General features: G+C 44.0%; 6 protein-coding genes and 1 non-coding gene across 12 annotated transcripts in view; 4 read left to right on the top strand and 3 right to left on the bottom strand.

Annotated features, from left to right (window-relative positions):
- Nucleotides 1-517, top strand: part of LOC138799578 (oocyte zinc finger protein XlCOF6-like) — an 8,742-nt gene extending 8,225 nt beyond the window's left edge. Inside the window, exon 5 of one of the 2 annotated variants that reach the window (XM_069980964.1) lies at nt 1-517. This exon is cut by the window's left edge and continues 2,331 nt beyond it. The gene's annotated coding sequence lies outside the window, so the exon portion shown is untranslated. The other variant, XM_069980963.1, reaches the window with a different exon arrangement.
- Nucleotides 518-7,417: 6,900 nt separating this feature from the next.
- LOC138800067 (zinc finger protein 585A-like) lies at nt 7,418-29,504 on the top strand. The gene is made up of 13 exons (XM_069981874.1): nt 7,418-7,563; nt 7,686-7,841; nt 9,887-10,010; nt 10,129-10,223; nt 10,776-10,875; nt 12,629-13,963; nt 20,336-20,436; nt 20,607-20,762; nt 25,836-25,959; nt 26,579-26,730; nt 26,860-27,051; nt 27,126-27,237; nt 28,513-29,504. Exons 1-13 carry the CDS (start codon nt 7,486-7,488, stop codon nt 29,352-29,354), a joined length of 3,567 nt encoding a protein of 1,188 aa, XP_069837975.1. The 5' UTR covers nt 7,418-7,485; the 3' UTR covers nt 29,355-29,504.
- A 5,938-nt stretch (nt 29,505-35,442) lies between these two features.
- On the top strand, nt 35,443-46,570 carry LOC138799600 (oocyte zinc finger protein XlCOF7.1-like). Its single transcript, XM_069981028.1, has 7 exons — nt 35,443-35,518; nt 39,337-39,474; nt 39,584-39,769; nt 40,534-40,654; nt 40,765-40,844; nt 40,957-41,065; nt 44,618-46,570. Exons 2-7 carry the CDS (start codon nt 39,373-39,375, stop codon nt 45,331-45,333), a joined length of 1,314 nt encoding a protein of 437 aa, XP_069837129.1. The 5' UTR covers nt 35,443-35,518; nt 39,337-39,372; the 3' UTR covers nt 45,334-46,570.
- An 8,286-nt stretch (nt 46,571-54,856) lies between these two features.
- LOC138800066 (membrane-spanning 4-domains subfamily A member 8-like) lies at nt 54,857-80,137 on the bottom strand. The gene is made up of 8 exons (XM_069981873.1): nt 80,092-80,137; nt 78,420-78,524; nt 74,505-74,821; nt 73,617-73,727; nt 70,643-70,699; nt 67,451-67,594; nt 62,111-62,233; nt 54,857-55,344 (listed from the first exon to the last, which is right to left on the bottom strand). Exons 1-8 carry the CDS (start codon nt 80,135-80,137, stop codon nt 55,207-55,209), a joined length of 1,041 nt encoding a protein of 346 aa, XP_069837974.1. The 3' UTR covers nt 54,857-55,206.
- Nucleotides 80,138-92,316: 12,179 nt separating this feature from the next.
- On the bottom strand, nt 92,317-124,490 carry LOC138799609 (membrane-spanning 4-domains subfamily A member 4A-like). Its single transcript, XM_069981052.1, has 7 exons — nt 124,398-124,490; nt 120,071-120,495; nt 118,340-118,450; nt 113,925-113,981; nt 108,120-108,263; nt 106,571-106,693; nt 92,317-92,795 (listed from the first exon to the last, which is right to left on the bottom strand). The coding sequence occupies exons 2-7, from the start codon at nt 120,479-120,481 to the stop codon at nt 92,652-92,654; spliced, it is 990 nt and encodes a 329-aa protein (XP_069837153.1). The 5' UTR covers nt 120,482-120,495; nt 124,398-124,490; the 3' UTR covers nt 92,317-92,651.
- LOC138800146 (U2 spliceosomal RNA) lies at nt 111,121-111,312 on the top strand. The gene has a single exon (XR_011364351.1). It is a non-coding gene; the product is annotated as a U2 spliceosomal RNA (small nuclear RNA).
- A 5,474-nt stretch (nt 124,491-129,964) lies between the features above and the next one.
- On the bottom strand, nt 129,965-143,370 carry LOC138799563 (oocyte zinc finger protein XlCOF6-like). 5 transcript variants are annotated; one of them, XM_069980921.1, is made up of 10 exons: nt 143,301-143,370; nt 139,454-139,588; nt 138,351-138,512; nt 137,178-137,301; nt 136,976-137,073; nt 136,383-136,494; nt 135,680-135,831; nt 135,399-135,581; nt 135,202-135,325; nt 129,965-134,211 (listed from the first exon to the last, which is right to left on the bottom strand). In XM_069980921.1, the coding sequence occupies exons 2-10, from the start codon at nt 139,532-139,534 to the stop codon at nt 132,716-132,718; spliced, it is 2,532 nt and encodes an 843-aa protein (XP_069837022.1). In that variant the 5' UTR covers nt 139,535-139,588; nt 143,301-143,370; the 3' UTR covers nt 129,965-132,715. The 5 variants fall into 5 exon arrangements, with proteins under 5 accessions (XP_069837022.1, XP_069837020.1, XP_069837024.1 ...); XM_069980919.1 differs by having other exon boundaries at nt 143,258-143,330; XM_069980923.1 differs by having other exon boundaries at nt 129,965-134,208; nt 143,258-143,330.
- Between the last annotated feature and the right edge of the window lie 809 nt (nt 143,371-144,179).

Below are 144,179 nucleotides of genomic sequence, written 5' to 3'. Positions count from 1 at the left end.
TCAAGCTAGTTTGCATTCAATTTTGGAGGGCAGGACCAAAACTGGGCACTGTATACATACAGTACAAAGAGCAGAAGAGACAGCTGCTAAGAACTTTATGGGTGGTGAGAGATAAAAGGGAAGCCTTGATTTACCTGTTATTCACAGCAAGAATCATCTGAAGGGAGAACACAGGCTCTCTCTCCTGCACATAGCACAAGCTCAGCCTCCCACCACTTCCTGTGTTCTGTATCGGTGTCTCTGTTACTAGAGATGAATTGATCCTCACAACAGGTAATGCACAGCAAATTGCAGGGATGTAAGGGCCCTAGTAACCAAGACTTAAGAGCTTTTTTTTTTCTAGGGTAAGGAGTCCTTTTTTCTGTTTTCCATCATGACCCTAGTCACCAAAAATTCAGTGAAAGTTTAATATTTAAAGGGATGAGAAGCTGAAATGTAGTGTAGTCAATGTTTAGTTTTGCATTGTTCAATCTGGTATTATAATAATTTCTCTGCATGTTATTTGTTGTATCTTCTTTTCTTGTATAATGTATACTCTATTTGAGCTTCTAAAGTATTAATAAAATATTTGGAAAAGAAAGATAGCCTGTAAGGTTGTTACATTTTCCGAGTCATTCTTAGTAAATATAAAGGGGTATACCGGAAAAATTATAGTTGTTTTTTGTTTTTTTTACCTTTCTTTCAAGCTTTATCACTTTAATAGAGAAAATGTAATTTTTTTATGTTTTCGTTTACTGGCAGCAGTAAGGGGCGATCCACTGCTGCAACCAGTGGCTGTGTCGGGAACTGCAGGGCTATCCCTGCCACAGTCAGATAACACTTCTGCATGCAGATACTGAGCCTTCTTTTATGTCTATCCTAGTTTATATTAGCATTAGAATAGACATTGCTCTTGGGGAAACTGTGTGAAGAGTGCTGCATCCGTGGTACAGTGAAGCAGAGTAAGCGGGCTTTACTGGGCCAAGACTGCAGCTCTCCTGACACAGACAGCTTCCACAAATTTAATTCCAGACAAGTCCACACTAATACTGTGTAAAGTAGTAAAATATCTCAGTCGATTATATATCTTTTAATACATTGTAGTATCCTACTAGCCTTAGGAGTAACGTTACTCCCCATAAGACATTTGCTGCCTCCTTTTCTTTGATATAAACCAGGTTATAGGTTCCATAAAGATCCAGTTTGGGGAAGATGGTTTGTACTTGTACCCAAAAATGGTAGTGGTAACTGGTTTGGGGTTTTCTGGGTTCAAAAAGTTGAGAACCACTGGTCCTGTGTACAGTTTGGGCATCAGTGTTTAAAATAAACATACACTCATTGACAGAAAGAAACGTAATGCACCCAGATAGGAATGTAGGATTGCTGTAAAACGCGAAATGTAGTTATGTCTCAGCAGATCTGCAGCAGATTTTATGCTGTGTTCAGAGATCAAATCTGCTGCGGATCCACACCATCAAATTTGCTGCGATCCGGTACATGTACCTACTGCGGTACAGAATACCCTAATAGTGTTTTTTTTTTTCAGGCTAAAGAGTTTCCTCCTATACTCACAAAGCTGTTTTCCAGCCTCCCCCATCACTTCTTACCTGTTGCAGAGAAGCAAAATGAAGACTGTTTTGCTGTGCCCTCTATAACCTATGGAGAAGGGAGGGGGATGAGTGTGCAGGTAGAGGAGAGAACCAACCCCCTGCTGTTTGCTGTATAGGAGCCAGCTCAGCACAACATCCTGTAGTCTAACCTTACTATGTACCCAAACCAACACGGAGCAGTCTACCAACTGCAAGGCCTTTGGCCCATTCCCCTTCCATAGGTTATAATGGACACAGTAAACCCGTCTTTACTTTGCTTCTCTGTAATCTGAATTTGTTTTGATAATGAACATAACGTGCAGAGAAAAAAAGGAAAATAAATGACATTTTTCCATTATCCCTCAGGCAGTCTGCTCACCTCTAGTCGCAACCACCACGGCTCTGGAAACTGGGAGAAGTTTCCAGAGCCATTGAACATTGAAGCAGCCCTGTACACATTAAAACCCCATCACAGAAGGGGCATCAGCAGTAGGAACATGTATATACATATAGCTGATGTGAAGGGATTAAAGGGAACCTGTCAGTCGGGATGGAGCAGTCATTTTCTATGGACGTCTGACTCATCTCTCCTGCTTTGCATAAGGCGCGCGCTCCGCTTCGGGACGTGATTTCTCCGCCCGGGGAACGGATCCAGCAGCGAGACTCCGAGGGATGGTTACCTATGCCGGGCTCCGCCACGGCATCCTGACTGACAGGTTCCCTTTAATAAGGTGTGTGTGTGTACATGGTACAGGGTAGTGTATGATTTTAGTGTATTGTTTGTTTATACACAGAGTATTCAGAGTAGCATATGAATGTGTATTATATACAGCGTACAGTATATTTAGAAAGCGCGCCTGTGTACATAGTACAGGGTTGTAGATATTGTGAAAATGAAATAATGTACACAGAAATTTCTGTCATATAATATATATATAATGATGTTATAGTAATTACACACTAGGGAAGCACGATGCACCGAAATATGGATACTACTTCCGATACTCAGTGCTGAAAATTGATACGATACCAGGATTCCCTGGTTTTCAATACTGTATATTAAGCTGTGCAATAGCGCTGCTTAACCAATTCAGGACGTCCCTTTGTGTGGTGCATTCCTACTCATGGACGTACAGTTGTGTCCGTGGATGAAACACACAGAAGCTGCACTCGGATCCCAACAGTTAACCTTATAGAAGCTGTGGTTAGTGCAATCGTGGCATCTATAGAGAGAACAGAGGAAGAATTCTCCCTCTGTTCACCATCATGGCTCTGTGAAGCAATCGTAGAGTCCTGATGGTAGCTATTGCCCCAGATAGTTACAGCAGGAGATCATACTGACAGCTGATCCCCCGTGATACTGGAGTGCAGCATAGTCTTATTCCGATCAGAATAAGGCCCATTAGTGACCACTGTAAAAAGGTGTGAACTGTTAAAAACTAACCAAAAAGTTCAAGGTGAAAGGGGAACTCCGGATAAGAAAAACTTGTTTTCTATTAAAAGTTATATAGATGTGTCTATACAATGTATTACTGTATCTGTATGGCTCTGCCACACTGGTAGCTGATAGAAATCCAGGAAGTGAAAAAATTGGCCTCTGTGCCAATTCACATTGTCTCCTGCTCCCACTGCTCTCCCCCCTTAGGAGACAAATATTCCATGCCTCTGTCTCACATTGTGTGTGTTTACTGAGGACAGGCTGATGATGCAGACAGGGGGCAGGGCGTGATGTTACAGGAGGCTTGGCTGGATCCCCCAATCACCTGAGTGATTCACCATTTCTGACCAGCCAGAAGCAGGTGCAGCACTAATTTTACTGATTGTGTGGGTGGGGGACTGTGATGATGACATCAGGGAAAGCATTGCATTCTGGAAAATGCTAAACCAGGAAGGACAGAAACACAATACAGAGCAAACCCCCCCCCCCACCCCCCCTCCCCCCCAAACAAATGGATTTTTGGTAGTTTCAAAACTGGGATAGATAGATAGGTAAGTAATGCTGCATGCTTCTGCAGAAGTTTAATTTTTTAACCTCTACCTGGAGTTTCCCTTTAACTTCACACATACCAAGTCTGCAGCGGATTTCACGCTGCAAGTTCTGATACTCAACACTGTTGTGGTCTATGGCTCTGAATTCTCGCAAGAGATTTTTATTCCGCTGCAAGTCATCAGGTCATTGCCTATTTGGCTAATTAGCTGCCGGGCCTCAGACAGAGCATTCTTACCTGCCTGTGCTCCCACCTGCTTCTCTGGCTCCTGGGTCAGTAGCTGGATCGGGACAACGCACTGATTGGCTGAGCGGGCTATCAGTGAGCCCTAAGAGTACGGAGTATCGCAGCAGTTTTCACTGCAAAACTCGCAGCGTGGAATCCGCTGCAAACTTGGTATGTGTGAATTTTCCCTAATTCTGGAATAAAGACAAACAAAAAACACCACATTTTTTACTGTTGCGGCTCACAAACCCCTAAGTGATTGCCCCTCTTGCGGCTTTCCAGCTGTTGCAAAACTACAATTCCCAGCATGCCTTGACAGCAGGTGTGTCACGGAATAGGACAAACTGACCCCCCACCCCCAATACTCCTGAATAGTCTGTCACAATATATCGTGAGATATATGGTGAAAAGCCTCCTCCTGATTTTTGTCCTCCCCCCATCCCGCAAAATGTCCTGCCGCCAACAACAATATCCCCTGCTGGCAGCTCATCCTCCCATGTACAACAACAGTCATATCCTGCACCTCCTGCACAGCCCGCACTGAGGACAACCTGACCTCCCCCCTCACTACGTGACCGGTCCCTCACCAGCACAGCTCCCGTGTAGGGCGGCACATCCCTGCAGAGAAGTTAGTAGTCAGGGTGAGTGTCACTTCATTGTCATGCTGTGTAACAATACATAGAGTCTATAGAGTGCATTATGTATAGAATACTATCTATTTGTACATGTGATACTGGTGTGTATTACAGGCAGTGTTTATCCAGTGTGTGTGTGTGTGTGTGAAATATAGCAGGTGTGTTTGTAAAGTTAGGATATTAGGTAATTGTAATGTGTATAGATATCATTTAGAGGTGTGTATCTTTAGCACATATTTTTGATATATTTTTGTATTTTTATAGCTACGTAATATAAATGTGTATTGTATACAGTGTATATAATGTTAGTTATTGGTATGTTTCATAAACAATGTATAAATAAAGAGCCTCATCCCCATCTACAACAAAAGACTTCAAGCTGCCATTGATATTACAGGGGGCAATACATGGTATTAAGAACTGGGGTATGTAAACTTATGATCAGGGTCATTTGGATGGTTTTGGTTGTCATTATGATTTAAAAAGAAAAAAAACAAAACAGTAGTTTCACAATAAATGGCTTCACCCAACCACTAACCAAGAGTGGGAAAAAAAAAGTTTTTTTTTTTTGTTATCATTCATATTCTCTGAAAAAGAGGACAAGAAAGCAAAAATTCTGCTGGTGTATGTAAACTTTTGAGCACAAGTGTATGTGATATTGGTGTATGTATTATATCCCAATTGTATGTGTGTAGTGTTAGTATTTTATACATATGTGAGCGCTGTAGGCACTATACAATCTGTTGGCACTATACAAGTAAATTTTTACCTTAAGTTATGTCATATAGTTTATATACAATGGGTTTGTATACAACACTAGTATATTGTATGTCTGTGTACTTGTAGATACATTAAACGGTTGTGTGTATTATATAGTGTATACCTGTATCATGTATCTATAGCATTGTATGTTAGGTTAGTATATCACATATCTGGGAAACTATATACAGTGGTACCTTGGTTTAAGAGTAACTTGGTTTAAGAGCATTTTGGTTTAAGAGCTCACAGTTTTTCAAAATTATGACTTGGTTTAAGAGCATTGCTTTGGTTTAAGAGCTCCCTGTACTGGGTGGTAGCGCGAGTGGAGGAGGGACATGGTCTACATAACTGGGTCTACAGCACTGTACTCTGACCCAGAAAGACTCCCTCACCTTCCAAATCATAGCAGATACACTTCAGGCTGGGGCTTACATCAGGGGATAGGACTGTGGGGGGTAATCTCACCATAGCTGTAACCCCTCTCTCCCTGGACAGAGAGTGCTGCATGTATGTGCCCACATCTGCCCTGCTCATTCCTTCATGCTCCCTGCAGTCTCTGTCCGCCCTTGTGTTTCTCATCCTCTCCATTACTGTACAGTAACTTATAATATCACAGATTCTGATGTTTCTGAATGTTTGTTTCATCTATTTTACATGTTATTCAGAATAATAAATCATTATTTTTGGGGTGTGCAACCAATTGTTTGAATATCAATGATTTCTTATGGGAAAATTTGCTTTGGTTTAAGAGTGGATTTGGATTACAAGCACCATCCCGGAACGAATTATGCTCGTAATCCAAGGCACCACTGTATATGTAGTGCAGCTGAGTATGTATGGTCTATTATAAAGAATATACAGTGGTACCTTGGTTTAAGAGTAACTTGGTTTAAGAGTGTTTCTGTTTAAGAGCTCACAATTGTGACTTGGTTTAAGAGCATTGTTTTGGTTTAAGAGCTCCCTGTACTGGGTGGGAGCGCGAGTGGAGGAGGGGCATGGTCTGTATAGCGGGGTCTACAGCACTGTACTCTGACCCAGGAAGTCTTCCTCACCTTCCAAATCATAGCAGATCCACTTCAGGCTGGGGCTTGCATCAGAGGACAGGACTGTTGAGGTAATCTCTTCATAGCTGTAAACCCTCTCTCCCTGGACAGAGAGTGCTGCATGTATGTACCCACATCTGTCCTGCTCATTCCTTCATGCTCCCTGCAGTCTCTGTCCGCCCTTGTGTTTCCCATCCTCTCCATTACTGTAAGTAACTTATAATATCACATATTCTGCTGTTTCTGAATGTTTGTTTCATTTGTTTTACATGTTATTCAGAATAATAAATCATTATTTTGGGTTTGGAACTAATTGTCTGCATTTCTATGATTTCTTATTGGAAAATTTGCTTTGGTTTAAGAGTGGATTCGGATTACAAGCACGGTCCCGGAACGAATTATGCTCGTAATCCAAGGCACCACTGTATATATGTACAGTATGTGTGTGTGTTTAGTAGACACATGTTAGTGTGTATGAGGTAATGTTCACACCATGCATCCTGGTAAATTCTTTTTTATGTCTAAATGCCATTTAAAACAGGATGCATCAGGGAGAGACATGGCTGTTTTTTCCTGTTGGAGAACAAGATCCAGACTGATCCTATTTTCCTAACAATAGCAGTAAGTGATGGCAGGACGGTCTTCCTGATCGCATCCTGTCTGAAAAGTAGCTATAAAACCAACTACACTTTTCAACAGGATACTTCAAAGCATGGTGTGAAATTATCTCTAGTGTGCATATATCTGTATAGTGTATGTGTATATCTATCTCCTCTCCCCAAAATGTACTTTATTACATGCACATTCTACTCCCTGTGTAAGCAGCAGTGCTTGCTGATGTTGCGGTAAAGCAGGTAATGGTAGTTGTTTATGGAGCTGGAGGTCATGTAAAGGTGGAGCGCCTAGTCAAGTTTATCTGGAATAGATGGCTTTGAAGGGTTTTCGGATTACCAAAAAAAAAATTGACAAGGGATACTCACCCATATTATTGCTGCTGATTCCACACTGTTGCTGCGGCCAGTCACTGGCCTTTGTGGTGCACTTCTTCCCAGATGTGATCGCTGATGCCAGTGATTGGCCACAGCAGTGCTATGCAGAGTGTACAGGACGACATTATATTATAAACGTCACATGTGCTTTGTACTGTTTCTCATTTATACTGTTTATTCATATACTTTTACATATCTTTTTTTCCACCCAGGTCCCTGAAGTAGAGAGTCTTCTAAGTCCATGTCTTTTCCACAATAACCTGACCGACCCACCAGAGATGGACAAGGACAAAAAACACGTTACTGAGGGGATATTACACGCCACCCTAGAGATCATCCATCTGCTGACTGGAGAGGTGAGGGATACGGGGAATTATGTGATACTGCTGACCTTCATCTTCATTCATATAATATGGAGTAGACCAAGTGAAGTGTTGGGAAGGTAGAAAGTAAGATTAGTGTCCCCTTCCTTGCCTAGGAGTACACCATAGTGAAGAAGATATCTGATGAGGAAGGACGGAGAAGAGCCCAGTTTCCGGTCATAGTGTTTCCACTGCACTCAATAAATGATAGAAGTAATGGACAGAAGATCCTGGAAATCACCAACAAAATCATTGAGCTGCTGACTGCGGAGGTGAGGGCTGCCGGGAATGCTGGGATACTTTTTTTTTTTTTTTTTTTATTATTATTATTATTATTTATACAGTAGAGAATCACACAGTTTCCTCATAGACAGGTATTTAAAGGAAAGCTGACAGCACATAGATGCATATACATGTACTGACAGTTGCCAGTTACTCCTAAGGGCTATGTTCATACATAGTAAGAGACCGGTTGTTCCATGACCCGGCCGGGTCACGGAACGGCCACTCTCTGAAAAGATCATCTCGGCCGGTACTGCAGTAACAGAACGATTGTTGTTAGTTATGATCGTTGCTACGATCGTTTACTCCATCTAATCCCAGCAAAAGAATGGACGATGTGGAATTATACTAAACGATTAACAATGATTTTAGGATCAGATCTAAATGAATGATCAATGACACACAAATGATTTTTTCATTGTTGTCTACAGTTACACAGAATGATTGATTATCTTTTAAATTCGAACGATATAATGATTTTCCGCACGGTAATCGTCCTGTGTAATAGGGCCCTAAGGCGCTAGACGAGCAAAATGTATCCTCTTTAGGACCAGGCCAATTGCAACACCAATTGTACTCTGTAATGACAGACTTAAATTTTCCATAAAATATGCTGCGAAACCGGGGAAAAAATTATTTGCACTGTGAAATTGGTAAATGTCTTTAAAAGTGCTCTATTCTGATCCTTATAATGCTTTGAGACTATTTGGGACTATTTGATGTGGTATTTTTTCGTGCTATGATCTGTACTTTCAATCGGTAGCTTGCTTATTGCGTAAATGCAATTTTTTGGTAATATTTTTTAATTCATTTTTTTCCAGATAAGATGTGACCAAAAATCAGCAATTTTACACTTTGCCATTTTTTTTTTTTGCACATGTGCAATTTACTGTAAGAGATCAGCAATAATTTATTAGTTCGGTCTGCACGCAGTGATTAATTCTGCACACAGTGATAGCAAATATGTTTATTTTTTTATTTATAAAATGGGACAAGGGGGGTGATTAAAACTTTTAATATGGGAAAGGATTTTCTTTATAGTTGAAAAATCTTTTTTTTTTTCTCGACATTAATTTCTGGAGGCCTCATATGAGCAATGCACTGATTGCTCATAGGGAGCAATGCAGTACATATGTACTACATTGATCTATGTAATCGATGCTCATTGTTATGTCGCTGAGGCCCAGCCCGATAAGTATAACAGATTGGCTTCTAATGATTGTATCGTGAGAAGCCAGTCTGCCTCCATGGATCCCTTTTTAATTAAATGATTAATTAGCTAATAGCCATGGTGCCCAGCTGCTGATAGAATGGTACAGATAGGGCTAATGTTGTGCCCTTAGGGAAACGTACATCATGGGTCCTTAAAGTGTACCTAGTAAGAAAATACTAAATATAACCTTTTTATCCTTAGTATGACTAGCTTATGATAACATTGTTATGGGTAGTAAAGCCAGTTGGTGAGATGTTTGCTGCCTGGTGTCAAAAAAAGTCTACACTTAAAGGAAAAGTCCTTTTTTTCCCCCTTCAAAAAAAACTGGGAACCAGACAGGTGGACAACGGACCCCAGCGGCTCTTTTGGAGAAAAAAAAAAAAAAAAAAAGTCCGACCCCAGACCTCGCCTTTAAATATCATAACAATGTGACAAAAATATAGGACTATATAGAAAAAGTGCATTAGTTCATGATTGCTGTATTCTTAAATAGCAAGTCTAAAATTGTCAGGTCCAAAACTTGAAATATGAGTATATAATAGATTGTTATATTTAATAGGAACTTGTTAAAGTTCTCCAGTATATTAGGAGAACGGCTGTACAAAATGATGGAAGTTATACAACAATGTGTTCAGCATTTCTATCACTAGTTTATGCTGCCCTCATTTAAGGTAAACGCTTCCCTATATTAAAAACACACAATAAAAAAAAAATCAATCAGAAAGAAAGGAGTTCATAGTAATACAATAGGAAACAAAGCATAAGATAAAAATGTTGCGGTTGTTTTCTTACACCAAATCTATATATTTGTTTGTGCCTCAGGTTCCTTTAAGGTGTCAGGATTTCACCGTTCATTTCTCTATGGAGGAGTGGGAGTATATAGAAGGACACAAAGATCAGTATGAGGACATTATAATGGAAAATCTCCCGCCTGTCACATTAGCAGGTAAGGGTAATATCTGGTTGGTTTAGGGGAAAGGTGCGGGTATGAAAGTCACAGATAAATCCAATCACCTGATATATACGTGAATATTCTATCTAGTGACTGTGTGTGTCTCCAATAGATGAATCCAGTAAGAGGAATCCAGGGCAATGTTCCAGTTCTCCGTATTTACACCATTATCCAGAAAGAAATAACAAAGTCCTACAAGACAGTCAGGTAGATGAAGCTAAACTCTCATAAATGTGGGATATAATCTTGTTTTGTTATCCTTCATCATCATCATCATCATCATTATCATTATTAAAGCGAATGTACCATCAGGTACATTCGCTTTAACATGACCCACTGATCGGCGGTGGCACAGAGAAGCCGGTGCCGCGGTCCATTTTTTTGAACTGCGGCCCGGTTCCCGTGTACGGCGCCGTTTTATTCATGGGTACCGGGCCGGGGCTGAAGCACTGGAGGCAGGCCGTGCCCCTCTATGACGCGGCTCTGTTAGAAGCAATGGTGCCAGGTCCCTCACAGCCTCCCTGCATGGTGATTGGATTAAAAAAAGTGGCAAGTGCGATGGGAGGGCTTTCGAATGTTTGCCGCGTATTTGACACACTACTCGATTGTATTTGAATCTTTCGAATACTGCAATTTTCGATCGAATACCTACTCGATCCAATCGTATTCGCTCATCTCTAAAGAAGATATAAAAAAATATCTGTTTCCTGTTTCCATGCTGCATAATTGTTCATTATTTTTCCATATTTGGTGACTTAGGTTAAAGATCGGACTACTATTAGACAGGACACTATAGCACGAAAGAAAAATACATATGAGATTGTCAGCCCTGAGATTTCTCCTGCAGATATCAGTACAGGTAGGTGCCATCTGCTATAAACAGGACAGGCAACAAGGCCATTTCAGACCCTCTTCTTCCTTCACTGTCTTCACCTTCTTGTGACATTGCTGACATGTATACACCCCCACCACCACTACCACCACCCCACAGTCTGGTGGACCAGTGCTTACTTGTTGTACCTGCCCTCATCCAAGACAAAAACCTGGATCCTTGAGGGGCCCTGGCAATTACCCAGTTTGCCCCTTTAGGGCCTTATTACACAGAGCGATAGACGGCCGAATCAGGCTGATTATCGCTCCGTGCAATAGAGACAACAATCAGCCGATGACGGTGATCATCAGCTGATCGTGTCTTTTGGCCCTGACCTAAAATCATCGGCTGCCGATCAACGTATACACTGTATACATACCTGTCCACGCTCCCAGTGTTATCTCAGCTAATCACTGGATGGGACCGTCGCGGTCAGTGATTGGCCGAGTGGCCTGTCGGTTCAGAGACCCATTCTGAAGCTACAGCAACGGCTCCGGGAAGGGAGCAGAGGGCAGAAGAACACTGGGACCGTGGATAGGTATGTATACAGTTTAAAGAGGACCTGTCAACACCCCCCCCCCCCCCCCCGACGACTGGAGCCGTCATTCTCTATGAGCGTCGGACTGATCTCTGATGCGTGCGCGCCGGGCTTCCCACGGTGATATCTCGCAACGGGAGCAGCTCCAGGATCGGGACTTCGTGAACGGGGTAAGTATAAGGGTCTCTAGCGGGGGGTAGGCCGGGCTCTGCCCCGGGACGGGGGTGACAGGTACCCTTCAAGGGCAAAACGATTATCAAGCCATGTAATAGGCTCAGTGACTGAGCGCCGAACTAGTAGACTGTCGCTTACTTACAGGACGCATCGAGCTGTCTAATACGACCCTTATGGCAGCCCTGTTGTTGAAGACTAAAATGGGAGGTTCAGATAATGGGAGTCCTTGGTTTTAGATAATTTGATGAGCACAGAGCCAAGGCAGGATACTCTACAGAAATGAAGGAGGATATATAGGGTGGTGTACAACACTCTGGACAGCTTTGTTTCTGAAAGTGGCGAATTTACCTTGTAGTCTTAATCCCTTCATGACCCACAACGTAACTGTGCGTCCTGGGTCAGATGGGGGGGGGGGGTCAGAGAGTGGTTGCGTAGTGACCCCGCTGTGATCCACTGCAATCCCGGTTGATATTAGTAGCTGGAGACCGCGGCAGTTAGCTATTAGCTATTAATTAGCTATTTTGATGCAGCTGTCAAAGCCTACAGCTGCATTTACATAGCTATTTTCCCCCCATCGATGGTGGTCTAGTGGGCGGATTGCCCCACTGTGATGCGATCGTGGAGGAACAGTCCATTCAACTTACCCAGCCGGGCCTCAGCATTGGAATGACGCTGATCCCAGCTCGGTAATTAACAGATCTGGTCTGCAGCAGACCAGAGTAATAAAGCACTGATCTAATGGATCAGTGCTGTTTTATGTATACTACACTGATCTATATGATAGTCCTACATCAAATATAGACTGGTGTAAACTGCCCACAGCAACCAATCACAGCTCAGTTTTCATTTTACCAGAGCTGAAAGCTGAGCTGTAATTGGTTCCTGGGGAAAGATTACACTAGTGTATATTTTACACTCTTTGATAAATCTTTCCCTATATGTGTATATGGTCTTCTGTTTGGAAGCTTCACCTTAGAATATTGTCAATTTAATTCAAGAAAGAAAATAATATTTTTTTTCTGTTTTCAGCGGTTGACTGCACCAAAAACATTGGGGGAGGTCTCTTTTTATCTCCACATCATGAAGTACAGTATAATAATATCACCAATGAATCTGGCTGTCATTCCATTACCCCAGATATACCTTCAGCCCTTTTCAGAGATTTATCTACTGGTCCCACTAATCACAAGAAACCATCATCTGCTCAGTCACAGATTGTTATACAAGACAGTGGTCAAAAATTACATAAAATACTTCCATGTATTAAATGTAGTAAACAATTTAAGAAGAAATTACATTTTTCTACGCACAAGAGAGTTCACAGAAATGAGAAGCAGTTTTCATGTTCAGAATGTGGTAAATGGTTCATCAGAAAATCAATTCTTGATAAACATCAGATACATCACACAACGGAGAAGCAATTTTCATGTTCAGAATGTGGAAAGTGCTTTTCTAACAAATCAAATCTTGCTGACCACCAAAGAATTCACACAAGAGAGAAGTCGTTTGCTTGTACAGAATGTGAAAAGTTTTTTTCTAACAAATCGCATCTAGTTGACCATCATAAAATTCACACAGGAAAGAAGCCATTTTTATGTTTGGAATGTGGAGAATGTTTTACCCACAGGTCAGATTTTCTTAAACATCTATCTTGTCATACAGAGGAAAAAACATTTTCATGTACGGTATGTGGGAAATGTTTTTGCCTAAAATTGGCTCTTTTTGAGCACCAGAAAACTCACACGGGAGAGAATGCAGCTTCATGTTCAGAATGTGAGAAATGTTTCACCAGGAAATCAAATCTTTATAACTATCAGATTAATCAAACAAGAGAACAACTACTGTCATGTGCAGAATGTGAAAAATTGCATCTTGCTAAACATCATAAAACTCACACAGGAGAAAAACCATTTTCATGCCAAGAATGTGGAAAATGTTTTACCCAGAAATCAAACCTCTATAGACATAAAAGAAATCACAAAGGAGTAAAACCATTTTCCTGTTCAGAATGTGGAAAATGTTTTACCCAGAAGTCAAACCTTGTTGACCATCAAAGGACTCATACAGGAGAGAAACCATTTTCCTGCTCAGAATGTGGAAAATGTTTTACTCAGAAATCTAATCTTGTTCAGCATCAAAGCCGCCACAGTGGAGAGAGGCCCTTTTCATGTACAGAATGTGGAAAATGTTTTTCCCAAAAATCTAATCTTGCCTACCATCAAAGAACTCACACTGGGGAGAAGCCATTTTCATGTTCAGAATGTGGAATATGTTTTTCACAGAAATCAAAACTTGTTAATCATCAGAAACAACACACAGGGGAGATGCCTTTTTCATGTTTAGATGTGTGGAATATATCCAGAGATTGAATCTTGTTGACAATCAAAGAACAAAAAAAGGGTTAAAGCCAAATTTATGTTTAATGTGTTAATAAAGCCTTGACAAAAAATTCTAAAAATGATGGCTTCTTTTTTTAAGAAAAAAAAAAAATCTGATAATTCATACAATGTAGATTACATTTGTGGAATATAAGATTTTTGGGTTGTTTGGAATAAAGGCTTTAAATACAGATCACATATTTAAAGCATACCTGTCATTTCAATATTCAAATTTGGCAGTTCAAAATTGTGGGCCCCCCATGAATAGCCCACCCCGTAGCATTCCCAATGAATAGCCTCCCTGTAGCATTCCCCATGAATAGCCCACCCCTGTAGCATCCCCCATAAACCCCCGTAGCATCCCCTATGAATAGCTCCCCCACTGTAGTATCCCTCATGAATAGCCCACCCCGTAGCATTCCCAATGAATAGTCTCCCTGTAGCATTCCCCATGAATAGCCCACCCCTGTAGCATCCCCCATAAACCCCCGTAGCATCCCCCATGAATAGCTCCCCCACTGTAGTATCCCTCATGAATAGCCCACCCCGTAGCATTCCCAATGAATAGTCTCCCTGTAGCATTCCCCATGAATAGCCCACCCCTGTAGCATCCCCCATAAACCCCTGTAGCATCCCCCATGAATAGCTCCCGCACTGTAGTATCCCTCATTAATAGCCCACCCTTGTAGAATCCCAATGAATAGCGCCCTCTGTGTAGAGTCCCCCATATATACCCCACCAGTAGCATTACCCATGAATAGCAACTGAACCCTCCCTTCCCCCCCCCCCAAGAAAATCCCCCAGGAATAGCCCCATGTGAAAAACAAATAAAAGTATACTCACCTGGCACATCTCTCTCCTCCTGGAGCTCCCAGCAGCTGTTAAGAGAGCTTCCTGCTGCGATGTCGGGCTTTCCTCTTCTCCTGGTCGCCACTGCTCCTCACTCCTCCATGTCCAGGAAGTGACATCACTGGATGCAGACGTGCCTATGCGCGGCACGCCCGCTCCTAATGGTGGGGATTTTAAAGCCTTGGGCCCCGGGCAGTTGCCCATATTGCCCTCAATATAATCCGCCTATGGTTACATATACCTTAACTTTGACAGTTTCATTCAATTCCTACAACTCTTTTTTTTGGTGCATTATTATTTCTGTGAATGAGCATATATAAACTGGGCGACCGTTTCGCGTATCAACGCATCTTCCGGCTTACCACCCCGAAGATGTGTTGATACGCGAAACAGATGTCAATTGCTATTTGTTATGCGGTTTTTTACTTTGCCGTTGGCCTTAATAAAGCATCAACCTAAGGACTTTTTGGTGAGTGCAGCCCTCTTTTTCACTCATATTCCATATTAATGAGTTCATAAACTTATGAAATTCTTGTTACAATGTGTATACTTGTCCATATACTTGTATGCACACTTGTTCATATAGGGGGAGATTTATCAAAGGGTGTAAAATTTAGACTGGTGCAAATTGGCAGCCAATCACAGCTCAGCTTCCAGCTCTGGTGAAAGGAAAGAGTGTCTGTGATTGGTTGCTGTGGCCAGTTTGCACCAGTCTAAAATTTACACCCTTTGATAAATATCCCCCATAGTGTATACATACACCCTGTATGAGACAAAAATATATGCAGGAAACTCACCATTACAGGGTCTATGCAGGAAACTCACCATTACAGGGTCTATGCAGGAAATTCACCATTACAGGGTCTATGCAGGAAATTCACCATTACAGGGTCTATGCAGGAAATTCACCATTACAGGGTCTATGCAGGAAATTCACCATTACTGGGTCTATGCAAGAAAAAGGTCACAAATGCAGTGAAGAAGCATTCTCTCCACTACACTCTCGCAAGGGTCCAACTATAGTACTTGTATATCTGTATAGCACTTTTTTAGAGTTTTATTCTACATACATGCACAAGGTATATATTTGTGCCTCGGGAAAACACCTATGTCATATACACTCTTCCAAGGGTCCAACTATAGTACTTGTATATCTGTATAGCACCTTTTTTTAGAGTTTTATTCTACACACATGCACAAGGTATATATTTGTGCCTCAGGAAAACACCTATGTTATATACACAAGGGTGCCAGTATAGTACTTGTATATCTGTATAGCACATTTTTGTTCTGTGTACCCTTTGCTCTTCTATGCCTAATCTATCTACCTATCTATCTTTCGCCCTCTCTATTTTTCTCTCTCAATCACTATATGTTTCTCCTCTCCGCTTTCCTAAAAATCTTTTTGTCTTTGCTTTTGTACAATATCTTCTCAGTGCAGCAGCAGCAGCAGCAGCGTTTTGTCACTGAGGAGCTCTGTGCACTGCTAACAGTCTCCTTCCTCTCTCTCTGCAGACTGCGTCGTGCGGTCATGTGACCGCTCCTCTTAAAGCAATACCAACATCACACAGGGGGTGGGCTAGTGCAACATCTCTGCTGATTGGATGTGTTTCGGGCATCATAGGAAAGCGCTTTTCCCGCCCAGAACACTTCCTGCTTTCTAAAATGGCGCTGCCATTTTAGAAAGCAAGGAAAAAAAAAATTCGGAGCGGACTTCCAAAAATCTGAATCCGACCGGACTCAGACTTTTGGAAAAATCCGAACTGGATCCCATACCGGCCGAAACGGTTCGCTCATCTCTACTCAGGGTATTGCAGGAGCGGGCCATGGGGCCTCCTGATGCGGCGGGCCCCAAAGCAGCTGCTATGGCTGCTACAATGGTAGTTACGCCCCTGCCTTCTAGTACTTATCAGCTGCTGTATGTTCTGCAGGATATGTTATCTTCTCATGAAAGTCCCCTTGGGTAACTAAAAGGTGTTTCAGAGATTGATTCCGGGGGTCCTGAATTCCATTCCATAGCACATCATCCATGTACTGTAATTGCAGAAAACATTGTGTAAAAAGCCTCAAATAATGTTTATTATTATTATCAATAGACGACCGTCATTTCACGCTAAGATCCTGTAGCAGGAATATAGCCATAAGATAGCATGTCAGTTTTACAGCACAGCTGTAAGCAGGGGCGTAGCGAGGATTCACAGGGCCCCACAGCAAAAAACTGTAAGGGCCCCCCCTCCCCTACGCACAACACAAAGGACTGCATATATATATATATATATATATATATATATATATATATATATATATATATATATATATATATACTCCTGTGGCCAGAGGCAGAATCCAGCCTACAGCCACAAAATTGACAGGCAGAGCAGGGAGCCAATGGCTGCTTGCTCTGTCAGTCCCCTGTCACTTACCGCGGTGACTGCGGGGTTCCTGATCGTTTTAACAGACCAACGGAGGTCTCTCATCTTCCTCCGTGCGGTCAGATCGGCGCTCTGATGATTAAGTCTGCCACAGGCAGGCTTAATCAGCAGAGCGCCTATCACACTGATCAATGCTATGCCTATGGCATAGTAATGATCAGCGTGCATAATGTCCCCCAAGGGGGTTAAAATGTGTAAAAGAAAAAAGAAAAAGAGAATCTGTGTAAACCTGCATATGGTTGTGTTCGGGCTGACCTATAGAATAATGGTATCATGTCGTTGTTACCATATAGTGTATTACGTAGACACAGGAACCCCCCAAACGTTACCATATTGCATTCTTTTTTATGATTTCACCAATTTATACTTCATAAATAATAATTTTGGGTTTCCATCATACATGTTATGGTAGAATGAAAGACGCCATTACACAGTACAACTATTCCTGTAACAAATAAGCCCTCACATGGCTTGTAGATAGAAAACTGAAAGTGCTAGAGCTCTTAGAAGGGGAGGAGGGAAAAACGAAAACACAAAAGCGATCCACTGGGTCATTTTGGCCTTGGTCCTCAAAGGGTTAATACTTTTTTTTTTTTTTTCTGTACATTTTATGGTTAAAAAAGGGTGCAAAATTAAGCCATTATATGACTCTATATGTGGGAATATAATACGGCTATTATAGATGAGGAGTTACAAACATGCCAGAGATCACTGACGGGGGAAGGGGTTAAAGTGCACACAAAGCTCGTACAGCGTGATAACCCTATTACTGACTCCACCCATAACCAGTCACATGACTGTGACATCATGGAAGGTCCTATAGCTGCTAGGATCTATCTGGTTAGCTGTCCGGTATACCTTTAACTGGTATTTGTTGTTATAACATGCTGGGATCATAGAGTACAGTAATACATGTGTATACAGCATATGCGTGTTATATACACCGTATGGCCTCATTCACACAGCTGTGCTTAGATCAGTATTTCGTATTGGTATTTGTAAGCCAAAACCATTAGCTTAGGAGTTTTGGCATAGAAATATTGATTTATGATACTGAGCCCAAGTGGATTATATCTATACTATTTATAATAATACAGGGTTTATATGATGTTAAAGTTTATATATCAGTATATATCTATTTTTGTGTACAAGTGTGTATTATATACAGTGTATCTATAGAGCTGTATATACACAGTATCTATAGCATGTGAATGTGTATTGTATACAGTGCACTGTATATAAATAATGTGTGTGCATAGTACAGGGTAGTGAATGATTTTATTGTATTATTTATTTTACACATAGTGTATTCATAGTATCTATACAGCTGTATCTATAGATCTATCTATAGATATTGTGAGAATGAGATAATATACACAGAAATATCATATAATTTATGATGTTGCGGAATCTGTTGGCGCTATACAAATAAATATTATTATTATTTATAATGATGTTATATTACACACTAAGGATGCACGATTCACCGAAATATCGATACTACTATATGTTCCACTAACATCATATATATACCAACAGTGAATATATTGCACGGATATATTCTTTTTATGGCGTTCACCATGCAGGAAAAGTAGTGTCGTTTTTTTTTTTTAGTTCAGATATTTCTATAGTTATATATAGTTTCTATAGCCTCAGAGTATGTTCACACTATGGAATACGCTCAAAAATTTCAAGGGGAGGCCGTGAGGCGGACTCTGCTTTAAGTTCCGTCTGTCCCAATGATATTCTCAAGCTCAATCTGCCGTCCGCTCAAAGAATTGAGCTTGAGAATATGGGACAGGTGGAACTAATGTGAACATACACTCATAGATTTTTTTAGATTTTTTTTTATTTAAAAAAAAAACAGGGAAAAGTAGTGATTTTTATTTTTTACACAGTGGATTTATTTATTTATTTACATCTTTTTACAGTACACTGCACTAATGTAAGTAGTGTACACTAATTCTTATGGTATTTGGCATCCAGGGATTTTCTATTACTTCCCCAGCAAGGTGAATATGTGTACAGGTGTGCTGTGGGGGCGCTAATAACACAACAGAATGCCAGTCACTGATGGCAGATAGCAGCGGGCAACCCTGGGCATAGACTCGGCTCAGCTACTAACATCCCTCCATACTTATACAGGGCACATGTGCTGTACATACAGGGCAGATTCAATACGCAAACACATATATACACATACGCATATACACACACACACACACACACTAACTTCCTGTGTCTGTCTCCTCTCTAGTACTGTAGATGTCACATTCCAGGCCAGCAGTAAAGGGGTCAGGAGATCAGGCTGTATGGGAGGGGACAGGGCACACACAGCTTCCAGTCATACCTGCTGTGTTGCTGGGCCTCCCTCCCCCTCCTCTCTGCTCCGACACTGACAGACAGCAGCTAGAAGACATCTTGCCACTTGCAGACCCCGGGTCAGTCAGCTACAGAGACACAGTGACTGATTGTCCCTCACTGTTTCTCTATCAGAACTTTATGGGGAGAGTTTGAGTGTGAGGGAGTTGTTGTGCCCTGGGCTCCTGGTACATACAGGTCACTACCCTTCCTGGAGCTGTAAGTCAGCCTTAGCTAAAATGAAAGTAAGGGATGTGCTGCCCCCTAGTGGAGCAGAAAATCTACCGCCTGAGGCAGAAAGTCCATTCTACCTCATGGCAGAAGCGGCCATGGTCGGAGGTCTATACTTACTATCTGTTGGTGCCAGTGTCTATCTGCTAATAGAGTGTTGCTCAGACAGACTCTACTAGAGCATCTCACAGATCTATGCAATACTATAGCATTAAATAAATCAGAATACGCAGTCTGTCAGTTGATTTTAAGTCCCCTCTAGGAATAAAAATAAAAAAATAAAAAAAAGGTAAAAAAATAATAAACATCAAAACCCCCCATAGTAGAAGTTCTAATAATCCCCCCTTTTCCCATGTAAAAAAATAAACATATTTGGTATGGCCGCATGTGTAATTGCCTGAACGATGTCACTTTCCGATCCCTCCAACACTTAGTATTCTTTATCTTGCAGGTTCCATAAGTGAAAGACTCTTTCCCTAGATCATGAGTCCTGTCTGACCCACTAAAGATGGACAAGGCGAGAAAATCCATGACTGAGAGGATATTAAATGTCACATTAGAGATAATCTACCTGCTGACCGGAGAGGTGAGGTCATATCCTATATTTATGTCACTAAGAAAGGAAGGAATTCTGGGAACCACATGACATGACATCATATCCAGGGAATTGTTCACACGGTGTCATATTTTTAAAGGGATGTTACTAGAGTGTTGATGGCAATATATTAAAGTGAAACCGTTTCTCTCCAAGCACAGGATTACATAGTAGTGAATAAAGTATCTGAGGAAGAATGGGTCAGGACTCAGATCCCTAACATGGAGCCTCCATCGTATTCACTGATGATTGAGAGAAGCAAGAAGCAGAAAGTTCTAGAAATCACCAACATGATCAGTCATCTGCTGACAGGAGAGGTGAGCGCTGCTGGAACATAACAGAGTAACATCAAGTTTAGTAATAATTCCTGTCCTGGTAGTAAATGAAGGGTTGTCTGTGATTATACATATAGCATTTTCCATATGTGTTCTTCATTGATTTTCCACCATCAGTCTCTGTGTGAAACTGTAGCTACTGGATGTAGATTGTGTTACCATTAGAGATGAGCGAACCTCGAGCATATCCATGTTTTCCAGACAACCTTAGAGCTTTATCCCAGTTTAGCAGCCCCTGCTAATCAAATGCCGATCTTTTCGGGTTCGGATCAACCCGAACCCGGTTCGCTCATCTCTAGTTACCATATAAGTTTCCCGCAAGGATACTCAGCCGCTGAAGCTCCTGAGGAATTCCTAAAAGCTGGAGCGGAGAAGTGGGCCATGTGGTAAGAGGCAGCACTGCGTGAGTCCAGGTACTGACAGAGTCTCTAACAGGGCCGCCTCAGTGCTGAAACATGCCTCGTGACACATGGCTCTGGTCCAGCCGTCAGGAACCCCACAGGGGCTGAACATGGATATTTAACACTGTTTAGGAACAATTAAAGGTCCCCATACACGATATACTAAAGATTTAGCTGTTCCGAGCGTTCATATGTGTCGGGAGAATGGAACAGATAACTGTCGGTCAAACTGTAGGTGTCTCTAGTGCCAAACAACGCCGCCAAGTTTAAACACTTTACAAAGTATTTTCTTGGTTCAATAAAGTATAGGTGCCCATACATCTTGGGCATAAAGTTGCCCAAACCTACTGCCGCTGGAGCAAACCTTAGACATCCAGACTTTCCACAGACAGATGATATTAGTGGAAAGAAAGGTTACGCTTTTTGGGTTTTCACCTCATGACCCTTTTGTTCTTGGATAGATATGCTGGTGCAAGAGCAGTCCCCATAGAGAATACATGTATACAGTTTGGTGTAATCTTAATGTTACTCTCAGCTGAAGTAGACACAGTGATCTGCACCACTCTCACAGAGGACTCAGGTATGCATAGGCAGGGCCGCCATCAGGAATTTCGGGGCCCCATACAACCAAAGTGTCTGGGCCCCCCACATTAATAAAAAAAAAAAAAATTGTGTGTTTGACCCACGCCTTGCTGGGAGGTATAATTTGGTTCAGATCAATTCTAGAGAACTGGCTCATATACCCCATTTTCCCCAGTGGCTTAAAATGTAACCTCTGTTATACAGTTATAAAATTGTAGAAACTAAATGTGAACAAGGTGCAATTCAAATAGACACTTACTTGTATAGCTGTCTCTTGTGATCTGTATGCAGTGCATTATATTCACCCTTGCAACGTACAATTTATAGCGTGTCTACAAGCCCAGCGGGGCTCATTATGATGGAGACTAAAACTTATACAAGAGTGGGGTAGGGGTTCCCCTGTATTCAGAATGCTGTTGAGTACTAGGCAATGCCCCGTTTGGGGTTATTGAATTTCGAGGGTCTGGGGGGGCTGTTTGATTTGTATATGTTCACCAATATCCCCCCCCCCCCGGGTATGCTCACTAACATAGAATATGTTGATAAGGCTAATATAATGAGGCTGTTCCATGTTAGTGAGCATATACAAATCACCCCCCCCCCCAGGCAGACTAGTTTAGCTCACCCAAGCCAGTGATAGCGAATACATGGCGGTGAGAACGCTTTCTAGGAGATCCTGTTTGTGCAGCAGAGGTGTCTTTATCCTGCTCTGCATAGACCCTCGAAATTCAATAATCCCAGACGGGGCATTGCCTAGCACTCAACAGCATTCTGAATACAGGGGAACCCCTACCCCACTCTTGTATAAGTTTTAGTCTCCATCATAATGAGCCCCGCTGGGCTTGTAGACACGCTATAAATTGTACGTTGCAAGGGTGAATATAATGCACTGCATACAGAGCACAAGAGACAGCTATACAAGTGAGTATCTATTTGAATTGCACCTTGTTCACCTTTAGGTTCTACAATTTTATAACTGTATAACAGAGGTTACATTTTAAGCCACTGGGGAAAATGAGATATATGAGCCAGTTCTCTAGAATTGATCTCACACACAGACACCAGCACACATACATACAGACACCAGCACACATGTATACACACATACAGACACCAGCACACCAGGGCACGATGAAGTTTGAACTTCTGCAACCTGGAGAAATCACCTGATATCACCTGCAGTCCTATGTAACACCACATAACACAGTGGTATCTCTGAGTACAGATAATGTAGTAGATGTCACCTGCAGTCCTATGTAACAGCACAGATAACACAGTGATATCCCTCTGAGTACAGATAATGTAGATGTCACCTGCAGTCCTATGTAACACCACAGATAACACAGTGATATCTCTGAGTACAGATAATGTAGTAGTCACCTGCAGTCCTATGTAACACCACAGATAACACAGTGATATCTCTGAGTACAGATAATGTAGTAGCTGTCACCTGCAGTCCTATGTAACACCACAGATAACACAGTGATATCTCTGAGTACAGATAATGTAGTAGCTGTCACCTGCAGTCTTATGTAACACAACAGATAACACAGTGATATCTCTGAGTACAGATAATGTAGTAGCTGTCACCTCGGGGCGCCCCTACTAAATGATGTTCTACAAAATAAGAAAAGTGTCATACAGTGACTCACCGGTGATGTCTTCTTTGATCTGAGGCGTCACTTTCCCTTTTCCTCTCCATCCGGCCCAGACCTCCATGATGAGTCCTTCCAGATACGTTTCATCCCCTTAGAACCTGCGAGACAAACAATTTAGGCTCCGCACATTTCTAGCAACTTCCTTTCCTTTCTCCCCCCTGTAGACTCCCATAGTAACTGCGCTGTGTGGGATGCCCCCTGTATGTAGGATCCCCTGCTGTGCCCCCTGTATGTAGGATTTCCAGCTGTGCCCCCATGAGCTAATAATGCCCCAAGAGGTGGCCCCCATGAACTAATAATGCCCCCAGAGGTACCCCCATGCACTAATAATGCCCCCAGAGATGCCCCCATGAGTTAATAATGCCCCCAGAGGTGCCCCCATATACTAATAATGCCCCTAGAAGTGCCCCCATATACTAATAATGCCCCCAGAGGTGCCCCCATATACTAATAATGCCCCCAGAGGTGCCCCCATACACTAATAATGCCCCCAGAGGTGCCCCCATGAACTAATAATGCCCCCAGAGGTGCCCCCATATACTAATAATGCCCCCAGAGGTGCCCCCATGAACTAATAATGCCCCCAGAGGTGCCCCCCATATACTAATAATGCCCCCAGAGGTGCGCCCATACACTAATAATGCCCCCAGAGGTGCCCCCATACACTAAAAATGCCCCCAGAGGTGCCCCCATATACTAATAATGCCCCCAGAGGTGCGCCCATACACTAATAATGCCCCCAGAGGTGCCCCCATATACTAATAATGCCCCCAGAGGTGCCCCCATGAGATAATAATGCCCCCAGAGGTGCCCCCATGAGCTAATAATGCCCCCAGAGGTGCCCCCATACACTAATAATGCCCCCAGAGGTGCCCCCATACACTAATAATGCCCCCAGAGGTGCCCCCATACACTAATAATGCCCCCAGAGGTGCCCCCCATATACTAATAATGCCCCCAGAGGTGCCCCCATATACTAATAATGCCCCCAGAGGTGCCCCCATACACTAATAACGCCCCCAGAGGTGCCCCTAAAAAAAACAAACATCCTACTCACCTAATCCGCGCTGTGCAGGCAGCAGCTCTTCCTCCTCCTCTTCGGGCTCCATCTTGCGAGCCGCAGGGACGGGACTTCCGGCAGACGTGATGACGTCACATCATCACGCCTGCCAGAGGGGCACATGATCACGGCCCGGCCTCCCATAGGCTGCTGGTATGAAGTGCCGGCAGCCTATGGGAGAGAATACAGGAGGAGGACGCTGACAGGTCCTTCTCCTGTATTCTGATCGCAGCGGGCGGAACATTAAAGCGATCAGTGCATCCCGAGAAGCTGCGTGGCCGCAGCTTCTCGGGATGCTCAAAAACAGGTGGCAAGGGGGGCCGTGCGGACCCCCCTAGCGTAGCGGTCGGGGGGCGGCGGCCGGCGGGCCCGCCGGGCCCCCCCCCCCCCCCGAGTCTCTTAGGGTCCGGGCCCCATACGGCAGTACCAGTTGTACTGCCCTATCGGCGGCCCTGTGCATAGGTATCCCCTATGGAATAATTCACATTGACAAACTGTAGGTGCCTCCTGCTGTTCAGCCAAAGGTTCTGTATAGTCCACAATATGAAAGAAATCAAGCAGGGCACTCACCATATAGTGTGTCAAACGGTGCACATAAGGAACGCGGCCAGGAATGCCGGGCACAACACTTGGAGAGACAGCTGCTTAATGTTACTTTATAATAAGGTATTAACTAGATGAATAGTACAACAACTACCCATCTTGCTTTTGCATCGTGCCCTTTCCTTGCAGGTTGTAAACTTGGAATCAGGGCCCCATCTTCTTTATATTATATTATAGTATTGTACTTAACAACTTAGTGACCATTCACATTCTAGGAGCTAGAACTTCATTTTTTTTCAATGACATATCATATGAATGTTTGTTTTAGAATGTTTGTTTTATTTATTTTTTTGGGAGGAGGGATATAGTTTTATAGCTCTATAACTATAGTGCAGTTTATTATACTTGCCAGAATTTTGCTGACAGACAGTGTACGCAATCACGTCTCCACCCTGGCACTTGTCAGTGATGGGTGTCAGTCAAGAGTGTGTGGTGGGAGTAGAGCACTGGCATCATGTTGCTGGGATTCGACTGCTATGCCTACTTGCAGGCGATGTGATAATAATTAGTATAAGAAAAAAGTTGAAAATGCAGCTTTGCAGAAATGTTACAGACACCGCATCAGATCGCTGTGTGCCTCCACCATCAGGTATAAGGGTAGCTTATAGGGCTTCTGGGAGCTCACAGGTCCTTGGAAACGTGTAACATGTAACTTATTGTACAGTAGTTACCGTATATATAGTTTTATTATTGTAGTTATTGCTATGTGAGGTGCTTTTGCTTTAGTAATCTGTATGTTTGTGTTCATCAGATACCTATAAGATGTCAAGATGCTGCTATTCACTTCTCCTTGGAAGAGTGGGAGTATTTAGTAGGACACAAGGACCTATATGAGGATATCATGATGAACAACTACCAGCCAGTTATTTATCCAAGTAAGTAGATCCTTTTCTTGACTGTAAAGGACAGTTTCACCTAAGAAATACTCAAAACTGAGCAGAGAGACATGAAAACCCCTAAGGGCCCGTTTACACTGAGCAAAGTGGCGAAATTTCAAGTGTAGTCTGCGCATCGGATGCCACTTGAAATTCTGCCTGTCACATTGTTTTGATGACATTTTCCATGCGTCTCCACTTTCCGCCCAAAGAATTGACATGTAGATTTATGGGCAGAGGGTGGAAGCGTGCGAGAAATCCCATTGAATAAATGGGACAGGCGGAATCTTAAGCGGCATCCGCGGCGCAGGCTCCACTTGAGATTTTGTCACTTTGTTTTGATGACATTTTCCATGCGTTTCCACTTTCCGCCCAAAGAATTGACATGTAGATTCTTTGGGCAGAGGGCGGAAGCGTGCGAGAAATCCCATTGAATAAATGGGACAGGCTCCACTTGAGATTTTGCCACTTTGTTCAGTCGTTTGTTCAGTTTGCTGTCAGTGTAAAGATCACATATATCCTATATTTACTACATGCTTCTAACATGCTGCTTACATTACTACCATGAACTACAATAACAGAGATCCATTCGCCTGACCTGATGGTTTGTGTTTTGCAGTACAGGATCCTCAAGCCTTGATGTCTCATCATAGTCTCCTTTACAAGACTATAGCGACCCCTGTGGTCAACTTACAAAATATCAGCAAAAGCGAGGTGACTGACAGTATACTAAAGCTGTTCATGGAGATTATCTTTCTGTTTATTGGAGAGGTAAGGGACTCTGGAAATCATGTAGCATTGCAACAACATTCCCATTTTAATAGGATGGAGACGTGACTGGGAAAGGGAGGGAAATAGAAATACCATATTTTCACTCTCTCTCCATATATACACACACAGGATCATACAGTCGTTCAGCGGACATCTGGTGAGTGTTTGAGTTCCATCAATCAACCCCATTTGTCTTTTGGAGCAAGTAAATCCCAGAATATCACCACAGAGCCTCTAACCCATTTACTGATACCTGAGAGAATCCATAAGCAGAAGATCCTGGACCTCACCAACAAGATCACTGAGCTGCTGACTGGGGAGGTGAGGACCGCTGGCAATGCTCCGCCATACATAATACAGTAACCAGATGCTGATTCCATTATTGTGTGTATTAGGTTCCTATAAGGTATCAGGATATCACTGTCTATTTCTCCATGGAGGAGTGGGAGTATATAGAAGAACACAAGGATCAGTACAAAGATGGACATCAACTCTTCACATCATTGGGTAAGAGGAGAATTCTTGTAAAGAAGCAAGCAGCCTTGAGGGGTTAGGGCAGATATTCAGTCACTTGTTTGTATGTCCTAAAGTTCAAGGAAAAAACTTCAGAGAAATGTTCCAGTCTTCTTTAGCCCTTGAACAAAGGGACGTAACACCTGCAATAGTAGTCACTGAGCTGGCGCAGATAATATTGCTGTAATCTCACAGCCTTAACAGTCCTAATAATTACCAATTATATCGCAAATGTTGTATACCGCTGCCCAGTGCCCATATTACTAGAAACAGCTCCAACCAAATACCACCAGTTAGTACATCTTCTAATGGCAACTTTGACCCCCTAAGCACCTCTACTAATAGCAGCACTGACCCTCTTAGTATATTTTCTAATGGTAGCTTTGACTCTCTCAGCACCTCTTCCAATAGCATCACTGACCCCCCTCAGCACCTCTTCCAATAGCATCACTGACCCCCTTGGCACCTCTTCCAATAGCATCACTGACCCCCCTCAGCACCTCTTCCAATAGCATCACTGACCCCCTTGTTACCTCTTCCAATAGCATCACTGACCCCCTTGGCACCTCTTCCAATAGCATCACTGACCCTCTCAGCACCTCTTCCAATAGCATCACTGACCCCCTTGGCACCTCTTCCAATAGCATCACTGACCCCCTTGGCACCTCTTCCAATAGCATCACTGACCCCCTTGTTACCTCTTCCAATAGCATCACTGACCCCCCTCAGCACCTCTTCCAATAGCATCACTGACCCCCTTGTTACCTCTTCCAATAGCATCACTGAGCACCTCTTCCAATAGCATCACTGACCCCCTTGTTACCTCTTCCAATAGCATCACTGACCCCCCTCAGCACCTCTTCCAATAGCATCACTGACCCCCTTGTTACCTCTTCCAATAGCATCACTGACCCCCTTGGCACCTCTTCCAATAGCATCACTGCCCCACCTCAGCACTTCTTCCAATAGCATCACTGACCCCCTTGTTACCTCTTCCAATAGCATCACTGACCCCCTTGTTACCTCTCCCAATAGCATCACTGACCCCCTTGTTTCCTCTCCCAATAGCATCACTGACCCCCTTGTTACCTCTCCCAATAGCATCACTGACCTCTTTGTTTGCTTTTACAGAAATGTGGAAAACTGAATATCTCCTATATTTATAAGACCTTGTTTTTATATGTCTCATATGGGAAGCATTGCTGCTTAGGCTGTTCTATAATATATTATAATACTAAATAATACTTACACACATGATTGTGTTTCCAGCAGATGACTGCACCGAATTCTCAATGGGACATACCTTATATCCAGAGTGTGAAACAGAACTTGAGCATATCTCTGAACTTGCTTCTGGGGAACACTCAGTTACTCCAAATATACCTTTATTGCTTCCAACTAGAGATCTGCCATCTGATTCTAATAACCAAAAGGAAACCCTATCTGATAAATCGCTGGCTATTAAACAAACCAAAGGTTGCGGAAGAGATAAAATATTTCCATGTACTGAATGTGGAAAACATTATAAAAATATATTTAATCTTTCAATGCACATGAGAATGCACAGAAATGAAAGACCGTTTTCCTGTACAGAATGTGGGAAATGTTTTACCAAGAAATCAATTTTTGTTGAACATCAAAGAGTTCACACAGGGGAGAAGCCATTTGCATGTACAGAATGCGGAAAATGTTTTACAAAGAAGTCAGCTGTTGTTGAACATCAATTAACTCATAATGGAGATAAACCTTTTTTATGCTTTGAATGTGGAAGAAGCTTCTATAAAAAATCACATCTCGAGCGTCATCAGAGAACTCACACAGGAGAGAGGCCATACGCATGTTCAGAATGTGGAAAGAGCTTTACTAAGAAATCGATTCTTGTTGAACATCAGAGAATCCACACAGGAGAGAAACCTTTTTCATGTTCAGAATGTGGGAAATGTTTTGTAGTCAAACGTCATTGTGAAAGACATCAAATAACTCACACAGGAAATAAGCCTTTTTTATGTTCAGAATGTGGAAGAAGCTTTGCCAGAAAATCACATCTCAAGAGACACCTGACAACTCACACAGGGGAAAACCATTTTCATGTGCAGAGTGTTGTTTTATAGTAAAATATTTCAAAGATGGCAAAGAAATCACTTTTTAATGTTTGTTTTATGTTCAAGCAACTCAGAGGGTAGAAACCATTATGATCATCATAATGTTAGAAATGTTTTGTTTACAAATGGAAGGACAAAAAATACAGGCAGGCTGGTGGGGACAGGAAAATAATAAAGAACTGAACTCTCCTGCCACTGCGCCTCCCGGGTGCCGTTCACATTAGCCGGCCCCTTGCAGCTCTGCTCGCTGCAACATTACGACCCCGGGTAAGTGATTGCCCACTCAGACAAGCCGTGACGGGACAGAACACCGCCCCAGTCCCTGACTGGCTGAGCGGGCGATTGCCCAGCTGGGCCGTGACTTTTCAGCTGGTAAAGCCGGGTGCGTGACGTGCCCAGTTTCCAGCCGAAGCTAACAGCCAGCTGCTGCAAATAGAGGACCTGGGAGCGGCGCACTAATGGCACGAGGACGGTTGAGTTTAGATCTTTACTATTTTCCTGCCCCCACCAGCCTGCCTGCAGTTTTTGTCCTTCCATGGGACTTCTTCTTTAAATTCTTACTACAGTGTCTTCTTGTGGGTGTACGAACTGAGAACACCCTCTAATTGATAACTGATGGTATCATGGTGTAAGTGTAATATTTCCTCCATTAAAGCGGTTATCTGGTTAGGTATGATTTATGTTGAGTCATCCCCTCTTTTGGAGGCTAACAATTTGTTCCATACTTTCAATTTGTTCCATTATATTTTCAGTCTCCTTCCCTCAGTTCTGTGCTGGCTGCCTTTTGCTAAAGACACAGAAAACTGTTTGTGAGCTGTTCACTCACTCTCCCTTACGAGACGGCTTGTATAAACGGTCACCCTGGCCAGTTGTCTCTACATTCTGTAATGCTGTGAGGGTTAATCTGAGGTCAAGTTGCTGGTGACCTCACTGTGATTAACCCTCCCAAATGACAGTGCAGAGAACAGAGTTAAAGGGGTAGTGCGGTGTAAAACATTTTTTCACTAAATAACACACATTACAAAGTTATACAACAGTGTAATGTGTTATTTAAGTGAATGGCCCCCTTCCCTATGTCACACCCTCCCCCCCCCCCCCTCCTCTGACTGTAAACCCGGAAGTGTGATACAGAATACTCACGGAATCACTGTCGATTGTCATCTTCAGGAGGCCGGCCTGGCTGCCCTCCCTCATGCCGGCCCCCCTCATGCCGGCCCCCCTCATCAGCTGCTTAGCCGCCATTGGCTTAGCATAACAGAAGACATCTGAGGCTGTTATGCTCAGCCAATCGGGGGACATGGGGGAAAGGGGTCATTCACTTAAATAACACACATTGAAATGTTGTATAACTTTGTAATGTGTGTTATTTAGTGAAAAATATTTTACACCAGACTACCCCTTTAATTGAATCGTTCAGCCACTATTGATGTCTATGAGATGCTTTCTATAGGGAAAATACAGATCCATGGTTTTATAATTTGCCAGTATTACAGGGGTTTTCCAGGAGTTTTTTAATGAATGAATCTAGGTGATAAAAAATAAAAAAAATATACCATACTTACCTGCCGATATCCCCAGCTGGTGCTGTATACATTACTTGGTCCCTCATGATCTCCAATTTTTCCTGTTCCCTATGGTGTCCCATTTGTGTAGAAACTACCTGCTTCAGCCAGTGCTTCTTTGACTGCAAAGTTCTTGCATGAACGTCATAGGCAACAGGATGAGGAAACCACAAGAGCTGTCGGAAGGGCAGCGGTGGGAGATCAGGACAGGTGAGTAAGGTTTTTTTTTGCAGCACCCAAACCCATGTTTAAAAAAAAAAAAAATTGTATTCTATAATAGACTCTAAGCAGCATTTACAACTGTTACTGTGGTGATGCCGCTATTGTAATTGTATGAGTTTCCAACAGAAGAAGGAAAAGAATTCTGTCTACCTAAGGGGTTTGGTTTCTCCTTGAGAAGCGCATCACTGTTGTAATGTCCAATACTAATATACTTCACTATATACCAATCCCAATATACTTCACTAACTAGGCCTCAGGCATTTAGGCTACAAACCCACTTGGCGGGTCTGCAGCGAGTCCCCTTGCTGCGTATTTGCAGCGAGACTCGCTGCAGATCCCGGCCCTATACTTTTAATGGCAGACAAACACGCAGCAGGGATACTTCACCTGATCCGGCGGTTCCCGATGTCTTCAGCAAGCCGGAGCGGGGACCAGGTGAAGTATATGCTCCAGCCAGCCGCCCGCAGCCCCTTTAACACCTCCCGCAGCCCCAGCCGCCCGATCGCCCCCCGCAGCACCGATCGCTTGCGCGCCCCCCCCCCCAATCGCCCCCCCCCCCCTGCAGCCCCGGACGCTCGATCGCCCCCCCCCGGCAGCACCGATCGCCCCCCTGCAGCCCCCTGCAGGGGGCGATCGGGCGGCCGGGGCTGCAGGGGAGGCGATTGGGGGGGGGAGTGCGATCGGTGCTGCGGGGGGGCAATTGGGGGGGGGGCGTGCGATCGCTGCTGCGGGGGGGGGGGGGGGCGATCGGGCGGCCGGGGCTGCGGGAGGTGTTAAAGGGGCTGCGGGCGGCTGGCTGGAGCATATACTTCACCTGGTCCCCGCTCCGGCTTGCTGAAGACATCGGGAACCGCCGGAGCCGGGATCAGGTGAAGTATCAGCTCCGGTGGCCGGGGGGTTAATGGGGTGGGCTGCAGACAAACACGCAGCAGGGATGTACATCCCTGCTGCGTGTTTGTCTGCCATTAAAAGTATAGGGCCGGGATCTGCAGCGAGTCTCGCTGCAAATACGCAGCGAGGGGACTCGCTGCAGACCCGCCAAGTGGGTTTGTAGCCTTAATGTGTTTATTTCACTTTATTTTGTGTGTGTGTATTTTCTCTACTTTTACACTTTATTTTACTCTCCCACCTTGCCCCTATGGTAAATGGACAGAGAATTCTCCCTATAGATGCTGTGGTCGCACTACATCCAACTTTTTCAGTCACCAGTAATCAAATGCAGAGCGTTTAGGTTCAGACAAACCCAAGCGTGCTGGAGGTTCGCTTATCTCTTCTGAGGACAAGAGTGTTGCTGTTTCTAGTAGAAAACAGCCATGTTTTCAAATCCTGGATAACCCCTTTAAGTACATGGCCATCTTCCCTTTCAATGACAACTATCTGTATATAAGCTACTTTGTTTTGTTAAGAGAAGCATAGCCTGGCGCTTCATATATATATATATATATATATATATATATATATATATATATATATATATATATATATATATATACTCACCGGCCACTTTATTAGGTACACCTGTCCAACTGCACGTTACCACTTAATTTCTAATCAGCCAATCACATGGCGGCAACTCAGTGCATTTAGGCATGTAGACATGGTCAAGACAATCTTCTGCAGTTCAAACCGAGCATCAGTATGGGGAAGAAAGGTGATTTGAGTGCCTTTGAACGTGGCATGGTTGTTGGTGCCAGAAGGGCTGGTCTGAGTATTTCAGAAACTGCTGATCTACTGGGATTTTCACGCACAACCATCTCTAGGGTTTACAGAGAACGGTCCGAAAAAGAAAAAACATCCAGTGAGCGGCAGTTCTGTGGGCGGAAATGCCTTGTTGATGCCAGAGGTCAGAGGAGAATGGGCAGACTGGTTCGAGCTGATAGAAAGGCAACAGTGACTCAAATAGCCAACCGTTACAACAAGGTAGGCAGAAGAGTATCTCTGAACGCACAGTACGTCCAACTTTGAGGCAGATGGGCTACAGCAGCAGAAGACCACACCGGGGGCCACTCCTTTCAGCTAAGAACAGGAAACTGAGGCTACAATTTGCACAAGCTCATCGAAATTGGACAGTAGAAGATTGGAAAAACGTTGCCTGGTCTGATGAGTCTCGATTTCTGCTGCGACATTCGGATGGTAGGGTCAGAATTTGGCGTCAACAAGATGAAAGCATGGATCCATCCTGCCTTGTATCAACGGTTCAGGCTGGTGGTGGTGGTGTCATGGTGTGGGGAATATTTTCTTGGCACTCTTTGGGCCCCTTGGTACCAATTGAGCATTGTTGCAACGCCACAGCCTACCTGAGTATTGTTGCTGACCATGTCCATCCCTTTATGACCACAATGTACCCAACATCTGATGGCCACTTTCAGCAGGATAATGCGCCATGTCATAAAGCTAGAATCATCTCAGACTGGTTTCTTGAACATGACAATGAGTTCACTGTACTCAAATGGCCTCCACAGTCACCAGATCTCAATCCAATAGAGCATCTTTGGGATGTGGTGGAACGGGAGATTCGCATCATGGATGTGCAGCCGACAAATCTGCGGCAACTGTGTGATGCCATCATGTCAATATGGACCAAAATCTCTGAGGAAGCTTCCAGCACCTTGTTGTATCTATGCCACCAAGAATTGAGGCAGTTCTGAAGGCAAAAGGGGTCCAACCCGTTACTAGCATGGTGTACCTAATAAAGTGGCCGGTGAGTGTATGTATATATATATATATATATATATATATATATATATATATAATGTTCTTCACAGTAATGAGCAGTAGTGAATGCTGCCACTTAGGCTACTAGCTGTTGCTGGGTGACTAGGTGCTTCCAATCCTTAGGGAATATAAATTAGATACAATCCCCTGTATGTAAAGGTAAATGTTATGACAGAAAACATGACATGTGAGTTGTAGCTGCAGGACCTGCAATGATCATGTGATCAGTCACATGAGGGGGCGTGACAGTGCTTTGTGTATAGAGGGGCTAGAGCAGTGGCTGCAGGACCTGTGGTGATGTCATGGTCATGTGATCACATTTGGGCAGAGTCTTGGAGCCACATGATCAGGTAGTGTTCAGACTGTGATGTGTGTAACGTTACCTGTGTTATGTCCTGTGTGCTGCACTGCTTTGTGTGCGCGATTTATTCCAGGAATGATATATAGAGTGTAGAGGGGGGTACAGGAGTAATGGGCATCACCGGACACACACAGCTCTGCTACGCAGTGTGTGCAATAGGAGCAGCTGCAGCACAGTCGTGCCAACCGGGGCTGCTATAACCACTGCAGCACAGCCGTGCCAACCGGGGCTGCTATAACCACTGCAGCACAGCCGTGACAACCGAGACTGCTATAACCACTGCAGCACAGCCGTGCCAACCCGGGCTGCTATAACCACTGCAGCACAGCCGTGCCAACCCGGGCTGCTATAACCACTGCAGCACAGCCGTGCCAACCGGGGCTGCTATAACCACTGCAGCACAGCCGTGACAACCGAGACTGCTATAACCACTGCAGCACAGCCGTGCCAACCCGGGCTGCTATAACCACTGCAGCACAGCCGTGCCAACCGAGGCTGCTATAACCACTGCAAAAGCTGCAGCACAGCCGTGACAACCGAGGCTGCTATAACCACTGCAGCACAGCCGTGACAACCGAGACTGCTATAACCACTGCAAAAGCTGCAGCACAGCCGTGACAACCGAGGCTGCTATAACCACTGCAGCACAGCCGTGACAACCGAGGCTGCTATAACCACTGCAAAAGCTGCAGCACAGCCGTGACAACCGAGGCTGCTATTTCCTCTGCAGCAGCTGCGGCACAGCCGTGACAACCGAGGCTGCTATAACCACTGCAGCACAGCCGTGACAACCGAGACTGCTATAACCACTGCAAAAGCTGCAGCACAGCCGTGACAACCGAGGCTGCTATAACCACTGCAGCACAGCCGTGACAACCGAGGCTGCTATAACCACTGCAAAAGCTGCAGCACAGCCGTGACAACCGAGGCTGCTATTTCCTCTGCAGCAGCTGCGGCACAGCCGTGACAACCGAGACTGCTATAACCACTGCAGCACAGCCGTGACAACCGAGACTGCTATAACCACTGCAGCACAGCCGTGACAACCGAGGCTGCTATTACCTCTGCAGCAGCTGCGGCACAGCTGTGACAACCGAGGCTGGTATAACCACTGCAAAAGCTGCAGCACAGCTGTGACAACCGAGGCTGGTATAACCACTGCAGCAACTGCAGCACAGCTGTGACAACCGAGGCTGGTATAACCACTGCAGCAACTGCAGCACAGCTGTGACAACCGAGGCTGGTATAACCACTGCAGCAACTGCAGCACAGCTGTGACAACCGAGGCTGCTATAACCGCTGCTGTTAAAGGGGTACTCCAGGCAAAATGTATTTTTAAATATATTATTAAATAAAGAAAGTTATACAAATCTCTAATATACACTAATTATGGGAAATGCACATATAGTGCTATTTCCCTCAATCAGGCAGGCTTACTTCCTCAAAAAAAATGTGACGTCCCCCCTCTCTCTGTCCGGTCCTATTACAGCTGCTGCAGTGGGGTGAGGGCTCCTTATCTGACGCTCACCCCAACTAGCCGCCCGTCTCTCCCCTGCCCAGTCTCATGCAGGAGCGCTCACCCTGCCTGGTCTCATGCAGGAGCGCTCACCCTCCTCCTGTCCCGGTGGTGTGAGCGCCCCTGCGCCACCCCCCAACTTGATTCCCCTGACCTGAGGCCGCCGCCCGGTTCTGTGCACGAGCGCTCATCCGCCGCCCGGTCCCAGTGGGGTGAGCGCTCATTTATCTTCTAACATGCTGCCCCTGATGTAAGCCAGCCGCCCCGTCCCATGCACGAGCGCTCACCCGCCGTCCGGTCCCGGCAGGGTGAGCGCTTATGCATCTTCTAAGCAGCTACACCTTCTGCCAAGCAGGCAGACCTGGCCGTCCCTAGTGTGACAATCTCTCCTCTGTGATTTGGCTCTGTTGATTCTAATGGGCAGTAGGTGTCTTCTCAATTGTCAAAATTCCTTATAGGAACAAACAGGTTGCATTTGATTGGTAGTTGGGGAGAGATGTGCGCTGTCACACACTTCCCCTACCTGTATCTCAGGATCACAGTGGGTCGCAGGAGAGAGATCAGTAATATTTGAAGTTACTTCAAATGACAGTGATGCTCTTTTTTTTTTTTTTTTTTTTTTTTTTTTTTTTTTATAAAACACTTCCATACCTCACCACGTCCCTCTATCCCTCTTTGCCCCTTACATGTCCTTCTTTTTGACCTAGGAATTAGATCTGCATCAACAAACTGGTTTCTTACTGCATAATAAACCCAAACTTGCACATTATTCTATTATGTGGTGCACAATAGATCCTAAGGCTGCATTCATACGTTACGTAAAATATCTGTGGTTGTGGGTTCGCAACCGCGGACAATTTTAGGGACCATTGAAGTGAATGCAGCCATTCACGTGATCCGTACGGTGAATAAATAGGACAGTGCAGATCGCCACCTCCCCCCCAGCTGCAGAGATGACAGGAGAGCGGGGGGGGGGGGGGGGGGGAATCCGTGGTGGGTAGTCTCCGACTAAGGGATCCGTACCGCGATTCTCTTCTGGATCACGGCAGGGATCGTGTGAATCAGCCCTTAAAATTGTTATATTCAGACGATCATGTGACATTATGGCACATCATTTCACACATGCAGTTCATATGGTTCCATACACACATCTATAGCAGGGCTCCAGATGGCGACCAAAATGGTCGCCAATGCGACTGATATTTTGCAAATGGCGCCCAGATTTATTAATCTGGGCGCCATTTGCGACTGGCCCCGGCGGCGGCGCGCTGTCTCTTTAAGATGCGCGGCTGCCGGGGGTGTCCCGTCCTATCCCCGGCAGCGCGGCGCATCAGTGAGCTGCCTGGGGCCCTGACTTCCGGCACAGGAAGCGCACGTCAGAGACGCTTCCTGTATCAGAAGTCACAGCCCCGGCGTACAGGGAGCTCACTGACGCGCCGCGCTGCCGGGGATAGGACGGGACACCCCCGGCAGCCGCGCATCAGCCGGGGACAGCGCCTGAAGAAGAAGAGGATCGCCGGGGGAGCGGGTTGTCAGGTGAGTTTGTGTGTTTGTTTGTTTTTTAAATACTGCTTAGCATAGAGGAGGAAGGGGGGGGGCATCTATAATGGGGGGAAGAGAAGGGGGGGCATATATAATGGGGGGAGAGGGGGGGCCATCTTCAAGGGGGGGAGAGGGGGCTAGCTATAAGGGGAGGGGGTATCTATAAGGGGGGGAGAAGAGGGGGCATCTATAATGGGGGGGAGAAGAGGGGGCATCTATAATGGGGGGGAGGAGGGGGCATCTATAATGGGGGGGAGGAGGGGGCATCTATAATGGGGGGAGGAGGGGGTCATCTATAAGGGGAGGGGGTATCTATAAGGGGGGGAGAAGAGGGGGCATCTATAATGGGGGGGAGAGGGGGCATCTATAATGGGGGGGGGAGGAGGGGGCATCTATAATGGGGGGGGAGGAGGGGGTATCTATAAGGGGGGGAGAAGAGGGCATCTATAATGGGGGGGAGGAGGGGGCATCTATAATGGGGGGAGGAGGGGGCATCTATAATGGGGGGAGGAGGGGGTCATCTATAAGGGGAGGGGGTATCTATAAGGGGGGGAGAAGAGGGGGTATCTATAAGGGGGGGAGAAGAGGGGGCATCTATAATGGGGGGGAGAGGGGGCATCTATAATGGGGGGGAGGAGGGGGCATCTATAATGGGGGTAGAGGGGGTCATCTATAATGGGGGGGAGGAGGGGGCATCTATAATGGGGGGAGGGGGCCATCTATAAGTGTAGGGCAAACTGGCTGCAGACACTGGGAGATAGATATATGCACAATTATTATTATCAGGGCCCCTCAGGTGTCTGTATTGTAGGGGGTCACTTGCATTAGTCACTAGGTGAGAGATATATCTATCTATATACACCTTGTGGGGGGTCACTATGGCTGCAGTCATAAGTCTAGCTCAGTATGTATAGACTGTTGCAAGCTTTTAAAGGGAACCTGTCACCCCCGGTGACGGGGTGACAGGCTCCCAACCCCCCGTTAGAACCCCCTATACTCGCCTCATCGCACCGGGTCCCACTTCTGGAGGTGGTCAGGTCACGGAGATCTCAGCCGCTGCAGCCCGGCGCGCAAACGAGAGATGAGTCCAACACTCATAGAGAATGAAGGAGCGCTGGACTCTCCCGTCATTCTCTATGAGCGTTGGACTCATCTCTCAGCGCACGCCGGGCTGCAGCGGCTGAGATCTCCGTGAGCCGACCATCTTCAGAAGCGGGACCCGGCGCGATGAGGTGAGTATAGGGGGGTTGGGAGCCTGTCACGCCGTCACCGGGGGTGACAGGTTCCCTTTAAGTTCAAGTTCAGAAGAGTAAGCCTCATTAAAAGGCTAGCCAAGTGAGGCTGAAGTACTGAGTCAGACTGTATATGGTTGTCAGACTGTATATGGTTGTCAAGTTGCAAGTTTCCATGTTGAACATTTTCAAACTAAGAAAAGAAAGGATCTAAAGGAGGAGGAGGCTGCCGTGGCCTCTGCACACAGTAAGTCCCATGTAACATAACATTAATTTTACATGGTTTAAAATGTTGGCGACCAAATATTCTATTTGGCGCCTAAATTTTTCAGGTTAGGAGCCAATGGCTCCTAGGTAAATTTTTTAGTCTGGAGCCCTGTATAGGTGTCACAGATCTGTTTTGCGGCCACAATCTGTGCAAACAATTAAGCCATTGCTCGGTCCGTGTCACCTATTTGAATCATTGGGTCCATACAAATGCAAGTTGTGGGTTATGGGTCCGTAATTACAGATGTGAATGGGAGCTACGAATACATTCACGCAAACAGCAAACAGGATCTGCTGCAAATTTGCAGATAATAATGTAACTAAATGCATCAATCTGCAGCAGATCCTGTATGTGTGAAAAAGTATAGAAATGTCTAAAATTTTCCCACAGCCAACCACGTGTCCCTCTTTGGCCGTTCAAAAAGTTGGTAGGTATGCTGTTCAGTTATCTAAAGGCTTGGTGACAGGACTGTAATGTGTGGGGCGGCATTTTTAGCTGTGTATATTCAGAAAATAAACTGGTGTGATTTATATGATTTCTAATTTTCTCCCCATACATGTTCTTGCTGCACAGGACCATCTTCAAAGAGGACTCCCGGTTTACAAGACAATGGTCCTTTCCTTGACCAGTCGGCTGGATAACATAAGGAACACAATGACTGAGAACATATTAAATCTCACTCTGGAGATTATCAGTTTGCTGACTGGTGAGGTAAGAGAATTAGGTAACATCATATATGTATTGATAAATGGAGTGGTGAATGATTCTGGGACTGTATATATTGTCATTATACTATATATGTGTTTGTCTCCATACACAGGATTATGTAGTAGTGAAGAAGACATCTGGCGACTGTGTGACTTCTACAAGTCATCCCTATGTGTCAGAAGGATGGGAACAGAGCCTCTTTATGCAGTCACCATGTCACTTAGTGATCAATGAGAAGAACAATCACCAGAACATCCTAGACCTTACTAACAAGATTATCCAGCTGCTGACTGGAGAGGTGAGCGCTACTGGGACATTGTGAAGGGAGCTATCTAAAGACATAGGTGCCAACAATACTGTATTTGCTGAGATTGTCTCTGTTTTTAAAGTTAATCCTGGTAGAAATCTGTCCTATAAAGAGATTTGTGGGGAGGGCATTGCTTTTAGTGGTGGAGCCCCCTGACTCAAAGAGGAACCGCCAGAGAGAGAAGTAAATTACTAAAGTGGTCTGATCTGGGGTCTACATTTTGGAGTCTTATCAGGAGTCTATATATTAAAGCAAAAGTACCATCAGGTACATCATATTAAGTTTTTTTTCACATGAGTAGACCGGGCTGCCACGGGAATGCCGGCGCCGCGCTCCTTTTTTTGAACCGCGCCCCGGTTCCCATGCATGCTGCTGGTCTTTTACTGGCCAGAAAAAGATCAGCGCCATGAACGGGAACCGGGCCACGGTTCAAAAAAGGACAGCGGCAACGGCATCCCGGCGTCAGTCGATTCATGTAAAAAACGTCAAACAATGCACCTGATGGTACATTCGCTGTAAGGTCTGAAATACTCCTGGAGTCTGTTCTGGCTTAAAAGGGTTATGTAGACTTTGTATATGGTAACTAAATGCTATTGGTGTTTGACATCACTAGTATGAGCAATGAGTATGATATTCTGAAATAATTTGTGTGTTTAACAAACCCATCCCACGGCAAGTATCACCCTGACAAAAAGCTTCTTAGAAAAAAAAATAGTGTCTGTACGGAATGATGACTGTATCATTGTGTATATCAGGTTCCTGTAAGGTGTCAGGACGTCACTGTACATTTCTCCATGGAGGAGTGGGAGTATTTAGAAGGACATAAATATCTGTACAAGGACATCATGATGGAAAGTCAACCCTTCACATCACTGGGTAAGATGGGACTTTCTTTGGCTGTAAAGGGAGAGGTCAGTTTAAAAAGCTGTATAAGTTCAGCCATCTCACATGATGATTTCAGGACCTGTGTGTATCTCCTCATATAGATGATTCCAGTAAGAACAATTTCTCAGCTCATCATTCATCGGATTTTCCAGAAGAGAACTATTCCCGACTAAATCAGCAGGTAGATGAAAGTTAATGTCAGTACAATATACTGATGTAATGTCCAATATGGGTGTGAGACCTCTCCAGCGGTCTTCTCATTTGTTTCTAATTTGTTAAACATATTTATTCAGCATGAAGATCTCATTGATATTAAAGTTGAAGTTATAAAAGAAGATGACATGTATATAAATGGAAACCAACAGTGTAAGGATGAAGAAACCCACATAGGTACCAATTTTGGTGAGTAGTCATCCGTCAAGGTCACTAAACCCACTGTAGCACCTGCTATGCCGCATCCCACAGGAGTAGGTGCACTGCATTCATCCTGTGCCAGGGGTTGGACATGCAGCATCCTGCTGATCTACTATTTGCCAATGCCACAGAATTGCCATTACATTTTAAGAGGAACCGAGCCACTGTGACTCAGCATGTCCATTATAATAATAATAATAAATGCCGTCTTCTTGCTCTGTTCACTATGTTTTGTAGGTGCTGAAGCTCAGGTAAATAGCAGATTGTTGGGGTGCTGGGTGTCAACTGCTCAGATGCTGATAGCTTATACTGTGGGTCAGACCATGGGTGTAACGCAATTTGCTATATAAAGTATCCCCTAAGATATTCCTTTATAGTATCGCACGCCAGCTGAGGAATACCAGGACTGTTATTAAAGTGTCACTGTCGTTTAATTTTTAAAATTTTTTTGACTTCTGACCTCTGAATACCGGCTTTAACACAGGTCCGCTGTGTAATCCTTTAGTCGGCAGGAGAGAGCAGAGAACAATCTTCCTCCTCCCCCCCTTCCCTCCCCATAGAACAGACAGGGGCACGTCTGATGTAAACAAGACGCCATTTCCTGATCATGAGCAGTGGATAAGACAGAGGAGGGAGAGGGGGGGACCTGGGAAAGTCTTTTTGAATGCAGATAATGGCATATTTGCCTAATAAACCCAATTACAAAGTTTCTTAAAATCACCTGGACTATTGATTTCTGCAAAAAAAATAAAAAAACAACACGACAGTGACCCTGAAATTCCACAGTTGCCTGCATCCCTGAGACATCTAATACATTTAACCAGTGAGGGTTAGGGTGGCAGAAGTGCTGGCTATGGAGCCATACCCTGGGGTGGCATTGATGCAGCCATAGGCAGGACTGAGTGGAGAGAATGCAGAGTAGTAAGTTTGTCTCACTGAACATGGGGTGTAAGTGCAGAGTATGAGCCAGAGGGCATCAGAAACAGTTTGTCAACTACGTCATCTATGACAGAGTCTCCTAGAAAGAGCAGTGGAGCATCCGAGTGTGCGGAACCGAACTCCAACACAGCATTAAAAACACAACTTTTGAAGGACAGTGGGATGTATAGTATCCTCAATGCATGTTTTACTGTATATACAGTACAGTATGAGCAAACATTATGGGGTGTCAAGCTTAAAGGAGAAGTCCGGCCAAAATTAATTTTTGATATGTTGTTACTTATGAAAAGTTATACAAATTTCTAATGTACATTAATTATGGGAAATGCACATATAGAGCTATTTCCCTTAATTTAGTAGATCAGGAAGTGTTAGAAATATCTCTGAAGAAGTGACGTCACGACCCAGGGTGTAATTCCTATGGAGTGTCCAGCAGGGGGCGCTCTCTATATAGAAGTCTATGGGACTTTATTGTTTCTATGGGTTTCTATGTAATGTAATGTAGTGTACAGTGCTTTATTGAATGAATACATCTATGGAATACTTTGGGGAGCAAGTGTCCTTGCTCCCCAAAGTATTGCATAAATGTATTCATTCAATACATTCAATACACAGTAAGCCCGCCGATCCGCCGCATTCCCGCCGATCCGCCACACGCTGATCCGCCGCATTCCCGCCGATCCGGACCATATACATTGAACTACAGCTCCCATCATCTGCTTCTAGTATGAACAGGTGATGGGAGCTGTAGTTGGGTAATGGATATGACATGCCGCCGGGCGCAGGGGGGAGCCGCTCAGTACACAGGAGCGCTCCCCCCTCCTCCTCCTTCCGTGATAACTTCCGCCTATACCAATGCTGACTCCCTGCCTGGCCGCCGCTCTCCGCTCTCCCCCCCATACATACCGGCTCCCGATGCATCCTGGTGTCCGCGCTGATGCCGGGAGCCGGTATATGTGAGCGGAGAGCGGCGGCCAGGCAGGGAGTCAGCATTGGTATAGGCGGAAGTTATCACGGAAGGAGGAGGAGGAGGAGGGGGGAGAGCTGCTGTGTACTGAGCGGCTCCCCCTGCGCCCGGCGGCATGTGATATCCCTTACCCAACTACAGCTCCCATCACCTGTTCATACTAGAAGCAGATGATGGGAGCTGTAGTTCAATGTATATGGTCCGGATCGGCGGGAATGCGGCGGATCAGCGTGTGGCGGATCGGCGGAAATTCGGCGGAAATGCGGCGGATCGGCGGGCTTACTGTGTATTGAATGAATACATTTATGCAATACTTTGGGGAGCAAGGACACTTGCTCCCCAAAGTATTCCATAGATGTATTCATTCAATAAAGCACTGTACACTACATTACATTACATTACATTACATAGAAACCCATAGAAACAATAAAGTCCCATAGACTTCTATATAGAGAGCGCCCCCTGCTGGACACTCCATAGGAATTACACCCTGGGTCGTGACGTCACTTCTTCAGAGATATTTCTAACACTTCCTGATCTACTAAATTAAGGGAAATAGCAGTATATGTGCATTTCCCATAATTAATGTACATTAGAAATTTGTATAACTTTTCATAAGTAACAACATATCAAAAATTAATTTTGGCCGGACTTCTCCTTTAATGTCTACACATTTTAATAGTATAGCCTTATGAACAGGTACAATACGGGTCCTATTACACAAAACAATTACCAGCCTTTCCAGGAGACCACTGCTATCTCCTATTGGCCACCTGGACAATCTATAGAATGTCCGCGCCCAGCCCCCCCTATCCGCGGCTCGATGTCTGTGCGTGTAATAGCACAGACAGCCAACGAGAAGCAAGCAAGCGCTGACATGACAGGTCGGCGCTCACTTGCTCCTTAATATCAGCCAGTCTAATGGGACCCTAACACCCCTAAAATTTTGTGTATAGACTGAATGGTAGCTCCATCCCACCCACAACCTCTGCAACAAGTGAGCCGTGTCTTTAGTGAGGGGCGTCTCCAGTAGACACAGGATTGTAGGCTGATAGGGTAGTTAAATATCACTTTTTTGACAACATGTACAGCAAAATAGAAAAAAAATGTAGACTTGTTGTCGACCTCTGAACTTGCTCTAAGTCCAGCACATCTTTCTGATGATACAACAATGCCCAAAACAGTACACAATGGGGGAGATTTATCAAACATGGTGTAAAGTGAAACTGGCTAAGTTGCCCCTAGCAACCAATCAGATTCCACTTTTCATTCCTCACTGACGCTTTGGAAAATGAAAGGTGGAATCTGATTGGTTGCTAGGGGCAACTGAGCCAGTTTCACTTTACACCATGTTTGATAAATCTTCCCCAATGTTCCTTATGTAGTGTCCCTAGTGATTTATAGGAGTGGAAAAAACTCTGACTAGTCCTGTACAGTGGACTTGCATCCGATGATTTTATGTTACTTGGCTGCTGCTGCCTGCCACGAACCGCTTGACTGCAAAAATTCTAAGACTTTCCTATAATTTTTTTTCCGTATTCATTTTGCTTTGTTGTCATATAATTTCTGTGAGGCAAAAAATAAAATGTATCCTCTAATCCTAACATGTATTTAGAGTCTGATTCTTCTTTCAGCAGATGACTGTGCTAAACTCTCAGAAGAACATCATGGGTTTCTCTATTATGAAGCAGAACCTAATGATATTCCTCACCATACTTCTGAAAGCTCCATTACCCCACACTTATCTCCAGCCCTTCACAGCAGAGATCCGCCATCTTACACATATAACCACAGGAAATCTTATCCATCGCAAACTGTAAAGCAAGCTTCAAATTGCAGAGAGGGTAAAGTATTTACATGCTCTGAATGCGGGAGACATTATAAAACAATCTCCAACCTTTCCATGCACATGAGAATGCACACAAATGAGAGGCCATTTGCCTGTCTGGAATGTGGAAAATGTTTTACCAAGAAATCAATTCTTGTCGATCATCACAAAGTTCACACAGGAGAAAAGCCATTTTCATGTTCAGATTGTGGAAAATGCTTTACCAAGAAATCGGCTGTTGTCGAACACCAGAGAAGTCACACAGGAGAGAGACCCTTTTCGTGTTTGGAGTGTGGAAAATGTTTCTCCAGGAAATCGGTTCTTGTTGAACATCAGAGAATTCACTCAGGGAAGAAACCATTTTCATGTTCAGAATGTAAAAAAAGTTTTACGGCTAAACATCATCTTGAGAGACATCAGATAACCCACACGGGAGAAAAGCCTTTTTCGTGTTCAGAATGCGGGAGATGTTTTACCAGAAAATGGCTCCTTGAGAGACATCTAAGAACTCATATGGAGTAGAGACAATTTTCACATTCAAAATGGGCAAATGTTTTTTTTATTTAAAAATAAGATCATGTACAAACTTTAAAAACTATTTTACACACTAGGCTCTCTGGTGTTTCAGATGGTTATCCATGGTAGTAAATTTTAACTAATTTATTTGGGCATTTTGTGCAATACTAGTAATGATTTAGACTATTTCACCAAAATCAAGTTTCGCTAATTATCTGGAATTATCCATCATCTGTAGACCACTTAGTTGAAGGCAACTGTACACAAGGGGTGCGTCATCATGCAACGTTTCAGGGGGGGCCTCCCCCTTTGTCAAGGATGATGTTATAAGTATGAGTCCTCTGGAATGCAGTACTGTTTTGCAATGAATCATTGATGATTATATTCAGTAGAAGGAGGTTGTTGGTGATGACAGGTCCCCTTTAAAGATTCACTTGACATTAAAATGGGCACTTAGTATGGAAGAGTCAAACAGCATCCAGTATTCAGTCAGTTTCTTAAAGCTGTATTGCATGTCAGAATACATAACAGCAACGTTTAACCCGTTGGCCTTTATCAAGCATGCTTATTGGGTCGAAACGTCGCTGTTACGTAATCTGATATGCAATATGGCTTGAAAAATCTGGACTCTTCCATACTTTACGTACTACTGGTCAGTTTTTGGACCTTCTCTGCTCTCTGGAGCGCCACTTTTTCCCTCTGCCTGTGTGTGCCAATAACTTTAGCAGACGAGAGGTGGATGGCAGCATGTTGCGGGCAATGACCGATAGCTGCCTGATGTTCCGATGGGCAGCTATTGTACATTGTGTGCTGGTTTGGTTTTACCTGCACGTAATGCCCACAGTGCCTGCAACATGCTCCTGCCACCCTCTTGTCTGTGGAAGTTATGGGCACAGACGGACAGAGGGGGAATGTGGAGCGCCGGAGAGCAGAAAATGTAGGACCGTTTCTAATCTCCGGATTACCTCTTTGGCCCCCTCACATATTGGGTAATTGGATAATTTCTTAAAGATCAAAGTTACTTTATATTGTTCCATACTATGGCCATACTATGCTTATTTTCAGCACCAATACTAGGAGTCTAGTTCTTTTCTAATATGTATTTGTACGGCTACGTCTTGTGGTCAGAAATTATATGGTTTATTTAAATATATTAATAAAATAATAATACCCATGTCAATAAAATATATAATTTGTTTTACATATAGACAATCTAGATTTTGTGAAAAGGTCCGGTGTCTTTGGTCTGGTAATAAAATATACAATGTTAGTGGTGTTTTATTTTCCTTGTCAAGCGGTTTTGGGGGGGGGGGGGGCGCAGATTGTGGGTACAGAGTAGCTTTAAATAGATCAGGAATGGGCATCTGGAAATAGATATTGGCAAATGTGCTAAAGCAATGCTTTGGTCTCCATTTGCCTTTACAGAAACTTACTGGATTTTTACAGTCTGTATTGGCTAAATGGTTCAAGATTGTAAAGTTGCTTTTCTATGAGCTACAGACAACCTCTCTGTCATTATATTCATTTTGATGCGTCCTAGTCATTATACAGAACTTTTTACATGTTGTAAAAGTTTTGATCAGTTGAGGTCCAAGTGTTTAGACCCCAAGGATCTGTATATACATCTGGGGGAAGCACAGCAGCATTCGTCACACCTTGGCTGGTCCTGATATCTACCCAGTTGTATGGGGAAGCTCTGTTATAAGGCTGTCACCTGCAACTGGATGGAGATTGTGGCTAGCCTGAGAGTGAATTGAGCTACTGTGTGCTTTTTCCAGCTGTATCTGCAGATCAGACCCTGACAAAAGATTTCCACCTGCCCCTGTGATAAGTACTCTGCTGGGGTTAAAACGTTGCTCACGTGCGTATGTTTCACTGAATAGACTTCACAAGGATTTACAATTAAAGGAGAAGTCTTGCGAAAATTTTTATACAAATCACCAATATACAATTAGTACGGGAAATGCTTATAAAGTGCTTTTTTTCCCTGCACTTACTACTGCATCAAGGCTTCACTTCCTGGATAAAAATGGTGATGTCACTTCCTGGATAAAATGGTGATGTCACGATCCGACTCCCAGAGCTGTGCGGGCTGTGGCTGCTGGAGAGGATGATGGCAGGGGGACACGGAGGGACACTGAGCATCCCTCTGCCATAATCCTCTCTAGCAGCCACAGCCCGCACAGCTCTGGGAGTCGGGTCGTGACATCACCATTTTATCTAGGAAGTGACATCACCATTTTATCCAGGAAGTGAAGCCTTGATGCAATAGTAAGTAGGGATGAGCGAACCATCTGAGGTTCGGGTTTGTGTGAACCTGAACTCTCAGCTTCTGATTCCCGCTGTCTGCCCGCTCTGTGGAGAGGGTGGATACAGCCTGAGGAACGCCTAGAAAACTGGTATACAGCCTATGGCTATGGCTGTATCCCAGTTTTCCAGGCAGTCTTCAAGGTTGTATCGACCCTCCCCACGGAGCCGGCAGGCAGTGGGAATCAGAAGCCCGATAGTTCAGGTTCACACGAACCCGAACCTCAGGCGGTTTGCTCATCCCTAGTAGTAAGTGCAAGGAAAAAAGCACTTTATAAGCATTTCCCTTAAAGGGAACCTGTCACCCCCCGTGCCGGGGTGACAGGCTCCCGACCCCCGTTAGAGCCCCCTATACTTACCTAATCCTGCCGGGTCCCGCTTCTGGATCCGGTCGGGTGATGAAGATCTCAGCCGCTGCAGCCCAGCGCGCGCGCTGAGAGATGAGTCCAACACCCATAGAGAATGACAGGAGAGTCCAGCGCTCCGTCATTCTCTATGAGCGTTGGACTCATCTCTCAGCGCGCGCGCCGGGCTGCAGCGGCTGAGATCTCAGTCACCCGACCGGATCCAGAAGCGGGACCCGGCAGGATTAGGTGAGTATAGGGGGCTCTAACGGGGGGTCGGGAGCCTGTCACCCCGGCACGGGGGGTGACAGGTTCCCTTTAATAAGTGTATATTGGTCATTTGTATAACTTCTGGGGGGCAATACAATACTTTAATTAAAATTACCGCCAGACTTCTCCTTTAAGGATGCTGTTTGAATTCTCTTATGCTACACTATGTCCCTGTGACATGACAAATATTTCATGTAATAGACGTATGTACATTTGTGAATCAACCCCACTAGGTGTCACCATAACACTGTGGGTAAAATAGCTGACCTGATACTGTGGGGAAAATAAGTATTTCATATACTGCTGATTTTGAGTTTTCCCACCTACAAAGAATGGAAAGGTCAGTAATTTTTAATTTTCAGTTTTAAATTATAAGTACACTGTGGGGACATTTATTAAGTCCGGCGTTTTTTACGCCGGACTTAAAAATGTCCCCGCATCTCCAGCGCTACAGGGATTTATGTAGAGGCGGATTGCCTCTACATAAATACTGTGCGCTCGGCCAAAAACCTACGCCAGCTGAAGACTGGAGTAGGTTTTCGGCGTATCTTTTGGCGGAATCGATGGATGGTGAATCGCGCGGACTCTGAGTCCGCGCCCTCCGTTCCGCCCCCCGGCGTACTCGGCGGAAAGTGCCGATTTGCGAATATTTTATTCGCAAATCGGCCATTTGCGAATAAAATAATACGCAAATCGCCACTTTCCGCCGAAAATCATCCGTACGCCGGATGATACATGTTCCCCTTTGACTGTGAGAGACAGAATCTGGAAAAAAAAAATCCAGAAAATCACAGTTTGATTATTATATAAATAATTATTTTATTGCATGAAGTATTTGGTACAACAGAAAAACAAAACGAGAGGTTGTCCACCCAAAACTAACTTGTCCCCTATCCACAGGACAGGTAAGAGCTTGCAGCTCTTTCAATGAATAGAGCTGCGGGTTTGTTCCCTGTCCTGTGGAAAGCAGACAAATTAGTTTTGGGTGATCAGGGTCCTTAACCCTTTGTCTCTGCAGCCTGTTTTGGCCTTAATGCCCGGGGCCTTTTTTTCAAATCTGACCTGTCTCTCTTTATGTAGTGATAACTCTGCGATGCTTTTAACTATTACAGTTATTCTGACAGGACTTTGTTAAGAGGGCTTTGAAATTTTGCAGCGATCTTTCAAATCTTTTCAAATTCTGATTTTATAAGGGACCAGTTCAGTTCTGAAGTGGATTTGTGGGGTCTTTATGTTAGTTACCCCATAAATCTCTCCACTGTAAAAACTGCACCCCTCAAAGTATTCAAAGTAACATTTCATAAGTTTATTAACCCTTTAGGTGTTTCATACAAATTTAAGCAAGTTGGAGGAGAAATTAAAATTTTATTATTTTTTTTTAGGCAGATTTTCCACTATAGTCAATTTTTTTTCCTCTAACACAGCAAATACTAACTGAGTAATGGAACTCAATATTTATCCCCTTAGTCCAGTGTTTCTAGAGATCCCCCATATGTGGCCACAGTGCGTCACCTGACTCAACCACAGGGACTCAGACATGACAGAGACCTGATGAATTTTGGCGCCTTTTTTTATTTCAGTTTTTCTTAAGCCATTATAGCATTTCACAGAGGCCTTGCGGTGCCAAAATATTTGTGTAAGACAAGTTGACGTTTCCATCGGTACCATTCTGGGGGACATGTGACACCCTAAACATTATTTATAAATTTTTTTTATGAGGTGGTACGATGAAAAAAACACACAATTTAGCAGGTGTTTTTCATCTTTTTTTTTTTTTTACGCCGTTCCCTATACGCTACATATGACATGTTATCGTTATTCATCAGGCCGGTACGATTACAGTGATATCCATTTTATATAGCTTTTGTTATTGTTTATGGCAAGTTTGTGTCTTGCATATTGTAAGAGCAGAAGTATTTTTTATTTTTTCGCCAATGGAGTTATGTAAGGGATTTTTTTTTTTTTTGCGGCATAAGCTAATGCTTTTAGCGGTACACCTTTTGGGTACATGTGCCGTTTTGATAGCTTTTTTGTCTATATTTTTGAAGGGGCAGGATTAACAAACAAATGTCATTTTGGTTAGTTTTTTATTTTTTTTTTACAACGTTAATTGGGCGGGATAATGAATGTAACGCGTTAATAGAAGGGGTCATTACGGACCCGGCGATACTAAATATGTGTACCTTATTTATAGGGGATCATTTGTAAAGAAGGGATGTGGAATGTGTATATTTATTTTATTTATTTATATATTTATTTAACCCCTTAACGGCATTGGGCGTAAATGTACGCCCCCGCAGGGTGGGCTTTAAGGCAAATGGATGCACGTTTACGCCCCAAGGTTTCCCTGATCACCGTGATGGGCCGGCGATCAAACTGTAAAAAAAGAATGTCCCCGGGTTCTGCACCCCTCAGCTAGGTAGCTTAGGGGTGCAGAACAGGTGTGTGTAGTGAAGGCGCAATCACCTGATTACGGCGTCCGGAACGAAGATCGGCGGTCCGCGGTGTCCTCTTCTCTGCGTCGAGTCACTTCCGGGTTCCGTCGGGTCTGCATCGTCTAACTTCGGAAATCTTCAGCTCTTCTGGCTTTGGCGGGCTCCGCCAATCTTCAGCAGCTTCACTCTACTGCCCCCTAGCTGCTGATCAGTGTATATTATTCACTGATCAGTTGCTTTGGGTTAAAAAGATTTTTTTTTCAAATTTCTTTTTTTCTTTTTATGCGCCCTAACGCTGCTGAGTGCTGATCAGCATCGCACGCAAGTGCGCCGCTGATCAGCACCTTCTCCTTTTAGGCGTAGGGGCGTTTTTACCCCCTATATCCTACCGCCACTGTCTGCTAATAAGTGCCGCACATAAATGCGGCATTTATCAACATCTCCTTTCTTGGTGTAGGTATATTTTTTCTTACTGTAAAAAAAGAAAACGTAAAAAACACAACATTACACTACACTACATAAAATAAAGTTTTACACTACACTACATTACATATTTACATACCCCATATACTAATCCCCGTATAAAAATGGCCCCCAGGGTGTTTTCGGCATCGGACGCATACGCTATTATTGCCTCCGACACCGAAACAGCCAGAGAGGATGAATGGGGGGGATCCTTTTTTCCTCCATTCATCCTCATCCTCATCATCCAGTGATGTGTCTGGATGTAGCGTAGCATACGCTGCCCCCCAGACACGTCTTTTCCGCCAGTACCGTCCCAATAAGAGATGACGGTATGGCGTGAAATTCTAGAAACTCTGTGAAAGTACCTGAGAGTACACTTACAGATTTAGGGTACATGCACACTGCGGAATGGCGAAGGATAACTCTTCGTGCATTCCGCAGCTGGCACCCGCCGGCGGACTGATGCAGGTGCGCGTCTCCGCCCATGTCATAGACTCCATTCTATGCACGGGCGGATTCTGTCGTCCGTCCAAAGAATGAACACGTTCATTCTTTTAACAGAGGGCGGAATCCACCTATGCATAGAATGGTGTCTGACTCAAGCGGAGACGCGCACCTGCATCCGCCTGCCGGCGGGTGCCAGCTGCGGAATGCACAAAGGGTTATCCTTTGCCATTCCGCAGTGTGCACGTACCCTTAGAGTGTATGAAGGAAGGGACACCCGAATCCAGCCCCCAGATGCCCCCCCTTCCATCCTCGGAGTTAGTGGGAAGATCGTTTGGGAACTGATCTTCCCACTGCTGGAAGCAGCCATGGAGCGGACCCAGTGCTTCTGGATATGAAGGACCCCGTAACACACCAGGGCAACATTTTCCAGGTGACGTCCCGCACACTGGAAAACAGGAGACCCCAGAAGAAGTGCAGAATGTGGCGTAACAGGGGGATCAGGAAGGACACCATTTTCCAGTGTGACACCTGTCCTGATCACCCCGGCCTCTGCATACAGGATCGCTTCAAGGCTTACAACACGTCATTGGAGTTCTACATTTTCTAATTTCCTTCCCTTATTCCTATTTCAGGGGTCACGTTGATCCGGGGATTATTTTGATGGCCATTATGGTCGGGAAGGAATTTTTTCCCTGTGATGAGGCTACTGTCGTCTGCCTCACAAGGGTTTTATGCCTTCCTCTGGATCAACACAGGTTGAATTTGATGGAAACCTGTCATTTTCAACCTTATAAACTAATAATTGGCCTAATACCCCCAAATAAAGCCTCTGTACTGCCAGGACAGTAGAAACCCCCCACAAGTGACCCTATTCTGGAAACTACACCCCATAAGGAATCTAACAAGGGGTGCAGCGGGGATATGGCCCCCTGGTGACAGGCACATGTTCCACTTATTTGCCCGTCACCAGTGGGGTCCATATGCTCACTGCACCCCTTGTTAGATTCCTTATGGGGTGCAGTGCACTTGTGGGGGGTTTCTTTTGTCCTGGCAGCACAGGAGCTTTGTAATTGCGACATGACCTCCATCCTCTCTGTCCTTAAGGGGTTAACTTATTTATTTATGTATGTAAATGCATTATCTAGGGAATGAGCTTTCAGCAATACAGCTGACAGCTCATTCAAACGATCGGGTCCCTGCCTCAGTGCACTGCGACAGGCCCGGTGAATTAGGGATAAGTCAACCCTTTTTTTCCCTGGGCCTGGCACAGTGCATTCAGTACAGTGAGAGGGAGACAGTTGCAATCTATACATATTGATGCTCACTCTCTGTCACCCAAGGGTATCATCACTTAGCCCTCGGGGACAGACAGTAAGCAGTAATTTATATAGATTGTTGCTTACTTTAGAGCAGCAGAACACCTGTCAAAATGAGACCGGTTGGGACTCAGCACTAACCCTTACACGCACCTGGCTATGTCTTCAGCTGCACTGCAGCCTCAAGTGATGGCCACATGATCACCCGAGACTGCAGTGCAGAGGAAGAGGACATACAGTCAGGGCAGGGGAGGAGCTGTGTTACAAATGTGTTAAAAATGCAATGTTGGATCAAAGCCTTTCAGTACATTGTAGGAACCCTTCCCTGCTGTGACAGCCATGGTGGCTAGCATATACACTTGCATACTGCAGACAGGACCTGGACTTGCAAATCCAGTTCCCACCTGCAGTACACAACTACATGCAGCACCCACAGCAGGGAAGAGCGTGCTCCATTCACTAAGATTCTTTCTCTATTTTTCCTTATTAGATACTATTATCCTGAGGACTATGTAGGAATTATTGACTATGTAAAGGACTGTTTTTTTTTTGTTTTGTTTTTTAATAAAATGGTCAACGAGGGGTATGGGGGTGTTCTTATTTCAATAAATAAAATTTCTTTAAAAAAATAAATTACTTATTTTACAAGCTCAGGGTATGTGCACACTACAGAATGTTGGCGGATAACCTGCCGCAGATTCCACCGCTCGCATCTCTGCCCGTGCCATAGACTCCATTCTATGCACAGGCGGATTCTACCGTCTGACTGAAGAAGGAAGTAGGCTGAAAATGTGGCGTGGATTCCGGCACTCCAATGTGGCAATTAAAACATAACTTTTAATACAATAGATTAAAATATGGTACGCACAAGACGACCAACGCGTTTTACGCGATTGCGCTTAATCATGGTCTGAAGAATGAACCTGTGGCGGAATCCGCAGCGGGTTATCCGCCTAGATTCCGTAGTGTGCACATACGATCCATTAGTAAGCTTGACTGAGCATGAGTGACCCAAGAAAGTGAATGCCTGACGGGACATTACCAAGGGCAACAGGTTGTGAAACTATATTATATTATATTAGTCTATATCTCTCAAATGATACATTAATTGTACAGATGATTGCAAATTTGAAATATGTTTCATTTAAAATAATGCATCACTATAGACCTATTTTTCTTTGTGACACCACCCCTTTAATGTTAGCCTGTAAATTGGTCAGCCCCACATTATTACCCCAGTACCCACCACTACAGGGGTATCGGGAAGAGCTGGGGTACCATCGGTCCAGAGCATCAAATAATGGTACTCCTAGTCTGGAGTTATGCAGGCTAGTATTATTAGATTGGGAAGAGCCCACCCTGATACTACTAGGCTGCTGCTGTCTTTTTTTTTACCTGGCTGAACAGTTCTTTTAGATTTCTATGGAATACAATCTCTATGGAACCACTTTTCTATTCTGTCTCTTTCATTTTTTTTTGTTTTGCCTTGGTGGACACCTCCCGCAATCAGGTTGAACGTCTAGATCAGGTCTGTACTTAGATCTCTTCAATCTTTTGGCGGCGTGCAGAGATATTTAATCCGCTTCTGTTTGGTGTGGTGGCCATTGTTGCTGCAGTATGGTGTCTGTGGGGTGGGGTGGCCCAGATCTAGCAGCAGTGGGGCTACTTGACCACTGGGTTGCTCCCTCCCCAGGTGTTGTTGTCATAGCGATGGTGGTCATTGCCCGGTGCCAAACCATTAAGCTTTGGGAGCCACATGAATCCGTAACCGTGATATGTGGGCTTAAGCAGTTTGATCAAATTGTAACTAACTCATGCTGTTAGGATTAATAGTGCTGATTGCAGTGTATGACTCCTGTCAGCCATTTTGGATGTGCTGTTGTGTTTTTTTTTTTCTCTTTATGGAATCACAATAGCCATAAATGCACTCAATTCTGCCGGTGAATAGAATAATTGTGAGACTTTATCAGAGAATGATAAATAATTTAGAACAGACATATATATATAATAAGTAGAACATAAACAGAAGTAACAATGTAGCACATGGAGCAAATAATTATAGCGATTCTCTACTCCTTTCCTCTTCTTCGATTTCCTCTCCCTGTAGAACAACCCAAAACCATGGTGGAATATTCTATCACTTATCTAACATAAAGAAATTCAATTTAAATTCAGCTCAATCTATCCATATTATTAAATGCCAGTTGTAAGTTTACAGAAAGATGGTTTTAATTTTTAGAAATTTGAGATGATCTGCCTTCATTTAGGGAACACTCTATGTAATATATACTGTAATTATGGTCCTGGTGCAGCTTTGACTTGAACCACATATGGAGCATTTGCTGTTGGAAATGGTTGGCCATATCCTGAAACTGTGTTTGGGGCTGTAGCCGGATTCATGGAAACCACATAGTCATTTTGGAGCACCAACACCTAAAATAAGAGAAAACAGTAAGTACAGTCAAGCACGTAAAGTGCAAAAACAAACAAGGAATAGTCTGGTGTGGGTGTTGCATTCATGTTGGGGTGTAAAATTTGTTTTAATTTTAAATAGGGTGTCATTTATTGCACTGCCAGTGTGATGTATGTGGGTGTATGCACACTGTATATATATATATAAAATCAAACATTTTGCACATGGTTATCCTTTTTATTAACCAGTTTTTATTAACACAGGGTGATCATGCTCATCCTGGTGTCTCCAACAGTGTATAGAGCGTGCTCAGGACTCGCCTCCTCGCCTCATACATGGCACCTTCCTGCTGCAGTCAGCAGCTGGGGGCCGCTGCTAATAGCTGCTTCCCTATCGTCCCATTGGCATCACAACAGAATGGGGTATATTCGCCCCTGCGAGCCCCTGGGACGAAGGAATCTTTTTAATGAAACAATCAATCAATCAATCATTTTTAATCCCCTCCCACGGAAGTATAAGTGGCCCCCCCCCCTCACCTCGTCAGTCTTTTTTTGCTTCGCCTGTATAGCCCCAGGGGACCTTGCCCCTCCTACCTAACTATGTTTCTCTTTCAGGTACTTGTACACAGTTTGTACCTGTGTCTGGCGGCACCATGTCTTGCCCGCCGCTCGTGGACGCGGGGCTTAGGCCGTGCGTTCCAGGTAGTTCCTCCCTCCGGAGGCTGGCGGCGTCATGACGTCCGACGCCGGCGTCGCTCAGTCATGACGCCGGCGCCGCTCGTGACGTCACCGGCGGCCGCGGCGCTTCAAAAGACCGGCGGTAAGCCAGACAAGCCGGATCTACAGCGTTCTCCTGGTGAGTTTACCTTGCTGGGATCTTTGCTGAGTCTCCTAACCTGCGGTGAATCCTCTGCTGTGCATCGCATCATCCTGTGTGCTGATTCTACTCTTCCAGCAAAGTAAGTGGAGACAGTCTCCTAATACTAGGCTGCCATCTAGTGGATAAATGAGAGTATTACAAGCTAGGCTTGTATTATGACCTCTACTGATATATGGGAATATGCATATTTATTTTCAGATGTCAGCCATGGAAACCAGTCCCGCGGGGAAAAGAGTTTCTAAACGTAAACATTTTTTCTGTGCTGACTGTGAGACACCATTGCCAGATGGATATGAATACCGTACGGAGACTTTCTTCTATCAACTTTCAGGTTCCTTATGTGTATATTACGTATTAGTTACGTGGTTATATGTATTTTCAGTCCGTTGTGCTTCCTGTCGGCCTAAGCCTAGTGATGAACCCGATGTACAAGATGTGGTTGTATGGGTAAAGGATTACGTTGAAAAAACACTGAGTAACAAGGAATGTCACCATTCTCGCCAGAAAAAGAGATCAAAGCGTAGCATATCTCCTTCTGTTTCCCAGCCTGTAAGTACGGTCTTTTTTGCCTGGAGTTCCTTTTCTCCTCCTCCGGTTGAGTTTGTGAATTATTTTTTTCCTAGGGGTCTATTGTAAAGGTGATTAATGAAGATAGATCATCGTCATCGTCAGAATCTTCTTCTTCCTCTGAGGATGACAATGAGACCTTCAAGGGATACTTTCCTATGGACAGTATATACAAATTACGTAGGGCTGTCCAGGAGGAGATTCATCCAGAGGAGCGAGAGGACGGGGGTTCTCACGCCAAAAAGCCTAGGGCTTTTTCGGTTGGAGAAACATCTTTGTCCATGATGCAGAATGAGTGGAAGAAGCCGGAAAAAGCTCCGGTTTTAAGTAAAAAATTTAAGACCTTATATGTCCTCAAGGAGGAACAGTGTAAGGATTGGAATGAGCCTCCTAAAGTGGATACAGCTATTGCTAAATTATCCAAAAATACTGTCCTACCAGCTGAGGATGGCTCTAACCTAAAAGATCCCATGGACAGAAGAGTAGAGGTGGCATTTAAAAGAGCATATAATGCTGCTACAGCTCAAGGAGCTGTGTCTATCTCTTCCTTTGAGGTCTCTAGGAGCCTCAGAAGGTGGTTGGCTAAAGTCCAGGAGGATCTGGAAGGTGGGGTGAACAGGGACAAGGTCCTTCGTTCATTCAAGAAGGTTAACATGGCTATAGATTTTCTATGCGATGCCGCCTCGCAAGGAACTAGATTAGCTGCAAAATCTATGGCCCTGTCTACAGCAGGACGCAGAGCCCTTTGGTTAAAACCATGGGCTGGGGATTCCAATTCTAAGTTCCAGCTTTGTAATCTAGAATACCAACCCGGCAGATTGTTTGGCCCTGAATTGGATAAGATCATGGAGGAAATGTCCGATAAAAAGGGTAAGTCCCTTCCTCTAACCTCCTCGAGCGGATCATTTAAAAGTCGTAGTTCCTTTCGTAGGAACAGGTCCCCTCAGAGAGGAAAAAGTCGCTACCAATCCAGAGGGAAGGGTAGATATTATAATAAAAGAGGTGGAGGTAACCAGCAGAAGAGGGAGTCCACAAAGAAACCGGACTTCTGACGCCAGAAGCATACCTGTGGGGGGACGTCTGGTTCATTTTCTTCATGCTTGGGAAGCATTAATAAAGGATCCGTGGATCGTAAGCATTATCAGACAGGGTTATGTGCTTCCTTTATCAACTCCTCCCCCCCCCCAAGGTTTCTTACCTCCCGTTATCTAGGTCCAATAAAGCATCCGGTGCTGGAAGAAGAAGTTCTCCACCTCCTAGCGGTCAATGCCCTAGAGGACGTCCCTCAGGCGGACTTCGGTCTAGGGGTTTATTCTCCAGTGTTTCTCGTGCCGAAGCCATCCGGAAAGTGGAGGCTTATTATAGATCTAAGGTATCTAAATCGGTTCATGGAAAAGAAAAAATTCCGCATGGAGAATATAAGGTCCGTAAAAACCCTCCTCCAGGAGGGGGATTTTATGGTGACAATAGATCTCCAGGATGCCTACCTCCACATACCTATCTTGCCTGCCCACAGAAAATTTCTACGAATAGCGATTCAACTCCAGGGGAGAATAAGACATCTGCAATTCAGGGTACTTCCATTTGGAATAACCTCAGCTCCCTTCATTTTTACAAAGGTGGTAGCGTCGATCATGGTCAACTTCAGGTTACAAGGGATAAAGATTATACCTTACCTCGACGACTGGTTGATTATGGCTCAGACTCGGACTCTTCTGAGTACTCAACTGGAATATGTCATGGACATTTTGCTCCAGTTGGGATGGCTAATCAACCAGGAAAAGTCAGACCTGATCCCGTCCACAACGAAGCTGTTTCTAGGATTCATCATAGATTCCAGACAGATGAAGTTATTTCTTTCTCCTCCCAGAGTGATTCGGATCCAGAGAGGCGCACAATTTCTCATTCCTCCTCGACAGGTCTCACTCCGGACCCTAATGAGATTCCTGGGACTGCCTTCCTCTGCAGCGGAGGCAGTTCCATGGGCGCTCTGGCACATGAGGTATCTCCAGAAAGAAGTCCTGTCTACATGGAATCGGAGACTAGAAGATCTGGACGCCCTGCATGTCCTGTCAACAGAGACACGACAGTCGCTAACTTGGTGGAGACAGGTAACACATGGAGTTTCGATAGCCGAACCACAGTGGATCACGATAACGACGGACGCCTCAGGCTCAGGTTGGGGTACACATCTGGAAGAGAGGTTGATTTCGGGAGTATGGAGCAGACAGGAATCCTCCCTTCCATCCAACGTTCGAGAGCTCAGAGCAATCTACCTGGCTCTGTCACACTTCTCTCCAATACTAACACAGAAGGCTGTCCGGATCAGAACAGACAACATAGCGTGTGTGGCGTATATCAACAAGCAAGGAGGTACCAGATCATCTCTACTTCTCAGAGAAGTAGAGTGTATCTTCAGATGGGCAGAGCCCAGGATAGCCAGGCTATCTGCTCTACACATCAGAGGCATCCACAAAACCTTAGCGGATCGATTGAGTCGAGGGTTAACGGTTCCGGGAGAATGGTCTCTTTCCAGGAAAGTGTTCATTCTGTTAACCCGCAGATGGGGTCTTCCGGAAATAGACCTCATGGCATCAGCAGAGAATGCCAAACTGAAGAATTTTTGTTCCCTCTACTCAGTAGACAATCCAGCGATAGTAGACGCCATGTCCATTCAATGGACCTTCCAGCTGGCATACATATTTCCCCCAATCTCTATGATACCGAGGGTTCTCATAAAGATCAGGAGGGATCAGACGTCAGTGATCATAATCACTCCCTTTTGGCCCAAGAGGTCATGGTTCACCCTCCTCATGAATATGAGCAGGGGGGAGTTTTAGAAACTCCCCTTGGTACCGGACCTAATATCGCAGAGACATCATCTATGCCAGGACCTTCACAGCCTCAGTCTCACGGCGTGGAGACTGAGGGGGCCATATTAAATTCCAGAGGGTTGTCTGAGAGAGTACTATCTACCTTATCTCATGCTCGTAGTGCAGCTACGAACAAGTCTTATTCCCGTATATGGAAGATTTTTCAGGCCTGGTGCCTTTCAAAACAGATCAACCCTTCCAAACCTGACACTCCTCAGTTGCTAGAATTCTTTCAGGAGGGGTTTGATAAGGGGTTGACGCCAGGCTCAATTAAGGTTCAGATAGCGGCAATTTCGGCCCATCTGAACTATAAATTGTTCCAGATTTTGGATATAAAAATTTTTGTTAAGGGCATAACAAGATTGAGACCCAGGATCACCAGACATGTGGACTCCTGGGATTTGTCTTTTGTCCTTAGAAGCCTTTGCAGTCCTCCTTTTGAACCTCTGGATGAGGTTGACTTGAAGTTTCTTACCTTTAAGTGTACCTTACTTTTGGCAGTAACTTCTGCTAAACGGGTAGGAGAGCTTCAAGCCCTAGGATCTACGCCTCCATACGTTATCTTCGCTGAAGATAAAGTAACACTGAGATTTTTACCAGGGTTTCTACCGAAAGTTCCATCATTTGCCAATATTAATGAACCTGTCATTCTTCCAGTTTTTTCTCCCAATACCCAACCTCAGAGCCAAGTTGATCTCTCCTTGTTGGACGTGTCTAGAGCTCTAAGAATTTACTTATCCAGAGTGGATTCTTTTAGAAGGGAAGAAAACTTACTAATCCTGTTTTCGGGAAGAAATAAGGGAAGAAAAGCATCCAAACCCTCCATCTCCCGGTGGATTTGTGATGCTATTGGGTTATGTTATTCTTCTGCAGGAAGACTTCCACCGGAGTTTACAAGAGCCCATTCCACTAGATCAGTGGCTTCGTCTTGGGCAGAAAGAGCAGCAGTACCATTACAGGACATCTGTCAGGCTGCCTCATGGTCATCATTGTCTACCTTTGTCAGGCACTACAGGATTGAGGAAAATCTTTCTTCAAGAACTGCCTTTGCCAGGGCTGTTCTTAACGCTGCCTCTACAGATGACCCACCCTAGGGGAATTTACTTGCTAGTTCCCCATTCTGTTGTGATGCCAATGGGACGATAGGGAAGCAAAAATTATTATGTTAATTTGTTTTCCCTGAGACCCATTGGCATCACAGGACTCCCTCCCTGTTATGTTTCGTGCTATGAGACTGACGAGGTGAGGGGGGGGGGCCCACTTATACTTCCGTGGGAGGGGATTAAAAATGATTGATTGATTGTTTCATTAAAAAGATTCCTTCGTCCCAGGGGCTCGCAGGGGCGAATATACCCCATTCTGTTGTGATGCCAATGGGTCTCAGGGAAAACAAATTAACATAATAATTTTTGCTACGAAGTGATCGTCCGTGCCAGTTATTTAACTATTCAGATTCAACTGTCAAAACTGACAGCAGCATTTAAATGACCCAGGCCTCCCAGGCTGCCTGACATCTGCAATTGTTTCAGCCTGTCTCCAGCAGGCTTTAGCAATAGAGCACTGATCTAATAGAACACTGCAGTACATATGTACTGCATTGATCCATATGAGCAATCATGGTATTGCTCATAAAAGTCCCCTAGGAGAACTACAAAAGTATATACTTTTTTACTTACATGTATGTCTAATAGTAAATGTTGTCCAAGGAAAAATAAAAGTTATATAAATTTTGGTATCGTACTGGCTTGAGGAATATAAATAACATGTCAGTCTTACCACATGGCAAGTGGTATAAAGATGAAAACCGCTGGAAATTGGAAAAAGCATTCTTCAGCGCGTACAGAGCAGGAGCGCTTGCCTCCCATAGACTCCCATTATGAGCGGGAGGCTAACGGCATTCCGCGGCGCACAATTCCGTTGCGGAATTCCGCTACCTTTGCTCAGTGGGAACGGGGCCTAAGGTCTTATTTACATGTTCTGTGTTTCACGGACAAAATGGATGTAGAAAGCCTGTAGTAGAATCCTAATGCCTCCCCCCCCTCGCACGCATATTCATAATTTCCCCACTCCCTACATCATAATGGAGATGCTGCCGTGTGTGTGTAGGGGATCCACTACAGGCCTTCCACGTCCGCGTAACCAATGGATAAGTCCTAAGCTAGGAATGCATCCCTATCTTACTGTCACTGTCTTTTTTCAATGGTGCCACCTTTCTGTGTTATTCTGCTCCTATTATGAAGCAAGAAAAAGAAAAAACACTACTGATGAGAGCTAAAGTAATTTTTTTTGTTGGACAGAGATGGTGTCCTCTGTCTGTGACATGTATATACCATAAAGAGGTTAAGAACCCATCTAATAAAATCGAATATACATTTCTTCATTAAGGCCCGGCTATTAGTACAATATGTGTATTGTTTTTTTATATGTATTGAATGCAGTTTATTAATTGCGCCCTGTATACTCTTACCTGAGGACTATCTGAGGATACCGTTGATAAAGAGCGACACCCAAAAATGGAGAGGGAAAGGGACACACAGAATAGCAACAGGTTTAGAACAATAAGAGCAGATCCTAATCCATATACATTGTCCTGTAAACACAAAACCAAAAGGAGTCAGTATCCAAAAAGAGCTTCAAGAAAATACATCATATATCAGTCATGGTGCCTCTAGTATGTCAGAATTCAACCCCCCAATAAAAATACAACTCTTGTAACAATATACAATTACATTATAATGGCAAGCAAATGTGAGTAAGGCCTTGTTCACACGTTCCAGAAATGTGTCCATAATTGTGGATCCAAATTGCGAAACTGATTTCTAAATCTTAAATAAGGATTGCGGATACACTAATTACAATTTTTTACCGAAGTGTGAGTGTAGAAACAATATATACAGTCTTGAAAATGACTGAACGCGTGAATGAGGCCTAAAGCTGTATCTGCCATGAGGGGAGATGAGTATCTTACCTCAGGTGGTATATTACAAGGACTCTGGTGTAACAGTGGCAACTCCACCTACTGGTGGGGGGGACACAATTCTATTCCTACTTGGGTTTGCTTTCTAGTTAAAAAAGTGAGAATGGTATTGCTAAAGTGTGGAGCCTAAGATGTTTAACAGATTCTGCAGAGACGAATGATGGCTGGAAGAAATCTTTCTGATGGTCTTGGCCAAATGGAGCAGAAAAGGATAGAGAACAATTTCAACCAGATTAGATGTCACCTGTGAATCCCTAGATGTATCTGCATAGTAATCACCCCCCTACTGTGGTAACTGTGTATGGATAATGTTGGTCTGTGTATAGTGTAGGGTACAGTATGTTGTAGCCATTAGGCAGCGGTAATATATAATCAGGATGTAAAAGCAATAGCTACATAAACAACAGAAGCTACCTATTCAGCTCTGGGTAACTTACTGGCCAAGAGATGGCCAGCAGATCAGACAGTGATCATCTGTCTATGACCAGATTGGCATTACATCTACCATCATACATTTTTCCAGCACAGAGATGATCTTCAGAAATTATTTTTATCTTGAAATACAGCTGGTAGGGTGTAGCCCAGAGGGGACTTATTATTTCTACAGGATTTTGTGTGTTAATGAAGGATCCAGCACTTTTTCTGTTAAAGAAACGTCACTATCGTGGTTTTGTTTAAAAGACAAAAAAACGTTGGTCGCGCTCCTCCTTAACTTAACTGGGGGGCCAGCTCACTCCTGCCACCTTGGACATCTTTAAGGCAAACTTTCCGCCCATGCTGAAGATTATTGAGGCTGACTTGCTTAGATGGCACAAGGGCACCTTCACTGCTGTTCTATTTTTAAAATGAATATCCTTGCCAGGCTATTATACCTTCTCCAACTTTCCTTGCTCCCCACTAAATTTATATGGGCCCATAAACAGCCTTGTTTGGCGAAATGGTTTATATATAGCCCCAAGTCACTCAGGGGTCTAGGCCTTCCCAATCTCTACAATTACTATATCTCTACTCATCATTTTTGGGGTGCTGGATTGGCATTGACATGCTTCTACAAAGCTATGGGTTGGTCTTGAGATGGCACTGTCTCCACTTTCTTTACTCGCAACTCAGTGGATACCAGCCTCGGCCCATTTTGCCGGTCCTCACCCTTCTATAGTTCCGACCTTGAAGGTTTGCCAGGTTTTTGCCCCCCATCCCTCTCCTCTATTCCCTGTGCTTGGCAACCCGTTCTTCTCTGCTGGAATGGAAGACCCGGTTTCTAACCGGTAGCTTTCAGCTTTTGGGTGACGACCTTTCTCAGAGCTTTATCGTGGTTATCCCTCTCTGACCTCAAGGCTCTTTCTGACCCCTCTCCTCTTGAGTTTTGCAGAGCCTTAGCCATTCGGACGATTTTCGCTCCGTGGAATAGAGAAAACGATCGCTAAGCCAATCACTGGCCGGAACCGCCGCGGCCAGTGATTGGCTTAGTGGTCTGTCAGTTCAGACAGCCCCGCTCCAAAGCAGATGCTGCCGCGCGGGACCGGGAGAAGAAGACCTGCAGCCCGGACAGGTAATGTTAACCCTTAGGCGACCCTGGACGTAGCCTTATGTCCAGGGCCGCCTCCCCGCGTTCAGAGCGGGGCCGCACAGCGGCCGCGCTCTGAACCGCCTCGATCCCGGGTGCCTCATGTAGCCAGGGATCGCGGCTGTTAGCGGGCACGGTCCGATCGCCGTGCCCACTAATCAGGTAATCGGAGGCAGCTGTCAAAGATGACAGCTGCCTCCGATTACCGGCTGCATATGATCGGTGGTGGTATAGTGGGGAGATCGCTCCTCCGGGACGTTGTCCCGGAGGAGCGATCTCCGATACTGATGCCGGCCGGGGACCGCTCCAAGATGGCGCCGTCCCCGGCTCGGCACTCGTTTGTTTCCGGCTGCAGCAGCCGAAAGCAAATGAGTGCCGATCTCATGGATCTCTGCAGCATATCTATGCTGCAGAGATCTCAATGAGAGATCACAGTGTATATACTAGAAGTCCCCCAGGGGGGCTTCTAGTATATGTGTAAAAAAAAAAAAAGTGTTGTTAATAGTAAAAAGCCCCCTCCCCTAATAAAAGTCTGAATCACCCCCCTTTTCCCAGGTTTTAAATAAAAGTAAACAAATAAATAAATAAACAAACATGTTTGCTATCGCCGCGTGCGTAATCGCCCGAACTATTAATTAATCACATTCCCGATCTCGCACGGTAAACGGCGTCAGCGCAAAAAAATCCCAAAGTGCAAAATTGCGCATTTTTGGTCGCATCAAATCCAGAAAAATTGTAATAAAAAGAGATCAAAAAGTCGTATATGCGCAATCAAGGTACCGATAGAAAGAACACATCATGGCGCAAAAAATGACACCTGACACAGCCCCATAGACCAAAGTATAAAAGCGTTATAAGCCTGGGAATGGAGCGATTTTAAGTGACGTATATTTGTTAACAATGGTTTGAATTTTTTACAGGCCATCCGATACAATATAAGTTATACATGTTATATATCGTTTTAATCGTAACAACTTGAGGAACATATATAACAAATAAAAGAAATGCGTTTTTTAATTTCTATTTCACCACACCTTGAATTTTTTTCTGGTTTTGCAGTGTACTTTATGCAAAAATTCAGCCTGTCATTGCAAAGTACAATTAGTGACGGAAAAAATAAGGGCTCATGTGGGTTTCTAGGTGGAAAAATGCAAGTGCTATGGCCTTTTAAACACAAGGAGGAAAAAACGAAAATGCAAAAATTGAAATTGGCCGGGTCCTCTAAGGGTTAAAACAAGGGCTGCAAGGACATTGGTAACGATATCCCTGCAGCCCTTGTTTCACGATCATCTGGGCCGTGGAATAGGCCCAGTAAGCAAGCGCCAATCTAGCAGATCGGCGCTCGTTTACGTCGTTGATCGGGTCCTGCTCCTCCGGTGGAATAGGACCCTTACAGCTCCATCACTTTCTCCTTTTTCTTCATACTCGCTCTTTCTTCTTCCTAACGCTTACTCAGTTTGAAACTTTATCTCGGTTCTGGCCCTCTCAGTCATTCTCTTTCTTTACTTTATGCCATGTTGGGCTCTCCACCAAAGCCACCACCCCCTCCTTTCCTTGCGGCTTAGGAAGAGGATCTTGACATCACTTTCTCTGCAGCACAGGTAGAGATGGTGTATTCCTGCACGCATTCTACCTTGATCTCCTTGTCTATAGGAAGTGGGGTACAAAGTCCTCTCCCGATGGTATCATGTTCCTACCCAACTCCATCAGATTTTTCCAGAAGTTTCACCACCATGCTGGAGGAGCTGTGGTGGAGAAGGTTCTCTCTGGCATACGTTTTGGAGCTGCCCTTGTAAGAAATGGACCTTATAAATTAAATATGTTATAGTAGGTCATACTACAGATGTAGCCTGTACATGTTAACATTATCCCTGACACAACAATTGTATCAGAGAGCTATGTTAAGTCAATAGTTGAGTTAAATGCGTCAAGTTGACACAGGTTACATCTGTATATATGTATGTGTATTGTTACATATCTGGAGTCCATGTAGGCTAAATACCTATTGTATGCCCAGATTCTCGTATCAAATTGTCACCTGGTGTCACAGGTAAAGGGTTTACAGATGCAAGATAACACTGCGATACCAACTGGCAAGTTGTCTCAAAGAACAAAGGGTTCTGGGACAACAAGGTAGAGACAGGACTCTGCGAGAATAGGGGGAAACATTGGAATATGATGATATAAAAACTGATGCCAGGACAGCAAGGGGGGGCAAAGAAGGAAAGGAGTGACCAGACCTGAAGGGGCTGCTACTGTAATGGAGACCTGGGTGTAAGAGATGTGGTAACTATGGTTGTATTTCATATTGTTGGAAATGTAATATGTTCGTTTTGTCTAGTGTCATGGTTATTGTTGATTTTTTGTTGTGTTTTTGAAATTATTATCTCTTTCTGCTCTTTTAAATGTTTAAATAACTCTTATAACAAATATAAAGGCAAAATTCCACTCAGACAATATGTGATTACTTTACACTCGCTCTTGCATTTCATTTACTGGGCCAGCCTCAAATCTAGACCCAGTAAGAGGGTGGTGTGTGAATATATATGTAATATATATATATATATATATATATATATATATATATATATACATAATAATTCTTACACCCTACACTGATATCCTTCTAGAAGGAGGTGTGGCGTATTGCCTCGTCCTTCATAGATTGTCACTTTCCCTTTTCACCAGCGCTCTTCCTCTTTCACGTATTGGACATTCCTCTCATAAGTTACCGTCACTTTGTTCTCAGACATCTGATCAATGCCGCCTGAGCCTGTATCCCTGCTCTCTGGCGACAAACTGAACCCCCCGACTATCTCCATGTGGATTCGGAAAGTCGAGGACATTAAACATATGAAGGACCTTACGGCACAACTGCACGACTGTTTCTTTCGGACCTGGTTTTATTGGGACCAGTTTGCCGACACGGAGCTCAGTGAGGAGTTACTTCCCTCCCCCCTTCTCTCTTCTGTTCTCCCTTTCCCTGCTTCCCCCTTTTTTCTTCCCTTTAGTTGTGTGTCTGAGCGTTAGCTCACTCCCTACTTTTATTGGCGTCCTACTTCCAGGTTCAGGGGAGCCATGGAATGTGTCTATGCTGTTATTTTACAGATTTATACTGAGCTTGTATGTAATGAGCTTGTATACTGAGCTTGTTGTAATGTCCGTTTATATTTTGAAAAATAAAAAAAAATTAAAATGAAAAATAAAATAAAAAAGTTTGGTTATACTAAATGGTTTAGTCAGTGTAAGAGATGATTAAAACTTACGAGCGCTTGCCTGCACTTGTCGTAATTATGATAGCCACCCGGATAGTAATAACAATAAACTGTTGCAACATCTATGATAGTCAGGATTACAGCAATAGTACTGACTATGGAACTGAGGATGTTTAAGGACAGGGATCCTCTGATCTGTGGAAAAAAAGTCCAAAGCAAATTAAAATATATAACATAAAATACCTCTTATGGATAAAAAACATATCTAAGGATCAGACATCCGCCTGCTTGAAGAGGGTGGACCGTGTAAGTGGGTACACACCATACTGCAACTTTCTCATGTGGGTGAAACCATGTAGCCTAAGCCTATGTTCACACTACGTAAAAGTACGGCCGTTGTTGCCATCGGCAACAACAGCCGTACTTTATGTGCCTGTGAGCATAGCCTATTCAGCTATGGGATCCCGGCCGGAGTGTATATACACATCTTATACGCTCTGGCCGGGATCCTGCACGGGGCCGCAAATAACTGACATGTCAGTTTTCTGCGGCCGCAATTCAGTGAATTGCGGCCGTAGGAAACCCTGTCAGTTCACACAATGAAGCAAGCGGCTTCCGGACGCTTGCTTCATTGTGCGCAGGGGGAAGCTCTGATGCGGGCGCGCGCTGATGCGCCCACATCAGAGCTCTGCGGCCGGAAAGATCATCCGGCCGGTACTTAAGTACTGGCCGGGATGATCCGGGCAGAGACCGGCCGTTCTGTGACCCGGCCGGGTCACGGAATGGTCGGTCTCTATACGTTGTGTGCACATAGCCTATGGCAGTATTTGTGTTTTCTAGGCAGTCATCAGGCTTCATCCACCTTCTCCAGGCACAGTATGCAAATAGCGATCGTTTGGGTTTGTGCAAACCTGCAGTTTCTGAAGTTCGCTCATCTCTAATTACGACCATATTTTCCTTTTATTTTACTGTGCAATCCCAAACTTTCGCTAGCTCACTCATCTCTAGCCGTAATAAATAAAACAATGTGTGAACAAGTTAAGAAACAATGGCCGTTTTTTTGCAAACGCAGGTCATAAATATAATGTTGCATGTTCATTATTGTGACAGTCATACTCATTTATAGCTCTTATTTTATACGGTGTGTGCACTGCCATTTCCCATTGACTTCAATGGAGGATGTTATTACATTGATCATACGGTTGCATTTTTACCTCTGAATTACGGTTGTATTTTTATTATAATAATACACTTCATTGAAGTCAATGGGAAATTGCCAGACAGTGCACACACAGTATAGAATAACGTCCCTAATTGTTTATCACTAATAAGAATAAAAGTCTAAATAATAAACATGCTCTTTATATACCATCTGCTTTTGCAAAATATGGCCAATTTTTTTCATCTGTCCACATTGCTCTATTTTCACTCCAAATTTGGGCTGTAATTTGGTATTATTTTACTGTGTTTAAACCTAGCTATAGGCATATCAAGGAAGACTTAGGGCCCTATTCCACCGGACGATTATCGTTTGCACAATCGTTAACGAGTAACAATCTCAAACGACCGCTATTGCGAAAGACCTGAAAACGTTCACGCATTTCCATGGAACGATAATAGCTACTTATGATCGTAATTGCGATCGTTTTTTCTTTGCTATTTCTTTGCTATTGCGTTCGTATCTATTGCAAACGACCGAACGATGTCTTATTCAATGCGAACGTTTTGCGATCGAGCAACGATAAAAATCGGTCCAGGTCTTATAAAGCGATCAACGATTTCTCGTACGGTCGTTAATCGTTAATTGCATTTCAACCGAACGATAATCGTTTAGATTCGAACGTTTTAACGATAATCTGAACGATAATCGTCTGGTGGAATAGGGCCCTAAAGGATCTAAATCTGTATAGTCTGCAGGAAAGAAAGGAAAAGGTGTGGGGGGGGGGAGGTGTTACAAAACCTTTAAATATGTTAAAGAGCTAAATAAAGTTCGGGAGTGAAGTGTTTTTAGTAAGAAAGTGAACACAAGGGGCCAGGTCCCATACAGGCAGCGTGTATGGGACCCATTCAGCTTCGCTCTACAGGATCTGCAGCGGATTTGCTGCAAACTCGCAACGTGAAATCCGCTGCGGATCCGGTACATGTCAAGCAACCCATAATCAGTTTTTTTTATAATGTTGTAAATGAGATGGCCCACTAAAGCGCCCATTTTTGCCGTCCGCTAATATATATTTCTACATATGTTCTATACTCTGAGGCTCCTGGCCAGTCACTGGCAGCTGCTTCAGCACCTTGGAGTGAGCCTCGCTACTGGCAGAGTCTCATATCACAGAGGCTGCAGGGTGCTGTGCTGCTGGAGCCACCTTAACAGCCATTCTACCCAACACCCCCATCCCCCCTTTCCTCCAGCTACTCTTCCTGCCCGGCCTGACCTCCATCCTCCTGTGTCTGGAGCTGGGACATAGAGAATGGTAGGAAATGCCTGCAGGCAGTGTGAGGAACACAGTCTGCTCCTGCCATGACTATCCATGGTGAATAGAGATGTGTCACAGCCTCAGAGTTATGCCGGGCTAGAGTAAAAGGACCTTGTTCGGCGCTGAACGGTACTTTAGTTCAAACAGGTATATTGAAGAGATGATTTATTGTCTCAGAAACAACGCGTTTCGAGGTGTAATACCTCTTTATCAAGTTAAAAGAGACATCTCTTTTAACTTGATAAAGAGGTATTACACCTCGAAACGCGTTGTTTCTGAGACAATAAATCATCTCTTCAATATACCTGTTTGAACTAAAGTACCGTTCAGCGCCGAACAAGGTCCTTTTACTGTAGCCCGGCATAACTCTGAGGCTGTGACACATCTCTATTCTCCGGCATCGGGATCTCGTGGCTCAGGATCCTCGACAGCAAACTCTTGGACTGGCTGCTGCGGCTACTCCGTCTGTCTTCGTTGATAGCGCTACAAGGTGTTGTACTCTTTGTACAACACAAAAAGGTGAGCATAACCATATGTGCTCCCCCTTCCCACCCGAGTATTGATTTTATTACCCTATGGCGCCTCTCTCTTCCTTTTAGCCTGCTTCATATCCATGGTGAATGTGCACCACTACACCCAGCAACACACTTCTTGTAGTGTGTAGTTTTAATGTGTATTTGTTTAATGGATGAATGTTGTGTGTGTTACATGTCAGGGCTGGCGTCAGCACCCGTCTTACATTGTGGCTACACACAATCAGGTTACTCACCAAGCAGAGGTTGGGTTTAGAATGAGCTGCAATAGTCAGAGATCCTGCGATAATGTACTGTAAAAAAAAAAATCAACTTCTAGTTAGAATCACACAACACATCTATAAATAATTGTACAAAATGTGTACTACGAATTATGGAAAAAATGGCTGATATAATACCCTAAAAATAATGGGCCTCCAATATATTTAAATGACCTACCAGTACTATGCGGTAAGGTTAATGCTGAAAGAAGCCGTTCAGTATTACAGCATATAGAAGTCATGGAGAAGATTAAAGTGGTTATCCACCTTAAGGCTGGGTTCACACTACGTATATTTTAGTCAGTATTGTGGTCCTCATATTGCAACCAAAACCAGGAGTGGATTAAAAACACAGAAAGGCTCTGTCCACACAATGTTGAAATTGAGTGGATGGCCGCCATATAACAGTAAATAACGGCCTTTATTTCAATATAACAGCCGTTGTTTTAAAATAACAGCAAATATTTGCCATTAAATCGCCATCCACTCAATTTCAACATTGTGTGAACAGATCCTTTCTGTGTTTTCAATCCACTCCTGGTTTTGGTTGCAATATGAGGACCACAATACTGACTGAAATATACGTAGTGTGAACCCAGCCTCAGAGTGAAAAATTAAATGCTAGCTGGTCTTACTCACCAAATTCCCCTAAGTATTTTGACCCATCTCTTGTCTTTCTAGCTGCTGCTGTTCCTGAGTTACAAGTTTTTCTAAAAGCCGATCTATATCCAAGATAGAAAAACTACATTTCCCATAATGCATCTACCTGATTGGTCCATTTGCGTACTCACCCCCTTAGCTTTCTTTCCTGCCCATTGCTGTCATTACTATTGCACAGTAAACACAGGACTGTTTTTTTTATGTGATTTTGCATCACATGACGCCAATATGTATTCCATATTAGCTGATGATGTAACAGAGCTGATGCACACATGGTGTAGCTATGTGCTGCATAACGGCATCTGTTTACCGGGCATGGGGGGTGTAGTGTAGGTTTAGATCTCTGCTTGCTGACTGTGAATGAAAATATTCTAGTTCCATCAAGATTCTAAGAACATCCATAACACTTACAATATACAGAGCTGTGACACAAAGACAGGTACATATGCCTGCGTTCACTGACAACAAGTGATAGAACTATAAATTTTCATATTACAGAGACCTAGACTCAGGGACACATGTAAGTCTATGGAAGCAGCACAGGTGCATGGAGATGACGCAGATAATGTCTCCTGGGGGTCAGGTTACCAAGTCAATAGACAGCTATCCGGCCCCAAGAGAGAAGATCACATGTCCTGTGACTACAAAGGGAAGGGGGAAGAGGGAGCTGAGCTGAGCGTGGTCAGAGTGGAGCGAAAGTAGAGGATTTTACACATCCAGAGCAGATAAGAATGAAAAAAACAAGCAAACAAACAGGAAAAGGGTGCAAGATAGGTTATACATGTATATTAGACATAGGGTGATATTGGAAAGGGGAATCGTTTAGAATATTGTTTTTGTTACCTGGATAACCCCTTTAACCATCCAGGACACGCATGTATTAGCTATAGAGAAGATACCTTTCATTTATCCATCTCTGCTCCCTTCATGCTCATTGATTTTAGTAAATCCCTACTTTATTCAATGTGGCGGTTTGGCGCACTGTGGGAGAGGGTACTGCCCTCACTGCACCAATCTGGCCCGCCCTTTCTCCTGAATATTTATCCAACGGTCCACAGTGATGAGCACCCAAGTGGCATCACTGATGAACACCGTCCCAATATTCATGAGGAGGGAAGGGCAGCAGGTGGATCAGTGCACTGAGTAATGAGCAGAAATAACACAAGATCAAAACACATTACATGAAGGCAAATGGCAGACTGGTACATGGGGAAGAGGACCCTGCCCGCCAGGGCTTACAATCTATAAGATTGAATAAACTAATGCTGCGTTTACACGAAACGATAATTGGCCCAATCGTACGATTAACGTTGTCGGAGTAACGATTTTTTTTTCATAACGATCAGCGTTTAGACGGTACGATATATCGTACAGAAAAATCGTTTTGCGATTGTGCGCCCGCAGCCCGGCCCCCCGCTCGCAGCCCGGCCCTCCGCTCGTCCGCAGCCCGGCCCCCACGGTCAACCGCAGCCCCCCTGCGCCGCCCCGATCGCCACTCCGATTGCGTAGCAGGTCTTCGACATCCCCGGCTCCGCTCTTCAGTGCACTGATTGGCTGAAGAGGGGAGCCGGGAATTTCAAACGGCTCCTCTTCAGCCAATCAGTGCTCCTCTTCAGCACTGATTGGCTGAAGAGGAGCCGTTTGAAATTCCCGGCTCCCCTCTTCAGCCAATCAATGCGTGGCAGCACTGATTGGCTAAAGAGGGGAGCCGGGAATTTCAAAAAACAAATGCATTTGATCCATTGACTTCCATTATAAAAAAAAACGAAATAAAACGAATCTTTTTTTTTGACAGACACAAAAGTAGTGTTTGATCTGTTTTTTTTTTTTTTTTTTATAATGGAAGTCAATGGAAAGACGTATTAAAACGGATGCACACAAATGCATCCATTTTTTTTTGCAAAAAACGGATTGCAAAAATGCAGTGTGAACCTAGCGTGAGCTAGAAGCTGATTCCTGCCTCCACCAACACTTAATTGGAATGCACAGAGCAGGAATGAGGTTTGAAAGCAGGAGCTGAAAGCTGACTGTCAATGAAGCGGGAAAAGGATGCAGGTGGGGATGAGGGGATTACCCTGCAATAGCACGATACTAATGTTCCAAATCTAAAGAGATTCTATAAGTTAAAGGGTCTTGTCCCTTTAAACCAGAGCTAGCCAGTATAACCAGACTTCTAAACTTAGCTGAGGTTATTTCTAATAGTAATCCGTGTCAGATACCATGGCGTCTAATCATAAACCTATAATATTCATCTTTTGTACATATAATTTAAGATAATGATGGTACTTACAAAAACTGGCCCCCAAAAGGCAATACCACTATAAAATGTATAGTATCGAATGGAAAAGGCCAGAGCAATTCCAAAAACTAACTCCAAGATGGCTGAAACAATCAATACAATCTGAAAAACATAAGGCAATGACATGAAAGATATGAAACTGACAACAAACTTTTTCAGCCATTTATATAACTAAGGCCGTTAACTATTCCTATGTGTCACATACGGCTCTCTGGCTCCTCTGTAGTCAGCAGTGTCACAGCAGTACTACACCTTGGCACCAGAGTAGGCACCACACATGGGCACTGCCAGCACTGTCACATCACAACATGGGCAACATACTCACTTTATTGACATTTTTATCTCGCTGGTGCTGGGATTCCATTACCGTGGTCCTTTTTTTGAGCCACCGCCCATTTCCTGCGCACGGCGCTGATCTACCAAGCAGTGACTGGTCATGAAGCACTGGAGGTGAGCTGGTCAGCCCCCAATGAGATGAAACCCGCCCTCCCCCCCCCGTGATGTGGGGAGGGCAGATTGTGACACTGTCAGTGCTCGGCAATAGACTGGCGCCGCCTGCGGTAATTGGGCAGCAGTTAAAAAAAAAGGGCTGCAGCACTGGCATCCCCGTGTCAGCGCTGGTCTATTCATGTAAAAAACAATAAAAACGACACATGAGTGTGCCTGCATCCGAATTCACCAGAAATGAAAATCATTCGGCCGGTACTGCAGTACCTGCCGGGATGATCTTCAGTAACACCGGACATTCTGTGACCCGGCCGGGTCACAGAACGGCCGGTGTTTTGCGTAGTGGGAACCCAGCCTAAGGGTAGGTTTATGGTTTTGGTCAGTATTTAGTCTTTACAGTGATTAATTTTTTAACGTTTTACTTCTACTTACCCCTAAGGCTTTTGGTTTGCCCTTCAGGAATGTTTGGTAGAAAAGAGATGATGAAGCTGTGTTTGGTGCCGCTGCCGTAGCCACAGTCCATTGTGGTGCCGCAGTAGGGACAGTCAAGACCTGTGCTGAAGGAGAGACATTGTATGCAGGGATTGGGGAAGAGACATTGTATGCGGGGATTGGGGAAGAGACATTGTATGCAGGGGGCTGTTGAGGAACATTTTGTATGAAGGGAGGAACTTGTGGATTCCAGTTAGGAACTGCAGTGGGCGCTTGGTTCTGTATGGCTGAATTCTCAGACATTGTAGACACTGGCACTGAAAGAAATGTAAAGTGAACTCAGTAACTACTACTATAACTCTATGTCATTCCAACCTGTCCAACCTTTTGAAATATACATATTATAAAAATAAAAGAAAAAAATCATACTTACCTACCCTGGTTTCAATGACTTCTGGTCCCTGCTGGTAACCACACATCCAACATAATTTAAATGATAAGATTCTGCCATAGAGTTCTAGAACACCAGAGGATCCTTTGGTGCTCTTGTAGTATACCAGCGCCCAATTCCTGGTATTTTATATGTTATATGAGGTAACATGTTCCTATGTACAGTATTCTCTGTACCAGTGTAACTGTCAGGCAGAGAATGTGTTACATTTACCAGTGGTTGAGAGACCAACGATGTACTGGAGAGACAGGAAGAGACAGTCAGAAAGATCATCAGATTCTATTCTTAAAGGGGTATTCCATCTCAGCTTGTTATTCCTTGAACTTAGAAACATTAGTAGAGAATGAATGGAGCACAGGTCGCAGTGGCCACGTAGGCACAGTGAATGCTCCACTCATTGCGGGGACGATTGAGCCCCCAATGTGGTAATCATTGGGGGTTTTGGCAGTCGGACCCCAGATTTTAGCTTGATATTACCTATCCTATAGGTAAAATAATAATATTAAAAAGAAATGTATTTCTCTCTGTAACATAAATGATGAAGAAATGTGATAGTTTACTTCAGGAGTCATCTTTATATGTTTCATTAAAACAGCACCAGACAAAAGCATTGTCTTTTGGTCAATGCAGATTATTGATCACTTTCATTGTCACGCTCGTGGAAGGTGTCAGCGTTCCAGCTACACCACTCATATGGATTTTATGAAGTGATTTAATAAAGAACAAGTTTTATCGGGTGAGTGCACTCTCGTATTTCTCTTTTTTTAAGTGATTTGTATGAACTCACATGTTTCAAAGAGTAGCACCCCACAACTACCCCTAGAGTACTCAGCAACCCCACCAGCCATTCTCCGTGCACTGTTGTCGCCCAGCGCTTTCTGCTTTGGTAGAGATGCTGACAAATACCATCCTTCAGATCTGACACTTTTGTAGGACCGTCACGGTATACTTAATCATTTAAGAAACGACATAACCAGAAATCACATTGGGTGGGATTAGGTGAGTAAGGAGGCATCGCTGTTGGGAAATAGTGGTGCATCATCTGTGCATTGTTAAGGCAGGGATACAGAACATTTGGCTAGTGGTAGATTATAATGTAGGCGGTTTCCCAGGGCCGTTCAAACTACCCATGATGGAAAAAAACAAAAAACAACTCACCTCCTACACACTCTTACGTTGCTCCAGCTCTACTGGCACTGTCCTATTCTGTCTTCCAGCACAAGCAGTGTGCGTTACAGTCGCTGCCTGCACCAGAAGTCGGGACGTCCAGTGCAGGCAACATATGTAATGCATGCTGCTTGTGCCGGAAGATAGAAGAGGACAGTGCCGAGTTGTTCCCCCCCCCCATTTATTTACCTATCATGTGTGCTATCTAATTAAGAGTAGATGCACTACACAGTGGGCCACTTACTAAAGGGGACATCTACTATAGGAGGATTACATAGGGGACCATGTACTAAATGGGGACTACACAGACGGCCTTCTACTAAATGGGGACCTACACAGGGGGCCATCTACTATAGAGAGACTGCACTGGAGGCCATTTACTAAAAGGGCACTACATAGTGGACCATCTAGTATTTGAGGACTACACAGGGGCCATCTACTACAGGGGGACTACACAGGGGACCATCTACTAAAGGAGGACCTACATAAGTGGCTATATACTAAAGGGGGATCTAAACAGGGGGCCATGTTTGCTATGTTCTGCAAGTACAGATAGATACAGGAAAGGTGGCATGTGTCTCCCTGACCCCACAGCTGTCTAAGCCTGAATTGCAACTGACAGATTCCCGTTAAAATCTATAGAAAAAGTGACATCTTTATAGGGTTATTCTAATTTTTATTTCACGGTTAGAGGGTTAATAAATACTTTTGATTAGTAAGTAAGTAGTAAGTAAGTAGATTAGTCAGCCACTGACTAATGGTAGAATAGTCACAGGAAAGAGGCTGTAAAACATTATGACTGGGTGTTTCAGGGCAAGAAATGTGCTGTGGTGTGAACATTTTTATTAACACCTTAACCGCCACATTCCCAGAAGACAAGGTCTTTAACAATTTGGGGGACATTTATTAAGAGAGGCGTAGTTGTACGCCATTCTTAAATCAGGCCCCGCACTCACTTACCATGCAGGATTCACTAAGAGGCGCACTCAGAACCTGTGCTTGGCTATGAAGCAGGTATACATTTTTGCCTAGTTTACACCTGTTTCCAGGTGTAAACCTTGATAGATGAGGCACGAAAGGAGGCCACGCCACCTTGCCGCGCCGCCCCTGCCTACCCATCAGGCAAACGAGGGATATGGCTGGTGTACGCCAACGAAAAGGGAGTACATGGTCTGGGAAGTTTAACGAAAATCCTCTAAAAGATTTGGCTTGTGTTGCTGAGTTTAAACAAACCATCACTACCTTTCTGCATACCCACTCTTCTGATTTCACCCCCTATCTACTCAATGGGAGGCTCTGAAATGCATGCTGCTGTATTCTCTCTTGCAGCAGATACACATTAGCAGTTACCCACAAACGCAAGTTTTTATGCTGACATGACGAAATTAAAGGATGAACTAAGATGCATAGAGGATAAAAAAATATATATACATGTCAGCGATTGCAATACCAACGCAGCTTATATCACTACTCTGATAAATGTGGTCGCCCCCTCACATTACCGATACCCCCCGAATTGGGCACACTTTTATTTCCTATATACAAAAGTCAGATGGGATTGACACTCACAAGCCTATGTATTTCATACACACTATAATGAATTATAAAACATTCCGGGACAGTTGGCTGACACGACGGATGACACTTAAGACAATGCCCTCTCCACCCTGGCACAAGAAAATGTGGATGCCCTGGAAGAAGAGCTCTAGAAGACAGAGGTCTTGAGGTCTTCTTAGGGAATGGCACTGTCTTGATTCTTTCAGAATCGGCCTTATTTGCTTGTTATCAGAGATTTGTAAAATTTTGTTGTACAATTTATCTTGTTATCGCTATCTATTGATTATACATAAAGGGGGGCACGTGTAAAGGAAAGAATGCAATTTTATTAATTGCAAATAAAAAAGCCGAACACGTGAACGCAGCCTAAGGCCATGTTTCCACATGACGATGAACACATGCGTCCGAAACCATGACCCCATGATTACTAGCAACTGCTCATGTTGGGTGATGGGCCACGTGAGTTCATCGGCATGTGGGAACACGTCCTAAAAGGTGCAGTAGTATACAGTCATTGCATAAGTCCCTCAATCGAGTTGATTTCAATTAGTCAATAGTGTTCATTGCTGCCCCTGGGGCTCTTCAGTACCAGGCTATGGTGGTCTCTAAGATCCCATTACTGTTAGTTAACCAGGTAGAGCCTTATCTACAATCATACATATAAAATTTCAATTCGATTAAAACCTAAGAGATCCAGTAGTAACTGCCCCCTCCCCAATATGTCCCCATATCACTCTCACCGGGTCCAGGAAGCTGAGACATGGGGAGCTGGTTGATGAGGTTCTCACACTGTAGAGCTGCGACAGCTGTTGTGCTGGTCTCTGATAGGAAAGGGAACTTTAACCCTTTTAAGCAATTAAGGAGTCAAAGAAAAATCTATAGCAATAAAAATTGCAGGTGACTACAGTATTTCCACCACGTCACATGCAGCATCACAATGTGGGAGATTCACCAAGCAAAGACCTCAAATTGTTGGTGACCTTATCGCATATACAAAAAATAAAAACTGAAGGTATCTAACACCTAAAACAATAGATGTGTGTACTTGTAACAATGTTGTAAAGTTCTAGAAAAGTACAAATACCTAGTTGTACTCACACATCTCCATATCTGTGCTATCTGTGCTGTAATCCTGAGGACGGGTTTATACTACTTTACTAATGGTGCTACCCCACCCTGAAAACACACACATCTCAAAAACAACAAAGCTGTAAAGCAGATTTCTTATGTGTGATAATACCATATATCGCTAAGTAATAGTCATACAGCTTAAGCGCATAAATGAGTACAGTGATACCTTGGTTTAAGAGTGACTTGGATTAAGAGCGTTTTGCAAGAAGAGCTCACAGTTTTTAAAAATTGTAACTTGGTTTAAGAGCTCCCTGTACTAGGTGGGAGTGGGGAAAGGGGCATGGCGTGCATAGCGGGGTCTACAGCCCTGTACTCTGACCCAAGAAGTCTCCCTTATCTTCCAAATCATGGCAGATCCACAGGACTGTGGAGGTAATCTCTTTATAGCTATAACCCCTCTCTCCCTGGACAGAGTGCTGCTATACAGTGCTCACAGCTGTCCTGCTCATTCCCTTGTGTCCCCATATAATGTGCCTGCACTCACACTCAGCTATACACACTGCTGCTATAATGTGCCTGCACTCACACTCAGCTATACACACTGCTGGTATAATGTGCCTGCACTTACCCTCAGCTATACACACTGCTGCTATAATGTGCCTGCACTTACACCCAGCCACTCACACTGCTATATAGAAATGTTTCCGTCTCTGTCCTCCTGCACAGCTCTGTGATTCTCACTTCCTGATTGGTCCAGGCTGAACACACACCCCTTTCCCATTGCTGCCATGTGACCACACAGACCTCTGACAGCAGCCCTGCTTCTTTATTCTAGCCTGTTGTACTATGCTACTGCATTATAGGGATCTGCATTTCCATTCTGTATCTAAAAACTGCTGCTGTTTTTTTTTCAGATGTATGCACTTACACCACATGCTGATTGCTATATTGTACAGTAACTTATAATATGACGTACTCTGTCATTATTTTTGGGGTGTGCTAGATCTCATTAAGAAGATTGAAACGTTGCATGTTGGGTGAATAAACCAAACCACTTTGATTCACTTATTTCTGGAGTGCCTCCTTGTTCCTATATTTTCCTGTATATAACCTGTATGTATGACTGTAAATATGTAGGATTCTGTACATTAAATTCAGCAGGTTTGTCCATATGAACTTGCTGTTATGTCACTGTAGCCTCTTAGCTACTCAATCCGGTGCAGGTCTCCTTATTTTTGTAGGTGCCGCAGTTTTTAAGGCACTTTTATCCAAAATTAAAATGCTACTTAGTTCCTTTGGTGCACTGGGGAAGTTTATCAGCCCCTCAGTGCACTGTCCCACCTGCACGCTGGCTCTGAAGCTCTGAAGTGCAGAAGAACTTCCCCATTGCACCAGGAATTAATAAGCATTTTTATTTTGGATGGAATTGCTTCAAAACAGCGGCACCTACAAAAATAAGAAAAGCGCTGAAATGAGGAGCTAGGCGGCTGACATATCAGCAGGGTCGTACAGTCAAAAAAACACTAGCAGTTTTTAGAGTTAAAGCTTTACTGTAATTTTAATACATTTTTAACATGTTAAACAAACATGTCAAAAATTAAGATCTGTCAGGGTCTCAGTGTTGAGACCCCTGGCTCAGCTTAGGGCCCTATTACACAGAGCAATATTCTGCCAAATTAGGCCAATTTGGCAGATTATTGTCAACAAACAACTGATAAAATGATCATCGGCTGATTGTAGTTGTTCCAGCCTAAAAATCATCGGCCATGCATCGCTACTGACACAAACCCGGTGGCCGATGATTTTTCTTCTTGCTTCTGTCCGCAGCCACCACTGGAACTTCGAAGTGACAGGCCGCTCAGCCAATCACTGGCTACAGTGGTCCATTCTCGGTCAGTGATTGGCTGAGCGACCTGTCATTTTGGAGATCGGCTCAGAAGTTTCAGTGGCGGCTGCAGACAGTAGTTAGACAGTAGTTAGAAGAACACGGGAAGCATGTGTGATGCCCAAACCTGAGAAAGAGAGTTTTGCTGGTCTCCCTGCCGGGTCAGTTGGTACAGTGGTGTGGAAGCTGAGTGGGTCTAGGGTCGCTTGGGTACTTGTCACAGTAGCCTGAAGTGGTGTAGGACCCACCCCGGAGAGTTTGGCACCACAGCAACACAGCAAGAAAGAATAACCAATGTGTACAGGTATGTGTGGGTGCAAGTGTGTAAGGATAGGCCAGAGTCCAATGCTTAGAATGAAAAATAAAATGGTTTACTTCGTGCAAGACAACAGTACGTGGTAGGAAAACAGTTCAGTGCCATACAAAAACACAATCTGGCGAGTGACTCAGGTGCTAGTGATTGAGGTACAGACAAGTAGAGAGTGTTGAGAGGTTGCCTGAGGGGCCTTGTCCAATGTAGAAGTGTTCAGAAAACTTCAACAACGAGGTAAAGGATGAGGCACTCACCGGTCCGTAAATAGTTCGTAGTAGGACGCGGTCAGGTAAGAACGAGCCCGTTCACTTACCTGACCACGTCCTATTCACCTGATGTAACCAGTTAAGCGAATAAACTACGAACTATTTACGGACCGGTGAGTGCCTCATCCTTCACCTCATTGTTGAAGTTTTCTGTATACGTATGGAAGGAATTTCATGGATGATTGAGCACCACAGGATCTAAAAAGGTGTACCAGTAGTGAATAGTCACGCTACACACATCATCAGCTGTAGTGCCGAGGCTATCTGTGTTTTAATGTAGAAGTGTGCTCTGCCTTGAACAGTTGAGTCATGGATAGACTCTAATCAGACCTTCTGCCCCCTAGCTGTGGGCTACCCATTATAGGTGGGTAGTACGAGCCCCCAACCTTGTTATCTGGGCTAAGCAGACTCCTGAGACTTCCCAGTCATCCTGCACTGCGCAGAGGAATACGTAGACAGGTAGCTTTCACTTTTTTCACTGGGGTCAGTTCTTTTGACTGCTGAGGTAACTGCCCTGCATGTTTAGAGAGGTTCCTTGCATGGACAAGTTGATCCCTTTGTGGCTTCTCTCCCCTTGGTACTTGCTTAGCACTGTATCTTGGTTCTGTTACTCATAAAGGAAGAAGTGTGGCTTGCTTAGTTGTGTCCCTATCAGAGGACTTTGCCTTAACCAGGCCATGGCTTGGCTTCAGCCAAGACTTGTCTGTGTTGCTTCCTCTTACACTGAATACAGACTACAGACTGACTACAACTAACTAAATCCTCCCACCAGAACTAAGTCCTTCCTACAGGGGTCTGTCTAACCCTGACTGTGATTGGTGGGGCTGTGTGTGTGGAGAGAGAGAGCAGAAGATAGGATACAAAAAGGAGGGAAAGCTCCTGCACCTGTGAGTGGGTGAAGAACAACAGGTGACACATAACAGTTAACCCTTAATCTCCTTCAGCTGTGCATAGAAGACAACACACTTTAATGACACCTAGTGGGAAAAACACTAACGTTGTGGATACTTCATCCCACTTGATCCCGTGGGATTTACCTTACTCAGGTGCAAGAAAGGTTTAGGGGCTCGTACCGGGTCACCACACATGGACAGGTGTGCTAAGGTTTATTCATTTTACACTAGGGCAAGGGCTGCACGGACATCATAATTAGATATATATACAGCGCTTGCTGGACGATTATCAAGCCGTATATGGGCTAGTAATCAGGCCGTATAATACGGCCCTTAAAGTGCAACTGATTATAGGAGACGGGCTCTATTATAGTCTATAGAGCCCATTTCCTGTGATCAGTTGGACTGTGCACTGAGCTGGGGAGTGAACCATGCTACTATGCACGCTACTTGGCTATAGCTAACGACTGGAGGGGGTTTAGACCCTGACCAGTCTAAACTTCATACATTTATACATATTGCACAAACATGTCAAAAGTTAAAGGGATACTCCTGCTGTAATTGTTATTTAACTATTGTATTGCCACACAAAAGTTAATATAACATTACAATATACTGTCTCTACCGCTGTTGGCCACATAGTCATAGGCGGATTATAGAGGGCAATCTGGGCAACCACCTGGGGCCCAGGGCTCCGGGAGGCCCAGCGAGATTGCCCCCATTATAATACTGCCGCCGCATACCTCTGCATGGTCTCTCCTGTGCAGCAAAGGACCACGGCCGCCGGATCTATTTCAGGCCGCTCTGCCCCTTTAAAATGTCCTCCATTGGGGCGGCTTGTGAAGTCTGTGACGTCACTTCCTGGATACTCGCCGGCGCAGTGGAGCGAGAAGCAGCGGCCAGGAGAAGAAAGAAGCCCGAGCTCCAGGAGGACAGAGATGCTGCTGGGGAGTGATGTGCCACGTGAGTATACTTTTATTACTTTGATTTTTCTCACATGGATGCTAAAGAGGGCGCTGTTCATTGGGGATGCTACAGGGTGGGCTATTCATGGGGGAGGCTACAGGGGGGGCTATTCATGGGGGATACTACTGAGGGGGCTATTTATGGGGGTACTAATGAGGGGGATATTCATGGGGGATACTAATGAGGGGGCTATTCATAGGAGAGGCTACTGAGGGCCCTATTCCACCGGACGATTATCGTCCGCATAATCGTTAACGATTAACGATCTCAAACGACCGCTATTGCGAAAGACCTGAAAACGTTCACTCATTTCCATGTAACTATAATCGTTACTTATGATCGTATTTGCGATTTTTTTTTCTTCGCTATTTCTTCGCTATTGCGTTCGTATCTACTGTGAACAACTGAACAACGTCTTATTCAATGCAAACGATTTGCGAACGTTTTGCGAATGAGCAACGATAAAAAATAGGTCCTGGTCTTATAAAGCGATCAACGATTTCTCGTTCGGTCGTTAATCGTTAACTGCATTTCAACTGAATGATTATCGTTTAGATTCGAACGATTTAACGATAATCTGAACGATAATCATCCGGTGGAATAGGGCCCTGAGGGGGCTATTCATGGGGGAGGCTACTGAGGGGGGGCTATTCATGAGGGAGGCTACTGAGGGGGGGGGGCTATTCATGGGGATGGCTACTGAGGGGGGCTATTCATGGGGGAGGCTACTGAGGGGGGCTATTCATGGGGGTACTAAAGAGGGGCTATTCATGGGGGTGCCAAAGAGGGGCTATTCATGGGGGATACTACTGAGGGGGCTATTCATGGAGGATGCTACAGGGGGGGGGCTATTCATGAGGGAAGCTACTGGGGGGCTATTCATGGGGAAGGCTACTGAGGGGGCTATTCATGGGGGATACTACTGAGGGGTCTATTCATGGGGGATACTACTGAGGGGGCTATTCATGGGGGATACTACTGAGGAGGCTATTCATGGGGGATGAATATGAGTCAGAAAAGGAAAAACTAACAACTTCGATGTGAGTCACTGTGAGTCACTGGATGTATCGCTCTATTTGTCACTTGGTTTTTCCCCGCCCAACTTCTTGTCTGCGAGACTTGGTAACTGAGCAGATAGTGATGGCCCCTGGCTCTGTATCTGCTGCTACCAAGTCATGCAAGTCTCCAAGTCTCGCCTGATCCTAGCCAGTGAGATGAGACAAAAGCATTTTTCTATAGAGTTCAAGACTTTCAAGATAATATAGCACTATCCAGCCAGAAGCGGATATAGACAGTATATTTAGATGTTATATAACTTTTGTAGGGCAATACAATAGTTAAATATGAATTTTGGCCAGAGTACCCCTTTTATTCAAATGACCGTAATTCTTAAAGGGTTAATGTTCTACAGAGTTAATGTTTTTGGAGTGGCGTGCAGAAGTAGCTGCTGCTGGGAGATTAAGCATCATGTTTTTATTTTATTTAATAGGGCTCATGCACAGAACTCGGCTGGCGTGGGGCATATCCAAAGCAACTGTTCCTGTACACCACTCTGAAGACAAAAGTTTTGGGGATTATTGGTTTTGCTATTAGGGGGCCCTGAAACTTTGACTTTATGGGGTGCCAAAATTCTTGACGGCTGCCCTGCTGCTGGTGCGATGCCCTGACCCGTGAGGGTCACTTCGCAGTGCAGGTGTTGTGAGCGGGCAGGAACCGAGGCAGCTGCAGGGTATAGGATTGTCACAGTATAGGGCCTGAGGATGGCACAGCTGAGGGACCGGTCTGCAGATACTGCGGTATAATTGCTACTGGGCATGCGATTCTTCGATGTACCTAGTCAGGGCACCAGTAAACGGACACCAATGCCAGGGTTCAGTAACAGCGGTGGTTACACTTTTATTGTAACTGAGGTAACTGGTAGCAACAGTCTCTTCCGGATGCAACTGGGTATATAGCAGACTTATATAGACAGAGCTAAGGTGGTGCTGCATAGGCTGAGGTGAAACGTGCCGGATGATGGGAGTAGTAGTGAGAGAGGAATAGAGATGCTGGGTGGATTTAGAGTACTTGCGGTATGAATCTTGATTTGATGAGGAGATGAATAACAGGAACGACACCCAGATGAGAAGATACTCCAAGCACTTGAGCAGTTGAACAGCCAGGATCTGTACAGCAGAGCACCAAGTACACTCTTCTGAAGGTGAAGAGGGACACACAGGAACACAACCTCCTTGCTTGGGAGCAGGGAGCAGGCTCTCTGGCAAGAGGAAGTCACATGGTACCCCTGGCCAAAGCTCGACGGCCATTGGAGGAACCATGGTTACAGGGCTTGGTCACGTGATCCTCAGCCTTTGCATACCACTGCACAGAGTTAAACACATGTACAATATACATGAACCTGAGAATAATAGGGACTATATAGTCACAGTTGCAGTGTAAATAGTTTCCAGAACAGGCATGGCTGTAATAGCAAAAATAAACTGACAGTAAGAAACAGACAGCGTGTTCTGGGACACTGCATTGGGTATATTAAACATGCTGCTACCCAAATCTCCCACTGACCCCAACAATATTGATAGGGCTTATAGGACACTAGGCCCACCCAGTTCTGATCCTGCTTGGCCTAGGGATGTGGTGTGCTGGATTCACTTTTTCCAGAAAAAGGAGGAGATTATAAGGAGGGCACGCAATGTTGGGACTATTGACTTTGATGGTGCGCAGATCCAGCTGCTCACTGATCTTTCCTGCACCACGCTAGCGAAGTGGCGAACCCCGCGGCCACTCCTGGGCACCCTGCGGGAGAAGATTATCTCATACTCTTGGGGATACCCCTTACAACTTCAAGTCTGCCACAGCACGCAAGTGAAGCAGTCTGTTACCCTGGTGGACTTGAAGTTGGCAGGGGTATCTATCCCCAAGAGTATGAGATATCCTTCTCCCGCAGGGTGCCCAGGAGTGGCCTCCTGGACGCCCTGGATCTCCCGTCGGTCTCTGTTTCAGGTTGGCCATCTCTGCCACCCCTCCAAACAAGGGCTCAGAGAGGTCCAGACACAGCTTCCAGACCATGACGTTAACACAGACGGTGCCGCTGTACATCTGATCACCTACGTTCTGAAACCTAAAGGACTGTCGGCTGACATGTAACTATGTCTTCTCTCTGGCCTGCGGAGAGTGCTCTCTGTGGAGAGAGTGCTCCCGTGAGGTGTACTTTTTGGGGGCCAAGTTTACAGTTTATAGTTCAAGGGTATATGTTCCTACCTTCTGTTCCCCTGTTGACTATGTAAGATGGGATCCTACTTGTTCTACTCGCTCGTGGACGCAAGCAGTGGTCTTTTGGGGGATAGCTATCTATATATGCCTGGTTCTGATAGCAGGACATAGTTAACATGATGTGTATTATGCTCTGGGGTACTCTCCCCCATTCCCTCCCCCCTTCTCTCCCGAGTAGTAGAGTAGAGTGGAGCAGCGTAGAGGAGTTTATTAAGGGAGTCCCAACCCAAAGTAGTACTTTGCTCTGCCGCAACTTGAGAGAAGAATACTTGAGGGTGAGAAGTTTACTTCTACCTGTGTTACAAGCCCGAGCCGTGGTTACCTGAGCGAAGCTAAGTGTCCGAGGTTCCCTAGTGTCACCTGCACTGCGAGATAGGATACATAGACCCTCTGGGAGCTTTGTCCTATCCAGGCTAGTTCCTCTGTATATCAGATACGGCCTTGCCTTAAATAAAAAACACTCACGTGGGCTAAACTGGACGGAGGAGCTGGTCTCCCCATTTTTCTTTATATTATAAGGCCTTAATTCTTCTGAGCTAGAGTAAAAGAGAACAGGGCCAGATGCAATAGGATGGATAGAATTCCAGTAACGGAGTGAAACCGGGTTCCCTCTCACCTGGCTAAGTCGTGCAAGATCGAGGCACAACTCTCCATGCGTATACTCAAGAAGGGAACCAGTGTGCAGCCTTCCTGCAAACCAATGCCAGGGCTGTAACAAGATGCAGTCCTCCTCTCCCAATTCCAGCAGGATTAACAGACGCAACAACTCCCAACAGATGAAGTATAAAAAACTACTTTATTAAAATAATAAAAGCATATATAAAAGGCTCAGCATTACACATTTCTAGACGGGATCGGTCTCTTTATCATATGCTCGGTTCTTCTGAGGCTAGTAGATTCACAATACCAAGACAAACGGTCAGGATGGAGAGTGAGCTCTCTCACATTGCACTGCAGTCGCTCCCATGGATTCTTCCAATTAATCACACACACACATTTGACATATTTGACTATTAAGCCTGCTCTTCGATAACATGGCATTTTCCCCAGCATGCGGGAGGGAGTTGTTCTTGGGGTGGATGTTTTCTGGGGGTGTCAGACTGGGCAAGATTCTGGGGACCAACTCCCTTGCACAGTGAGTGGGAGACAGCTGCAACCTATACAAATTGCTGCTTACTCTCTGTCCCCCAGGGGGTATCATCACTTAGCCACCTGGGGGGGACAGACAGTAAGCAGTAATCTATACAGATTGTTGCTTACTGTAAAGCAGTAGAATATCTGTCAAAATGAGAGAAGGGGAGACTCAGCACCACTACACACACCTGTTAATGTCTTCTGCTGCACTGCAGCCTCAAGAGATGGCCACATGATCACCTAAGACTGCAGTGCAGAGGAAGATGACATACAGTCAGGACAGTGGAAGGGTGAGTGTAAGGCTGTGTTACTAATGAGTTAAAAATGCAATGTTGGAACACAGCTTTTCAGCACATTGCAGGAGCCCTTCCCTGCTGTGGTAGCCATGGTGGCTAGCATATATACGCTTGCATACTGCAGACAGGACCTGAACTTGCAAGTCTAGTTCCCACCTGCAGTACACAGCAGGGAAGAGCGCGCTCCATTCACTAACTTTTTCCCCCTCTCTCTTTTTCAGATACTATTATCCTGAAGACTATGTCGGATTTATTGACCACGTGAAGGACTGGCATTTTTTCTAAATAAAATTGCCAACAAGGGGTATGGGGGTGTTTTTATTTCAATAAATAAAATGTCTCTAATTTTTTTTTTTACTCACTGTACAAGCTTAGATGGTATCCATTAGTAAGCTTGAACTGAGCATGAGTGACCCAAGAAAGTGGATGCCTGGTGGGCCATTACCAAGGGCAATAGGTTATATAGCTAAACAGCACATGGGGAGTAGTGAGTCCATATCTCTCAAACGATACATTTTAAGAAATTATTACAAATTTGAAATATGTTTCTTTTAACCCCTTAACGACCGCGGGCGTACATTTACGCCCCCGAAGTCCGTGCCTTAACGCAAATGGACGTAAATGTACGCCCGCGGTTTATAATGTATAGCAGGCCATCCTAGCTTGTCGGCACGTAGGCGTAGGTTTTTTTTTTTTTATACTTAATGTCCCTTATTCCTATTTCAGGGGTTACGTTGATCCGGGGATTATTCTGATCGCCATTATGGAGTCGGGAAGGAATTTTTTTCCCAGTGATGAGGCTACTGTCGTTTGCTTTATGAGGGTTTTTTGCCTTCCTCTGGATCAACACAGGTTGAATTTGATAGACACCTGTCATTTTCAACCTTATAAACTAATAATTGGCCTAATACCCCCAAATAAATTAATAATTGTCCCTTTTCCCTAGCTAAATAGGTATGGCTGCCATTCCCATTAGAGGATACCATAATGCAATTACAAAGCCTCTGTGCGGCCAAGACAGTAAAACCCCCCCCACAAGTGACCCCATTCTGGAAACTACACCCCATAAGGAATCTAACAAGGGGGGCAGCGGGGATATGGGCCCCTGGTGACACGCACATTTGTGCCGTGAAAATGAAAAAAATTGTATATTTTATTTTCACAGCACATGTTCTACACATGTGCCCGTCACCAGTGGGGTCCATATGCTCACTGCACCCCTTGTTAGATTCCTTATGGGGTGTAGTTTCCATAATGGGGTCACTTGTGGGGGGTTTCTACTGTCCAGGCAGCACAGGAGCTTTGTAATTGCGACATGGCCTCCATCCTCTATTCCAGCCTCTAAATAGCGCTCTGTCCCTTTGGTGGCTTGCCCTGTGCCCATATGGCACATTATGTCCACATGTGGGGTATTTTCGTACTCATGGGGAATTACTCTACACGTTTTGCATTAATTTTCTTTTTAACCCCTTGTGGAAATGGAAAAAAATCAAGGCATAGACCAACATTTAGTGTAATTTTTTTTACATTTTCACATTAAATCATTGATCTTGTCTTGATTTTTTCATTTTCACAAGGGGTTAAAAGATAAAAAAAAAAAAAAACACAAAATGTGTAGAGCAATTTCCCCTGAGTACAGAAATACCCCACATGTGGACATAAAGCGCCAAGCGGGTGCAGGGTAAGCGGGGTAAGGAGGGAGCGTCATTTGGCTTTTGGAGGCTGGATTTGGCTGGAATAGATTTCGAGGGCCATGTTGCTTTTAAAAGGCCTCTGTGTTGCCAAGACAGTTGAAACCCCCCACAAGTGACCACAATATGGAAACTACACCCCTCAAGGAATGTAACAAGGGGTGTAGTGAGCATATGGACCCCACTGGTGACGGGCAGAAATGTGGAACAATGTGGCGTGAAAATAAAATATAAAAAATTTTTACACTATAATGTTGGTTTAGCCTTGAATTTTTTATTTTCACAAGGGGTTAAAAGAGAAAAAAACACACATAATGTGTAGAGCAATTTCCCCCGAGCCCGTAAATACCCCACATGTGGACATAAAGCGCCATGTGGGCGCAGGGCAAGCCTCCGAAGGGAAGGAGCGCCATTTGGATTTTGGAGGCTGAATTTGGCTAGAATGGATGATGAACACCATGTCACAGTTACAGAGCCCTCGTGCTGCCAAAACACTGGAAACCTCCCACAAGTGACCCCATTCTGGAAACTACACCTCTCAAGAAATCTAACAAGGGGTGCAATGAGGATATGGACCCCTTGATGATGGGCACATTTGTGCCGTGAATGTGAAAAAAAATTTTAATTTTCACTTTCACGTCACATTGTTCCACATTTGTGCCCGTCACCAGTGGGGTCCATATGCTCACTGCACCCCTTGTTAGATTCTTTGAGGGGTGTAGTTTCCAGAATGGGGTCACTTGTGGGGGGGTTCCAGTGTCTTGGCAGCACGAGGGCTCTGTAAATGCGACATGGCCCTTGAAATCCATTCTAGTGAAATTCAGCTTCCAAAAGCCAATTGGCGCTCCTTCCCTTTGGAGGCTCGTCCTGTGCCCGCTTGGCACTTTATGTCCACATGTGGGGTATTTCCGTACTCAGAAGAAACTGCGCTACACGTTTTGTGTTTTTTTTCTTCCTTTTATCCCTTTAAGAAAATGAAAAATTGAAGGCTAGAACAACGTTTTAGTGTAAAAAATAAATTTTTCTTTTTTCACGCCACATTGTTCTGAAAATCTGTGAAGCACCTGTGGGGTCCAGATGCTCACCGCACCCCTTGTTAGATTCCTCGAGGGGTGTAGTTTTCTAAATAGTGTCCCTTTAGGGGTGTTTTTTAGGTTTTGGCCCCCCCCTGAGCCTCTGCCAACCTGAAGTGGTACAGTCAGAAATGACCAAATAAAACAGGCATTGAAATTCACTTGGCGCTCCTTTATATCTGAGGCTTGTGGTTGCGTCAAACAACGCAATAGGGCCACATATGGGGTATTTCTATAAACTGCAGAAACGGGGCAATCAATATTGGGGTGCATTTCTCTGGTAATAAGTTTATAATTATGAAAAATATTAGATTACAATAAAATCTTTGCACAGGCTATGTTCACACTACATATTTTTCAGTCAGTATATTTTAGTCAGTATTGCAACCAAAACCAGGAGTTGATTAAAAACACAGAAAGGATCTGTGTGGAGGAGTGGATGGCCGCCATATAACAGTAAATAACTGCCATTATTTCAATATGCGGAAAAGAAACGAGTCCAGCTCCCGGCAAGGTGGAATCAAGTGCGTTGTTTATTGTATCCCGGAGATCCAATAAACAACGCACTTGATTCCACCTTGCCGGGAGCTGGACTCGTTTCTTTTCCGCATCTACTCAGGACACCTGTTGGAGTGTGAGCCCGTGCTGTTAAGCTCGGTGGATGGGGTAAGCTGGCTTTTTTCCGTTCATGATTATTTCAATATAACAGCCGTTGTTTTAAAATAACAGCAAATATTTGCCATTAAATGGCGGCCATCCACTCAATTTCAACATTGTGCGAACAGATCCTTTCTGTGTTTTTAATCCACTCCTGGTTTTGGTTGCAATACTGACTGAAATATACATATACTGACTGAAATATACATAGTGTGAACATAGCCTTAGCTTTTATTTCTGTGCCTTCCCTAAAGGGTTAAAAAACTTTCTGGATGTGCTTAGAGTTTAGGGGGTGCAGTTTCTGAAATGGGGTGCTTTGTGGGGCTTTCTAACATACAGGCCCCTCAAATACACTTGGGACCTGAACAGGTCCCTAAAAAAATCTGATTTTGAAATTTTACTGAAAATTTGGAAATTTGCTGCTAATGTTTTAAGCTTTCTATTGTCTAAAAAAAATGAAATATAGTTTAATAAATGCCGCCACCATAAAGTAGACATGTTGCTAATGCTATTTAATATATAATTTATGTGGCATAACCATTTTCTGTATAAGCAGAATAGTTTTAAAAGGTGGAAAAATGCAATTTTTCACGTTATTTTGGATTTTTTCATAAAGATTCATTATAAGTATCGACTCCAATTTACCAGAAATGTGAAGTACAATATGTCACGAGAAAACAATCTCAGAATCTGTCGGCTAGGTAAAAGCATCCCAGCTGCATGCACAGCTGTTTAATCTGCTTCTGTTTGGTGTGGCGCCATGTGGTGGCCATTGATGCTGCGGCATAGTGTCTGTGGGGTGGCCCAGGGGGTTAGTTCTAGCAGTGGGGCTGCCTGACCACTGGGTCGCTCACTCCCTAGGTGCTGTTGCCGTGCTGATAGCAGTCATCGCCCGGTGGCAGACCATTTAGCTTTGGGAGCCACACAAATCCATAACCATGATATGTGAATTTAAGAACTTTGATAAAATTGTAACTAACTCATGATGTTCGGATTAATAGTGCTGAGCACAATGTATGATCACTGTCAGCCATTTTAGATGTGCTGACATGTCTATTTTTTTTCTTTTTCTGAAATCACAATAGCCATGAATGCACACAATTCTACCAGTGAATAGAATAATTGTGAGAATTGATCAGAGAATGATAAATAATTTTGAATACACATATCTATAATAAGTATAACAAACAGAAGTAACAATGTAGCACATGGAGCAAATAATTATAGCGATTCTCTTCTCCTTCGATTTCTTCTCCTTGTGGAAGAACCCAAAACCATGGTGGAATATTCTATCACTTATCTAACATCACAAAATTCTATTTAAGATCCAGCTCAATCTATATTATTATATGCCAGTTGCAAGTTTAAAGAAATATGGTTTTAATTTTTGGAGATTTGAGATGATCTGCCTTGTCTTCATTTAGAGAACACTCTATAAAATATATACTGTAATAAAATTATGGCACTGGTGCAGCTTTGACTTGAACCACATATGGTGAAGTTGGTGGTGCATTTGCTGTTGGAAATGGTTGGCCATATCCTGAAAATGTGGCTGGGGCTGTAGCCGGATTCATGGAAACCACACTTTGGATAACCAACACCTAAAATAAGAGAAAACAGTAAGTACAGTCAAGCAAGTAAAGTGCAAAAACAAACAAACAAGGAATAGTCTGTTGTGGGTGTTGCATTCATTTTGGGGTGTGCAATTTGTTTTAAATTTTGTGATTCAATTGCAACAGCAGGACAGTGTTTGGATGCATATCCTATGTAAATGGGTGGGCCTAAATAAATAGTTAAAGGGGTATTCCCCCTAAAATCATTTTTGCATTAAAAAGTTGCCCACCCATAGCTTTCCATTTTCCCAATATCAATTATGGATTCTGCACACCTACGCCCCCCCCCCCCTCCCCACACTGTTTGTCTCCAGGTTGTGCCCCCCGATTTTTACCCAGGCCCCTCCCCCCCGCACTGTGTGCCCCCCCAGGCTCACCTATGACCGCCCGCAGCCCCCACTGGTGACCCCACCCTGACTAACCCCCTGACCCCCTGCCTCAACTCTTCTACCTAACTTATTCAACTCTGCTCTTTCACTACTTCAACTGTTCTACCTCACTAACTTAAAAGGGTTGTCCAGCGGAAAAGTCAGGAACTGTCCTGAGCAGTAGCAAATCCCCATAGAAAACCTCTCCTTCTCAGAAAAGTTCCTGACTCGGCCAGAGATGTCAGCAGATAGCACTATTTCTGAATGTAAATAAACACCACTTCCTGCAGGATATATAGTAGCTGATAAGTATGGGAAGACTTGAGATTTTTAACCTCTTAACGACGCATGACGGGTATACCCGTCATGGGGCCGTTAAGAGTAAACAGAGAGGGCTCCCGGCGTGAGCCCTCTCTGCAGCGCGCGGTCCTTGTTTGCTAAGTGCAGCCAGGGACCGCGTGTATTAGCCGGCGCGGCCGATCGCCGCGGCCGGCTAATTAACTATTCAAATGCCGCTGTCAAAGCTGACAGCTGCATTTGAATAGCAGCTGTGCCCCCTCTCCCTGGTGTCCAGTGGGGGATCTCCCCCCCGCGATGTGATCGCGGAGGGGAGATCCGTTGTACTGAGCCGGCCGGGGCTCAGCGTCGGAATGACGCTGATCCCGGCTCGGCAATCTATTCAGATGGTCTGCAGCAGACCATTATAATAGAGCACCGATCTGATGGATCATTGCTCTATTATATACACAGGATTGATCTGAAAGGGAGATCAGTTCTGTGTATATAGAAGTCCCCCAGGGGGCTTCATATTACTGTAAGGGAAAGTTTAAAAAAGTGTTTTTATTAATAAAAAATCCCCTCCACTAATAAAAGTCTGAATCACCCCCCCTTTTCCCATTTTACAAATAAAAATAAATAAATAAACATGTTTGCTATCGCCGGGTGCGTAATCGCCCGAACTATTAATTAATCACATTCCTGATCTCGCACGGTAAACGGTGTAAGCGCAAAAAAATCCAAATCGATGCATATGCGCAATCAAGGTACCAATAGAAAGAACACATCATGGCGCAAAAAATGACACCTGACCCAGCCCCATAGACCAAAGGATAAAAGCGCTATAAGCCTGGGAATAGAGCGATTTTAAGGAACGTATATTTGTTAACAATGGTTTTAATTTTTTACAGGCCATCAGATACAATAAAAGTTATACATGTTACATATCGTTTTAATCGTAATGACTTGAGGAACATATATAACAACTATGTTTTTCCATAGGACACACGGCGTAAAAATGAAGCCCCCCCAAAGAAAAATAATTGCGTTTTTTTTTTCAATTTCACTGCGCATATAATTTTTTTCTGGTTTCGCAGCATATTTTATGGAAAAATTCAGCCTGTCATTGCGAAGTACAATTAGTGACGCAAAAAATAAGGGCTCACGTGGGTCTGTAGGTGTAAAATGCAAGTGCTATGGCCTTTTAAGCACATGGAGGAAAAAAACGAAAACGCAAAAACGAAAGTTAGCACGGTCCTTAAAGGGTTAAATATAAGTAAATTACAAATCTATATAACTTTCTTAAATCAGTTGATTTAAAAGAAAACATTTTTCCCCCTGGACAACCCCTTTAACTCGGCTATTTCACTACCTCGACTACCTTACCTCTGCAACCTCACTACCTCAACTCTGCTATACCTTGTGGATATCAGCTCTGCTACATTATGGTTACAGGTGAAGTGTTTTGTGACTGAGGCAGATATGGTCAAAAAATTCTCCAAATCTGAGGCAAAAGGAGCTTTGGTCTTTGCTGCGCGTTATATAGCCGAGCAGTATACGAGGCTGAAGGAGGAAAATGTAATTTTACATAACAAAGTTGAATATATGGCCACATTGCTTTGCTGACTGCTTCCTCCTAAAGTAGATAGGTGTGTGACTAAAGACTGTGATACTGAATGATGTGATGGGAGAGTTTTTGTGTCTTCTGTTAAGACACAAAAATTAGTGGTTCACAGCTCCATAAAACTTCCAAACTTTATTCAGGATGCATCTTAAAATACTTGAACAAATAAATAAAAACACAGCAGCGCCGACGCGTTGCGAGGTACAACCTCTTAATCATGGCAAATTCTGTTTAACACTAGTACATTTTTATAGGTAAGAAGCATGCCTCCACAGGCCGGACCGCCCCTCGGGCGTGACCGGTCCGGACTAGAGACTACATGACTTACTTCCAGAGAATACAAAAAATACGGAAAATACAAAAACCAGGACTGAAATCAATTCAATAAATATAAAACAAATCATTTTTTAGATTTAATCCCATGGGGTAACGGGTGTCTAAATACAAGATCCAAAAAGCTTACTGCTTTCTAAGTAGTTGTACCCGGTCATCTCCCCGGGATGGTTTATTAACCCTCTCCAGGGCGCATATAGAGAGGCTCCTGATGTCTCCTCCATGGCAATCCATGAAATGTCTGGAGAGACCAGAAACCGCTCTTCCCTGAATCGCAGGTAATGTGAACGGATGTCTGCCAAGTGCTCACTGATACGAACTTTTAACATTCTTTTCGTAGAGCCCACATATTGTTTTTTGCAAATGCTGCATTCCGCCACATAAATAATGTACGTACTTCTACAATTAATGAAAGATTTAATTTTAAAATCGCGACCTGAACTACAAGATGTAACTGATGATTGTTTATTGGCAAATTTACATAATGTACATCTTGTGCCTCCACATTTATAGAAACCTGTACATGAAAGCCAGTTATTCCTATTCACATTATAACAGCGATCATTAATAGTGTTCACATTACTGGGCGATAGTATGTTACCTAGGGTTTTCCCTCTTTTGGCCACACAGCGTACCCCAGATGACAAAATTTTCTCACATTTGGGGTCCTGAAATAGCATCGGGACATATTTAGTAATAATCCTAGTAATGTCTTTAAATTGGGGACTGTAAACTGTAGAGAAGGTAAGATGGTGATTAGTGTCTCTGTTATGTAGATCCTTATTTATAGTATCTCTAGATGTTTCCCTGTCCATAAGATGGTATGGTCTGTTGTGTCTTTCTGCCACCCCCCTATATCCCCTGTTTCTCAGTCTAACGGTAAGTTCTTCCGCTGCCTTCATATATCCAGTATCCTCAGAACAATTTCTACGGGTCCTGATAAATTCTCCTATCGGGAGATTTCTAGTTACATGGTTCTGATGGCTACTATTTGCCTGCAATACTCCATTGCCTGAGGAAGGTTTCCTATACAAACAAGAAGTAATATAACCATTATTAAAGGACAATCTAAGGTCCAGGAAAGGAATCGAATCTTGTTCATATTGGTGGGTGAACTTTAGATTAAACGTGTTACCATTAATATATCCGATGAAATTTTCTGCATGTTTCTCGCCCCCACACCAGACCAGGAGGAGGTCGTCGATATATCTCCCATACCAAAGGATACAATCCCTATAAGGGTTGTTAACATTAAACAGGACGACCTCCTCCCAGTAAGCCATGAAAATATTGGCTAGTGAAGGCGAGAAACACACACCCATCGGACATCCATTGGTCTGAAGGAAAAATTGTTCACCAAAGGAAAAAAAGTTGTTAGTAAGTAGAAATTCTACCACATTACACAAATAATTACACAACACCTCATCATAATTGCTATACTTTAGCAGATGGTAACGTAAGGCAATGATCGCTATCCCATGTGGTATACTCGGATATAAAGCAGTAACATCGCATGAAAGCCAGGCTCCCTCCTCAAAACGAGGAAGATGTTCAATGGCTGCCAGGAGACTCTTACTGTCTCTAATAAACCCAATAGTATGCGGTTGAGGGAAGAAACAGAGTGCTGCACCTCACACCTATGGCTGATACTAGTGCCGCTAGGCTAAATAAAAAACACATCAGAATTTTGTGTATGAATTGATCAAGCCATACTGCCCCATGTACCTCGTGCCGGTATCTGATACACATGGGTCCCTACACTAAGTCCACACCGTGCCAGTCAGTGGCCACCAACCCCGCAGGCGTGCACAGTCAGGGAACGGGGGCCATGGGACGGCCCTGCGACCCCCATGCCACAGGACCAGACCCAAAAACACCACACCAGAACCCGGCCAGCACCGCTGGCGGAGAAGGTCGCCCCCAAGCAGCACAAGTCTGGATAAGGAATTACACCCAATAGTATGTTTAGCTAATGGTTGAAGGTACCTATCTGTCCATTTACAGAGACGTTCTAGGAGAGAACCCACCCCCGCTACAATTGGTCGCAGAGGGGGTGGGAAAACTCCCTTGTGAGTTTTAGGTAGAGCGTGAAATATGGGCATCATAGGAAAATCAGGGATAAGATATTTGCCAAACTTATAATCAAAAATGCCCAATTCTATACCTGAATCCACCACGTCCCTCAATTTATTAGTTATTTCCTTAGTAGGATCTGACGGTAACTCTTTATAAGTGGTGGAATCAGATAGAATGGATTTCACTTCTTTAATGTATAGACCCACATCCAGTACAACTACAGAGCCCCCCTTATCCGATTTACGTACAACTATGTTTGGATTATGCATAAGGTCTTTCAATGCCATTCTCTCTTTTCGGGGGAGGTTATCCCTAGTCGTACCCAATTCAGAGCGATTCCTGAGAGCCATAAGCTCCTTCTCAATTTTACTTTGGACAATGTCCATCACAGGAACCCGTCTTGCAGTGTGGTGTATAAGTCAAAAGTTTGGGATGGTACAAAATTTAAACCGCGGGACAGTACCTTAATGTGTTCTTCTTGCAGAATGGTCGCAGATAGATTGTATACATCCAGAGAACCAGTGTCCTCTAGTATCTCCGTTTGCCGAACGGGTTTCCCCCCCCCCCCCCCCCCCCCCCCCCCCCCCCCCCCCCCCCCCCCGGTGCTTCCTCCCCGCCCGCCGGTAGGGTTTACTCCGTTTTTTGGAAAGTCATTAACCCCCTGTGTGCGGGACCGGGTAATCGGGGGGTCATGATACACCTGATTAAAACGGCCCCGTCCTCTGGATTTCTTACGTTTTGGGATATTCTGTTGGCTAGTAGATGGAGAGCCGTCTTCATATTCTGAATAATCGGTCTGTGTATCGGTTGACTCACCCTCTGTAGTCTCAAAAGAAACACTTTTATGCGATTTATCCTGAGGTGTATTCTTTAGGATAGATTGCAGGCTTCTCTGTTTTCTCCTCTCTTCCCACCATGTATACACCATGTTTTGGGAGTAATCTTTTAAGTCCCGCGTAAATTTTGTTTTCTTGGTTTCAATAATAAGGTTTTCAAATTCTGTGAGATTGAGCTGATGTCTCTATTTAAACATTCTCAGTCTTGCGGTACTTATCAGCTGCTGTTTGTCCTACATACAGTGTTTTTTTTCTTCCCAGCCTGACACAGTGCTCTCTGCTGCCACCTCTGTCTGTGACAGGAACTGTCCAAAGCAGGAGAGGTTTTTTTTAATGGGGATTTGCTACTGTTCTGGACAGTTCCTATAGTGCAGAGGAGGAGGAAAAAAGAGATGCTTTTTTATGTTCTAGACCAGGGGTGTCAAACTCAAATAGACAGTGGGACAAAATTAAAAACTTGGACAAACTGGCGGGCCAACCTTGATATTCATTGAAACGCACAAGCAGCATATGTGGAACTTTCAGAGTGGCGTGCAGCGTTCCTGGCACTGTCAGAGTGCATCACCAAGCTCTTTGCTTGACTACTGACTTTGACTACTGACTTTGACTTCTGACAACTGACTTTTGACTGCTGACTTCTTATACCTGACTTCTGATCAAATAATGTGTGATATCTGATCTCTGAGATGTCAGTAGTTAAAGGGGTTGTCCGGCGATAAAAAATTATTCACAGAATAACACACATTACAAAGTTATACAACTTTGTAATGTATGTTATGTCTGTGAATGGCCCCCTTCCCCGTGTCCCACCACCCCCACCCGTGTACCCGGAAGTGTGGTGCGCTATACATTACCTGTCGCGTGCCGACCACGGTCTCCGATCGTCAGCAGTGACGTCTTCTTCGGGAGCTTGGCGGATCTTCCCGAGTGCCGGCCGCCCTCTGCAGCGTCATCCGAAGCTCAGCCGCGATTGGCTGAGCATAACTGTGCTCAGCCAATCGCGGCTGAGCAGCTGATGATGTGGCCGCGTCATCAGCCGCTCAGCCGCGATTGGCTGAGCACAGTTATGCTCAGCCAATCGCGGCTGAGCTTCGGATGACGCTGCAGAGGGTGGCCGGCACTCGGGAAGATCCGCCAAGCTCCCGAAGAAGACGTCACTGCTGACGATCGGAGACCGTGGACGACACGATATGCGTTGAGTATAATGCACCACACTTCCGGGTCTAGCGTGGGTGGGGGGAAACACGGGGAAGGGGGCCATTCACAGACATAACATACATTACAAAGTTGTATAACTTTGTAATGTGTGTTATTCTGTGAATAATTTTTTATCGCCGGACAACCCCTTTAAGTATTACAAGTCCCTATTCAGTTTGAGTTTCACTTTCACTTCAATTGCTAGGCAGCCCCTAGCTTGCAGTATTCAGGTAACAAAATGAAGTGATATCTTATCTCTGACTTGTCATAAGTGAGAAGCCCTGTTTCACTTGTTCATTACATACAGAGCTGAGTTTTGAAACATTCTATTTGTTTCAGTTTTGCAAACAGCCGACCTATTGCTGACCTGGAGCAGAAGCACTGACTGAATGTGTGGAGCTCTGAAGCTTCCCTGCATGAAGAATAAGTGTCTGTGCAGGGCTATTTTTACAGCCATGGAAGACTGGGGACTGCATGGGGCGCTGGTCGCAGTGATTGACTTTAAAACTAAGGGCTCAGCCACACTAGCGTTTTTCTTTTTTTCTATATTTCTAATGGATCCGTCCATATTAATTAAACGGATGAGCATAAACTGATGAGCAGACTGATGCAAACTGATTGGAAAATGTTTATCTTTTTTTAATGGTCCGTTTATATTTTGGCTTACAAAAACTGACTTTTGTACATCAGTTTGCATCAGTCAGCATTCGTTTTTCTATCAGTTTATTTTTCTTTGGTTTCTTGCTGCTTCTGCGCATGCTCAGTGCAAAAACAAATGAAAACTGTCAATGTCCTCATTGACTACAATGTAAAAAAAAACGGAAGTGCACTTTCTGTTCGTGATCCGTTTTTTCAAATGGAAAGAAAAATACAGCAAACACTATTCTTTTCTCCGTTCAAAAAAACGGATCTTGAACGGATTGCATGCAAACGGAGCACAATTAGGGCAAACGGAGTACACTAATATATCAATGGGGATTTTAACGGATCCGCCAGTTTCTGTTTTGCTTACTCCAAAACGGAAAAGGTAGACGGAATGGTGCCGGATGGTCAAACTTTGATGTGAACGTAGCCTAAGTTATGAGCAAATTTTCTACCTCTGGCCAGCAGCATCCAGCTGTGGAGCAGCAGGTCCAGCCACACACGTCCCATCCCTGGCAGCATCATCCCTGCAGCTGCAGACAGAGCAGTGGTGTCAGTATGCACTGAGCGCTAGTATGCAATCACTGCGACCCGCGCCTGTGCTGTCCGCAGTCTCAAATGGCCCTTGACCTGCACAGACTTTTGTTTTTCATACACAGAAGCTTTAGGGCTCCACCAGGGGCGTAGCTAGGGGCAGGGGCGTAGCTAAAGGCTGATGGGCCCTGGTGCAAAATGTTAGCTTGGGGCCCCCCATCTCACCCGATCAGGCAAGTCATATCTAACGTTATATCCAATGATTCTAATGTGCCACCATGTTCTAATGCCCTGTCACTGCCTCCACCTCATGTACTGCACTACTGCCCCCTATAATTAATGGACTGTACTGTGTCATTGTCTAATCATTGTATTCCAATCTTTGACTCTCCAGCTGAAAAACTACAACTCTCATCATGAACTGCCAGTTGGAAACGATGGGGGTTGTAGTGCTGCAACCTGAAGAGCCAAATGCTGCAAAACTCCCATAATAAACTGTCAGCAGGGCACGATGAAGTTTGAACTTCTGCAAGCTGGAGAAGTCACCTGATATCACTTGCAGTCCTATGTAACACCACAGATAACAGTGATATCCCTCTGAGTACAGATAATGTAGTGGTCACCTGCAGTCCTATGTAACACCACAGATAACACACAGTGATATCTCTGAGTACAGATAATGTAGTAGATGTCACCTGCAGTCCTATGTAACACCACAGATAACACAGTGATATCCCTCTGAGCACAGATAATGTAGTAGCTGTCACCTGCAGTCCTATGTAACAGCACAGATAACACAGTGATATCTCTGAGTACAGATAATGCAGTAGATGTCACCTGCAGTCCTATGTAACACCACAGATAACACAGCGATATCTCTGAGTACAGATAATGTAGTAGTCACCTGCAGTCCTATGTAACAGCACAGATAACACAGTGATATCTCTGAGTACAGATAATGTAGTAGTCACCTGCAGTCCTATGTAACGCCACAGACAACACAGTGATATCTCTGAGTACAGATAATGTAGTAGCTGTCACCTGCAGTCCTATGTAACACCACAGATAACAGTGATATCTCTGAGTACAGATAATGTAGTAGTCACCTGCAGTCCTATGTAACAGCACGGATAACACAGTGATATCTCTGAGTACAGATAATGTAGTAGATGTCACCTGCAGTCCTATGTAACACCACAGATAACACAGTGATATCTCTGAGTACAGATAATGTAGTAGTCACCTGCAGTCCTATGTAACAGCACAGATAACACAGTGATATCTCTGAGTACAGATAATGTAGTGGTCACCTGCAGTCCTATGTAACGCCACAGACAACACAAAGATATCTCTGAGTACAGATAATGTAGATATAGACCCCCTGTGTAGCCCCCCCATAGTATAGACCCCCTGTGTAGCCCCCCCACAGTATAGACCCCCTGTGTAGCCCCCCCACAGTATAGACCCCCTGTGTAGCCCCCCACAGTATAGACCCCCTGTGTAGCCCCCCACAGTATAGACCCCCTGTGTAGCCCCCCACAGTATAGACCCCTGTGTAGATCCCCCACAGTACAGACCCCCTGTGTAACCCTCTCATAGTATAGACCCCCTGTGTAGCCCCCTTCCCATAGTATAGACCCCTTGTGCAGCCCCCCCCAGTATAGACCTCTTGTGAAGCCCCCCCCAGTATAGACCCCTTGTGCAGCCCCCCCAGTATAGACCTCTTGTGCAGCCCCCCCAGTATAGACCCCTTGTGCAGCCCCCCCAGTATAGACCCCTTGTGCAGCCCCCCCCAGTATAGACCCCTTGTGCAGCCCCCCCAGTATAGACCCCTTGTGCAGCCCCCCACATCGCAACATTTATGTAAAAAATGAAAAAATAAATAAATAAACTCACCTCACCTGGATCCTTGATCTCCCTGCCAGCTTCTCTTCAGTTCAGTGAGCTTCCGGGTTGCCGGCCCTGGCCGGAAGCTCACTGATGCAGGACCGCGGCGCCCGGATTTCTCCTCTATACTGCACGGCGGCTGACATGTGACGTGATGACGTCACATGTCAGCTGCCGAGGAGGAGGAGAAGTCCCGGCGCCGCGGTCCTGCATCAGTGAGCTTCCGGCCAGGGCCGGCAACCCGGAAGCTCACTGAACTGAAAGAGGTCCGGCGGCCGTGGCCATTTAACTGCACGGGGGGACCGGGCCGGGGGGCATATGCCCCCCGGCCCAGCCCGCCCCTGCCCCCCCCGGATTGGGGGAGCACAGGAGGAAGTGGCAAGGGGGGCCGTGCGGGCCCCCCTAGCGTAGGGGCCCGGTCGCCATGGCGACCCCTGCGACCCCTATAGCTACGCCACTGGCTAGGGGTTCAGCCTAGAGGGGGCGAGTGAGTCTGAGTGGGCCCCCAACCAACCTTACCCATAGGGAACCTCAGCAGGTGACAAGGCTTTCTGAATAATAAAGGGAATATTCTTCTACATTACTCATAGTGGATAAGGATAAAGAGCAGTGTGAGAGGCTTCTGTACATTTCACATATAGAACCACAAAACAATGTAAAGTGCTTAAGATTAGAAAAATATAGCTGCCTTCTTCCACAGACAGCACCACTCTTGTCCTCAGTTTGTGTTTGGTATTCGACTGAAGTGAATAGTGCCAAGTTGTAATACCACACACAACCTAAGAGCAGGGGTGGCGCTGTTTTGGAAGAAAGCAACTATGTTTTTTTTTCTTAATTCTGGAGAACTCTTTTAACCAGATTATCTTTGCCTAAAAATAATAGTGGTATAGGTAATAAGTTTTTAGACATTAAGGCTATGTTCACACTGCGTATGAGTCCGGCCGCATTTCGTACGCCGGCGTACATGTGCGGCTGAAACTACGAGCTAAAAATCAACATGCTGCCGGATGCGTACGAACCGCGAACATACGCCCGTAGTACAGCTATGCTTCCCTAGCTTGTTTCGAAGTGATCTGAAACAGGTCATTTACTTGGAAATCTTCGCCCAGCCCAATAAAACTCACAGAACCTTTTGGATCGAAAAATCAAGTTCAATTTAGCTGAAATAAGTACTTCGTATGGGACCGCATGGAAATCCACGGCCATGAGTTGGAACATTTCCGTCCTCAAACAATGGTCTTGTTCATTTTTCACGGCGCCGTATACGATCCGGCCATAAGCTCATACGTAGTGTGCACTGTGCGGGCGTATATCGTATACTTTCAAGCGAACGCATCAACCTCAAAACTACGTGCAGAAACATACACAGTGTAAACATAGCCTTAAAGGGGTGAGCTGGTTGTGATCATACATGTACAATCCAAGATATGTGATGAGCTGCTAGATATCCATTTCCTATCTATCTCCTATCTATCTATCTATCTATCTCCTATCTATCTCCTATCTATCTATCTATCTATCTATCTATCTATCTATCTCCTATCTATCTATCTCCTATCTATCTATCTATCTATCTATCTATCTATCTATCTATCTGTCTCATTACAGGAGGAGATAAGAGGACAATGATCACATGTCCTTCATGCACCAGCATCTTCTCAGCCCCGCCCCCTCATGACATCACCACAGGTCCTTCATCCACAAGAATCCTCTCCAGTTCTCAGCCCCGCCCCCTTATGACGTCACCACAGGTCCTTACTCATCGCTCTGCAGGCTGTCTGCAAAAGAAATAGCTTTTGCAGACAGCATTAAGTCTCTGAGACCTCAGTGGGCCCCTGCCAGTGTGGGCCCAGGAGCCACTGCCCCCCCTGCACCCCCCAAATTTCGCTTATGGGCTCCACACATTCAGTCCACACATTTAGTCAGTGCTTCTGCTTCAGGTCAGCTGTTTGAAAAACTGAAACAAATATGTTTCAAAACTCAGCTCTGTATGTAATGAACAAGTGAGACAGGACAGAGATCAGATATCACTTCATTCTGGTACCTGAATACTGCAAGCTAGGGGCTGCCTAGCAATTGAAGTGAAAGTGAAACTCAAACTAAATAGGGGCTTGTAATACTTTACTACTGACATCTCAGAGATCAGATATCACACATTATTTGATCAGAAGTCAGATAAAAGTAGTCAGGAGTCAAAAGTCAGTTGTCAGTAGTCAAAGTCAGAAGTTAAAATCAGTAGTCAAAGTCAGGAGTCAGTAGTCAAAGTCAGTAGTCAATGTCAGAAATCAGTAGTCAAAGTCATTAGTCACTAGTCAGAAGTCAATAGTCAAAGTCAGTAGTCAAAGTCAGTAGTCAAAGTCAGTAGTCAAAGTCAGTAGTCAAAGTCAGTAGTCAAAGTCAGTAGTCAGTTGTCAGAAGTCAGTTATCAATACTCAGAGTCAAGTGTCACACTTGTAAAAATGATTCTTCACTCTGACTTCTGACTATGTCCTAATATGGACACTGTATCTGCTTACTCCCTCAGAAGCTCCGTGGCATTAAAAATAGTAGATAAACGGCACTGGATAATTGAGTTCTGTCTTACAATGTCCTGGGGCATAGATTCCCCGGGTCAGGTGCAGCACTTCCAGCCCAGGAAATCTTTTAACTGTAATGCCTTATTTACATGTTCCGTGTTTCATGGACGACATGGATCTGGAAGGCCTGTAGTGGAATCTCCCTTCCCCCCGCATGGCAGCATCTCTAATATGATCCTGGGAGCGTACATATTCATAGTTTCCCCACTCCCTACATCACAATGTAGATGCTGGTGTGTGTGTGTGTAGGGGGATCCACTACAGGCCTTCCGCGGACATGAAACATGGGACGTGTAAATAAGGCCTAAGCCAGTGATGGGCAACCTTTTCAGCTTGGTGTGTCAGCATTCGGGATAAAAATGAGTATAACTCGAATGGTGTGTTACTTCGAGAAAAAACACCATCATTTTGCGTTATTTGTAGTTTAAATAGCAAAAATATGTAATTGTAACATATAACTGTACTTAATAAACCAAAAAATAATTACACACACACATTACCCCACCTGACCCCCATCCCTCCCCGTACACTACCCTACCTGACTCTTCCACCCACACCCTACCCCACCTGACTCCCATCCCTCCCCATACACTAATCTACCTGACCCCCATCCGTCCCCATACACTACCCTACCTGACCCTTCCACACACACACTACCCCATCCCTCCCCATACACTAACCCCCTTCCCCCACACTACCTTACCTGACCCCATCCCCACACACACTACCCCACCTGACCCCCATTCCCCCACACTGCCTTACCTGACCCCCATCCCAACACACTACCCCACCAGACCTCCTTACCCACATACACACTACCCAACCTGACCCCATCCCTCCACACACGCACACAATACCCCACCTGACCCATGCCCTGACCCCCATCCCTCCCCACACACACTACTATACTACAATACTGCTGCAGTCCAGGATGCGGGCTGTGGCACCAGGAGACAACGCTTGAGGCAGGAGGAAGACGGGGCTGGAGGCCGGAGCAAGACGGGGCTGGAGTGCGGCGGCACCAGCAGTGGCTGGCCAAACACAGCTGCTGTGCCGGGTGACGTCACAGTAGATGCGTCCAAGCGGTACGTGGAGCGGGGAAATACGTTGAGTCGGGCCGCACTGTAAGGCAGCGGGGCTGTCTTGGAGCTTGCATGTGTGCGCATACCTTCCTGTATGCGGTCTATGGCTGCGCGTGTCAGTGCTAACACGCGTGTCATAGGTTTGCCATCACAGGCCTAAGCTGTCTATGACATGCATATACCATAAAGGACATATAAACAGAGGTTGAGAATCCATCTAATAAAATTGAATATACGTTTCTTCAATAAGCCCCGGCTATTAGTACAATATGTGTAAAATTCTTGTATGTGTATTGAATGCAGTTTATTAATTGCGCCCTGTATACTCTTACCTGAGGACTATCTGAGGATACTGTTGATAAAGAGCGACACCCAAAAATGGAGAGGGAAAGGGACACACAGAATAGCAACAGGTTCAGAACAATAAGAGCAGATCCTAATCCATATACATTGTCCTGTAAACACAAAACCAAAAGGAGTCAGTATCCAAAAAGAGCTTTAAGAACATACATCATATAGCAAGTCATGGTGCCCCCACTATGTAAGAATTTTACCCCCCAATAAAGATACATACATACTTTTGTTAACACGTTCCACAAATTTGTCTGTAATTGTGGATCCGAATTGCGAATCTGATTTTTATATCTTAAATAAGGATTGTGGATACACTACAAAATTGACAATTTTTTACCGAAGTGCGGGTGATGATTGCAGACACAATTTATACACAGTCCTGAAAATGACTGAACATGTGAATGAGGCCTAAGGCCATGTTCACATGGGGTAAGACACCGGCCGTTCTGTGAATTCAAATGCAGACGCACACGGGAGCGAACGCATCCGAATTCAGAAAAAATGCAGTACTGCAGTATCGGCCAAATGATCTTCATTTTTTCTGAATTCGGATGCGGTTGCTCCCATGTGTGTCTCAATGGAGTATGCGGCCAGAGCCATTGTGTGAATTGACAGGTTTTCCGCATCCGCTATTCAATAAATAGCAGTCGCAGCAAACTGACATGTCAGTTTTTTGCGGCACCGCTTGCGATCCTGGACGGAGTGTATACTATGGGGGACATTTAAGAAGTTTGGCGTTTTTTACACCGGGCTTACAAATGTTCCCACAGATCCGGAGCTCAGGGGATTTATGTAGAGGCGCATTGCCTCTACATAAATCCTGATCGCACAGGACCACTTATCCACCAAAGTATTATTATAATTTAAGATACTATGGGTGGGGAAAAAGTTAGAATGGTATTGCTAAAGTGTGGAGCCTAAGATGTTTAACAGATTCTGCAGAGACGAATGATGGCTGGAAGAAATCTTTCTGATGGTCTTGGCCAAATGGAGCAGAAAAGGCTAGAGAACAATTTCGACCAGATTAGATGTCACCTGTGAATCCCTGGATGTATCTGCATAGTAATCACCCCCTTCGGTGGTAACTGTGTATGGATAATGTTAGTCTGTGTATAGTGTAGGGTATTTTGTAGCCTTTAGGCAGCGGTAATATATAATCAGGATGTAAAAGCAGAAGCTACATAAGCAACACAAGCTACCTATTCAGCTCTGGGTAACTTACTGGCCAAGAGATGGCCAGCAGATCAGACAATGATCCTCTGTCTATGACCAGATTGGTTTTACATCTACCATCATACATTTTTCCAGCACAGAGATGATCCTCAGTAATTATTTTTATCTTGAAATACAGCTGGTAGTGTGTAGCCCAGAGGGAACTTATTATTTCTATAGGATGTTGTCTGTTATTGAAGGATCCAGCACTTTTCCGGTTAAAGAAACGTCACTATCGTGGATTTATTTAAAAGACAAAAAAAAGTTTGGTTATCCTAGATGGTTTAGTCAGTGTAAGAGATGATTAAAACTTACGCGCAGTTGCCTGCATGTGTCGTCATCATAATAGCTACCCGTATAGTAATAACAATAAACTGTTGCAACATCAATAATATTCAGAATTACAGCAATAATACTGAATATGGAACTGAGGATGTTTAAGGACAGGGATCCTTTGATCTGTGGGAAAAAAAAGTTCAAAGCAAGTTAATATACATAATATAAAATACCTCTTATGGGTAAAAACATATCTAAGGATCAGACATCTGACTGCATGAAAAGGGTGGACTGTGTAAGTGGGTACACACCGTACTGCAACCTTCACATGTGGGTGAAACCATGTAGCCTATGGCTGTATCCATGTCTTCTAGGCAGTCATCGGGCTTCATCCACCTTCTCCAGGCACGGTATGCAAATGGCGATCGTTTGGGTTTGTGCAAACCTGCAGTTTCTGAAGTTCGCTCATCTCTAATTATGACCATATTTTTCTTTTATTTTACTGTGCAATCCCAAACTTTCGCTAGCTCACTCATCTCTAGCCGTAATAAATAAAACAAGTTAAGAAACAATGGCCGTTTTTTTGCAAACGCAGGTCATAAATATAATGTTGCATGTTCATTATTGTGTCATACTCATTTATAGCTCTTATTTTATACGGTGTGTGCACTGCCATTTCCCATTGACTTCAATGGAGGATGTTATTACATTGATCATACGGTGGCATTTTTACCTCTGAATTACGGTTGTATTTTTATTATAATAATACGCTCCATTGAAGTCAATAAGAAATTGCCAGACAGTGCGCACACAGTATAGAATAACGTCCCTAATTGTTTATGACTAATAAGAATAAAAGTCTAAATAATAAACATGCTCTTTATATACCATCTGCTTTTGCAAAATATGGCCAATTTTTTTCATCTGTCCACATTGTTCTGTTTTCACTCCAAATTTGGGCTGTAATTTGGTATTATTTTACTGTGTCTAAACTTAGTCATAGACATATCAAGGAAGACTTAAAGAAGAATTCCACCCACCCCCCTAAAAAATAACAACTACCTTGATATCTTATAGCCGATTTCTGCTTCTACTTCCTATTTGAATACTTGTCAGTGCCTACAACTCCCAGCATGCCTCACTGCACTGTCTGTCTCCCTCCCACTTTAGTCTCCACCCAATCTCCGCCCTCTATCTCTAGCTAATCTTACTTCCCTGCCTCCCTTGATCTGTGTCTAGTTGTGAAATTCCAGTCAAAGAAATACTACTAGTACCACCATCATGCGGTATAATCAGCATATGATGGTGGTTGTAGTTATGCAAACCTGAGAGCCACGGCTTGTATAACTACAACCAGCATCATATGCTGATTATAAGGCATGATGATGGCGGTGGTAGTCTGGGTCTGGTAGCAAGGCTTCCTCCCCTTGGTGGTTGGCTGCACACAAGATTACAGCTCCGGCTTAAAGGGGTACTCCGGCGGGGTGGCTGAGGGAAACGATGTCCACTCCGGTCCCCGGCCGCTTCCTGGTGTCTGACACGGGCCCGAGACGATATGTCTCAGGTCCGCTCAGCCAGTCAGTGACAGAGGCGGGATCTGACCGAACTTGAAACGGGTCCCGCCTCCGTTACTGACTGGCTAAGACGTCACGTCTCGGGCCCGTATCAGACACCAGGAAGCGGCCGGGAACTGGGGACCGGAGCGCCCTAATGCGGGACCGGACGCTGGAAACGGGGAGGTGAGTTGATGTCGTTTCCCTCAGCCACCTACTCCCCGGTGTCAGGAAAAAAATGCCCCCGCCGGACTACCCCTTTAAGCAAAGCATAGGACGAGTCACAGGGATGATGCTTATTTTCATGTCAAATTAACCCTGTGCTCTCCCTCCTGTCCCCGCAGGGGTGTGTAGGGGCCGGTGTTCCCCTGGAACATGGCTCTCCCTCTGTCCCTGACGCACTGCACACGGGATGACATCTCCAATGTGAGCAGAGCAAAAGATGAGTCACTTGGAGAAAACACATGGTAATCACTGCACTGGTACAGGACGGAGGAGAGATCTCTGTCCTGCACTGCCACCATGACAGCCCCGCACACCGCCCCGGCTTTACTGCAAAATGGATGCTACCGGGGCTCTACAAACTCTGTACCTCACTAATGCACGTGTCAAGAGGGACTATCAGGGCAGCGGTGCAGGACGGTGGTCTCTCCTCCATCCTGTATGGGTGCAGTGATTACCATGTGCTTTCTCCTCCTGGTCTTCTGCTCTGCTCATATGGAAGATGTCATGCTATGTGTTAGGGTGTGTAAGTGAGGGCCACCGGGAAGGCGGGGAAGGGAGAGGGGGTCTGCTAACGATGTTGCTGTCATCAGGTTTACAGACCGCACCTCCGGAACCTACAGCATAGCAGGGACAGGAAGGAGAGACATGTTCCAGTCGGCCACCAAGGGGGGGGGATGCATTACAGAGTGGGGCCGTTACGTCACGGCCCCTTCCTCTGTGTGGGGCGGGGAACTCTACACGCCCCAGCCCTACAAAGCTAATATTACACAGAATACGTCACGGCCCCAAGATGGTGCCCACATAGTAAGTGTGACCTGACAACAGCAATTTTGCAGGGACTACAAGACTTCCTGTGGCAGTAAGTGCAGGAAAAAAAGTACTATAGACTCAAAAGCTGTAATCAATGTGTATTGAGCATTTGTATAACTTTTGTGAGGCAGTACAATACTTCAATATAGCTCTTGGCTGGAATACCCCTGTAAGGATCTAAATCTGTATACTCTGCAGGAAAAAAAGGAAAATGGAGGGGGGGTACAAAACCTTTAAATATGTTAAAGGGCTAAATAAAGTTCAGGAGGCAAGTATTTTTTATAAGAAAGTGAACACAAGAAGAAGGGGGGCACAATCTGAGGTTAATGGGGGAAAAATCTGAAACAACATGATAAAATTACTAAAAGAGTAGTAGATGCTTGGAACAAACTTCCAGCAGATTTAGTAGGTAAATGTACAGTAACTGAATGGGCTAAATATATATCTAGTCTATCGCTTCTCGGCTTTTTGGCTAAGATCAAGTGTAGTATCTGTTCTTATCAGTTTAATATCTTGTAAGTCCCCTATCTGGGGACCATATATTAAATAGATTTTTTAGAACAGGGAGATGGAAAAAGAGCTTGCTCTGTCCTCTCCAGGCATTGACCTGGTATTGCAGTGCCTCCAGGTTCAGTGCACCAAAAAAATAAATAAATAAATAATATATATCCTAAGGTAATAAGAAATATAAGGGCAGACTGCCAACAATCTTCTTTTTTCTAACTTTCTAACGAAAAAAAACTTTTTGAATACATAAAAAAATGTGTTTTAATCAAGTTTTCTATAATGTAAATGAGAGGGTCCACTAAAGCACCTAAAGCGCCGCCTGGAGAACCCCCCCCCCCCCCCAGATCTCACTACCCCTAACTATGCCCCCTTGTGACCTCCAGCAGACGGAACCTCCAACAGGCACAGTGATTACGTCATTGCACCTGCTGAAAGAGCCGTAAGGCAGCTGACAGGCTTAAGAGGAGAACCAGAGGGGAACACAGGCTCCAGGCCTGCCAGGATTAGGGGAGCATATTGTTGTTGGTTTTTTTTGTGTGCGTGTGTGTGTGTGTGTTGGGGCAATGCAGGGAGAGACTATTACTTTGGAGGGCAGATCACAGGGGGCATTTTAACTATAGGGGCAGAGCACAGGGGGCATTATAACTATAGGGGCAGAGCACAGGGGGGGCATTATAACTATAGGAGCAGAGCACAGGGGGCATTATAACTATAGTGGCAGACCACAGGGGACATTATAACAATAGTGGCAGACCACAGGGGACATTATAACAATAGGGGCAGAGCACAGGGGGCATTAAAACTATAGTGGCAGACAACAGGGGACATTATAACTATAGGGGCAGAGCACAGGGGGCATTATAACTATAGTGGCAGACCACAGGAGACATTATAACTATATGGAGACACAGCAGGGGGCATTATTACTATATGGAGGACACAACAGGGGCATTATTTCTATATGGGAGATACATCTGGAGGCATTATTACTATATGGGGGGCACAACATGGGCATTATTATTATTATTATTATTTGGGAACACAGCACAGGGGACATTATTACTTTATGGGGGGCACAACATGGGCATTATTATTATTATATGGGAACACAGCAAAGGGGACATTATTACTATATGGGGGGGGGGCACATCAGGGGCCATTATTCTTATATGGGGCACAGCAGGGGGCATTATTACTATATGTGGCACAGCCGGGAACATTATTCCTATATAGGAGCACAGTGGAAGAAATTTGCTGGAAAAGTGCAGGGCCTAATATGTTTGTCTGGCAGGTTGTGAAGAGATGAATTGTAGCTGCAAGAAATCTTCCTGGTGGTCCAGGCCGGTTGGAGAGGAAAATGAAATTGATGCCTCAGATCAAAGAAGACGTCACCTGTGAGTCACTAAATGATGTTTTTGTATTCAGTAGTGATTTCAGTTTTGAAGAAATAGGGGTGCACAGCAGGAATATTTGGTGCTAATTACGGACGGATGTTTTTATCCACATGTAGTCCAATAGAAAGAAATCCGAAGCACTCGTTTTTTATATATGCAAAAGTATTCATAAATTTATTGACAGCGTGCAGGAGAGAAGCCAGGAAAATAACAATGCTTTCATTAGCAAACAATTTATAGAATGCAAAGCGACTGTGGACGTTTCGATCCTATCCAGGACCTTTTTCAACGTCGCTGTGGGTATGTCCGGTGGGGCGCGCTCCTGGCGCTACCCTTGGGCGTATCAAGCGCTGTGTCCACAGACGCTTTGCATTCTATAAATTGTTTGCTAATGAAAGCATTGTTATTTTCCTGGCTTCTCTCCTGCACGCTGTCAATAAATTTATGAATACTTTTGCATATATAAAAAACGAGTGCTTCGGATTTCTTTCTATTTGTATTCAGTAGAACACTGCCTCTTCCTAGCAACTGAATCTTAATAAAAGCCCCCCTTCCTTCCCCAGGACTGAAATGAGTGAAGTGTGTGTGTGTGTGGGGGGGGGGGGGGTCACTTTTATCAAGATTCGCCCTGTTGCCAAAATGACCTAGAAACTGCCCTGCCATCTGTTACCATATACTTTTTTTTTTTTTTACTTTTTAAGTGTAAAAATGACTTTTGTCTGTGCTATATTGCAGAAGAAGGTGCTATAGCTGTGCTATACTTTAGCACAGGTTTAAAGGCAAAGAACGTGTACCATACATCAATGGCATGTGGTCCTTAATAAGTTAGGCAGCGGTGTAGGGAGGAGAGGCCTGGGGGGGTTCAGCTGCTTCTGACATAAACAGAAAAATCAGCTATTCTGTACTCTGAGGCTCCTGGACGGACCTTCAGCACCTTGGATTGAGCCTCGCTACTGGCAGAGTCTCATATCACAGAGGCTGCAGGGTGCTGTGCTGCTGGAGCCACCTTAACAGCCATTCTACCCAACACCCCCTATCCCCCTTTCCTCCAGCTACTCTTCCTGCCCGGCCTGACCTTCATCCTCCTGTGTCTGGAGCTGGGACATAGAGAATGGTAGAAAATGTCTGCAGGCAGTGTGAGGAACACAGTCTGCTCCTGCCATGACTATCCATGGTGAATGTGCACCACTACACCCAGCAACACACTTCTTAGAGAATTAAGTGTGCTTAACTGTATATGTAGTGTGTAGTTTTAATGTGTATTTGTTTAATGGATGAATGTTGTGTGTGTTACATGTCAGGGCTGGCGTCAGCACCCGTCTTACATTGTGGCTACATACAATCAGGTTACTCACCAAGCAGAGGTTGTGTTTAGAATGAGCTGCAATAGTCAGAGATCCTGCGATGATGTACTGTAAAAAAAAACACAACACATCTATAAATAATTGTACATTTTTTCAATAGGACATTAAAATGTGTACTACGAATTATTGAAAAAAGGGCTGATATAGTAGCCTAAAAATTATTGGCCTCCAATATATTTAAATGTCCTACCAGCACTATGCGGTAAGGTTAAGGCTGAAAGGGATTGTTTCATGAAGAGAAGCCTTTCAGTATTACAGCATATGGAAGTCATGGAGAAGATTAACCACTTAAGGACCGGGCCTGAAATGGCCTTAAAGAGAACCAATCATGGAGGAAAATCAAAAAATGTTTTTTCCCTAATTATATGTAAAATATAATTTTATTAAACTTTGTAAATATATTTAATAATTTTTTTTTTTGCTGCGTTTTTAATGTATTCACTTTATACTTTCCTGTCTCGGGCCGGCTCTTTTCAAAAGAGCCGGCGCGAGACAGGAAGCTCCCGTCATGCACAGTGGCAGCAAGGCCAGGGGGGCCGCCATCTTGATTACGTCATTTGCATTCCAGCGGTGAAACGCAAGTAATGTAATCAAGATGGCCCGGCTCGAACAAGAGGATCAGGTAAAGTATAAGATAAATAGACAAAATGAAGATACAGACTGCCTTTGCAGATCCTCTTGTCCGCTGCACGAAGGCCGGCGCCACCATCTTGATGATGTCACTTGCGTTCCAGCGGTGGAATGCAAAGTGATGTCATCAAGATGGCGGCGCCCGGCCTTCGTGCCGGGAAAAAAAGAATTGGGTAAAGTATAAGATACAGACTGCAAAGGCAGTCTGTATCTTCATAGATAGACTTAGGGAGAGATGCACATTGATAATAGGGACAGTTAGTTTTAGGTGATAGGTTCTCTTTAAGGACCGAGACTAATTTTATGAATATGACCTGTGTCACTTTATTCATTAATAACTTGGGAGTGCTTTTACCTATCCAGCTGATTCTGAGATTGTTTTCTTGTGACATATGGTACTTTACATTTCTGGTAAATTGGAGTCGATACTAATAAGGAATCTTTATGAAAAAAAAAACTAAATAACGTGAACATTTGTGAAAAAAATGCATTTTTCCAACTTTGAAACTTTTCTGCTTAGGCTAGGTTCACACTGCGTTTTCAGCATCCGTTTAACGGATCCGTTTTTTTTAACGTCCAGAAAAATAGGGTCAACAACGTTTTTTTGTCAGATTTGGTCCGTCAAAAAAAACGGATCCTTTTTTTTTATAATGGAAGTCAATGGAAAACGGATGCACACAAACGAATCCGTTTTTTGCAATCCATTTTTCATGCGTTTTCACGCCAAGAAAGGAGTTGCTGATAAATGCCGCACTTATGTGCGGTACTTATCAGCAGATAGTGGCGGTAGGATATAGGGGGGAAAAAAGCCCCTACGCCAAAAAGGAGGAGTTGCTGATACGTTTTAAGTCCCGCCTCTGTCACTGACTGGCTGAGCGGATTTGAGACGTCACGTCTCAAGGCGTCAGACACCAGGAAGCGTTCGGGAACCGGGGACCGGAGGGCCGCGATACGGGACCCGCCGCTGGATCCGGAGAGGTGAGTGGACATCTTTTTTCTTAGCCACCTCTTCTCCGGCCAGAGTACCCCTTTAAGTGTCTTATGCACCTGTCGCAAAGTTCTCACTCTCAGGTTAAAAGTGGTGATGAAGTGGTGTACAGTTTCACCAGTAACATCCTAACCCGTGCCGAGAACACGTCTAAAAAGCGCTGGGCAGTATCCTGAACACAAGGAACTAGCCTGGATAGGGCTAATCTACCGTAAAGAAGGTCTACATATCCTATCTCGCAGTGCAGGTAACTGGGACACCCCTGGACACTTAGCCCCATGGCTGGGGCTTGTAGTACCCTGACAGGACAGGTCCCTCAACACTGTAGGGCACAAGGTGGTCAGACACAGTCTAAACACAACTACAAGTAAAGTATCTCACTATACAGTATAACTCTTCAAGTTCCGCCAGAGTACACAGTTACACTGGGTTGGGGCTCCTTCAACAAACTCTTCTCCTCTACTCAACTCTCCAAGCACCGCTAGAACTACCTCTCTTCTACTCTACTTCTCTAAGCAACTCCTTAAGCACAACGAGCTCAAGCACTAAAGTCTGTGTCAAAGATTTACCTATTTGTGAAAGTGTATTGTACTACTGAAGAGCTCTGCAGTAAAGCTGTTCTATTTTTACAACAATGGGACTCTATCATACTTTGTTCGCACCAGCACCCATACACACTAGCCGCACACCTTGGGTTATTTTTTCCCCTTTCTGTGGGTGGTGGTACCGATAGTCTGGGTGGGTCAGTTGCCACTTAGGACTACTGTGACAAGAGCCGAGGAGACCCACTACAACCTGGCAGGTCACAGACCATCTTGGGGACACAAACCAGCCATAAACAAAGCAGGTGTCACGACAACCACCATCACTAGCCGTACACCACAGAACTGGTGTCATGGTTAGCTCAACTACTGGCTGAGTACCACACAAGCAGAGATAGAGCTATAACTTTCATATTACAGAGACCTAGTCTCAGGGACACATGTAAGTCTATGGAAGCAGCACAGGTGCATGGAGATGCAGATAAAGTTTCCTGGAGGCCGGGTTCCCAAGTCAATAGACAGCTATCCGGCCCCCAGAGAGGAGATCACATGTCCTGTCACTACAAAGGGAGAGGGGAAGAGGATATTACACATCCAGAGCGGATAAGGGTGCAAGAAAGGTTATAAATATATATTAGACATGAGGGGGTATTGGGCAGGGGGTTTGTTTAGAATATTGTTTTTGTTACCCGGATAACCCATTTAGCCATCCAGGACACGCATGTATTAGCTATAGAGAAGATACCTTTCATTTATCCATCTCTGCTCCCTTCAAACTCATTGATTTTAGTAAATCCCTGCTTTATTCAATGTGGTGATCAGGCGGTTTGGCGCACTGTGGGAGAGGGTACTGCCCTCACTGCACCAATCTGGCCCATTATACAATGGTCCACAGAGATGAGCACAGCTCCAATATTCATGAGGAGGGAAGGGCAGCAGGGGGATCAGTGCACTGAGGGTGGCAGTCCGATCCCCAGTGCACCAAACGGCCTAATTTGCATATTGAATAAACTAAAGATTTACCATAGACAGTGATGAGGATGAAGGTAAGAAAATGACATTGGCTTCCCCGACCCTATGGGAACTCAACAACTGTGTACAGTTTTCTAACCTGCTGTTAGCTTCCCTTTAACATAGAAAAATGCTCTTATTCCCTGGTGCATGTTGTGTTCCCAAGCCCCTGAGGTGCTAAGGGCTGTAATGATTCCTCACTCCCCCTCCCATCTCTGTCACTGTTTGATTGACAGTCAGCTAGAAGCTGATCCCTGCCTCCACCAACACACAATTGGAACGCAGAGAGCAGGAATGAGTTTTGGAAGCAGGAGCTGAAAGCTGGCTGTCAATGAAGCAGAGAAAGGGAGGAGGAGAAGGGGATTATTCTGCAATAGCATTATACTAACGTTCCAAACTTGAAAGATTCTATAAATTAAAGGGTCTAGTCCCTTTAAACCAGAGCTAGCCAGTATAACTAGACTTCTAAACTTAGCTTAGGTTATTTCCAGTGGTGTAGCTACCATAGAGGCAGGATAGGTAGCTGCTATGGGGCCCATGCATGAGGGGGGGCCCGGGGAGGTACAGGAATGATAAGAGCCCCTTATCTACTGCAGTGTATAAGTGACCCAAAGTTCACTTACATACTGCAACACAAAAAAGGGTTAAAAAGCACAAGACGAGATTTCTGCTTGACTGCTTTGATAACCCCTGACCTCTGTTCTCCGGAGCTCCTGCAGAGGTCAGGGGTTATCAGGGCCCGAGCAGTGAAGCAGACATCTCCTTGTCTTGTGCTTTTTAACCCTTTTTTGTGTTGCAGCATGTAAGTGAACATTGGGTCACTTACACACTGCAGTACATAAGGGGTTAAGGAGAAGGTAGTCTGCTCCTGCACCTATGTATTTAACCATAAGGGCTCCTAATGGGCCCTTATAGTTAAATACAGTGGATTGAAAGAACAAGCAGCCATTGGCTCTGTGCTCTGCCAGTCACTTTTGTAGCTGCAGGCCATTTTATTTATAAAATCTGAGCCTATATATATATATATATATATATATATATATATATGCAGTTCTTTGTGTTGTGTGTAGGGGAGGGGGGGGCCCGTACAGTTTTTTACTATGGGGCCCGATGAATCCTAGCTACGCCTCTGGTTATTTCTTATGGTAATCCATGTCAGATACCATGGCGTCTAATCATAAACCTATAATATTCATCTTTTGTACATATAATTTTAAGATAATGATGGTACTTACAAAAACTGGCCCCCAAAAGGCAATACCACTAAGCAATGTTACGCTTTGAAAGAAAATAGCCAGAGCAATTCCAAAAGCTAACTCCAAGATGGCTGAAACAATCAATACAATCTGAAAAACATAAGGTAATGATATGAAAGATATAAAACTGACAACATACTTTTCTTTAGGCAATTTTATATAACTAAGGTCGTTAACTGTTCCCATGTGTCACATAGAGCTCTCTGGCTCCTCTGTAGTCAGCAGTGGCACAGCAGTACTACACCTTGGCACCAGAGTAGGCACCACACTGATTTTTTACACAACTGGTCATAATCAGTCTTCAGGCAGTACTGCCAGCACTGTCACATCACAACATGGGCTACATACTTATTTTGTGAAGACATTTTTATCTTTTGTAAATTTTTATATCATTTTTATCTTTTGTGAATGTACCACGTGTGGCTTTTTTGTTTTTTACATGAATAGGCCAGTGGCGGTGCAGGGATTCCATTCCCGCGGTCCTTTTTCTGAACTACCGCCTGGTTCCTGCGCACGGCACTGGTCTATTACCTAGCACTGAATGGGCATGAAGCACTGGAGGCGAGCCGGCCAGCCCCCAGTGTGAGGAAACCCCTGCCCCTCTGTGATGCAGCTCCATTAGAATCAATAGAGCCTCGTCACAGAGGGGAGGCCAGATCGTGACACTGGGGGGCGGACGGCCGATGCTTGGCAATAGACTTGGGCCGTATGCGGTAACTGGGCGCCAGTTCAAAAAAGGACCGCAGCACTGGCATCCCTGCATCGGCGCTGGTCTATTCATGTAAAAAACAGTGATGTACTGTCGGTACATTTGCTTTAAGTGGCTCAAGACCAGCTGATATCCTTAAATATGGTTCTTATGCTACCAAAGAGTGAATTGTCAACAGGTCAGATATATTACTGTCTATATTTTTGGTAGACATTAGAAGAGAGGTTACTCCCTAAAGCCCAATGTGTAGACAGAACCTTCTTCGCTAATGGTTAAACCTGCTCTCCTCTAGATGTGCTGGGGGCCTCCTTGTTATACTGACAGACAAGTTGGCTATGCCAAGATCATCAGAGAGATTCTGTTTCCACTGCTGACATAAACATGTCCATAAACTTTAATCAACCAGAATTTTCTAATCTTTCATTGGATTGCAGTTATCCTGTTCCATTCCAAGTCTTCTATTGTACAAATAAATAAGCATAACAGAACATGATACTCCGTTAAAGGAATTAGGATATAATTTGAAAAATATTTGACTTGATGATCACTACAATTTTAACTATATTATTTAAGAAGACAGCACGGAAAACATACATTGCATTTCCATGAATGGAATCCCGGCCGGAGCGTATACACAAAGTATACGCTCTGGCCGGGATTCAATCCTGCCGCACGAAAAACTGACATGTCAGTTTTCTGCGGCCACTATTCATTGAATAGCGGCCACACAGACATGCTTTGGCCGCACGCTCTGTTGTGTGCAGCGGTGAATTGGGATGTGGGCGCACATGGGTGCGCCTGTATCCGAATTCACCAGAAAGGAAGATCATCTGGCCAGTACTGCAGTACCACCCAGGATGATCTTTAGTAACACCGGCCGTCTGGGTCACAGAACGGCCGGTGTTATACGTACTTTGAACCCAGCCTAATGGTAGGTTTATGGTTTTGGTCAGTATTTGGTCTTCACAGTGATTGATTTTTCAAGCTTTACTTCTACTTACCCCTAAGTCTCTTGGTTTGCCCTTCAGGAATGTTTGGTAGAAAAGAGATGATGAAGCTGTGTTTGGTGCCGCTGCCGTAGCCACAGTCCATTGTGGTGCCGCAGTAGGGACAGTCAACACCTGTGCTGAAGGAGAGACATTGTATGCAGGGATTGGGGAAGAGACATTGTATGCAGGGATTGGGGAAGAGACATTGTATGCAGGGATTGGGGAAGAGACATTGTATGCAGGGATTGGCGTAGAGACATTGTATGCAGGGATTGGCGTAGAGACATTGTATGCAGGGATTGGCGTAGAGACATTGTATGCAGGGGGCTGTTGAGGAACATTTTGTACGAAGGGAGGAACTTGTGGATTCCAGTTAGGAACTGCAGTGGGCGCTTGGTTCTGTATGGTTGAATTCTCAGACATTGTAGACACCGGCACTGAAATAAATGTAAAGTGAACTCAGTAACTACTACTATAACTCTATGTCATTCCAACCTGTCCAACCTTTTGAAATGATGTCTTTTTATTTTCAAGACTGGGACACTAAATACACTCAGTATGCTGTTGGGTAATTGATAAAACAATAATCTGTGAGGAAAGGCAGGTTCAAGGAAACCACCGTAAACCTATAATGAACATATACATCTCCACTTGGGGCATATATAAACAGTGGTACCTTGAATTAAGAGTAACTTGGTTTAAGAGCATTTTGGTTTAAGAGCTCACAGTTTTTCAAAATTGTGACTTGGTTTAAGAGCATTGCTTTGGTTTAAGAGCTCCCTGTACTGGGTGGGAGCGCGAGTGGGGGAGGGGCACGGTCTGCATAGCTGGGTGTACAGCACTGTATTCCCTCACCTTCCAAATCATAGCAGATCCACTTTAGGCTGGAGCCTGCATCAGGGCACAGGACTGCCCCCCCTCTGAACGTCCTGGGTCGTCCAGGGGTTAAAATTACAGGGGTTGTGGGGTGGGGCCGTGGGGTGGGGTGGTGGGTTCCAGTCTTTTTTTTTTTTCCCTTTCTTTTTCCTACACTTGAATGGGGACTAAGATTATAGCCTAGAATATCAGGAGGCTGGGAGAGCGGAGGAAAAGAGTGGCAATCTTCAGTTATATTAGGAACTATCTGCCCGCCATAGTTTGTCTTAGTGAAACGCACCTTATTAAGGAGTCTAAATACAAGCTTAACAGGCTCTGGTGGTCAGATCAGTATCCCTCCCATTTTTCAAGCTACTCCAGGGGGGTCACATTCTTAGTGCATAAAAAGATTAGTTGGAAGTTACTAAATAAAAAAATTGATAGAGAAGGACGTTTTATATTTCTGCACTGTGTAATAAACAGTCTGGAGTGTATATTGGCCCCAGTATATATTCCTCCTCCGTTTGGGGTTCAGGTTTTGTTAGAGTTATTTATATTTTCTAAGAATCATGATGGGTTCCTGTAGTGGTTATTGGGGACTTTAATGGGGTTATGGATAAAGAATCTGATAGAATAAGAATGTATAAAGGATCTTCTCCCCCAACAGGGTCCCGGCTGGCCGATGTGGTGAGAGAACATGGGCTGCGGGACATCTGGAAGGAGAGAAATCCGCACAAAAGGGAGTTCACTTGTTGGAACAAAACTAATAGTGTAATGTCACGGATTGATTTGGGTTTAGTTACTGGGGATATAGTTAAGAGAGTGGTTAACATTAAACACTTAGCAAGAAGTTTGTCAGACCATGCACCAATTATGTTGGAAATTGACACAGGTAAATCAGTTATTTCACATAGTATAAGATTAAATTCTCACTAGTTTAGTCTGATTGATAAATTGGACCTTATAGAGAAAGAGATAAAGGAGATATGGGTAATTAATGTAGGCACAGCAACTCACCAGGTAGTGTGGGATACATTAAAGGCGGTGATAAGGGGCAAATACTTTGGAATTATTTGTAAACTAAAGAGGGGGGCCATCTACTATGTAGGGGTACATTATTTGAAGTAAAAAAAATGCTTTTATTCCAGTGGTAGCAGAGTCTAAGTTAGGTGGCGCGTGTGCATTTAATTCCATCAAAGTTTTTTTTTTATTTGTAACTAAAACATCCATTGTCCAATTTTCATCTCACTTGGAGCAGCAGAACGCCCTCCAGAGCCATTTGTTTGCCATCTGTTTTGTTGTGCTTCATCTTTTTTTTTTCAAAGCGTACTGCATGTGCCGCGATACGGGACCCGCAGCTGGATCCGGGGAGGTGAGTGGACGTCTTTTCTCTCAGCCATCTCCTCCCTGGCCAGATCCCAAAATTGCCCCCTGAGAGGACATACTCGTATGTAACTCACAGCCCCGTTAAACCCCTGCCTGCCAGAGCATACTGTACCTGCTCCGCGCTCCGGCTTACTTCAGGGGTTCCTGGCTGGACATCCCTTTGAGCCATGTCTGTTAATAAATTTGGGCCTTCCCTCATGTATTTCCCTGTCCACATGCAAAATGCACATTAATTTACAACTTTGCTTATATATGTAGCTTGTACTAGCAAATTGAAAAAAGTTTTAATTTTTTATAGGGTTTTTAAAATTTTTACGTCACTTTACGTTAATAAATACTTTTGATTAGTAATTAAAATAAATAACTTCCTTAGTCATCCACTGACTAATGGTAGAAATGTTACAGGAAAGAGGCTGTAAAACATTATGACCTGGTTGTTTCAGGGCAAGAAATGTTCTGTGCTGTGAACATTTTCATTAACACCTTAACCTCCACATTCTTGGAAGAAAAGATCTCTACAGAGTTTTTAAACACTTTGGGGGACATTTATTAAGAGCGGTGTACTCGTACGCCACACTCACTTACCCACTACTGTAAAGCAGGTATAAATTTTGCCTGGTTTACGCCTGTTTCCAGGTGTAAACCTTAATAAATGAGGCGCGGAAGTAGTCAACGCCTCCTCCCTGACACACTGCCCCTGACCGCAAAGGAAAAGGGGCAAATCTTAACCCTCAAAATAGAGATTATTCGTATATTTATATGTCTCTCTATCTCACACATTCTATTGTCGCCTGGACTATGTCCTGCTTAGTCATTACACCTTAACTTGGCAGCCAAAGGAAACATCGTCTGGTCAGACCATGGCCCCTGTCTATTTGTCCCTCATGCTCCATAATCATCTCTCCATCATGATCAGGGAAGCTTAACGAAAATCTTCCCCCTATCCACTCAATGGGAGGTTCTGAAATGCATGCTGAGAGGCACCTTTATATAGCATATAACTCACTCTAAAGCAGGACTTTTAAAATGTATTCTCTGTTGCAGCAGATACACACATTAGAGGTTACCTACAAACACACGTTATCCGCTATGACAAATCTAAGATCCATAGTGAGTAAAAAAATATATATACATATCAGCAATTGCAATACCAGTGCTTCTTATAGGACTACTCCAATAAATGTGGTCGCCCCCTCACAAGACTGATACACCCCTGAATTGGACACATTTCCTGTGTACAAAAGTCAGATGGGATTGACACTCACAATCCTTCTGAGATACTGAATGTATTTCATACACACTATAATAAATTATAAAACATTCCGGGACAGTTGGCCGACATGACGGACGACACTTTAGACAACAACATTCTAGCGTCGGTTGATGAAAGTGCCCTTTCCACCCTGGCACAGGAAAATGTGGATACCATGGAAGTGGAGCTCTCAGAGACAGAAGTCTTAAGGTCTCCTTGAGGGAATGGCACTGCCTTAAATTCTTTCAGAATCGGCCTTGTTTGCTTGTTATCAAAGATTTGTGAGATTTTGTTGTACAATTTATCGCTATCTATTGATTATACATAAAGGGGGACATGTGTAAAGAAAAGAATGAGACTTCTTCTCTTTTCATTTGCATTCCTGGCCTTGTATTCCATAATTGCAAATAAAAAAGCCGAACCTGTGAACTCAGCCTAAGGCAATGTTTCCACATGCGGCCGAAATCATGACCCCATGATAACTGCTCATGGTCGGTGGTGAATGCATAGGGAGGGCCACGTGAGTTCATCGGCATGTGGGGACATGAACTCAGAGGTGCAGTGGTATACAGTCATTGCATAAGTGCCTCAATCAAGTTCATTGCAATTAGTCTTAATATTGGAGACCTCCAAAAATGAGCATTTAATAGCCAATGGTGTTCATTGCTGCCCCTGGGTCTCTTCAGTACTAGGCTATGGTGGTCTCTAAGATCCCATTATTGTTAGCTAACCAGGTAGAGTCTTATCTAAAATCATATACGTAACATTTCAATTCAATTAAAACCTAAGAGATCCAGTAGTAACTGCCCCCTCCCCCAATATTCTATGTCCCCATATCACTCTCACCGGGTCCAGGAAGCTGAGAAACGGGGAGCTGGTTGATGAGGTTCTTACACTGTAGAGCTGCGACAGCTGTTGTGCTGGTCTCTGATAGGAAAGGGAACTTTAACCCTTGTAAGCAATTAAGGAGTCAAAGATAAATCTATAGCAATAAAAATTGCAGGTGACTACAGCATTCCCACCATGTCACGTGCAGCATTGCAGTGTGGGATATTTACCAAGTAACAACGTCAAATTGTTGGTTACTAGAGATGAGCGAACTGGGTTCGGGTTCGAGTCGATCCAAACCCGAACGTTCGGTATTTGATTAGCTGGGGCTGCTGAACTTGGATAAAGCTCTAAGGTTGTCTGGAAAACATGGATACAGCCAATGACTATATCCATGATTTCCACATAGTCTTAGGGCTTTATCCAAGTTCAGCAGCCACCGCTAATCAAATGCCGAAAGTTCGGGTTCGGATCGACTCAAGCATGCTCGAGGTTCGCTCATCTCTATTGGTGACCCTATCACATACACATACAATAAAATGCTAAAGGTATGTAACATCTAAAACAATATATGTGTGTACTTGTTACAATGTTGTAAAGTTCTAGTAAAGTACAAATACCCAGTTATGCTCACACATCTCCATACTGTATCTCTGCTGTAATCCTGAGGATGGATTTATAGCACTCTACTAATGGCGCTACCCCACCCCGAAAACACACACATCTCCAAAACAACACAGCTATACAGCAGATTTCTTATGTGTGATGATAATGCCATATACCCCTAAGTAATAGACATACAGCTTCTATACGAGAAGCTGCTGCTAAGTCTTTGGCTTTGTGTTCTTTTTTTTGTTTCTATGGTAATGAATGTTACATCACATGAAAGCCTTATGTGTCTAATATATGTTTTCCAAATTTTGTGTATGTAGCTTATGGCAACAGTGATCTAGGCATCCAGGAAAACAAAATGGCGGAGTCTAAGGCGATATTCCAAACAAAGGAGAGCAGAGAAGTGATAACTTGTTCTTGTTTCTGCAAGTAAAATCCGCAAAGGATATTCATGGTGATATGTCGCAGATATTGGGGGATCAATGCCCTTCATATTCTACAGTTAAGAGCTCGGTTGCCAAATAAAAAATGGGACGCTTCAGCACCAATGATGAGGAACGTCCTGGACAACCGAGAGTGGTTGTTGTTCCGGAGATCGTCGATGCTGTGCACAATCTGATATTGAAGGATCAACAAAACAGCTAAAGGAATAGCAGACATCATGGGGATTCCTTGTGAACGCGTTTGTGTCATTATCCACGAACATTTGAACATGAAGAAGCTATCTGCAAAGTGGGTCCCCAAATGTTCGACAACTGATTAGAAAAGCATGTTAGTGAAAATTTACCGGTCCATTTGTCAGCTTTTCCGGACTGATAAGAACTTCGTGGATCAACTGGTCATTATGGATAAGACCTGAATTTATTTGTATGACCCTGAAACCAAGGAGCAGTCAAAAGAGTGGCGGCACAGTGGTTCTCCTGGTCCAAAGAAGTTCAGGGTGCAAAAATCAGCCACTAAGGTGATGGTGTCTGTGTTCTGGGATAAGGAGGGTATGCTGCTAGTGGACTACCTTCAAAATGGTTCCACCATCAATGCAAGGTATTAAATTGAACTTTTGGACCAATTGAAGGCAGCTCTGAAGGCCAAAAGGCGAGGCAAGCTGTCCCAAGAAACCTTGTTCCTGCAAGACAACACCTCTGCTCACACTGCTCAAGCGACCAAAGCAAAACTGGTGGAGCTAGGCTTCCAGCTGGTGGACCACCCACCTTATTCACCAGATCTAGCTCCCTCCGACTATCATCAGAAACACCTCAATGGTACAAAATTTCACACCATTTCTGATGCCATGGCTGCTACAGATGACTGGTTTGGGGCACAACCAAAATCCTTCTTTTTGCAAGACTTACAGAACTTGGAATACCGATGTAAGAAGTGTGTTGACATCAGTGGAGAGTATGTGGAATACATGTAAAGTTTCATTTTTCTATCTTGTTTCTGTCTGGGTAAAGCCAAAGACTTATTAGCAGCCTATAACCCCAGTGTACAAGGAGGAAATATTATCACAATATGTGTTACCACCATGCTCTTACTAACAAAATCAAGTATACCAGGACCAATATTACGTAATTGTAGCCAGTTGTCCAACAGTAGCTAGTTGTCCCCTTTTAGGTAGCAGGTCCCCCTTTAGAGAGGTGCTTCAAATATGTAGCTGCCACATGCCCCCCCCCCCATGGGTAGTTGCTCCCCTGTAGGTAGCCGGTGTCCCTAGTAGGTAGGTAACTGCCCAGTAAGCAAACTTTAGCTAGACAAAGTCATTATGGCAGCCTGGGAAAGAAAGAGACAGTTAGACTTCCGTTGAAGATGACATTACTCAGGAATTACTGATATCGGTTTTTGTATACTGATTTTTTTTCCGGTAACAGTATTCTGGTATTATTTGGACACTGTGGTGCAAGCGGCATAATGGTCATTGTGTGGAATATAATTTAGGCCTGGCATAGTGGTAATACTGCAGATAACTAATGTAACATATACCAGTTTATTAAAATGTATGAATGTACTGATTGCAATACATCCAATCTACAATCCATAAAGATCTATATACAGTACAGACATGTAAGAATTTAAAACAGGCTTAAAGGACACCTGTCACCCCCCGTGCCGGGGTGACAGGCTCCCGACTCCGTTAGATCCCCCTATACTTACGTGATCCCGCCGGGTCCCGCTGGTTACATACTGTTTTTATTGTTTATGTCTGATCAGATCTTGTACCCTCCCCCTGTGAGGGTGAGACTTCTTGAAGGATGCTGGTATTTGTTTCTTTGCTCAGTCTGCTGTACTAGAAAGTTTAATTGTTCTCTTAACAAGTGCTAAACCAAACAAATAAAAAAAAGTGTATTTCCTGTTCATCCGTTGGCAAAATACACAGAGCCTAATGTCCAATGACTGTCATGTAAAACCCAACATTAATTAGCAGCAGACATTATTGAACAATTCAGCTAATCATATTCCATATTATGCAGAAATACTTTTTTTTTTTTTTTTACTACAAGGGGGCTGCAGTAACTGAGATTAACCACAATACTGCGATGAGTGGTTGCGCCTTTATTGTCTTCTCTAACTGTATGCAGGTGAGGTCTTGGTGCCAAACATTGTGAGTAGAGATAAGCAAATTTACAGTAGGAATGAAGTGAAGTGCTGGGAAAAGCTGGATCCAGTCCTGGGAAACTTATCCCAGTTTCCCAGGACTGGATCCATCTTTTCTCAGCAGCTGGGGAGGAGCAACATGGAGCGGAGGAGACTTCAAAGCCCGCAGCCTCATGAGCAGAATACAGATAGGAAGAAAGAGCTTCACTTCGTTCCTACTGTAAATTCGCCCATCTCTAATTGGGAGTAATCTTGTCTTCCCTCTCCCAAGAAGTACCAATATAGTAATATAGTTACATAGTTATTAAGTTTGAAAAAAAAGACCAGCAAGTTCAATTTCTAACCCTATTGTATTGATCCAGAGGAAGGCAAAAACCCTCATGAGACAGTTGCCAGTTGCCCCAGGGAGAAAAATTCCTTCCCAACTCCAATACAATCAAAATAATTTTTTTTTGTTGAGAAAAGCATATGGCCACTGCGATAGAAACCAATATCTGCTAGTACACATTTTTGCCTTCTTTTTTCTTCCTGTTATATTTGCATAATTAGAAATTGTTGAAAACCAGGACATTTCCTGTTTAAAATGGAGAGGGTCCATGCTCTGCCAGGCAGCGGAACCCTTTGATAGAACAAGGTGAGCTGTTTTGTTGGGCTACTCCATATTCCTCTCCTCTACTCTTTACAGATGGTCAGTCCTTTCTACCATAGCGGAAAAGCAGCCATTAACACAAGCATAATGGGTTTATCTTAAAAGTTTGGTTTAAACCTCTTTCCACATTGCCCCTTGAATTCTCCATTAGCTTTGCAGTTGCTGAGAGTCAACATTGAGTGGCCAGTCTGGCACTGTCAGTTCTGATTTCATGGTGTTGCAGTGTAGGGACACGGCCCTAATTGGTAACACCCAGTTAGTTACTGAGTCATAGATTTATCATAAGAATAACAGAAAAATGGCACTCTGACTCTGACTTTTCCCCTGTTGAGAAGATAAAGGACCTTTGGTAAATCATAATCAGTTTTACCATGTATAATACGTACTCTACATGTGAAGTGAGAGCTCAGCTCTCCTTTCATATTCTGCTCTGAGCTATAGGCAACACAGATGGTTTTGATAAGTGAGAGCCTCACACTTACCTTCCTCCCCATCTTCTCACTTTCTCTTTTTTTTCTCGCCTCAACAAAAACACCAGAAAAAAATGCCAAAGGGGTGTGAATGATAGATGGGATCCAGTACTAAGCTGGGGGTAAGTGTTAGCCGTTACAATAAATCATAAAAAAAAAAAAAAAAAAAGAAAAAAAATATATGTGTGGGGTTCTCCACATTTCCATAGCCAGCCACGTGAAAAAACAAAAACAAAACAGCAGCAGCCTAGTAGGATCATTTATTTTGGCCCTCCCCAGCCTATACCAGCCTGCCACTGTCTAGTCCAGGAACACCATTTTTTATGCTACTGAACTACTGGTGCCCGGATCTTCCCAGTACCCCTTTGGCGGTGGGTAATGAGCAGAACACTGATCATTTTGACAGGTGTTCTGCTCCTTACAGTATGCAGCATCTTTACAGATAGCTTCTTACAGTCTGGAACTCAAGGAGTTAGGTGAGGATATATTGCAGACTGATCTCACACTGCACCCATACAAGCAAGGAAGGAGGTTAAGTAACCCCCTTCCCTGCTGGGACGAGTGCAGTGCAGAGGGGAGGGGGTGCATTCATACTCACCATAGAGGTCTTCTTTCTTCACCAGAGCAAGGCACACTGGGCTTGATGTGAGCCAGGCTCTGGTCCAATCTGCAGATATGGCAGAACACTGCTGCAGCCGCTGATTGAGTGACCACAGACTTTTGCAGTTTTAGCTCAGCCAGTCCGTGGTTGCAGCGGTGTCAGCCACTGACTGATCACCGGGAGAAGACCGGGAGGGTAAATTTACCCCCCCCCCCCAATGGAGCACAGTCTGGCCCCCTAGGGACCAGACTGTAAGTTCTCTTCCCCTTCAGCGATTCAGCACATAAAAAAAACTCAGTGCACGCACCCTAGAAAGAAAGGGGTCACTTAACCCCTTCCTACCTGGTGCGGATGCCTGTGGACCCAAACACGCACATTAGTGATGAAGTCAGTGTTCAGGTCCAAGCCAGAAACCGAAAAATGTCATAGCACAAACACAATATACACAAAGTAAAAAACTCTGGAAACAAAACAAAAAAAGATGCAAATGTATGGAAAAAAAAAACGCCATGCATCACATTGGCGTTTATGTCGAGTTCAGAAAAATTCCACACTCTCAGAGAAAAAGAGAAAAAAAGCAACTAAAGTATAATATGGTCACTGTAAACTGACAGCATACAACTAAATGGACTGGTCATCTTGAAAAATAAAACAATTGAAAAAATTATTTTATAAATGTGTTTATTTATAATACTTGACAGTATTTTAAGATTGAAGCAAATGACAAGTGTACATCACTTGCGTGGGGTACATGTGTCATCAATAACAACAATAGTAAAACATCAGAATAGTCCACTGCAGGTAGTAAGGACATTAATACTAATAAAATACTTAATATTATTAGACATGGACATTTTTCATTTCTTGGTCCAACAGTTAAAATAAATCCATCAGCTGCACTACATGTTGCAGTCTGCTGAAACTGGTAGATAGCTGTTAGGTAAAGGAGACACATGGGACCATTCCTATATCCTGCTGTGCTTCCAGAATGTTGAAAAATGCTTTTATTCTCTGGTGCAAAGTGTCACAGAGGCTTTCCCAAGCCCTTGAACTACTGTAAGCTGGAATGTCTCCTTGCTCCCCATCCCATCCCTGCTTGATTGACAGCTGGAAGTCCAAAGTAGGATCAGGGATGCAGCAGCTTGCAGCCGTCCAAGGGCTTTGCTTTATTGTACCAGAGAATAGAAGCATGTTTCTAGATGTATTTGAGAGATAAAAAAAAGGCGTTTCTGGATATTTTATCATTAAAAAATCCATTAAAAGTGTGTGAACATAGCTTAAAATGTTTTGAAGGGGTTTCTAAGTGATCAGTCGACAGAATGTTCTCCTGCCTGGTGAATAAAAATTAAAAATTATTTATTGACTTAGTAGTTGTGTGTATGGCTGGAGGGAGTAGTAGATGTGTGTATGGCTGGAGGGGGTACTAGTTGTGTGTATGGCTGGGGGGATAGTTGTGTGTATGGCTCGGATTGTAGTTGTGTGAATGGCTGGAGGGGGTAGTAGTTGTGTGTATGGCTGGGGGGGTAGTTGTGTGTATGACTGGGGGAGTGGTTGTGTGTATGGCTGGGGGAGTGGTTGTGTATATGGCTGGGGGGTAGTACTTGTGTGTATGGCTGGGGGAGTGGTTGTGTGTATGGCTGGGGGGTAGTAGTTGTATGTATGGCTGGGGGGTAGTAGTTGTGTGTATGGCTGGGGAGTAGTAGTTGTGTGTATGGCTGGGGGAGTAGTTGTGAGTATGGCTGGGGGAGTGGTTGTGTGTATGGCTGGGGGGTAGTAGTTGTGTGTATGGCTGGGGTAATAGTTGTGTGAATGGCTGGAGGGGGTAGAAGTTGTGTGTATGGCTGGGAGGCAGTTGTGTGTATGGCTGGGGGAGTGGCTGTGTGTATGGCTGGGGGAGTGGTTGTGTGTATGGCTGGGGGGTAGTAGTTGTGTGTATGGCTGGGGGGTAGTAGTTGTGTGTATGGCTGGGGGGTAGTAGTTGTGTGTATGGCTGGGGGGTAGTAGTTGTGTGTATGGATGGGGGAGTAGTTGTGTGTATGGCTGGGGGAGTGGCTGTGTGTATGGCTGGGGGGTAGTAACAGAAACTAAAGTTATTTTTGAATGAAGTACAGACAGATATGAAAGGTACAATGTCTTCCCTTGCCCTGACAGCATCAGAAATTTGGAACATGAATTGCAGATAACAAATACACTTTGAGGCTATGTTCACACTACGTAAGTGCAGCGGAAATCACGGCCATTGTTACCATGGCACGTACGTAGTGCTGCAGCCTGAGGGAATCCCGGCCGGAGTGTATACACTCCGGCTGGGACCCCATGCGGCGCCGTAGAAAACCGACATGTCAGTTTTTTGCTGCCGCAATTCAGTGAATAGCGGCCGCAGGAAACCCTGTCAGTTCACCGCTTGCTCTATTGTGTGCTGTGGGGAGTTCTGATGTGGGCACACACGGACACAACTCTGCGGGCCAAAAGATCATCTGCAGTACCGGCCGGGATGACCTTTTTTCAGAAACCGGCCATTCCGAACGGCCGATCTCTCACATAATGTGAACGTGGCCTAAGGCTATGTTAACACACTGTAGAAATTGAGTGGATGGCCGCCATTAATGGCAAATTATTGCCATTATTTTTAAACAACAGCCGTTATTTGCCATTATATGGCGGTCATCCACTCAATTTCTACAGTGTGTGATCATAGCCTTTCTGTGTTTTCAATCCACTCCTGGTTTTGATTGCAAAATACTGACTAAGCACTGAGAAAAAACCGTGTGGGAACATAGCTTAACTCTTCAGAATACAGAAAAGTAGGTAGGCACTCACTATTCCAAAGTGAGGTTTTTATTCAAACGGTACAAGATAACGTTCCTACCTGCGTTGTACCGTTTGCGTTTGAATAAAGAAGTCACTTTGAAATGGTGAGTGCCCTGCCTATGCTTCTGTATTCTGGATATATTAGGAAGCACCACCATAAGTGATATTGGGAAACTCCTGCAGTGGGAGATCAGAGAGAGAGAGAGAGTCTGTATGAGAGATAGTGACGAACGCTCTATCTTTGTGGGTTGGAACACTTTAACTCTTGCCTCTGGAGACATTACAGTTGGAAATTCAAGGGAGTTCTTAGTTAGTAGACCCCATAACGGACACGACAGTGGGAATTTAGTATATACGGTTTAAGGGTGCCTTCACACGTACCGTATCGCTGCGTATTTAACGCTGCGTGTTTGGTGCGATTTTTACAGGCGAGTTTTGATTTTCACATGATTTTCATGTGAAAATCAAAACTCGCATGTAAAAAAAATCGCACCAAACACGCAGCGATAAAAATGCAGCGATAAATACACAGCGATACGGTACGTGTAAAGCTACCCTAAATATGAAAATGATTAACAGCTCTTATTAGTACATAAAACATTTCTTACACTTTGTACATTAAAAAGGCTTCTCCTCTGTGAGTTGCCAGATGTCTCTCAAGATTTGCTTTCCTGGCAAAATCTCTTCCACATTCTGAACACTTATATAGTCTTTCCCCTGTGTGAGTTATTTGATGTCTCTCGAGATGATGTTTGACCATAAAACATTTTCCACATTCTGAACATGAAAATGGTTTTTCCCCTGTGTGACTTTTCTGATGTTCAATAAGAATTGATTTCTTGGTAAAATCTTTCCCACATTCTGTACATGAAAATGGCTTCTCTCCAGTATGACTTCTCTGATGTCTCTCAAGATATCCTTTTCCTGCAAAGCATTTCCCACATTCTAAACATATAAATGGCTTATCTGCTATGTGAGTTATTTGATGCCTCTCAAGATGATGTTTTACCATAAAACATTTTCCACATTCTGAACATGAAAATGGTTTCTCCCCTGTGTGGATTCTCTGATGTTCAACTAGAACTGAATTCTTGGTAAAACACTTTCCACATTCTGCACATGAAAATGGTTTCTCCCCGGAGTGAGTTCTCAGATGTCTGTCAAGGTGGGATTTCCTGGTAAAATTTCTCCCACATTCTGAACATAAAAAAGGCTTATCTCCTGTGTGAGTTACTTGATGTCTCTCAAGATGATGCTTGACCACAAAACATTTCCCACATTCTGAACAAGAAAAAGGCTTCTCTCCAGTGTGAGTTCTCCCATGTTCAATAAGAATCGATTTCTTGGTAAAGCATTTCCCACATTCTGTACATTCAAATGGCCTCTCTCCTGTGTGAGTTCTCTGATGTCGCTCAAGATGTGATTTTCGGTAGAAACCTCTGCCGCACTCTGAACATAAAAATGGCTTATCTCCTGTGTGAGTTATTTGATGTCTCCAAAGATGATGTTTCACCATAAACCGTTTCCCACATTCTGGACATGAAAATGGCTTCTCCCCTGTGTGAATTCTCCGATGTTCAATTAATATTAATTTCCTAGTAAAACTTTTTCCACACTCTAAACATGAAAATGGCTTCTCCCCTGTGTGAGTCTTCTGATGCTCAACAACTGCTGATTTCTTGGTAAAACATTTTCCACATTCTGGACATGAATATGGCTTCTCCCCTGTGTGAACTCTTTGATGTTCAACAAGAATTGATTTCTTGGTAAAACTTTTCCCACATTCTGAGCATGAAAATGGCCTTTCGTTTCTGTGCATTCTCATGTGCATGGAAAGATTAAATATATTTTTATAATGTCTCCCACATTCTGTACATGTGCATATTTTATCTCCTCTATGACCTTTGGCTTCTTTAATAGTCTGTGACTGATCCGATGAAGGTTCATTGTGAACAATGGAATCACATGACAGATCTTGGTCAGAAAGAAATGAGGATATATTTGGGAGAATGAAGTGTTCCCCAGACATATGGTGAGGGATATCTGCTTCATAATCTGGAAATAATGGATGTCCCACTGAAAGTCTGGTGCAGTCATCTACTGGAAACAGAATCAGATTGGATTTTATTTTAGTTTGTATTTTTTCCCTAACATAATGGTGTAGATATTGTATTATACCCTCATGCAGGAATATAAATACATGATCAAAATAAATTAAAATTGTATACACAAGAACTTAAAACATTAGTATAAAAGCTATAGAATGTATATGGATTTAATAGAAAAAGGTCAACATTAAAAGAGAAATGTTATATACTGAAAGGGTTTGGCCACCTTAATGTTTGGTTAACTGTCTCAGGCTGTACTGATCTATCATGGCAGCCACAGAGGCCTACAAAGGGTCTTTGGCTGCCTAAACATTCAACTTGAATATGCAAAAGAAGAGCCTGTGAAGCCTCATTTAGGGTGCGTTCACATTTACAGGATCTGCAGTAGATCCTGTACGTGTGAACGCACCCTTAAGAGTCTCGAAACACAAGACTAACCAGATATCCCCCAGCCAAGGGATATCTCGCTAGTCCTGTGTTTCGAGACTCTTAAATAAGACTCCACGGACTCTTTTTTTTTGCATATTCATGTTTCCCAGGGAGCAATGCACCTAGGAATTCACTGCATTGAGTGCTTTAACCAGCAGCTGGCAGTGATATCTTTGGCTGGTCTCCCTGAGATCAGTGATCTGTTTCTCTTATAACATTCAACCGGCATCGCACAACAGCTTTGCAGTTGGCCCCATCAGATTCTTCAAATACCGCTGACAAGACCCTAATTGTCTCGATATCGAACTGCAGGGAGCTAGAGGTAAGTATAGTATATATTTTTTTTAATGAGTATCAGTTTTTTATGAACACTGGAACAGCCCCTTAATAACCAAGAGTAGCCAGCATCCTGAGCTATAACTGCACACCCATCCCATTATTTATGTCATGGGTCGGTAAGGGGTTAACAAACATTGATAGAAAAAGTAATAATGATTCTTTAACCCTTCCTTTCAAATCTGAGTGTACTGGCAAACTATTTTAAGCCTCTTACCCAGTGATGTGAAGAGTTGGTGATTCTCCAAAATTACATTGTTGTAAAGATGTTTGTGTTCTTCTAAAAACTCCCACTCCTCCAATGAAAAGTAGACAGTGACATCCTGACACCTTATAGGAACCTGAACCACAACAGTAAACAATTAGACACCTGGAGTAAGTGTATGATAACCCAGGATTCCCAGCAGCGCTCACCTCTCCAGTCAGCAGCTCAATGATGTTGTAGGTGAGCTCTAGGATCCTCTGCTCATTGATTTGATCATGTATCAGTATGGGAGGTAAAGGCTCTTTTATACTCCTGCTTGATCCTACAGACATATGGGGTCGACTGGCAGAGGTCAAACATTGCCCAGATGCCCGCTGCATTACTGCATAATTCTGTATAAGGAGATAGAGAAAAATTATATTCATGGACACCCTCAAACCCCTATTGTATTATACAGATGACAAGTGGCATTACTTCCAGTATTCTTTACCTCTTCAGTCAGCAGGTAGATTATCTCCATGAAGAGGTTTAATATACTCTCAGCCATCTTCTTTTTGTTGTTATATGGTGGACTGGCCAAGGACAATAGTAGTGTCTTGTAAAGCAAACTATGAGGAGTAATCAAAGCTGGAGGATTCTGTACTGCAAAAACAAATAGAAAAAAAAGTCTAACTTTAAAGGCGTTGTGCAGGATTACAAAAACATGTTGGCTTTCTTGCAAAAACATCACCACCCTTGACCTCAGGTTGTGTGTAGTTTTACAACTTGGCGCTGTTGACTTCAGTGGAACTGAGCTGTAATACCTCACACAATAAAGACAAGAGGTGCTGTTTCTGAAAGAAATCAGCCATGTTTTTGAATTCCTGGACAACCCTTTAAGTGTCATTTTTTTAACAGTACAATATTGTTAAGAAGTGGTGCTATACATCCTATTGCCATATGTCATGTCATATCCACCAACCTCTACTACTGAAATGTCAAAGTAGGGTAGTAAAAATGTAGTATTTCCTCTGCAAACATGTTCCCCCCAAAACTAACTTACCCCAGGTTATAAATTCCTGCTGTAAAGTTTTCAATCATGAACTGTAGTCACCTGAGCTTTGCCTAATACACCATGAAAAGCCATGACTAAAAAAAGTGAGGTGTGTAAGCAGTGAAAAAGTCACTGTATGACCATCCACATTATTACTTACCTGTGCGGATACCTATAGGAATTTCCACTCTCTTAAATTGCTGATCAAACCGCACATACATCTCTTCTTCTTCTGTTACAACTTCAACTTTAATGTCCGGCAGGTCTTCAGCCTAAGCCAACAAATACAGGACACAATGCATGATAAAAAAAACAACGCAAATGATTATAGACATTGATGGTAATGATAACATTAAAGAAGCTTAAAGAGGTATTCCAGGAAAAATTCACTTTTCCCGTATCCACAGGATAGGGGAAAAGTAAGAGATTGGGGGGGGGGGGGGGGGTCCGACCTCTGTACCCGCCGTCGTTCTCCGTATCAGGCTTCTGTGTTATGAACTGAGCCGCAGGTACGGTACGGGACTCATTGTATTGGGCGACGGAAAGAGCAGAGTACGCTGGAAGAAAGCTGTACTCGGCTCTAGGGACAAATAAAGCCACGGGTCTATTCATAATACAGAAGCCAGGGGCCTGACACGGAAGTCAGACCCCCCACGATCTCCTACTTTAAGTGATTTTTTTCCTGGAAAACCTTTTTAAATAAACATTGGGATAATATACATATAACTGTTGAGAAATCTCAGTTATATCTACCTGCTCATCCAGTGGGACATTAAGATTTCCCTCTAGATGATCCGGGGAATAAACAGAATAGGGAAAAGTGCCTGGTATTCTCCTCATACTGGATTGCTCTGTAGTAGAACACACATGATTATTCAAGATGCAATGTTTATATGTAATCCTCGTCATGATAAGTATATTTCTTAGTGACCTCTCTACTTAAATCTCTTCCTACCCAGACATGTAAAAGGCTGGCGCTCCTCCGTCATGAAATTCTCATACAGATCCCTGTGTTCTTCCAAATACTCCCACTCCTGCACAGAGAAATGGATAGCGGAATCCTGACATCTCATAGGTACCTGATACACAAAATAATAGATTAAATAGACAAAGCTGGACTAATAGGAATTAGTAAGGGTAAGTGTATTTGTTGCACTACTGATCTAGCAAATACAAGTAAGGGTAGCTTCACACATACCGGATCTGCAGCTGATTTCACGCTGTGAGTTTGCAGTGAAATTCGCTGCGGATCCTGGTAGTGTGAAGGTCTTTCGTGCACGGATTGGCTGATGGGGAGCCGGGAGCCTCACACACAGCCGCGGCGCCGAGCAGGTAATGTATGCTCCGGGTGGCGGAGGGTTAAAGGGGCTAGGTTACATATCCGCAGTGGAATGGAAATTCCGCTGTGGGTATGTGACCTATTCAACTTCACACTACCAGGATCCGCAGTGGATTTTGCTGCAAACTCGCAGCGTGAAATCCGCTGCGGATCCGGTATGTGTGAAACTACCCTAAATCTATTAACAGAATGAGGGTCCTCTGAGAAATAAGAACAATGGATACAAAGCTGGACACAATCTACACACACACTGTCTACTGCTGTTTGATGGCACATTGTCCATTCTGATTCAAAGGTTGGAACCAAAAGAGTGATAGAGGACACAGCAGGGAAAGATAGAAAAAACAACAAAATTGGAAAGTTACGATTTAAAGTGTCCCTGTCCCTTTACATTTTTGACATATAATCAGAGAGACATGTCAAAAGTTTTTATCGCTCACGCTCTATATTTTGCAACCAAAACTCATCTCTAGATATCACTGGTAGTGAGCTTCACTCGCTAGCTGACCACAAGCTCCATTATAAGTCTATGGAGCTAATCCATCGCACTCAGCCCGGAACTAAAGTGCATTACCGCATACTTCTCGCGGCAATATCTAAAGATCGGTCAGGGTCTGAGCTCTCAGCCCTCCAGAAAAAGTCAAATGTTTTTTCCAAATATATCAGGGACACTGAAATTATTTTAGGCCTAGAAAAATGTAATTCTTTATTTATTTCTCCCACAGACAATTAGGCTGTCAAGATCCAGGCTTGATGTTACTCTGTTATAGTATGTCCAGCAGCGCTCACCTCTCCGGTCAGCAGATGAATGATCATGTTGGAGATTTCTAGAACCTTCTGCTCATTGCGTCTTTCATTCATCAGAGAGTGAGGTGAAGGTGCCACGTTCGGTAACTGGGCCTTACCCCATCCTTCATCCTCATAAGACACCTTCTTCACTATTAAGTAATCCTGTGCGTGAAGAGATATTGATTTAATTTCATGTATAATCTCAGGCAGCTTTCATATCGTCCATGTGGACAATGTTGTCAGTTTTTTTTCTCTTTTAAAAATGAGTCACACAGTATCACACCAATAATATAAGGAACGGTACAAAATGAAAATAATGGAAATTATTATAGTGCATTAGTTTAAAATCAGGATCTACAAGCCATAGAAATCACATAAAAATAGCATACTGACTGTGCATGTACTACAGCCAATAATGCAATTGCTATTTATTGTTAATTTAATTACGGTAGTTTAACCCACATTCAATTGCTGACTTGCTAGGCTTCTCAGGCTGCACACCCCCTGCCCTGCTGACTAGCATAACATCATCAATGCATCAGCCTCAGGTCTCCTCATCCTCAGTGATTCAGCAGTTAGCAGAGGCCACACAGCGAAAAGTTGTACTTGTCCTGCTGTTCTCTCCCCTTACAGTTTAGCAGCCAGCACCAAACCTTCTCTTGCCAAACAAAATGTCACACGAATGAAGAAGATAAGAATGGGCAACAGAAGTAGCGGGGGATCAGGACAGGTGAGTATGCCTCTTTTATCTGCACCCCAGAACATTTTACAAAACAAACCCCCCTTTCTAGAAAACCTGTTCAGGGTCCATTCACACGTACAGGATCTGCAGCAGATTTAAAGAGGAAGTCCTAAGAAAATAAGAAAAGGCAGGTAGACAGGCAGGCAACAAGTAAACTTACCCCTCCTCGTGCCTCCGCAGCGAATGGGACCCTGGAGTGGCACTACAGGATAGGGAAGTTTACATTGTTTATTATTTTCCCGCACCCCCCAGCCTGTCTGTATTATTTCACTTTTGTGGGACTTCCTGTACGTATACAAAATTAATTCTAATACTTTTTTAACATAGTTGTCAGGTGACACAATTCTCAGACCCCCTTTACCTCTCCAGTCAGCAGGTAGATTATCTCTAAAGTGACATTTAATATCTTCTCAGTCACAGGTTTCCTGTCCTTATCCATCATTACTGGGTCAGGCTGGACTCATGTTGTCACAGTTGAGACTCTAACTTCAGGGACCTGTAACATTTATTAGAAAACATAGTATTTCACGTTTGGCAGCTACAAAGATACATAGTGGAAAACAGAAATCTCCTATACTGGATCCTCATGTGTAATTACAATTCCTTTTATGCAGAAAAAATATTCATTGCTAGGCTAGGCTTTGTTAAAGGGTATTTCCGCAAGAAGTACTTAATATTTATCCACATCACATAGTTTAGATACACAAAGCTATATTACTAACACTATATATAGTAAACATAGTGCAGACAAAAAAACTAAAGGTGCAGCAGCAACCCACAGGTGCAAGTGCTTACCGTATATACTCCTCCCAGCGTACACACGGTAAACAACTGCTCTGTAGATATTAAAAAGTGAGTATCTTAGCAAATTATTTGATCAAATAGAGTGTACCATGTGGCCACGTTAAGGCGTCCTCGAGACATGGTCCCTACTCTAGCATTTTAACACTAGCAATGGCCTCTCCTGGGCTGAATAAGCCTAAAACTGGGCAGATAGGAGCCAAATGATCTCTTTTTATAGCACCCTTGAGACATGGGTGGAGTGCAAGCCAACAGGAGGTAGCCACTACCCCCACATTGAACAGAAAAAAAGGAAAAAAATTGGCCACACATCTATGACGCTGTTCACGCTGCTTATCTTTTTTTTTCTAGTAAACATAGTGCATATACATCTGTATTACATATCTACAGATACATTTATAAATAATACAATAGAATGTGCACAACAACTGTGTACTATACACACACCATATATTATATATAATCATATTCTAAACACATACAGATAGATGCACAGGGATATTAAGGGTACAAACACATTTGTCGCATCCACAGCAAGTTTCTTGCAGCGTATTCGCAGCGAGACTCGCTGCGGATCCTGGCCCTGTGTACTCAATGGCAGACAAACTCGCAGCAGGGATGTACATCCCTGCTGCGAGTTTGTCCGCTGTCCGTCCCGTTAATCCCCCAGCCGCTGGAGACTATACACCACCTGATCCCTGCCCTGGCTTCCTTCGCTGATTCCCGGCACGTTCTGCTTGGCCAATCACTGGGCTGCCCCGCTGCAGCGCACTGATTGGCTGAGCGGGCCGTGAAGACGGCGGGAGCCCCGAAGCAAGCCGGAGCTGGGATCAGGTGACGTATAGTCTCTGGCGGCTGGGGGGTTAAAGGGGCGGACTGCGGAGAAACTCGCAGCAGGGATGTACATCCCTGCTGCGAGTTTGTCTGCCACTGAGTACACAGGGCAGGGATCCACAGCGAGAAACTCGCTGCGGATTCGGCAAGTGTGTTTGTACCCTAAGGCTGGTTTCATACTACGTATATTTCAGTCAGTATTGTGGTCCTCATATTGCAACCAAAACCAGGAGTGGATTAAAAAAACAGAAAGGATCTGTTCACACAATGGTGAAATTGAGTGGATGGCCGCCATATAACGGTAATTAACTGCCATTATTTCAATATAACAGCCGTTGTTTTAAAATAACAGCAAATATTTGCCATTAAATGGCGGCCATCCACTCCATTTCAACATTGTGTGAACAGAGCCTTTCTGTGTTTTTAATCCACTCCTTGTTTTGGTTGCAATATGAGGACCACAATACTGACTGAAATATACGTAGTATGAACCCAGCCTAAGGCTGCGTTCACACTACTTATATTTCAGTCAGTATATTTCAGTCAGTATTGCAACCAAAACCAGGAGTGGATTAAAAACACAGAAAGGATCTGTTCACACAATGTTGAAATTGAGTGGATGGCCGCCATATAACAGTAAATAACTGCCATTATTTCAATATAACAGCCGTTGTTCTAAAATAACAGCAAATATTTGCCATTAAATGGCGGCCATCCACTCAATTTCACCATTGTGTGATCAGATCCTTTCTGTGTTTTTAATCCACTCCTGGTTTTGGTTGCAATACTGACTGAAATATACATATACTGACTAAAATATACGTAGTGTGAACGCAGCCTAAGAGTGCGTTCACACGTACAGGATCTGCAGAACATCTGCAGCAGATTTAAAGTCTCAGATTCAAAGCAAATCAAATCTGCTGTGGATCCTGTACGTGTGAACGCACCCTTAAGGGGTCGTCTAGGCAGAGAGAATTTCTTTATAGGTTACTGGGGATGCCAGGAAAATAACAAAGAGCTATGGTTACCCAGCTTATTCTCCATTGCTACTTTATTTTTGAGTGCCTGGTCCCTGCCATGGTCCTCTTCTTTATTTAAGAGTGTCCACACAGAATGTCAGTGACCAAGGGCTCAGAAAAGCGGCAGTGACAGGGGCGCAGGCTGGGTGAGTATACCTCTTCATTATGTTTTCTGCAACCTCAGCAACATACAAAAAACATGCTCCTAGCCCAGACAACTCCTTTGATTGCTAACGTTACATCCTGTAGAAGCATATATACTGCAAGTCAGTTAGTACGACATCTGTAGCTATATAAGTTATAGAATTTTGTAACAGTTTTGAATTGCTCAGTGGCGGAGTACCCCTTTAAATAACATTCAGAAGAAAAATTGTTTTTAATAAGTAACTAAACAAAACCATGATGGTAGTTGTATGGATAAAGAATAAGCTATAGATACAGTAAAAGACTACTTTTTACTTTTCAGCCCCCCATACAGTATGCATAGCGGACATTTTCCTTCCCAGTCACACACACTGCCACTTTTCAAAGAGGTTACACTGTATACGCCATACATACTGCAGACTACATATACATCAATGTTACACATCTATAGATACACACTATATTTATCATACACTCCTATATTACACATCTATAGATACACACTATATATACCATACACTCCTATATTATACGCCTATAGATACACACTATATATACACCATACACTCCCAAATTATATGCCTATAGATACACACTATATATACACCTAAAGATACACACTATATATACACCATACACTCCTATATTATATGCCTATAGATACACACTATATATACACCTATAGATACACACTATATATACACCATACACTCCCAAATTATATGCCTATAGATACACACTATATATACCTTTAGATACACACTATATATACCATACACTCCTATATTATACGCCTATAGATACACACTATATATATACCATACACTCCCAAATTATATGCCTATAGATACACACTATATATACCTATAGATACACACTATATATACCATACACTCCTATATTATATGCCTATAGATACACACTATATATACCTATAGATACACACTATATATACCATACACTCCTATATTATATGCCTATAGATACACACTATATATACCATACACTCCTATATTATATGCCTATAGATACACACTATATATACACCATACACTCCTATATTATACGCCTATAGATACACACTATATATATCATACACTCCTATATTACATGTCTATAGATACACGCTATGTATATCATACACTCATATCTATACGTCTATAAACAATGTATATAATATACACTCATATATTACATGTTTATAGATACACATCTATTAAATACCACACTGTATAGTATATACTTACTGTATAACATATAATACACACATAAGTCTATAAAAACCTAGTAACATTATATAGACACGTGCGATTATACTCAATAATACCAGAGCACAATAACAATGAATATACATCACACACACTGACCACTAACTTGTCTACAGATGTTGGATTATAGCAGCTTAAGGACCTTTGATGATGTCATGGTCATGTGATCAGTCACCTACATACAAAACAAAAATGTTAAAAACTGAGTGGGTATAGGACCTTTGGTGATGTCATGGTCATGTGATCACTGTGGGAGGAGTTAGGGATACGCTTATAAGGCTGAGCTTCGCAGTGTAGTGTGTGCTTATGTGAAATGTTTGGAAATGTGAAGCTGCCACATGTATGCAAGTAGCAGAGCTGTGTGTGAGCAATGAGTGTGTACAGTAGCTGATTATAATAGGTCCATTTCAGGCGGTAGCCCGGGGCCCTTAGCTCCAGAGGGGCCCATGGCCCCCAGACTTATGTCAGTCATGATTTGCATAAAAATCACAGCTTTTTACCACAATTTGGCACAAATCAGGGCAAAACTGCAGCCAGGAGACAATGCAGTAACATTAGAGAATATATTGAAGGACCTTATTGTGTGACAGGTCCTTTACAGGCTGCTTTATGGAGGAAAAAGACTAAAGCTAGTGCCACCATAGTTACGGGGGGGGGGGGGGGTGGGGGGGGGGGGGGGGGAAGCTTGGTGAACAGCCCAGGGCCAGGGACGGATTAACTTTACCATAGGCCCCGGGCTGTTCACCAAGCCTGGGCCCCCCACCCCACTGTTACTATGGCAGCACTAGCCTGGCGTTCATAGCACAGTATAGATAATGTCATGATGTCCTGATTTGTGCAAAATTGCCATAAAAAAACAGATTTTTTTTTTTTTGCAAATCATGGCGGAAGTGTAACCAGGAGACAGTACACCACTGAAAGTATTAGTCTTTTTGGGTGGTCATGGGCCCCCCAGGAGAAACTGCTTCTCTATGCTGACAATATTGTGTTGTTCGTTAGGGGTAAGGGTTGCCTCCTCAGT

Source organism: Dendropsophus ebraccatus, chromosome 8, assembly GCF_027789765.1.
Source record: "Dendropsophus ebraccatus isolate aDenEbr1 chromosome 8, aDenEbr1.pat, whole genome shotgun sequence".
Classification (NCBI taxonomy): Eukaryota; Metazoa; Chordata; class Amphibia; order Anura; family Hylidae; genus Dendropsophus; species Dendropsophus ebraccatus.
This window is presented reverse-complemented; position numbering and strand designations above follow the sequence as displayed.

Coding starts and splice junctions, on each gene's coding strand:
- LOC138799600 (XM_069981028.1), top strand. CDS start 39,373: ATGGTCCTTTCCTTGACCAGTCGGCTGGATAACATAAGGAACACAATG. Junction 39,770..40,533: donor TCCAGCTGCTGACTGGAGAG/GTGAGCGCTACT, acceptor TGTGTATATCAG/GTTCCTGTAAGGTGTCAGGA. Junction 40,655..40,764: donor TCAACCCTTCACATCACTGG/GTAAGATGGGAC, acceptor CTCCTCATATAG/ATGATTCCAGTAAGAACAAT.
- LOC138799563 (XM_069980921.1), bottom strand. CDS start 139,534: ATGATGGATAAGGACAGGAAACCTGTGACTGAGAAGATATTAAATGTC. Junction 138,513..139,453: donor TCTACCTGCTGACTGGAGAG/GTAAAGGGGGTC, acceptor CTTCACGCACAG/GATTACTTAATAGTGAAGAA. Junction 135,326..135,398: donor TTGAGCTGCTGACTGGAGAG/GTGAGCGCTGCT, acceptor GTTGTGGTTCAG/GTTCCTATAAGGTGTCAGGA.
- LOC138800066 (XM_069981873.1), bottom strand. CDS start 80,137: ATGGGGAAGTTCTTCTGCACTTCAGAGCTTCAGAGCCAGCGTGCAG. Junction 70,700..73,616: donor CCTTTTGGGGGCCAGTTTTT/GTAAGTACCATC, acceptor TTTTTTTTACAG/TACATTATCGCAGGATCTCT. Junction 62,234..67,450: donor ACAAGTGCAGGCAAGCGCTC/GTAAGTTTTAAT, acceptor TTGTGTTTACAG/GACAATGTATATGGATTAGG.
- LOC138800067 (XM_069981874.1), top strand. CDS start 7,486: ATGGACAAGGACAAAAAACACGTTACTGAGGGGATATTACACGCCACC. Junction 10,876..12,628: donor TCCTGCAGATATCAGTACAG/GTAGGTGCCATC, acceptor TTCTGTTTTCAG/CGGTTGACTGCACCAAAAAC. Junction 20,763..25,835: donor GTCATCTGCTGACAGGAGAG/GTGAGCGCTGCT, acceptor TGTGTTCATCAG/ATACCTATAAGATGTCAAGA.
- LOC138799609 (XM_069981052.1), bottom strand. CDS start 120,481: ATGTCTGAGAATTCAACCATACAGAACCAAGCGCCCACTGCAGTTCCT. Junction 118,451..120,070: donor GCAAACCAAGAGACTTAGGG/GTAAGTAGAAGT, acceptor TATGTTTTTCAG/ATTGTATTGATTGTTTCAGC. Junction 113,982..118,339: donor CCTTTTGGGGGCCAGTTTTT/GTAAGTACCATC, acceptor TTTTTTTTACAG/TACATCATCGCAGGATCTCT.